The sequence below is a fragment of the Artemia sp. Qi Xiang Cuo genome, chromosome 19 (genome assembly GCF_049724085.1).
Source record: "Artemia sp. Qi Xiang Cuo chromosome 19, ASM4972408v1, whole genome shotgun sequence".
Classification (NCBI taxonomy): Eukaryota; Metazoa; Arthropoda; class Branchiopoda; order Anostraca; family Artemiidae; genus Artemia; species Artemia sp. Qi Xiang Cuo.
Genome location: NC_142812.1, coordinates 46,436,739 through 46,580,917, shown reverse-complemented (window position 1 = coordinate 46,580,917; position 144,179 = coordinate 46,436,739). Strand labels below are relative to the sequence as shown.

General features: G+C 33.5%; 1 protein-coding gene and 1 long non-coding RNA gene across 2 annotated transcripts; both read left to right on the top strand.

Moving 5' to 3' along the window:
• The first annotated feature begins 30,272 nt into the window (after positions 1–30,272).
• Positions 30,273–45,115, top strand: LOC148940919 (uncharacterized). The gene is made up of 3 exons (XR_016143372.1): positions 30,273–30,330; positions 35,122–35,213; positions 44,866–45,115. It is a non-coding gene; the product is annotated as an uncharacterized LOC148940919 (long non-coding RNA).
• A 23,296-nt stretch (positions 45,116–68,411) lies between these two features.
• LOC148940918 (uncharacterized) lies at positions 68,412–136,504 on the top strand. Its single transcript, XM_089105108.1, has 6 exons — positions 68,412–68,617; positions 73,741–73,916; positions 74,764–74,934; positions 99,588–99,758; positions 112,581–113,494; positions 135,680–136,504. Exons 2-6 carry the CDS (start codon positions 73,847–73,849, stop codon positions 136,502–136,504), a joined length of 2,151 nt encoding a protein of 716 aa, XP_088961234.1. The 5' UTR covers positions 68,412–68,617; positions 73,741–73,846.
• Positions 136,505–144,179: the final 7,675 nt, after the last annotated feature.

Sequence of the window (144,179 nt, the reverse complement as noted above, 5' to 3'; positions counted from 1 at the left end):
TGAAGATAAAAAGTTTCACTTTAATTCTAAATTTTCTTAAATTCAATTCCGACCTTTCTCAAAGAGATGGAAAAATTTAAAGTTCCGTTCAAAATATTTTTCCAAAAGAAGAAAAGTTCAACTTCGATTCTGAATTTTCTCAATGAAAATGAAGTTAGTTATTGATCAACTCTATTTTCCCAAAATAATATAAAAATTTTCCACTTCAGTTCAGATTTTCCTCAGAGATGAAAAAATTTAAAATACTGTTCCCAATTTTTCATAGAAGATAGAAAAGTTCAAGTTCTCTTCTGAATTTTACCAAAGAACACAATTCAATTCTAATTTCTCTAGAGAAAATAAAAAGCTTCCACTTCCATGAAGATAATAAGTTTCACTTTAATTCTAAATTTTCTTAAATTCAGTTCCGACTTTTTTCAAAGAGATGAAAAAATTTAAAGTTCTGTTCCAAATATTTTCCTGGAAGAAGAAAAGTTCAACTTCGATTCTGAATTTTCTCAATGAAAATGAAATAAGTTATTGATCAACTCTATTTTCCCAAAATAATATAAAAATTTTCCACTCAAATTCAGATTTTTCTTAAAGATATGAAAAAATTTAAAATACTGTTCCAAATTTTTCATAGAAGATAGAAAAGTTCAAGTTCTCTTCTGAATTTTACCAAAGAACACAATTCAATTCTAATTTCTCCAGAGAAAATAACTGTTCCAAAGTTTTCATAGAAGATAGAAAAGTTTAAGTTCTCTTCTTAATTTTACCAAAGAACACACTTCAATTCTAATTTCTCCAGAGAAAATAAAATTTTCCACTTCAGTTTTAAGTTCCTCAAAGACATAAAGAAATTTAAAGTTCTATTCAAAATTTTTCCGTAGTAGATAGAAAAAGCTATAGCATAGTTGTGAATATTTTCCCAGAAGATAAAAAGTTCTAGTTCAATTTTTAATTTTCTCAACGAAGTTAAAAAAAGTTCAAGTTCTATTCTGAATTATCTCAATGAAAAAGAAATTAGTTATTGATCATTTCTATTTTTCCCAATAATATAAAAATTTTCCACTTCAGTTCAGATCTGTCTCGAAGAGATGAAAAATTTAAAATACTGTCCCAAATTTTTCACAGAAGATAAAAAAGTTCAAGTTCTCTTCTGAATTTTACCAAAGAACAAAATTCAAATCCAATTTCTCCAGAGAAAATAAAATCTTCCACTTTAGTTCTTTTATTTCACAAAGACATAAAGAAATTTAAAGTTCAATTCTAAATTTTTCGGTGGAAGATAGAAAAAGTAATACCATAATTGTGAATATTTTCCCAGAAGATAAAGAGTTCTAGTTCAATTTTAAATTTTCCCAACGAAGTGGAGAAAAGTTCAAGTTTTCTTCTGAATTTTCTCTATGAAAAAGAAATAAGTTGTTGATCATTTCTATTTTTCCAAATAATATAAAAATTTTCCTCTTCAGTTCAGATATGTCTCAAAGGGATGAAAAAATTTAAAGTTCTGTTCCAAATATTTTCATAGAAGATAAAAAAGTTCAACTTCGATTCTGAATTTTATCAATGAAAAGAAATAAGTTAATTGATCAATTCTATTTTTCCAAAATATTATAAAAATTCTCCACTTCAGTTCAGATTTTTCTCAAAGAGATGAAAAAATTTTAAATACTGTTCCAAATTTTTCATAGAAGATAGAAAAGTTCAAGTTCTCTTCTGAATTTTACCAAAGAACACAATTCAATTTTAATTTCTCCATAGAAAATAAAAAGCTTCCACTTCAGTTTTAAGTTAACCAAGACATAAAAAATTTAAAGTTCAGTTCTAAATTTTTCCATAGAAGATAGGAAAAGTTATACTATGATTGTGATTATTTTCCATGAAGATAAAAATTTTCACTTTAATTCTAAATTTTCTTAAATTCAGTTCTGACTTTTCTCAAAGAGATGAAAAAATTTAAAGTTCTGTTCCAAATATTTTCCCGGAAGAAGAAAAGTTCAACTTCGATTCTGAATTTTCTCAACGAAAATGAAATAAGTTATTGATCAATTCTATTTTCCCAAAATAATATAAAAATTTTCCACTTCAGTTAAGATTTTTCTCAAAGAGATGAAAAAATTTAAAATTCTGTTTCAAATTTTTTATACAAGATAGAAAAGTTCAAGTTCTCTTCTGAATTTTACCAAAGAACACAATTCAATTCTAATTTTTCCAGAGAAAATAAAAATCTTCCACTTCAGTTTTAAGTTCGCCAAGACATAAAAAATTTAAAGTTCAGTTATAAATTTTTCCGTAGAAGATAGGAAAAGTTATACTATGATTGTGATTATTTTTCATGAAGATAAAAAGTTTCACTTTAATTCTAAATTTTCTTAAATTCAGTTCCGACTTTTCTCAAAGAGATGAGAAAATTTAAAGTTCTGTTCAAAATATTTTCCCGGAAGAAGAAAAGTTCAACTTCGATTCTGAATTTTCTCAATGAAAATGAAATAAGTTATTGATCAATTCTATTTTCCCAAAATAATATAAAAATTTTCCACTTAAGTTCAGATTTTTCTCAAAGAGATGAAAAAATTTAAAATAATGTTCCAAATTTGTCATAGAAGATAGAAAAGTTCAAGTTTTCTTCTGAATTTTACCAAAGAACACAATTCAATTCTAATTTCTCCAGAGAAAATAACTGTTCCAAATTTTTCATAGAAGATAGAAAAGTTCAAGTTCTCTTCTGAGTTTTACCAAAGAACACACTTCAATTCTAATTTCTCCAGAGAAAATTAAAATCTTCCACTTCAGTTTTAAGTTGCCAAAAGACATAAATAAATTTAAAGTTATATTCAAATCTTTTCCGTAGTAAATAGAAAAGCTATACCATAGTTGTGAATATTTTCCCGGAAGATAAAAAGTTCTAGTTCCATTTTTGATTTTCTCAACGAAGTGAAGAAAAGTTCAAGTTCTACTCTGAATTATCTCAATGAAAAAGAAATTAGTTATTGATCATTTCTATTTTTCCAAATAATATAAAAATTTTCCACTTCAGTTCAGATCTGTCTCGAAGAGATGAAAAATTTAAAATACTGTTCCAAATTTTTCACAGAAGATAAAAAAGTTCAAGTTCTCTTCTGAATTTTATCAAAGAACACAATTCAATTCTAATTTCTCCAGAGAAAATAAAAATCTTGCACTTCAGTTCTTTTATTTCACAAAGACATAAAGAAATTTAAAGTTCAATTCTAAATTTTTCGATGGAAGATAGAAAAAGTAATACCATACTTGTGAATATTTTAGCAGAAGATAAAAAGTTCTAGTTCAATTTTAAATTTTCCCAACGAAGTGGAGAAAAGTTCAAGTTCTCTTCTGAATTTTCTCTATGAAAAAGAAATAAGTTGTTGATCATTTCTATTTTTCCAAATAATATAAAAATTTTCCACTTCAGTTCAGATCTGTCTCAAAGGGATGAAAAATTTTAAAGTTCTGTTCCAAATATTTTCATAGAAGATAAAAAAGTTCAACTTCGATTCTGAAAATTCTCAATGAAAAGAAATAAGTTATTGTTGATCAATTCTATTTTTCCAAAATATTATTAAAAATTTCCACTTCAGTTCAGATTTTTCTCAAAGACATGAAAAAATTTAAAATACTGTTCCAAATTGTTCATACAAGATAGAAAAGTTCAAGTTCTCTTCTGAATTTTACCAAAGAACACAATTCAATTCTAATTTCTCCAGAGAAAATAACTGTTCCAAATTTTTCATAGAAGATAGAAAAGTTTAAGTTTTCTTCTGAATTTTACCAAAGAACACACTTCAATTCTAATTTCTCCAGAGAAAATAAAAATGTTCCACTTCAGTTTTAAGTTCCCAAAAGACATAAATAAATTTAAAGTTATATTCTAAACTTTTCCGTAGTAGATAGAAAAAGCTATACCATAGATGTGAATATTTTCCCGGAAGATAAAAAGTTTCTTAGTTCAATTTTTGATTTTCTCAACGAAGTGAAGAAAAGTTCAAGTTCTACTCTGAATTTTCTCAATGAAAAAGAAATTAGTTATTGATCATTTCTATTTTTCCCAATAATATAAAAATTTTCCACTTCAGTTCAAATCTGTCTCAAAGAGATGAAAAATTTAAAATACTGTTCCAAATTATTCACAGAAGATAAAAAAGTTCAAGTTCTCTTCTGAATTTTACTAAAGAACACAATTCAATTCTAATTTCTCCAGAGAAAATAAAAATCTTACACTTCAGTTCTTTTATTTCACAAAGACATAAAGAAATTTAAAGTTCAATTCTAAATTTTTCGGTGGAAGATAGAAAAAGTAATACCATACTTGTGAATGATTTTCCCAGAAGATAAAAAGTTCTAGTTCAATTTTAAATATTCCCAACGAAGTGGAGAAAATTTCAAGTTCTCTTCTGAATTTTCTCTATGAAAAAGAAATAAGTTGTTGATCATTTCTATTTTTCCAAAATAATATAAAAATTTTCCACTTCAGTTCAGATCTCTCTCAAAGGGATGAAAAAATTTAAAGTTCTGTTCCAAATATTTTCAAAGAAGATAAAAAAGTTCAACTTCGATTCTGAATTTTATCAATGAAAAGAAATAAGCTATTGATCAATTCTATTTTTCCAAAATATTACAAAAAGTTTCCACTTCAGTTCAGATTTTCTCAAAGAGATGAAAAAATTTAAAATGCTCTTCCAAATTTTTCATAGAAGATAGAAAAGTTCAAGTTCTCTTCTGAATTTTACCAAAGAACACAATTCAATTCTAATTTCTCCAGAGAAAATAAAAAGCTTCCACTTCAGTTTTAAGTTCACCAAAGACATAAAAAATTTAAAGTTCAGTTCTAAATTTTTCCATAGAAGATAGGAAAAGTTATAGCTATGATTGTGATTATTTTCCATGAAGATAAAAAGTTTCACTTAATTCTAAATTTTCTTAAATTCAGTTCGACTTTTCTCAACAGAGATGAAAATTTAGTTCTGTTCAAAATATTTCCCGGAAGAAGAAAGCTCAACTTCGATTCTGAATTTTCTCAATGAAAATGAAATAAGTTATTGATCAACTCTATTTTCCCAAAATAATATAAACATATTTCCACTTAAGTTCAGATTTTTCTCAAAGAGATGAAAAAATTTTTAATACTGTTCCAAATTTTTTATAGAAGATAGAAAAGTTCAAGTTCTCTTCTGAATTTTACCAACGAATACAATTCAATTCTAATTTCTCCAGAGAAAATAAAAAGCTTCCACTTCAGTTCTTAAGTGCACCAAGACATAAAAAATTTAAAGTTCAGTTCTAAATTTTTCCGTAGAAGATAGGAAAAGTTATACTATGACTTGTGATTATATTTCCATGAAGATAAAAAGTTTCACTTTAATTCTAAATTTTCTTAAGTTCAGTTCCGACTTTTCTCAAAGAGATGAAAAAATTTAAAGTTCTGTTCAAAATATTTTCCTGGAAGATAGAAAAGTTCAACTTCGATTCTGAATTTTCTCAATGAAAAGTAAATAAGTTATTGATATCAACTTTATTTTCCCAAAATAATATTAAAATTTTCCACTTAAGTTCAGATTTTTCTCAGAGACATGAAAAAATTTAAAATACTGTTCCAAATTGTTCATAGAAGATAGAAAAGTTCAAGTTTTCTTCTGAATTTTACCAAAGAACACAATTCAATTCTAATTTCTCCAGAGAAAATAACTGTTCCAAATTTTTCATGGAAGATAGAAAAGTTCAAGTTCTCTTCTGAATTTTACCAAAGAACACACTTCAATTCTAATTTCTCCAGAGAAAATTAAAATGTTCCACTTCAGTTTTAAGTTCACCAAAGACATAAAGAAATTTAAAGTTCTATTCAAAATTTTTCCGTAGTAGATAGAAAAGCTATACCATAGTTGTGAATATTTTCCCGGAAGATAAAAAGTTCTAGTTCAATTTTTTATTTTCTTAACGAAGTGAAAAAAAGTTCAAGTTCTACTCTGAATTTTCTCAATGAAAAAGAAATTAGTTATTGATCATTTCTATTTTTCCCAATAATATAAAAATTTTCCACTTCAGTTCAGAACTGTCTCGAAGAGATGAAAAATTTAAAATACTGTTCCAAATTTTTCACAGAAGATAAAAAAGTTCAAGTTCTCTTCTGAATTTTACCAAAGAACACAATTCAATTCTAATTTCTCCAGAGAAAATAAAAATCTTACACTTTAGTTCTTTTATTTCACAAAGACATAAAGAAATTTAAAGTTCAATTCTAAATTTTTCGGTGGAAGATAGAAAAAGTAATACCATACTTGTGAATATTTTCCCAGAAGATAAAAAGTTCTAGTTCAATTTTAAATATTCCCAACGAAGTGAAGAAAATTTGAAGTTCTCTTCTGAATTTTCTCTATGAAAAAGAAATAAGTTGTTGATCATTTCTATTTTTCCAAATAATATAAAAATTTTCCACTTCAGTTCCGATCTCTCTCAAAGGGATGAAAAAATTTAAAGTTCTGTTCCAAATATTTTCATAGAAGATAAAAAAGTTCAACTTCGATTCTGAATTTTCTCAATGAAAAGATATAAGTTATTGATCAATTCTATTTTTCCAAAATATTACAAAAATTTTCCACTTCTGTTCAGATTTTCTCAAAGAAATGAAAAAATTTAAAATACTGTTCCAAATTTTTCATAGAAGATAGAAAAGTTCAAGTTCTCTTCTGAATTTTACCAAAGAATACATTTCAATTCTAATTTCACTAGAGGAAATAAAAAGCTTCCTCTTCAGTTTTAAGTTCACCATGACATAAAAAATTTAAAGTTCAGTTCTAAATTTTTCCATAGAAGATAGGAAAAGTTATACTATGATTGTGATTATTTTCCATGAAGATACAAAGTTTCACTTTAATTCTAAATTTTCTTAAATTCAGTTCCGACTTTTCTCAAAGAGATGAAAAAATTTAAAGTTCTGTTCAAAATATTTTCCCAGAAGAAGAAAAGTTCAACTTCGATTCTGAATTTTCTCAATGAAAATGAAATAAGTTATTGATCAACTCTATTTTCCCAAAATAATATAAACATTTTCCACTTAAGTTCAGATTTTTCTCAAAGAGATGAAAAAGTTTTAATACTGTTCCAAATTTTTTATAGAAGATAGAAAAGTTCAAGATCTCTTCTGAATTTTACCAAAGAATACAATTCAATTCTAATTTCTCAAGATAAAATAAAAAGCTTCCACTTCAGTTTTAAGTTCACCAAGACATAAAAAATTTAAAGTTCTTTTGTAAATTTTTCCGTAGAAGATAGGAAAAGTTATACTATGATAGTGATTATTTTCTATGAAGATAAAAAGTTTCACTTTAATTCTAAATTTTCTTAAGTTCAATTCCGATCTTTCTCAAAGAAATGAAAAAATTTAAAGTTCTGTTCAAAATATTTTCCCGGAAGAAGAAAAGTTCAACTTCGATTCTGAATTTTCTCAATGAAAATGAAATAAGTTATTGATTAACTTTATTTTCCCAAAATAATATAAAATTTTCCACTTAAGTTCAGATTTTTCTCAGAGATGAAAAAATTTAAAATACTGTTCCAAATTTTTCATAGAAGATAGAAAAGTTCAAGTTCTCTTCTGAATTTTACCAAAGAACACAATTCAATTCTAATTTCTCCAGAGAAAATAACTGTTCCAAATTTTTCATAGAAGATAGAAAAGTTTAAGTTCTCTTCTGAATTTTACCAAAGAACACACTTCAATTCTAATTTCTCCAGAGAAAATTAAAATGTTCCACTTTAGTTTTAAGTTCCCCAAAGACATAAAGAAATTTAAAGTTATATTCTAAACTTTTCCGTAGTAGATAGAAAAAGCTATACCATAGTTGTGAATATTTTCCCGGAAGATAAAAAGTTCTAGTTCAATTTTTGATTTTCTCAACGAAGTGAAGAAAAGTTCAAGTTCTACTCTGAATTTTCTCAATGAAAAAGAAATTAGTTATTGATCATTTCTATTTTTCCCAATAATATAAAAATTTTCCACTTAAGTTCAGAACTGCCTCAAAGAGATGAAAAATTTAAAATACTGTTCCAAATTCTTCACAGAAGATAAAAAAGTTCAAGTTCTCTTCTGAATTTTACCATAGAACACAATTCAATTCTAATTTCTCCAGAGAAAATAAAAATCTTCCACTTTAGTTGTTTTATTTCACAAAGACATAAAGAAATTTAAAGTTCAATTCTAAATTTTTCGGTGGAAGATAGAAAAAGTAATACCATACTTGTGAATATTTTCCCAGAAGATAAAAAGTTCTAGTTCAATTTTGAATTTTCCCAACGAAGTGGAGAAAATTTCAAGTTCTCTTCTGAATTTTCTCTATGAAAAAGAAATAAGTTGTTGATCATTTCTATTTTTCCAAATAATATAAAAATTTTCCTCTTCAGTTCAGATATGTCTCAAAGGGATGAAAAAATTTAAAGTTCTGTTCCAAATATTTTCATAGAAGATAAAAAAGTTCAACTTCGATTCTGAATTTTCTCAATGAAAAGATATAAGTTATTGATCAATTCTATTTTTCCAAAATATTACAAAAATTTTCCACTTCTGTTCAGATTTTCTCAAAGAGATGAAAAAATTTAAAATACTGTTCCAAATTTTTCATAGAAGATAGAAAAGTTCAAGTTCTCTTCTGAATTTTACCAAAGAACACAATTCAATTCTAATTTCTCTAGAAAAAATAAAAAGTTTCCACTTCAGTTTTAAGTTTACCAAGACATAAAAAATTTAAAGTTCAGTTCTAAATTTTTCCATAGAAGATAGGAAAAGTTATACTATGATTGTGATTATTTTCCATGAAGATAAAAAGTTTCACTTTAATTCTAAATTTTCTTAAATTCAGTTCCGACTTTTCTCAAAGAGATGAAAAAATTTAAAGTTCTGTTCAAAATATTTTCCCAGAAGAAGAAAAGTTCAACTTCGATTCTGAATTTTCTCAATGAAAATGAAATAAGTTATTGATCAACTCTATTTTCCCAAAATAATATAAACATTTTCCACTTAAGTTCAGATTTTTCTCAAAGAGATGAAAAAATTTAAAATACTATTCCAAATTTTTATAGAAGATAGAAAAGTTCAAGTTCTCTTCTGAATTTTACCAAAGAACACAATTCAATTCTAATTTCTCCAGAGAAAATAAAAAGCTTCCACTTCAGTTTTAAGTTCAACAAGACATAAAAAATTTAAAGTTCAGTTCTAAATTTTTCCGTAGAAGATAGGAAAAGTTATACTATGATTGTGATGATTTTTCATGAAGATAAAAAGTTGCACTTTAATTCTAAATTTTCTTAAATTCAGTTCCGACTTTTCTCAAAGAGATGAAAAAATTTAAAGTTCTGTTCAAAATATTTTCCCGGAAGAAGAAAAGCTCAACTTCGATTCTGAATTTTCTCAATGAAAATGAAATAAGTTATTGATCAACTCTATTTTCCCAAAATAATATAAACATTTTCCACTTAAGTTCAGATTTTTCTCAAAGAGATGAAACAATTTAAAATACTGTTCCAAATTTTTCATAGAAGATAGAAAAGTTCAAGTTCTCTTCTGAATTTTACCAAAGAACACAATTCAATTCTAATTTCTCCAGATAAAATAACTGTTCCAAATTTTTCATAGAAGAAGCAAAAGTTTAAGTTCTCTTCTGAATTTTACCAAAGAACACAATTCAATTCTAATTTCTCTAGAGAAAATAAAAAGCTTCCACTTCAGTTTTAAGTTCACCAAGACATAAAAAATTTAAAGTTCAGTTCTAAATTTTTCAGTAGAAGATAGGAAAAGTTATATTATGATTGTGAATATTTTCCATGAAGATAAAAAGCTTCACTTTAATTATAAGTTTTCTTAAGTTCAGTTCCGACTTTTCTCAAAGAGATGAAAAATTTAAAGTTCTGTTCCAAATATTTTCCCGGAAGAAGAAAAGCTCAACTTCGATTCTGAATTTTCTCAATGAAAATGAAATAAGTTATTGATCAACTCTATTTTCCCAAAATAATATAAACATTTTCCACTTAAGTTCAGATTTTTCTCAAAGAGATGAAAAAAGTTTTAATACTGTTCCAAATTTTTTATAGAAGATAGAAAAGTTCAAGTTCTCTTCTGAATTTTACCAAAGAACATAATTCAATTCTAATTTCTCCAGAGAAAATAAAAAGTTTCCACTTCAGTTTTAAGTTCACCAAGACATAAAAAATTTAAAGTTCAGTTCTAAATTTTTCCGTAGAAGATAGGAAAAGTTATACTATGATTGTGATTATTTTCCATGAAGATAAAAAGTTTCACTTTAATTCTAAATTTTCTCTAAGTTCAGTTCCGACTTTTCTCAAAGAGATGAAAAAATTTAAAGTTCTGTTCAAAATATTTTCCCGGAAGAAGAAAAGTTCAACTTCGATTCTGAATTTTCTCAATGAAAATTAAATAAGTTATTGATTAACTTTATTTTCCCAAAATAATATAAAATTTTCCACTTAAGTTCATATTTTTCTCAGAGATGAAAAAATTTAAAACACTGTTCCAAATTTTTCATAGAAGATAGAAAAGTTCAAGTTCTCTTCTGAATTTTACCAAAGAGCACAATTCAATTCTAATTTCTCCAGAGAAAATAACTGTTCCAAATTTTTCATAGAAGATAGAAAAGTTCAAGTTCTCTTCTGAATTTTACCAAAGAACACACTTCAATTCTAATTTCTCCAGAGAAAATAAAAATGTTCCACTTTAGTTTTAAGTTCCCCAAAGACATAAAGAAATTTAAAGTTCTATTCTAAACTTTTCCGTAGTAGATAGAAAAAGCTATACCATAGATGTGAATATTTTCCCGGAAGATAAAAAGTTCTAGTTCCATTTTTTATTTTCTCAACGACGTGAAGAAAATTTCAAGTTCTACTCTGAATTTTCTCAATGAAAAAGAAATTAGTTATTGATCATTTCTATTTTTCCCAATAATATAAAAATTTTCCACTTCAGTTCAGATCTGCCTCGAAGAGATGAAAAATTTAAAATACTGTTCCAAATTCTTCACAGAAGATAAAAAGTTCAAGTTCTCTTCTGAATTTTACCATAGAACACAATTCAATTCTAATTTCTCCAGAGAAAATAAAAATCTTCCACTTTAGTTGTTTTATTTCACAAAGACATAAAGAAATTTAAAGTTCAATTCTAAATTTTTCGGTGGAAGATAGAAAAAGTAATACCATACTTGTGAATATTTTCCCAGAAGATAAAAAGTTCTAGTTCAATTTTAAATATTCCCAACGAAGTGGAGAAAATTTCAAGTTTTCTTCTGAATTTTCTCTATGAAAAAGAAATAAGTTGTTGATCATTTCTATTTTTCCAAATAATATAAAAATTTTCCTCTTCAGTTCAGATCTGTCTCAAAGAGATGAAAAAATTTAAAGTTCTGTTCCAAATATTTTTCATAGAAGATACAAAAGTTGAACTTCGATTCTGAATTTTCTCAATGAAAAGAAATAAGTTATTGATCAATTCTATTTTTCCAAAAATAATATAAAAATTTTCCACTTCAGTTCAGATTTTCTCAAAGAGATGAAAAAATTTAAAATACTGTTCCAATTTTTCATAGAAGATAGAAAAGTTCAAGTTCTCTTCTGAATTTTACCAAAGAACACAATTCAATTCTAATTTCTCTAGAGAAAATAAAAAGCTTCCACTTCAGTTTTAAGTTCACCAAGACATAAAAAGTTTAAAGTTCAGTTCCAAATTTTTCCATTGAAGATAGGAAAAGTTATACTATTATTGTGATTATTTTCCATGAAGATAAAATGTTTCACTTTAATTCTAAATTCTCTTAAATTCAGTTCCGACTTTTCTCAAAGAGATAAAAAAATTTAAAGTTCTGTTCAAAATATTTTCCCAGAAGAAGAAAAGTTCAACTTCGATTCTGAATTTTCTCAATGAAAATGAAATAAGTTATTGATCAACTCTATTTTCCCAAAATAATATAAACATTTTCCACTTAAGTTCAGATTTTTCTCAAAGAGATGAAAAAATTTAAAATACTGTTCCAAATTTTTTATAGAAGATAGAAAAGTTCAAGTTCTCTTCTGAATTTTACCAAAGAACACAATTTAATTCTAATTTCTCCAGAGAAAATAAAAAGCTTCCACTTCAGCTTGAAGTTCAACAAGACATAATAAATTTAAAGTTCACTTCTAATTTTTTCCATAGAAGATATGAAAATTTATGTTATGATTGTGATGATTTTCCATGAAGATAAAAAGTTTCAGTTTAATTATAAATTTTCTTAAAGTAATTTCAGATTTTTCTCAAAGAGATAAAAAAATTTAAAGTTCTGTTCAAAATTTTTTCCCGGAAGAAGAAAAGCTCAACTTCGATTCTGAATTTTCTCAATGAAAATGAAATAAGTTATTGATCAACTCTATTTTCCCAAAATAATATAAACATTTTCCACTTAAGTTCAGATTTTTCTCAAAGAGATGAAACAATTTAAAATACTGTTCCAAATTTTTCATAGAAGATAGAAAAGTTCAAGTTCTCTTCTGAATTTTACCAAAGAACACAATTCAATTCTAATTTCTCCAGATAAAATAACTGTTCCAAATTTTTCATAGAAGAAGCAAAAGTTTAAGTTCTCTTCTGAATTTTACCAAAGAACACACTTCAATTCTAATTTCTCCAGAGAAAATAAAAATGTTCCACTTTAGTTTTAAGTTCCCCAAAGACATAAAGAAATTTAAAGTTCTGATTCTAAATTTTTCCGTAGTAGATAGAAAAAGCTATAGCATAGTTGTGAATATTTTCCCGGAAGATAAAAAGTTCTAGTTCAATTTTTGATTTTCTCAACAAAGTGAAGAAAAGTTCAAGTTCTATTCTGAATTTTCTCAATGAAAAAGAAATTATTTATTGATCATTTCTATTTTTCCAAATAATATAAAAATATTCCCCTTCAGTTCAGATCTGTCTCGAAGAGATGAAAAATTCAAAATACTGTCCCAAATTTTTAACAGAAGATAAAAAAGTTCAAGTTCTCTTCTGAATTTTACCAACGAACACAATTCAATTCTAATTTCTCCAGAGAAAATAAAAATCTTCCACTTCAATTCTTTTATTTCACAAAGACATAAAGAAATTTAAAGTCCAATTCTAAATTTTTCGGTGGAAGATAGAAAAAGTAATACCATACTTGTGAATATATTCCCAGAAGATAAAAAGTTCTAGTTCAATTTTAAATTTTCCCAACGAAGTGGAGAAAAGTTCAAGTTCTCTTCTGAATTTTCTCTATGAAAAAGAAATCAGTTGTTGATCATTTCTATTTTTCCAAATAATATAAAAATTTTCCACTTCAGTTCAGATCTGTCTCAAAGGGATGAAACAATTTTAAGTTCTGTTCCAAATATTTTCATAGAAGATAAAAAAGTTCAACTTCGATTCTGAAATTGATCAATGAAAAGAAATAAGTTATTGATCAATTCTATTTTTCCAAAATAATATAAAAATTTTCCACTTCAGTTCAGATTTTCCTCAAAGAGATGAAAAAATTTAAAATACTGTTCCAAATTTTTCATAGAAGATATAAAAGTTCAAGTTCTCTTCTGAATTTTACCAAAGAACACATTTCAATTCTAATTTCTCAAGAGAAAATAAAAAGCTTCCACTTCACTTTTAAGTTCACCAAGACATAAAAAATTTTAAGTTCAGTTCTAAATTGTTCCATAGAAGATAGAAAAAGTTATACTATGATTGTGATTATTTTCCATGAAGATAAAAAGTATCACTTTAATTATAAATTTTCTTAAATTCAGTTCCGACTTTTCTCAAAGAGATGAAAAAATTTAAAGTTCTGTTCAAAATATTTTCCCGGATGAAGAAAAGTTCAACTTCGATTCTGAATTTTCTCAATGAAAATGAAATAAGTTATTGATCAACTCTATTTTCCCAAAATAATATAAAAATTTTCCACTTAAGTTCAGATTTTTGTCAAAGAGATGAAAAAATTTTAATTACTGTTCCAAATTTTTTATAGAAGATAGAAAAGTTCAAGTTCTCTTCGGAAATTTAAAAAAGAACACAATTCAATTCTAGTATCCCCAGAGAAAATCCAGAGAAAATGAAAAACTTCCACTTCAGTTTTAAGTTCAACAAGACATAACAAATTTAAAGTTGTGTTCTAAATTTTTCCGTAGAAGATAGGAAAATTTATACTATGATTGTGATTATTTTCCATGAAGATAAAAAGTTTCACTTTAATTCTAAATTTTCTTAAATTCAATTCCGACTTTTCTCAAAGAGATGAAAAAATTTAAAGTTCTGTTCAAAAAATTTTCCCGGAAGAAGAAAAGTTCAACTTCGATTCTGAATTTTCTCAATGAAAATGAAATAAGTTATTGATCAACTCTATTTTCTCAAAATAATATAAACATTTTCCACTTAAGTTCAGATTTTTCTCAAAGAGATGAAAAAATTTAAAATACTGTTCCAAATTTTTCATAGAAGATAGAAAAGTTTAAGTTCTCTTCTGAATTTTACCAAAGAACACACTTCAATTCTAATTTCTCCAGAGAAAATAAAAATCTTCCACTTCAGTTTTAAGTTCACCAAAGACATAAAGAAATTTAAAGTTCTATTCTAAATTTTTCCGTAGTAGATAGAAAAAGCTATACCATAGTTGTGAATATTTTCCCGGAAGAAAAAAGTTATAGTTGAATTTTTGATTTTCTCAACGAAGTGAAGAAAAGTTCAAGTTCTACTCTGAATTTTCTCAATGAAAAAGAAATTAGTTATTGATCATTTATATTTTTCCAAATAATATAAAAATTTTCCACTTCAGTTCAGATCTGTCTCGAAGAGATGAAAAATTTAAAATACTGTCCCAAATTTTTCACAGAAGATAAAAAAGTTCAAGTTCTCTTCTGAATTTTACCAAAGAAAATTGAATTCTAATTTCTCCAGAGAAAATAAAAATCTTCCACTTCATTTCTTTTATTTCACAAAGACATAAAGAAATTTGAAGTTCAATTCTAAATTTTTCGGTGGAAGATAGAAAATGTAATACCATACTTGTGAATATTTTCCCAGAAGATAAAAAGTTCTAGTTCAATTTTAAATATTCCCAACGAAGTGGAGAAAAGTTCAAGTTCTCTTCTGAATTTTCTCTATGAAAAAGAAATAAGTTGTTGATCATTTCTATTTTTCCAAATAATATAAAAATTTTCCACTTCAGTTCCGATCTCTCTCAAAGGGATGAAAAAATTTAAAGTTCTGTTCCAAATATTTTCAAAGAAGATAAAAAAGTTCAACTTCGATTCTGAATTTTCTCAATGAAAAGAAATAAGTTAATTGATCAATTCTATTTTTCCAAAATATTATTAAAAATTTCCACTTCAGTTCAGATTTTCTCAAAGAGATGAAAAAATTTAAAATACTGTTCCAAATTTTTCTTAGAAGATAGAAAAGTTCAAGTTCTCTTCTGAATTTTACCAAAAAACATAATTCAATTCTAATTTCTCCAGAGAAAATAAAAAGATTCCACGTCAGTTTTAAGTTCACCAAGACATAAAAAATTTAAAGTTCAATTCTAAATTTTTCCATAGAAGATAGGAAAAGTTATACTATGATTGTGATTATTTTACATGAAGATAAAAAGTTTCAATTTAATTCTAAATTTTCTTAAATTCAGTTCCGACTTTTCTCAAGGAGATGAAAAAATTTAGTTCTGTTCAAAATATTTTCCCGGAAGAAGAAAAGCTCAACTTCGATTCTGAATTTTCTCAATGAAAATGAAATAAGTTATTGATCAACTCTATTTTCCCAAAATAATATAAACATTTTCCACTTAAGTTCAGATTTTTCTCAAAGAGATGAAAAAAGTTTTAATACTGTTCCAAATTTTTTATAGAAGATAGAAAAGTTCAAGTTCTCTTCTGAATTTTACCAAAGAACATAATTCAATTCTAATTTCTCCAGAGAAAATAAAAAGTTTCCACTTCAGTTTTAAGTTCACCAAGACATAAAAAATTTAAAGTTCAGTTGTAAATTTTTCCATAGAAGATAGGAAAAGTTATACTATGATTGTGATTATTTTCTATGAAGATAAAAAGTTTCACTTTAATTCTAAATTTTCTTAAGTTCAATTCCGATCTTTCTCAAAGAGATGAAAAAATTTAAAGTTCTGTTCAAAATATTTTCCCGGAAGAAGAAAAGTTCAACTTCGATTCTGAATTTTCTCAATGAAAATTAAATAAGTTATTGATTAACTTTATTTTCCCAAAATAATATAAAATTTTCCACTTAAGTTCATATTTTTCTCAGAGATGAAAAAATTTAAAACACTGTTCCAAATTTTTCATAGAAGATAGAAAAGTTCAAGTTCTCTTCTGAATTTTACCAAAGAGCACAATTCAATTCTAATTTCTCCAGAGAAAATAACTGTTCCAAATTTTTCATAGAAGATAGAAAAGTTCAAGTTCTCTTCTGAATTTTACCAAAGAACACACTTCAATTCTAATTTCTCCAGAGAAAATAAAAATGTTCCACTTTAGTTTTAAGTTCCCCAAAGACATAAAGAAATTTGAAGTTATATTCTAAACTTTTCCGTAGTAAATAGAAAAAGCTATAGCATAGTTGTGAATATTTTCCCGGAAGATAAAAAGTTCTAGTTCAATTTTTGATTTTCTCAACAAAGTGAAGAAAAGTTCAAGTTCTACTCTGAATTTTCTCAATGAAAAAGAAATTAGTTATTGATCATTTCTATTTTTCCCAATAATATAAAAATTTTCAACTTCAGTTCCGAACTGTCTCGAAGAGATGAAAAATTTAAAATACTGTTCCAAATTTTTCACAGAAGATAAAAAAGTTCAAGTTCTCTTCTGAATTTTACCAAAGAACACAATTCAATTCTAATTTCTCCAGAGAAAATAAAAATCTTACACTTTAGTTGTTTTATTTCACAAAGACATAAAGAAATTTAAAGTTTAATTCTAAATTTTTCGGTGGAAGATAGAAAAAGTAATACCATACTTGTGAATATTTTCCCAGAAGATAAAAAGTTCTAGTTCAATTTTAAATATTCCCAACGAAGTGGAGAAAATTTCAAGTTTTCTTCTGAATTTTCTCTATGAAAAAGAAATAAGTTGTTGATCATTTCTATTTTTCCAAATAATATAAAAATTTTCCTCTTCAGTTCAGATATGTCTCAAAATGATGAAAAAATTTAAGGTTCTGTTCCAAATATTTTCATAGAAGATACAAAAGTTCAACTTCGATTCTGAATTTTCTCAATGAAAAGATATAAGTTATTGATCAATTCTATTTTTCCAAAATATTACAAAAATTTTCCACTTCAGTTCACATTTTTCTCAAAGAGATGAAAAAATTTAAAATACTGTTCCAAATTTTTCATAGAAGATAGAAAAGTTCAATTTCTCTTCTGAATTTTACCAAAGAACAAAATTCAATTCTATTTTCTCTAGAGAAAATAAAAAGATTCCACTTCAGTTTTAAGTTCACCAAGACATAAAAAATTTAAAGTTCAGTTCTAAATTTTTTAATAGAAGATAGGAAAAGTTATACTATGATTGTGATTATTTTCCATGAAGATAAAAAGTTTCACTTTAATTCTAAATTTTCTTAAATTCAGTTCCGACTTTTCTCAAAGAGATGAAAAAATTTAAAGTTCTGTTAAAAATATTTTCCCAGAAGAAGAAAAGTTCAACTTCGATTCTGAATTTTCTCAATGAAAATGAAATAAGTTATTGGATCAACTCTATTTTCCCAAAATAATATAAACATTTTCCACTTAAGTTCAGATTTTTCTCAAAGATATGAAAAAATTTAAAATACTATTCCAAATTTTTTATAGAAGATAGAAAAGTTCAAGTTCTCTTCTGAATTTTACCAAAGAACACAATTTAATTCTAATTTCTCCAGAGAAAATAAAAAGCTTCCACTTCAGCTTGAAGTTCAACAAGACATAATAAATTTAAAGTTCAGTTCTAAATTTTTCCATAGAAGATAGGAAAAGTTATACTATGATTGTGATTATTTTCCATGAAGATAAAAAGTTTCACTTTAATTCTAAATTTTCTTAAATTCAGTTCCGACTTTTCTCAAGGAGATGAAAAAATTTAAAGTTCTGTTCAAAATATTTTCCCGGAAGAAGAAAAGCTCAACTTCGATTCTGAATTTTCTCAATGAAAATGAAATAAGTTATTGATCAACTCTATTTTCCCAAAATAATATAAAATTTTCCACTTAAGTTCAGATTTTTCTCAAAGAGATGAAACAATTTAAAATACTGTTCCAAATTTTTCATAGAAGATAGAAAAGTTCAAGTTCTCTTCTGAATTTTACCAAAGAACACAATTCAATTCTAATTTCTCCAGATAAAATAACTGTTCCAAATTTTTCATAGAAGAAGCAAAAGTTTAAGTTCTCTTCTGAATTTTACCAAAGAACACACTTCAATTCTAATTTCTCCAGAGAAAATAAAAATGTTCCACTTTAGTTTTAAGTTCCCCAAAGACATAAAAAAATTTAAAGTTCTATTCTAAATTTTTCCGTAGTAGATAGAAAAAGCTATAGCATAGTTGTGAATATTTTCCCGGAAGATAAAAAGTTCTAGTTCAATTTTTTATTTTCTCAACGAAGTGAAGAAAAGTTCAAGTTCTATTCTGAATTTTCTCAATGAAAAAGAAATTATTTATTGATCATTTCTATTTTTCCAAATAATATAAAAATATTCCCCTTCAGTTCAGATCTGTCTCGAAGAGATGAAAAATTCAAAATACTGTCCCAAATTTTTAACAGAAGATAAAAAAGTTCAAGTTCTCTTCTGAATTTTACCAACGAACACAATTCAATTCTAATTTCTCCAGAGAAAATAAAAATCTTCCACTTCAATTCTTTTATTTCACAAAGACATAAAGAAATTTAAAGTCCAATTCTAAATTTTTCGGTGGAAGATAGAAAAAGTAATACCATACTTGTGAATATATTCCCAGAAGATAAAAAGTTCTAGTTCAATTTTAAATTTTCCCAACGAAGTGGAGAAAAGTTCAAGTTCTCTTCTGAATTTTCTCTATGAAAAAGAAATCAGTTGTTGATCATTTCTATTTTTCCAAATAATATAAAAATTTTCCACTTCAGTTCAGATCTGTCTCAAAGGGATGAAACAATTTTAAGTTCTGTTCCAAATATTTTCATAGAAGATAAAAAAGTTCAACTTCGATTCTGAATTTGCTCAATGAAAAGAAATAAGTTATTGTTGATCAATTCTATTTTTCCAAAATATTATTAAAATTTTCCACTTCAGTTCAGATTTTTCTCAAAGAGATGAAAAAATTTTAAATACTGTTCCAAATTTTTCATAGAAGATAGAAAAGTTCAAGTTCTCTTCTGAATTTTACCAAAGAAAACAATTCAATTCTAATTTCTCTAGAGAAAATAAAAAGCTTCCACTTCACTTTTAAGTTCACCAAGACATAAAAAATTTTAAGTTCAGTTCTAAATTGTTCCATAGAAGATAGAAAAAGTTATACTATGATTGTGATTATTTTCCATGAAGATAAAAAGTATCACTTTAATTATAAATTTTCTTAAATTCAGTTCCGACTTTTCTCAAAGAGATGAAAAAATTTAAAGTTCTGTTCAAAATATTTTCCCGGATGAAGAAAAGTTCAACTTCGATTCTGAATTTTCTCAATGAAAATGAAATAAGTTATTGATCAACTCTATTTTCCCAAAATAATATAAAAATTTTCCACTTAAGTTCAGATTTTTCTCAAAGAGATGAAAAAATTTAAAATTCTGTTCCAAATTTTTTATAGAAGATAGAAAAGTTCAAGTTCTCTTCTGAATTTTACCAAAGAACACAATTCAATTCTAATATACCCAGAGAAAATAAAAAGCTTCCACTTCAGCTTTAAGTTCAACAATACATAACAAATTTAAAGTTGTGCTCTAAATTTTTCCGTAGAAGATAGGAAAATTTATACTATGATTGTGATTATTTTCCATGAAGATAAAAAGTTTCACTTTAATTCTAAATTTTCTTAAATTCAATTCCGACCTTTCTCAATGAGATGAAAAAAATTAAAGTTCTGTTCCAAAAATTTTGCCGGAAGAAGAAAAGTTCAACTTCGATTCTGAATTTTCTCAATGAAAATGAAATAAGTTATTGATCAACTCTATTTTCTCAAAATAATATAAACATTTTCCACTTAAGTTCAGATTTTTCTCAAAGGGATGAAAAAATTTAAAATACTGTTCCAATTTTTCATAGAAGATAGAAAAGTTCAAGTTCTCTTCTGAGTTTTACCAAAGAACACATTTCAATTCTAATTTCTCCAGAGAAAATAAAAATGTTCCACTTCAGTTTTAAGTTCCCCAAAGACATAAAGAAATTTAAAGTTCTATTCTAATTTTTTCCGTAGTAGATAGAAAAAGCTATACCATAGTTGTGAATATTTTCCCGGAAGAAAAAAGTTATAGTTGAATTTTTGATTTTCTCAACGAAGTGAAGAAAAGTTCAAGTTCTACTCTGAATTTTCTCAATGAAAAAGAAATTAGTTATTGATCATTTATATTTTTCCAAATAATATAAAAATTTTCCACTTCAGTTCAGATCTGTCTCGAAGAGATGAAAAATTTAAAATACTGTCCCAAATTTTTCACAGAAGATAAAAAAGTTCAAGTTCTCTTCTGAATTTTACCAAAGAAAATTGAATTCTAATTTCTCCAGAGAAAATAAAAATCTTCCACTTCATTTCTTTTATTTCACAAAGACATAAAGAAATTTGAAGTTCAATTCTAAATTTTTCGGTGGAAGATAGAAAATGTAATACCATACTTGTGAATATTTTCCCAGAAGATAAAAAGTTCTAGTTCAATTTAAAATTTTCCCAACGAAGTGAAGAAAATTTCAAGTTCTCTTCTGAATTTTCTCTATGAAAAAGAAATAAGTTGTTGATCATTTCTATTTTTCCAAATAATATAAAAATTTTCCACTTCAGTTCAGATCTCTCTCAAAGGGATGAAAAAATTTAAAGTTCTGTTCCAAATATTTTCATAGAAGATAAAAAAGTTCAACTTCGATTCTGAATTTTCTCAATGAAAAGAAATAAGTTAATTGATCAATTCTATTTTTCCAAAATATTATTAAAAATTTCCACTTCAGTTCAGATTTTTCTCAAAGAGATGAAAAAATTTTAAATACTGTTCCAAATTTTTCATAGAAGATAGAAAAGTTCAAGTTCTCTTCTGAATTTTACCAAAGAACACAATTCAATTCTAATTTCTCTAGAGAAAATAAAAAAGCTTCCACTTCAGTTTTAAGTTCACCAAGACATAAAAAATTTAAAGTTCAGTTCTAAAATTTTCCATAGAAGATAGGAAAAGTTATACTATGATTGGGATTATTTTCCATGAAGATAAAAAGTTTCCCTTTAATTCTAAATTTTCTTAAATTCAGTTCCGACTTCTCTCAAAGAGATTAAAAAATTTAAAGTTCTGTTCAAAATATTTTCCCGGAAGAAGAAAAGTTCAACTTCGATTCTGAATTTTCTAAATGAAAATGAAATAAGTTATTGATCAACTCTATTTTCCCAAAATAATATAAAAAATTTCCACTTAAGTTCAGATTTTTCTCAAAGAGATGAAAAAATTTAAAATACCGTTCCAAATTTTTCATAGAAGATAGAAAAGTTCAAGTTCTCTTCTGAATTTTACCAAAGGACACAATTCAATTCTAATTTCTCCAGAGAAAATAAAAAGCTTCCACTTCAGTTTTAAGTTCAGCAAGACAAAAAAAATTTAAAGTTCAGTTCTAAATTTTTCCGTAGAAGATAGGAAAAGTTATACTATGATTGAGATTATTTTCAATGAAGGTAAAAAGTTTCACTTTAATTATAAATGTTCTTAAATTTAGTTCGGACTTTTCACAAAGAGATGAAAAATTTAAAGTTCTGTTCCAAATATTTTCCCGGAAGAAGAAAAGTTCAACTTCGATTCAGATTTTTCTCAAAGAGATGAAAAACTTTTAAATACTGTTCTAAATTTTTCAAATAAGATGGAAAAGTTCAAGTTTTCTTCTGACTTTTACCAAAGAACATAATTCAATTCTAATTCCACTTGAGAAAATAAAAAGCTTTCACTTCTGTTTTAAGTTCACCAAGATATAAGAAATTTATATTTCAATTCCACATTTTTCCGTAGAAGATAGGAAAAGTTATACAATGATTGTGATTATTTTCCATGAAGATAAAAAGTTTCACTTTAATTATAAATTTTCTTAAATTCAGTTCTGACTTTTCTCAAAGAGATGAAAAAATTTTAAGTTCTGTTCCAAATTTTTCATAGAAGATGGGAAAAGTTATACTTTGATTGTGAATATTCTTCATGAAGATATGGAGCTCCACTTTAATTCTGAGATTTCTCGAATAAGTGCAAAATGCTCAAGTTCTCTTCTGAATTTTCTTAAAGAACAGAAAAAAGTTAGCTCAATTCTGAAATTTACCAATGAAAATTAAAATACTGTCCCAAATTTTTCACAGAAGATAAAAAAGTTCAAGTTCTCTTTTGAATTTTACCAAAGAACACAATTCAATTCTAATTTCTCCAAAGAAAATAAATAGCTTCCATTTCAGTTCATAACTTCTCAAAGACAGAAAATTTAAAGTTCAGTTCTAAATTTTTCCGTAGAAAATAGGAATGGTTATACTATGATTGTGATTATTTTCCATGAAGATCAAAAGTTTCACTTTATTTCTAAATTTTCTTAAATTCAGTTCCGATTTTTCTCAAAGAGATGAAAAATTTAAAGTTCTGTTCCAAATTTTTCATAGAAGATAGAAAAAGTTGTAGAAATGTTTCTATTTATTTATTAATATTTATTTATACCTAACCTAGCCTATTGTTTTGGAGGTTAGATGAACGAGTTTGAACGATTGTCTTTAATACTAGAACGAGTCACTCATTTTCTAATTTAAAAATTTGAAGGGTAAATCCATAAGACAAAGGAGCTAAAATTTAATTTAAAATTAGAACAGAACTTTAAATTTTTCATCTTTTTGAGAAAAAAACAAGAACTGAAGTGGGACCTTTTTTATTTTCTTGGAAAAATTAGAAGAGAACTTGAACATTTTGCACTTCATTGAGACAATTTAGAATTAAAGTGGAACTTTTTATCTTCATGGTGAATATTCACGATCAATGTATAACTTTTTCTATCTCCTATGAAAAATTTGGAACAGAACTTTAAATTTTTTCATCTCTTTGAGACAAATGGGAACTGAATTTAAGAAAATTTAGAATTAAAGTGAAACTTTTTATTTTCTCTGGAAAATAATTACAATCATAGTATAACTTTTCCTATCTTCTACGGAAAAATTTAGAACTGAACTTTAAATTTTTATGTCTTTGAGAAATTAAGAACTGAAGTGGAAGCTTTTTTTATTTTCATCGGTAAAATTCAGAATTGAGCTAACTTTTTTCTCTTCTTTAAGAAAATTCAGAACAGAACTTGAACATTTTGCACTTCTTCGAGAAAACTCTGAACTAAAGTGTAGTTCCTTATCTTGATGGCAAATATTCCCAATAAAAGTATAACGTTTTCTATCTTCTATGAAAAATTTGGAACAGAACTTTAAATTTTTCATCTCTTTGAGAAAAATCGGAACTGAATTTAAGAAAATTAGAATTAAAGTGAAGCTTTTTATCTTCACTGGAAAATAATCACTATAATAGTATAACTTTTCCTATCTTCTACGAAAAAATTTAGAACTAAACTTTAAAGTTTTTATGTCTTTGAGAAATTAACAACTGAAGTGGAAGCTTTTTTCATTTTCATTGGTAAAATTCAGAATTGAGCTAACTTTTTTCTCTTCTTTAAGAAAATTCAGAAGAGAACTTGAACATTTTGCACTTCTTTGAGAAAACTCAGAATTAAAGTGGAGCTCCTTATCTTCATGTCGAATATTCACAATCAATGTATAACTTTTTCTATCTTCTATGAAAAATTTGGAACAGAACTTTAAATTTTTCATCTCTCTGCGAAAAATTGGAACTGAATTTAAGAAAATTAGAATTAAAGTGAAACTTTTTATCTTCACTGGAAAATAATCACAATCTTAGTATAACTTTTCCTATCTTCTACGAAAAAATTTAGTCAAATTTTTTATGTCTTTGAGAAATTAAGAACTGAAGTGGAAGGTTTTTTCATTTTCATTGGTAAAATTCGGAATTGAGCTAACTTTTTTCTCTTCTTTAAGAAAATTCAGAAGAGAACTTGAACATTTTGCACTTCTTCGAGAAAACTCAGAATTAAAGTGGAGCTCCTTATCTTCATGTCGAATATTCACAATCAATGTATAACTTTTTCTAACGTCTATGAAAAATTTCGAACAGGTCTTTAATTTTTTAATCTCTTGGAGAAAAGTTGGAACTGAATTTAATATAATTTTGAATTGATGTGAAACTTTTGATCTTCATTTAAAATAATTACAATCATAGTATAACAATTCCTATCTTTAGCGGAAAAATTTTGAACTGAACTTTAAATTTTTTATGTCTTTGAGAAGTTATGAACTGAAATGGAAGCTTTTTCATTTTCATTGGTAAATTTCAGAATTGAGCTTAACTTTTTTCTCTTCTTTAAGAAAATTCTGAAGAGAACTTAAACATTTTGCACTTCTTCAAGAAAACTCAGAATTAAAGTGGAGCTCCTTATCTTCATGTCGAATATTCACAATCAATGTATAACTTTTTCTATCTTCTATGAAAAAATTTGGAACAGAACTTTAAATTTTTCATCTCTTTGAGAAAAATCGGAACTGAATTTAAGAAAATTAGAATTAAAGTGAAACTTTTTATCTTCGCTGGAAAATAATCACAATCATAGTATAACTTTTCCTATCTTCTACGAAAAAAATTAGAACTGAACTTTAAATTTTTTATGTCTTTGAGAAATTAAGAACTGAAGTGGAAGCTTTTTTCATTTTCATTGGTAAAATTCAGAATCGAGCTAACTTTTTTCTCTTCTTTAAGAAAATTCAGAAGAGAACTTGAACATTTTGCACTTCTTCGAGAAAACTCACAATTAAAGTGGAGCTCCTTATCTTCTTGTCGAATATTCACAATCAATGTATAACTTTTTCTATCTTCTATGAAAAATTTGGAACAGAACTTTTAAATTTTTCTTCTCTTTGAGAAAAATCGGAACTGAATTTAAGAAAAATTAGAAATAAAGTGAAACTTTTGATCTTCATGGAAAATAATCACAATCATAGTATAGCCATTCCTATCTTTTACGGAAAAATTTAGAACTGAACTTTAAATTTTCTATGTCTTTGAGAAGTTATGAACTGAAATGGAAGCTTTTTCATTTTCATTGGTAAATTTCAGAATTGAGCTAACTTTTTTCTCTTCTTTAAGAAAATTCAGAAGAGAACTTGAGCATTTTGCACCCTTCGAGATATCTCAAAATTAAAGTGGAGCTCCATATCTTCATAATGAATATTCACAATCAAAGTATAACTTTTCCTATCTTCTATGAAAAATTTGGAACAGAACGTTAAATTTTTCATCTCTTTAAGAAAAGTTGGAACTGAATTTAAGAAAATTTATAATTAAAGTGAAACTTTTTTTCTTCATGGAAAATAATCACAATCATTGTATAACTTTTCCTATCTTCTAAGGAAAAATTTAGAATTGAACTTTATATTTTTTATGTCTTGGTGAACTTAAAACTGAAGTGAAAGTTTTTTATTTTCTCTGGAGAAATTAGAATTGAATTGCGTTCTTTGGTAAAATTCAGAAGAGAACTTGAACTTTTCTATCTTCTATGAAAAATTTGGAACAGTATTTTAAATTTTTTCGTCTCTTTGAGAAAAATCTGAACTTAAGTGTAAATTTTTATATTATTTTGGGAAAATAGAGTTGATCAATAAATTGAACTTCGTTGAGAAAATCAAAAATTGAACTAGAACTTTTTATCTTCCGGGAAAATATTCACAACTATGGTATAGCTTTTTCTATCTACTACGGAAAAATTTAGAATAGAACTTTAAATTTCTTTATGTCTTTGGGGAACTTAAAACTGAAGTGGAACATTTTTATTATCTCTGGAGGAATTAGAATTGAAGTGTGTTCTTTGGTAAAATTCAGAAGAGAACTTAAACTTTTCTATCTTCTATGAAAATTTTGGAACAGTTATTTTTCTGGAGAAATTATAATTGAATTGTGTTCTTTGGTAAAATTCAGAAGAGAACTTGAACTTTTCTATCTTTTATGAAAAATTGGGAACAGTATTTTAAATTTTTTTATCTCTGAGAAAAATCTAAACTTAAGTGGAAAATTTTTATATTATTTTGGGAAAATAGAATTGATCAATAACTTACTTCATTTTCGTTGAGAAAATTCAGAATCGAAGTTGAACTTTTCTTCTTTTGGGAAAATATTTGGAACAGAACTTTAAATTTTTTCATCTCTTTGAGAAAAGTCGGAATTGAATTTAAGAAAATTTAGAATTAAAGTGAAACATTTTATCTTCATGGAAAATAATCACAATCATAGTATAACTTTTCCTATCTTCTATGGAAAATTTTAGAACTGAACTTTAAATTTGTATGTCTTGGTGAACTTAAAACTGAAGTGGAAGCTTTTTATTTTCTCTAGAGAAATTAGAATTGAATTGTGTTCTTTGGTAAAATTCAGAAGAGAACTTGAACTTTTCTATCTTCTATGATAACTTTAGAACAATATTTTAAATTTTTTCATCTCTGAGAAAAATCTGAACTGAAGTGGAAATTTTTTATAATATTTTGGAAAAATAGAATTGATCAATAACTTATTTTTTTTCATTGAGAAAATTCAGAATCGAAGTTGAACTTTTTTATCTTCTATGAAAATATTTGGAACAGAACTTTAAATTTTTTCATCCCTTTGAGACAGATCTGAACTGAAGTGGAAACTTTTTATATTATTTGGAAAAATAGAAATGATTAACAACTTATTTCTTTTTCATAGAGAAAATTCAGAAGAGAACTTGAACTTTTCTCCACTTCGTTGGGAAAATTTAAAATTGAACTAGAACTTTTTATCTTCCGGGAAAATACTCACAATTATGGTATCATTTTTTCTATCTTCGACCGAAAAATTTAGAATTGAATTTTAAATTTCTTTATATATTTGTGAAATATAAGAACCGAAGTGTAAGATTTTTATTTTCTCTGGAGAAATTAGAATTTAATTGTATTCTTTGGTGAAATTCAAAAGAAAACTTGAACTTTCTTATCTTCTGTGAAAAATTTGGAACAGTATTTTAAATTTTTCTTCTCTTTGAGACAGATCGGAACTGAAGTGGAAAATTTTTATATTATTGGGAAAAATAGAAATGATCAATAACTAATTTCTTTTTCATTGAGATAATTCAGAATAGAACTTGAACTTTTTTTCACGTCGTTGAGAAAATTAAAAATTGAACTAGAACTTTTTATCTTCCGGGAAAATATTCACAACTATGCTATAGCTTTTTCTATTTACTACGGAAAAATTTAGAATAGAACTTTAAATTTCTTTATGTCTTTGGGCAACTTAAAACTGAAGTGGAACATTTTTATTTTCTCTGGAGAAATTAGAATTGAAGTGTGTTCTTTGGTAAAATTCAGAAGAGAACTTAAACTTTTCTATCTTCTATGAAAAATTTGGAACAGTATTTAAAATTTTTTCCTCTCTTTGAGAAAAATCTGAATCGAAGTGGAAAATTTTTATATTATTCGGAAAAAAAGAATTGATCAATAACTATTTTTTTTTCGTTGAGAAAATTCAGAAGAGAGCTTGAACTTTTCTATATTCCATGAAAAATTAGGAACAGTATTTATTAATTTTTTCTCTCTTTGAGAGAAATCTGACCTGAAGTGAGACATTTTTATAGTATTTGGAAAAATTGAATTGATCAATAGCTAATTTCTTTTTCATTGAGAAAATTCAGAAAAGAACTTGAACTTTTCTTCATTGCATTGAGAAAATTTAAAATTGAAATAGAACTGCTTATCTTCCGAGAAAACATTCGCAACTATGATATAGCTTTTTCTATCTACTAAGGTAAAATTTAGAATTTGTAAAATTGGTTTAAGAAGGATATTAAGAAAAGAACTTGTTCTGAAAAGATATAATAAAGCCATTTGAAAAGTATGGCTTGATCTTGGGGTGTGCAAAAAAGTCAAGTTGTGGTGAAAAAGATGAATACTTCAACTTGTAAAATTGGTTTAGGAAGGACATTAAGAAAAAAACTTGTTCTAAAAAGATATAATAAAGCCTTTTGGAAAGTAATGCTTGATGTTTGGGTGTGCAAAAAGTCGTAAAGTAAAGTTGTGGGGAAAAAGATAAGTACTTCAACTTGTAAAACGGGGTTAGGAAGAAAACTACGTAAAGAACTTGTTCTGAAAATATATAATAAAGCCCTTTGAAAAGTATTGCTTGATGTTGAGGTATCTAAGAAGCTTTAAAGTAAAGTTGTGGGTGAAAAGGATGGATGCTTCAAGTTGTAAAATGGGTTTAGGAGGGACATTACATAAAGAACTTGCTCTGAAATGTCTTTTGAAAAGTATTGCTTGGTGTTTAGGTATTCAAAAAGCTGCAAAGTAAAGTTTTGGGTGAAAAGGATGGGTACATCAAGTTGTAAAATGGGTTTAGGCGGGACATTAAGAAAAGGAACTTGCTCTGAAATATCTTTTGAAAAGTATTGCTTGGTTTTGACGTATCCAAAAAGCTGTAAAGTAAAACTGTGGGTGAAAAGGATGGGTACTTCAAGTTGTCAAATGGGTTTAGGAGGGACATTACATAAAGAACTTGTTCTGAAAAAATATATTCGAGGGGAACCAAAAGATTGGGGGATGGGGCACTTCTGTGTCTCAAATGCGCAAATAAAAAAGTATTTAAAAAATTTGGGGGGCAAAAACGTTGGGGGGGGGGGGTTGGGGTAGGAGGGTCCTTTGGGGTTGGGGTAGGAGGGCCCTTTGGGGCTGTGGTAGGGGACCTCACATCTTCTAAAATGTCTCTAACTGTTTCGCTCAAATAATTCCCTAAAATGTCTAAAACGGTTTCGCCCAAATAATCTCTAAACTTAATTTCTGTGGGTTCCTTTTGTTTTGATATTCCCTGCGCTGTCACATTTGACATTCCTAGGAAAACCCTTTCCCGCGTTAATCTATTCATCTCTAAGATCAAAATATTCGCCCGGAAACAATTCTCCTGGACGATCACCAAAGACATTAATAAACTTCGCCCCGGAAACAATTCTTCTGAACGAACACCAAAGACATTAATAAACTTCACCCGGAGACAATTCTCCTTGAAAATACATCAAAGTGAGAAAAATCCTGTTGATTCTCAGTGACAAAAACCATCTCCCTAGGGACTCTATGCCCATATATGGTGTCCCGTCACGAGCTCATGAGGTTAGGCTAGGTTACGCAATCAATTTCTCGGAAACGTGTTCTCCCTAGGGACTCTATGCCCATATATGGTGCCCTGTCAGACTTACAGCACAGGTGTTCTCCCTAGGGACTCTATGCCCATATATGGTGCCCCGGTAGGAGTCATTAAGGCTTCTCTACTCATGATGCTAATAGATACATCAAGAGAATTGGTTTTTTATGCTTATTCTAAATATCTCCCTTTCACCAATTTCTCTCATGAGTAGTCATGTTAACCTAAGTAAAATGAACCTAACTTAAACGTAGAGAAAATGGTTAGTTCTAAGAGAACCTTCTCGCTTTTGACGGAAAACTTGCGGCTATTAGAAACAAATTGTTACTATTAAGAAAAAACCAGTTACTTCCAAGAAAAAATTGATAGAATTAAGCAAATGTTTGCTAGTATTAAGGAAAAAGTTGTTACTTCGAAGAGAAAATATGTTAGTGTAAAAAAAGCTTAGTACTTCTGACAAAATATTGTTATCATAAACAAATATTGATATTACTAAGAAAATTTTTTTATCTTTGACGGAAAACTCGTTATCCCTGACAAAACAATTGTTACTTCTTTGAGAAATTAGTTATCTTTGACGGAAAACTCGGTGCTATTAGAAAAAATTGCTACTATTAAGAAATAACCTGTTACTTCTAAGAGAAATTTGACAGTGTTAAGTAAAAGTTTGTTAGTATTAAGGAAAAAGTTATTATTTTGAAGAGGAAATTGTTAGTTATATGAAGTTTGCTACTTTCGAAAGGAAAATTGATATTATAAACAAAAGGAAACTCACACGAGTGAAACAAAAAGGGGCCAAACTCTGGCTAGAGTATACATCGGATTCTGATTCGCAGTGGGCCAAAGCATAAGAAATATTAAAGGTGACTAGTGTATAGGTATTAGATCAATCCCGCTCTAGATTGATAATTGTTTCGTTTTTGTGTTTGAGAAATTTTGTTTTTTTATTTTTATGTGTTATTTAGGTTAGCTCGGTTCAGTTTTTTTTATTATTTCTACTCCAGTTATTTCTGCTCTACTTATACCTTCTCAACTTAGGTCTTATCGAAGGATGATAAGAATAATAGGCTTTCATGACTCGGCAGTGGTACGGGCTCCTTGTCACGCGGGCTTACTGGCGCGGGGTGGGATCTTTCGAATATTATTTAGTTGACTTTAAAGTTTGCGGGTGCGGGGGGAACCGATAGACTGGTGGCTTTGGAGGGTAAACCCCTTAACATATCTTAACTTTCTGAAACTTTTCATTTTTCGGTCAAAGAGAAGACAACACTTTTTCTAAAATAAGACCGTCATCGTACGTTTCTCCTGATGAAATAAACAGACTTGAAGATAATTCATTGCGAATGGGGCTTATGAATGTGCAAGGACTCATGAGTTCTATTGATGAACAAACAAATTTATTGCCAGCAAATCAAATTGACATTTTGGGGATTTGTGAATTATTTATTAATGATGAGACAAAATATAATGTGAAAATCCCGGGATATAAATCCATTGATAAGAATAGACTAGTCCATGGAAAAGGTGGCCATGGGTTATTTTTGAAAGATGGAGTGCAGTTTGATTGACTTCCAGAACTGGAAAAATATAATGTTGAAAAAGTGTGTGAAATACTGGTTGTTGAATGTCGGCTTGGGACTAACAAAAATTCACGTTTGTGTTGTGTATAAGCCCCCTTCGGCCCCAATACCGCTTTTTTTTACAGTTTCTGGAGTCTTTACTAGCATCTTTGAACGATAAGGATGTAGTGGTTATGGGGGATTTTAATATAAACCTACTGGAATTTAATGAAAATACCCATACAACAGAATTTATTACATTAATGACATCGAATTCCCTAATTCCTTCGTGTACAATTCCAACGCGTGTTGAATCGACTAGTGCAACTCTCATTCACACCATATTTTTAACAACACCAGCTACGTCTTCACAGGTTGTTCTGAAGGATTTCTCTGATCATTTTTGTTAATTTCTGATGTGAGATACCAGATTCATAAAATAAAATCACCCGAAACAGCAACCCGGATTATTAATAAAAAAATCTAGTATGTTTAAAGGATGAACTGAATTTGACTGATTGGTCTCCTGTATTTGATGCTGATGAAATAAACTCTGCGACGGATTATTTTTTAGAAGGACTTAATGCTGCACTTGATGAGTCGTGCCCAAGAGTAAAAAAAGAAAACAGAAATATAATCAACCCATCCAATCATGGATATCACCCGTTTTTTGACGTCAATTAAACATAAAAAGAATCTATATAAAACTTTAATATCTTTCCCAAGTGAAGAAAATAGAAGAACCTTCAAAAATTATAAAAACCTGCTTTCATAAATAATACGTAATACTAAAATGCAATTTTATTTCGATTCTTCTAACGAAGTAAGTAAGTCCCCAAAGAAAACTTGGGAACTAATCAACTCATGTTTAAATCGATCGCGGACGTCTTCTTCGCCATCAAACATACGGGATGCCCATGGTAATACAATTGAAAGGAAACTAGAAATGGCAAATTACATAAATTTTCATTTCGTGTCAATCGGGCAGTCAGTAGCTAATAAGCTCCAACGTAATATGTCCCATGGGCAATGTAATTATCGTACGTACCTAGGAAGTCCTTCTGGAAATTCTATGTTTTTAACTGCGGTACCAGAGGAAGAGCTTGCTAAGGTTGATAAGCTTTTAAAGAATGGAAATTCCCCGGGGATTGGTGCATCATCGACCAATATTGTTAAAGCCATTTTACCTAGTATTAATAAAGTTATGTGTCATTTAATAAATCTGTCATTTAGATCGGGAACTTTTCTGGATTCTTTCAAAAAAGCGAAAGTGTTACCGTTATATAAGAGTGGTGGTCGAACTAATTTCTCGAATTATAGACCCATTTCTCTTCTTTTGGGTTTTTCTAAACTAATGGAGCGATGTTTTTATAAACGAATGTATAATTTTCTCTGTTGAAAAGATATTTTTCAAAAATACAATTTAGATTTAGAAAAGAGCATAGAGCGCAGAATGCTATATTAACTATGGTACAATTTATCCACGAGTGTCTGGACAAACAATGGATCCCGACAAGTATATTTTTGGACCTTGAGAAGGAATTAGATTCGTTATGCCATGAAATATTGTTGGACAAATTAAACCATGGTGGGATACGAAGACCAGCGCACGATTTTATCGCATCTTACCTAAGTGGTCGCTCCCAAGTGACTATGATCAACGAAACAGTTTCGGATCCATGTCTGTTGTTAAATATTAATGACCCGCAAGGTTCAACCCTGGGACAACTGCTTTTTATAATATACATAAATGACCTTCCATCAGCGACAGAAAACCATGGACTGAATGTTCTTTTTGCTGATGATACCGGATCATCACTTACTGGACAGTCGGAAGAGGATCTCAAAGAGAAGCTGCAAATTGTATTTTCTCAACTTCTTGTATGGCTAAAAGCTAATCGTTTGTCATTAAATGCATAAACAAAACCAAATTTATCATTTATACTAGAATTGGGCAGAATGCACAAAGAATTTCAACAATATTTGATCATGCTACAAATATTCAAATTCAAACGGTAACTTCGCTCCGGTATCTTGGTATTATTATTGATGAAATTCTGTCATATAAAGAACATTGTAATAGATTACGGGTTAAAGTTGCTCAAGGGGTTGGTATAATGCGAAGGTTTCAGCATTTTTTTTTTCATATGAAATCCTACGTCTAATTTATTTTGCGCTGGTTCATTTGCATCTTGCGTATTGTCCTCTGATATATTTGGCAACATTCAGATGTCATGTGAAAACAATACAAATTCTACAAAACCGGGCTCTTCTAATTTAAAAGAAATATTTACCATCACCGTCTTCGTATCCTAATAAGAGTAAAACTGAAACTCTATATCTTCTAACTAATATTTTGCCTGTTTCACAGATATCCACCCTTAATTTTTTTTTATTTAAGGTAAAATATGACCGGTCAGAACTATCTACGTACTTTCGTTCGAATAATTTTTTCCCTGTGCAACATACCCATTCTTATGAAACCCGACATAAATGGAACATTCAGCACCTAAAATTAAGCACAGAGAGATCACGGTTCTCGCCATTATTTTCAATCGCGGGTTCATGGTGTCCTTATCTACCATTTATTGATTGCAGCAAATCATTGTTTTTGTCTGGTTTATTTTAATTTCATATGACCTATGGCTTTTTGTTTTAACTGACCTTGCTGGTTACACATGGTAACTCTCTCTCTCTCTCTCTCTCTCTCTCTCTCTCTCTCTCTCTCTCTTACTTCTTTTTCGCCTGTTAATAACGCCTAACTTCCTCTTTTGCAAGGCATGATTATACAAAGAAAAATCTTCTTTCATTCTCTCTCTCTCTCTTTCTTTCTCCCTCTCTATTCACCTTTAATTCTAAGAGAAATTTGTTTACCTGTTAATAACGCCTAAAAAAAAATTTGTTACTTTAAAGAGAAATTTGATATTATTAAGAAAAAGTTTGTTAGTATTAATGAAAAAAGTTGTTACTTCGAAGAGAAAACTTGTTAGTGTTTAGAAAAACTTGCTATTTCTGACACAAGACTTGTTATTACTGACCAAAAATTTGTACATCTAAGAAAAATTTGTTATCTTTTAGGGTAAACTTGCTGCTTTTGGAAAAAATTTCTTACTATTAAGAAAAAACTGTTACTTCCAAGAGACATTTAATGATTTTAAGAAAAACTTTGTTAGTTTTAAGGAAAAATTTGTTACTTCGAAGAGAAAATTTATTAATGTCACGAAAAACTTGCTATTTCTGACAGAAGACTTGATATCATAAACCAAAAATTTTTAATTCTAAGAGAAATTTGTTATCTTTGACGGAAAACTTGCTGATATGAGAAAAAATGTGTTACTATTAAGAAAAACATGTTACTTCAAAGATACATTTGATGGTTTTAAGTAAATGTTCATTATTATTATGGAAAAAAAATTTTACTTCGAAGAGAAAATTTGTTAGTCTTAAGAAAAACTTGCTAAGTCTAGCAGTAAACATTTTATCATAGACAAAAAAATTGTAATTTTTAAGAGAAATTTGTTATCTTTGACAGAATACTTGGTGCTACTAAAAAAATTTGTTACTATTAAGAAAAAACCTATTACTTCCAAAAGAAATTGGATACTGTTAAGTAAAAGTTTGTTAGCATTAAGGAAAAGGTTATTATTTCGAAGAGGAAATTTGTTAGTTTTAAAAAAAACTTGTTACTTCTGACATAAAACTTTTTATCATAAACATAAAAAATTTTCACTTCTAAGAGAAATTTTTTATCTTTGACGGAAAACTTGGTTCTAATAAAAAAAATCTGTTACTGTTAAGAAAAAACCCTTTGCTTCCAAGAAACATTTGATAGTTTTAATTCAATGTTTGATAGCATTATGGAAAAAAGTTGTTACTTCGAAGAGAAAATTTGCTAGTGCTAAGAAAAACTTGCTGCTATTTCTAAAGAATCGTTACTATTAAGAAAAACCTGTTAACTCCAAGAGATATTTAATAGTTTTAACCCTGTCGTGAAAGACGGAACCTCGCAGTTCCAATATGTAATAATCCTTTTGGCGCTTATAAATCGGTTGCTACAGTAATAAAACCTGTTCTTTCGTGTTTGGCCTTTTTTAGCCATTCAATTGATGGATAACAAGTCAGAGTAGCATTCAGTTGGAGTTATTTAGATGACGGTGAAGTTAGGCTGTTTGTTTTTTTCAAAAAAGGTAAGAAGTCTATTTTTTCATTTGTGATAGAAAGTTACAGCGTAATAAGAGCAACAACTTCAAAAGTCATTGCTGATGTGTGATGAAAAATTCTGGTATAAAAAAAACTGATAAGGCCATTTGGACGCCCCCAGTGATGGATTCTATTTTCGAGACCCTGTAGTCTCGATGGGCAAGACCCTTGTGTGGCGGTGACTGTAAAGTCCCTCTGGTCAAAATTAATAAAATAACAATTTTAAAAATACTTGACAAAAAGCAATTTCTAAAGCAGCAGTAATCTTGAAATTGTTTTTGTCTGGTTTATTTTAATTTCATATGACCTATGGCTTTTTGTTTTAACTGACCTTGGTGGTTACACATGGTAAATCTCCATCTCTCTCTCTCTCTCTCTCTGTCTTTCTCTTTCTATCTCTTTCTCACTCTCTCTCTCTCTCTCTCTCTCTCTCTCTCTCTCTCTCTCTCTCTCTCTGACTTCTTTTTCGCCTGTTAATAACGCCTAACTTCCTCTTTTGCAAGGCATGATTATACAAAGAAAAATCTTCTTTCATTCTCTCTCTCTCTCTTTCTTTCTCCCTCTTTATTTCTCGTACGATTTTATTTTATAGTTCGTTCTTTTCCCAGACCATGCAAAAGTGAATGTCTATCACCCAAAGTACCATACTGAACACATTAGAAGAGTTGGGAAGCGATCTTAGTGATTTAGATGAAGATAATGACTGGTTTCAGCAGTTTGAAGAGATGAAACAGGATCTACAGGAGAACACTGACACAGAGGATACTGCTTTGGAGCTGGACCTGACTAGCATGGCATCAGCTAATGTTCTTACAAGTTCAGACATATCAGCCAGTGAGGAAGACTCGCCAGCCATTTTTCTACTCCGAACCGACACAGATCCTTGTCTTGTTTCGCCTTCAACTTTATCGGCACCAACTACATCTCTTGCATTTTATCAGCCAAAGCAAGTTCTAAGAAACTTGCATATTAGAGACAACCTGACAATCACAGCTGGTGAGAAGGATAGGCTCTTCAAGCTGTGACCGATAATTAACCTGCTAAAATTCTGCTTGAAGCAGATAGTTTATCGTGGAGCCTACCTGAGTGTTGACGAGTCCATCTTTCTCTTCAAAGGATGTTCCACGCTGAAGCAATATAGCCCAATGAAATCGATTAAAAGAGGTTACAAGCTTTGATGCTTGACCTGCATGAGCAGGTTTATCTTCGAGGATTTTGACGTTTATCAAGAAAAATTTCAAGCTTTCAAAGATGATTTGGGATTTGGACTTGGCGGTAGCGTCGTTTGACAAGTGACTAAAGGTCTAAGTAGAAAAGAGTATATTGTCATCCTTAATAACTTTTTTTGTCTGTATCCCTTCTTGAACAACAAATCGTTTGTGGTAAGAAAAAATTTCCAGTTCTAGCAGAAAACATCTCGTTTAAAGAATGCAACTTTTAGTCTTCCTTTACCTCCTTCAAACGCCATTATGGCTTGTTGTCAAGAAGCATTAAACCCTGGAAAGGCTGGTGTTCCAAGAAAAAAAAATCATAATCCCTGACGTTCTTACAAAGCGTTTAAAAGATTCTCGAGTGCTAGCATATCCTTAGTCAAATTGCCCTCCGATGTGTGAAAACAGTCGCGCAGTGCCATTCCGCTCTGGCTCATAAGTATACTGTTTAACGGTTTGGGTTCCTACTCCTCTCAAAAGAAGACACACTTATCTTCCAACCTCTTCCACGAGGTGTCGTTTCGTAAGATGAACACCGTTATTATGCTGCTCTCACGTGTGTGCCATGCTCGGAGATTCCCCATGGGCTCCTGGAGTCTCGCTTTTGACATACGATGGCGTCATCCATATTAGACCTGGTCACGAAAATCCTGGGAATCTTCCAGAAAAAGAATGTGCCAAAAATGGGTAGGAATCTTGGCGATACTGAAGAAATATTAGATCACCTGGTATCCCGGTTGGCATGCCAGGGGTGGGTGGGAACAATAATTTATCGATATGGAATTTTTCCTTTGCGCTTTTTGATATTTTTTCTGGAAAAAATGCCCTCCCGGGTTGTCTGACGGCTGAGACAATTGAAGGTTATGCAAAAATCGGGGGTTCTGTTGAATGAGGGTTCAGTTAAACGGGCTCAGTTGCACGGTTATTAACACGGGCTTGGCTTGCGAAAACTTGAATCGCGGGATTTAAAGGCATATTTTTTTACAAGAAATGCATGAAATATGTCTTGGGGGGATTGGGCGTTGTCAGAGGGGGTGCCACAGTGCAGTAATAGTGTGCCATTGTAGGGTGAAATGCTTGGAGTATCACTCTCTAGCAAAGAAATTAGTGACTTCTTGGTTTTCAAGTAAAAGAAAACACAGTCTAATAAGATTCACTAGCTTTTTTGATGATAAAGGTTTGAAAATGCTCTAAAGATGATGAGGGCTGGTGTCAGTGTGGATGATGGAGGGGGGCTGTAATTCCATGCTGGTGTGAAGTATTTTGTGGAGTATCATGATAGACTTGGGTTGAATAACTTGAATCACGGGATTTAAATATATAATTTTTATTATGGAATGATTGAAAAATGTCTTAGGAATGATGACGTGATGTCAAGGGGGCAGTCAAGTAATTTCACTGTGGTGTGAATTGCTTGGAGTATTACTCTCTAGCAAAGAAATTGTTGACTTCTCGGTATTCAAGTAAAAAGACACTGTTTAATTTAGATTCACTAGCTTTTTTCGGAGCGAAAAGATCAAAAATGTCCTAGGCGGCGGTGGGATGGTGCCATGTGGATGAAAGAGGGGGGTCATGTGTGTAACGCCATGGTGGTGTGGAGGGGTTCGGAGGCTATTATGATAGGTTAGGGATTGCAAAAACTTGAATCAGAGGATTGAAGTATACTTTTTAACAAGAAATGACTGAAAAAGTGTCTTGGGGGAGATGGAGGGATGTCAGAGGGGTGCAACTGAGCAGTAATAGTGTGCCAATGTTACATAAATTGCTTTGAGTATCACTCTCTAGCAGCGAAATGACATATTCTTGATGTTCAAAAATATACCGTTTAGTGAGATTCACTAGCTTACTTTCGGAGGGAAATGGTTAAAAATGTCCTGGGAGGCGAACAGGTGGTGCCACGCGGATGGCGGGGGGGAGAAGGGGCTGGTGTGTAAAGGTGTGATGGTGTGGAGTGTTGTGGAGGCTATTATGATAGGCTTTGGGATACAAAAACTTGAATGAGAGGGTTGGAGCATAATTTTAAACCAGACATGACTGAACGATGTCTTTGGGGGATTCTGTGATGTTAGAGAGGATGCCACAGAGCAGTAATAATGTGGCATTGTTGGGTGAATTGCTTGGATTATCACTCTCTAGCAAAGAAATTGGCGATTTCTCGGTGTTCAAGTAAAAAAACACTGTTTAATTTAGGTTTGCTAGCTTATTTTCGGAGCGAAAAGGTTGGAGATATCTTAGGGGGTGGGGGGATGGTGCAATACGGATGAAAGAGGGGGGCTGGTGTGTAGTTTCACTGTGGTGTTGATTGTTTTGGAAGCTACTATGATTGGCTTGGCTTGTGAAAACCAGGAATCAATGGTTGAAGTATAATTTTTAACAAGAAATGCCTGAAATATGTCTTTGGGGAGATGAGGCGATGTTGGAGGGATGCTAAAGAGCAGTAATAGTGTGACATTGTTGCATGCATTGCTGTGTACAAGTACACTCTAGAGCTTAAAGATAAGGCGGGGGACATTAATTGAATTTTTCGGTACAGGGGGACTGAAATATAACATTCTTGTCTAAGAAACGATGCATTTCGTTATAAGTTTTTCAAAAATACCTCTTAATATGGTTTAATTGTACAACTAATATTAGTTCACCTTCTCAAAACGATTGTTAGGGGGTGGGGGGCAGCCGTACATTCTCAGAATATTGTGAAATATTCATAAGTTTAATTCAAAGAAAGCGGGGTATTTTCCTTAAAAGTTCTTAATAGGGCATAAATTTCCATCTAATATCAGCAATATCCCCCTGGTATTGCATGCTAGGATGTTTTCTTTTTTACAATAGATGGTTCTTTTGCATTTATTACAATAAGTCTTATTTCACGTTTTATTTTTTTGTCGTGTTTTTTAACTGCTTTTTTCTATGTTTTTAATATTGCTATAAGTTGGTTTTTATTAATAAACATTTAATTTACTAGCTTTGTGTTTTCAAGATGTATTCGACTTTACAATTTATGAAAAGATAAATAGTATAATTTTAAATTTGAAATGATCAAGCTTTAGTTATTTTCCCCTCACATTTTTTTTTTTTTTTTTTTATCCAATTTAACCATAAATTATTAGTAATGTCAGTGGATGTCATACCGTTTAGAATCACTAGAATTTTGTGCTTGATGGAACATTGCTTTTTTTCTCTCTGAAATCAATGATAATAACAATGGCATTAATAATAAGGGAATTTTCTTTAATATTGTTTACACTAGAGGCTACAACCATGGCTCATTGGTTCGTGGCTCATTTCCATGCAAACATAAAATAACACCTAGTTGAGATCAACTACATTATTCTAGTTATAGGATATTAATTATTTGAAAAAAACTACGTTTTCGAAAGAGTTAAAGAGGCTGAGTCACAAGTTCGAACCTCAAAACGTACAGGGATTAGGAGGTACAGTTTGGGGGCTGCCGCCCCCCAAACCCCCTGCTTTTGCAGCCTCTTTTGTTAAGGTTGTTTAAGTCCTGTAGCCTGCAATCAGTTGGTCGTACCAAGTTCATCACATTATAGCTTGTTATCGGTTAGGGAAAAATCTCCTCCAAAAAATCCAGTAAACAGGCTCAGTACTGTTTCTAATCAAAAAGATGCAAAAGGATGTTCTTACGGTAAAAAATTCAAGCAGACTTCGTTCGTGTTGCAAAGTATTTCTTTGCAAGGGAAAAAGCGGGGGTTGAGGGGGGCGGTACACCCCCAAAATAAAAACCTTAAAAAAAGAGGCTGCAAAAGGGGGGGGGTTGGGGGTGGCAGCCCCCCCCCCCAACTGTACCTCCTAACCCCTGTACGTTTTAAGGTTCGAACTTGTGACTCAGCCTCTTTAACTCTTTAGAAAACGTAGTTTTTTTTTCAAATAATTTCTGCACATTTTTGTACAGTTTATTACTTATTATTGCTTGACTAACTGTTAGCTGATCGTGTCAGGAGTTAAAGTTGGGCGGCTGCCGCCCCCCAAACACCCCGCCTTTGAAGATTCTTGTGTTAAGGCTTTTAATTCTTAAATACTCAAATCAAATGCACAGTAATATTTTCTTTTTTCTACTTTTCTTCGAGCATGCGGGTATACGACATATTATCAAAGCAGTGGAGACTTACCTGTAAGCTGAAGGCCGACTGTGATATTCTTCTGGAGACGCCTGTTGAGCCGAAAGATTTAATAGATTGGATTTAAAAAAGAAACTGAGTTTATTTTTTAAACTTTAAATTTAAGAGATACTACTTTAAATTCAATATATAAAAAATTTACTCTGACGGGGAATCGAACCCGGGTCTTCCGCACGATAGACAGGAATAGTGACCACTGTACTATCAGAGACTCTCGTTAAATTATTTTTAGTCTCTGCAATCTATTTTCAACGCAAGCAAATACAAAGTAAGATTTTTGTTTTTCGACAAAAAAACTTCTGGGAAACAGCTGGAACTTTTGGAAGCTTGCAGTCGGTCTTGTCAGGTTAAGAGGACTATTTTGATCTAATTTAATAATGAAATACTATGCTTTTAGGAATTTCAAAAATTAACATGGGCTCTTATAGGTAAACGAGGTTTTTCAAAAATGTAAATTCGAGGGATAATTTTTTCGGTCTGAAAATATCAAAGGGCCCTAAGAGGTTGAATTCTGGTTCGAATGAGTCCTCATTCACCTGGATCCACTGCCAACTGTGGCCTGTAGGCGTGGCTGATAAAAAAAATAACTTGATGAACATTAAGTGGCTATATTTGGTTTTTGGAAAACAGGGAAGGAGTGATCGGATTGAGCTGAAATTTTGAAGATAAGCTTCCAGGCCCTAGGAAAGCTTATCCTCTAAATTTCAGCCCGATCGGACAACGTTAAAGGGGGGACTGTGGTGGGAGGGCCGAAACTTCCGGCCCACTTTCCCCCATGAAGATAAAGTCGGAGGGGGGTGAAATTTTGCATGTTTCTTAGTTTGAGCTTAGGCTACAAAATGCGATCACCGCCGTCTCTATGCGACCGCTAGGACCGGAAATCGCTTAACATTGTGGTGGGTCGCCTCTTTAAAGAGGCACAAGTGTGCCTCCTTGATAAAGTTCTCATGTCTTAAGTCAAATTTAAAAAAAAATTATACAAAAAAAATTCTTATTCAGTTTTCTTTCAGTCGAAGATCGTCAAAAGATGTGGAGATCCCTTCGAGGTGGTTTTACAAGGGGGAAGAAAGCCCAAATATGTAAGAGTGGGTCTGTGGGAGGAAGGAACAGAAAGCCATAGAAGTGGTTAGAGAACCTTCTATCTCTAGAAAATGACATGTCTGATAGACAGACAGAATCAAATTTTTCAGAAGTACTAACTGTAAGTGTCCCGTATTGCTGATTGGCTGGACACTATGTTAGCATACATAATGAAATATTGAATTTCCAAAGGTCGTAAGTGTAATGTTCCTTCAGCTAATCATGCCACACACGCTAAAAGCTTGTAGACAAAGAAAGTAGGGGAATCTTCCTTCCAACCAGTCAAGGAGTTCCAAAATTTTTGTTTATGAAGCAAACTTTTGCAATTTTACCTGTAAAAATTTAACAATTTCTTCCTTCTATTGTCATTACACGCGGGAGAAAAACGCCTTTAAGATGAAAGGCAAAAACTAAAGGTTTCTGAAAAACCTTATAAACAAACCTCCTTTCTGAGGCATGCAAAACGCCAGCACTCTCTCACCTCAGATCCAAATTTTTCGAGCTTGTATCCCCATGGGCCTTTGTCAAATATATATATATATATATATATATATATATATATATATATATATATATATATATATATATATATATATATATATATATATATATATATATATATATATATATATATATATCTCGTAGATAATTTCGGAGACCACACTGCCTTTCCATGACGATAAATAAAAGTTCAAATAGGGATAAAATCCTTTTAATAGACAGTGATTGATAGAAATTCACAAAAATACCAGATATTTCGGTCACATATACAGTGACCGTCATCATTTTTTTTTTTTTTTTTAAACCGGCCCCAGAAAATAAGTTTTAAAAAATATGAATCTAACGTAATTGTTTCAATATTCTCCACAAAAATATTAGCTAATAAAGGGGATAAAGAGGCCCCCATAGGTAAGCCATTTATTTGTTCGAAATACTCCCCTCTGAATTGAAAAAATAAGAGAACTTATTGCACAAACTTACTAAGTACATAATTACAGAAACTTCCAAATCTGTTTTGCCACTAATCAAATCCAAATTTCGTAACAGCTTTCCATCTAGAAGAGTTTCGGCTGCTTCTACATCAATATTTTTGTACATTGATACAATGTCGAAGCTTGAAAGCGAAGAACTCGAAGAAATTTCTACTTTTTTCAGTTTTTCAACCAAATTCGAAGAATTCTTAATGTACAAAATGTTTCTAGACAAGTGGTTGTCAGATTTACGATAACCACTAGCTCAAAATGCTTGTAGGCGACTGTTTATTTTACCTAACTGGATGTACTTGTAGATAAGGCTCATGAATCTATAGAAGTACATTTAATGAAGGGCAAAAAGAACTGCGTAGCAGGCATTTGTAATAGAGTTGAGGCGTAATTTTTCCTTCATCCTTTAAGCACTTCAATTCTTTCCTAAACTTATTTGAAAAAGAGTCTGTTGGATTATACGATAGCTTCTTGTATGTTTTTTCATCCTTTAGTAAACTTCTTAATTTTGATTCGTAGTCCTCAGAATTCATCACAACTAAAGTGTTACTCTTATCTGCTTTTGTAATGGTAATTGAATCATCCTTTTTCAAGTTTTTAAGAATTCTTATGTCTTTGATGGTCCTACTATGAAATTTCGGTTTCAATACAAAATTAGACAGGGTTTTTACGGTAGAAGCTCTTACTAAGCTAATATCTTTTATTACATTTGCGTTTTTATGCAAAGATGTTTCAATTGAAGAGATAATGTCTACCACTGGGAGTTTATCTGGTTTAAATCAAAATTTCAGACTCTTTTCAAGCACTGATTGTTCTTGTATCGTTAAAGTTCTTGATGAAAAATTAACCACACCTGGTCCAAGAATTGACGAAGGTATTACCACATTATTTTTTGATAATTTCGAAAACGTTTTCAGCAATCTTTCTCTGGAAAGGCGAAAGTCATGACTGAAGTGATTTTTTCCTGTTTGTTGAGTAAAAAAAAAGTCATTTACACTAACTTATTTTGATATAAGATTTTCAAGGGAAAGTTTATCTCTCACTATTAAACCTCTTTTTCTACTTTTATCCTTAATAATGTGATTCAAAGCCTTGAAATGTAAGCTTCGTTCAAAATTTTCGTCCTTGAAAGTGCCCAAATGTAAATTGAATTTAAGTGAAGGTGTCACAATTCTCATCTTCTTACATCGTAGAAGACAATCCTGTTGGTCGATAACATTTGCATGTTTTTTCTGAGTGTTTATATATTTACACACAATTTTGATCAAAACATCCCCAAAAATGTTATGTAGATAATTTCGGAGGCCACACTGCCTATCAGTGACGATAAATAAAAGTTCAAATAAGGATAAAATCCTTTTAATAGACAGTGATTGATAGAAATTCACAAAAATACTAGATATTTCGGTCACATATACAGTGACCGTCATCATTGTGTAGACAAAAGTGGTTTACAGATTGACACTAACCACTTGCTCAAAACACTTGTTGGCGACCTTGTATTTTACACAACTGGTCACAATGGTAGGTTAGGCTCATGAATCTTTAGAAGTCCATATAATTAAGGGCACAAAGAACTTCGTGGCAGGCAGTTGTAATACAGTTGAGGTGTAATTTTTCCTTCATCATTTATGCACTTCAATTCTTTCTTAAATTTATTTGTAAAAGAGTCTGTTGGATTATACAGACTATCTGGTATAAATATCTGGTATTTTTGTGAATTTCTATCAATCACTGTCTATTAAAAGGATTTTATCCCTATTTGAACTTTTATTTATATATATATATATATATATATATATATATATATATATATATATATATATATATATATATATATATATATATATATATATATATATATATATATATATATATATATATATATATAAAGTTCAAATAGGGATAAAATCCTTTTAATAGACAGTGATTGATAGAAATTCACAATATATATATATATATATATATATATATATATATATATATATATATATATATATATATATATATATATATATCTATATGTGAATTATGAAATGATTGAACTTGAATCAGCGTGTTTGTCTGTGTTTTTGTCTCTCTCTCTCTCTCTCTCTCTCTCTCTCTCTCTCTCTCTCTCTATCTCTCTATCTCTCTCTTTCTCTCTCTTCCTCTCTATCTCTCCCGCTATCTTTTTCTATCCCCCCCCTCTCTCCCTATATCCTCTCTAAATTCTAGATTATATTTTAGCTTGAAATACAGGCACAATAGGATGTTATTGAACAAATTGTGCTGACGGGTTTTGAGGACTCTTTGACGACTCCAGTATACAGCCTGCCGCCTTCAGCAACAACCTCAAGTGCATATTCCCGCTAAAGCATGCCAATAGGTTGGGAAAGTACAAAGCCTCCTGCAAAAGAAGGGAAAACGAACAACAAAAGTCAACTGCTTGAGCAGGAGTTGATTAATACATTAAAGGAAGATATTGAAAGTCATTTTGTGAAAGTCTTGTAGGGAAACTTACGAGACTTGATCCTGAGACGAAATTTTTCCTTAAATATAAGATACAGGAAATGGTTTATCTTGTTTCTAATAGCCGGATAAGAGATAATGGCTAGCAATGTATTAAATTGTAAAACGCAATTTCTTCCATACTGATTTTCGATCAAACTTTTTTATATTAAATAATTAACATACGAGATAAGAAAAGCTGTTACACTATTGGAATAGATACTCGTTTTGCCAAGATAAAGCACCTTCACTTTAATAAAAAAAAACTCAGAAAAATTACTGCGAATAGCAGCAATTGCTGCATTGCTGGTATTGTTTGAACCCTGGCGATCAAGTGTTTGCTTCCAGGTAGATTCCACTTCATGCCTCCATGTCCCAACAGTTATTCTCCCATTACTGCCTATAGTGCCACCAAAATTTCTTGGCCAATAATCTGAGTCTCTTTCCATCAAAAAATTGTGAAAACAGTAGTATGCCTTTATAATTGAATTGATTGTTTCAAGTTTGCTGTCAATTGCTGTATACAAAATCCACCATCTAACAGCCTGAAGAATAAACGCATAATCTACTACAAGTCCTGCCCTGGATAGCCTATAGTTATAAACTCTCTTCTGTCTGTCTGCTATGCTTAATCCAGTAGGGTAGGGCCTCATAATATTTTTTCTAAGCGGAAAGCCTTGTCAGCTACAAAAACATAAGGCACCACCATCCCGGTGGCAATTGGTTGTGGATGTGGTGTGTCCATTGTCTCATTTATAATTGACCTTCCAAAAGTTGACCTTGAAAATACACCGAAATCATCTGAGCTCCCTGCTGATCCAACATAGCATAAATCTGTAGTCTGCGTCCACAACAGCCATCAGAACAATACCGTAAAATTTCTTGTAGTTGTAGTACTGAGAGCAACTATCCTTGGGGCACCGAATTATAACATGCTTGCCGTATATCGCCCCAATACAATTTGGGAAATTCCAGCGACTCTCAATTTTTCGGCAGCATTTCGATAATCTTGTTGCGTAGGTGCCTTCATTTTTTTTTTTTTTTTTTCTTCAAAACGTTCCAAATTGCTTTTGTTGTTTCAGCTATTATGTTTGTCACTGTGGGACGGCCTACTAGGTACTGGTAAGACAAAGATCTTTTTGACTCTCCTGTTGCCAAGTGTCTTAGTGTAATTACTAGTCTAACAGCAGGTAAGATGGGTTTTCTCTAATTTGTATACTGCTTTTGAATTTTATCATGAAGTAAGGTCAAAAAATTTTTTTAAATTGGCAAGGTGACATCCTCATATACTGAAAGTACCATTCTTGGTCTTTTTTTTCGGCAGTGTCAGTAGATTTGCAAAACTTCCTGAAGTGTTTTATTTCGTAAAATGTCACGGACCCACCATCTTCGATCAATATAAGATGCAAGAGAAAAATGATTATTCATGATAATATAAATCCCAAAATCCCACAAGTTACTATTATTTTACATATAATAACTATTTTTTAATAGGTTATAACAATTCATAAGTTCATTTTTTATTATATATCTATTATATTAATTTTTTTAAATGTATTAGGGTTAAAGAATAGTTAAAAAATAAAATATGGTAATATTGTTAATAAAGTCACTGCTAAAAGATGACTGAAAAAAAGGTTTAGTCATTATAAATTAATCCCCCAGATACCACAATGTACTTTGAGTGTAAAGATAATAAATTTTTTGATATTGTTAATATAATTTAATAAGTTCATTTTATATTATATAACTATTATAATAATTTTTTTAAAGGTATTAGGGTTAAAATATAATTAAATATTAAATTATTGTTATATGTTTATAAATTACTAATAATCCATAATCAAGAGATATTGTTATATTACATATAATATAAAAAAAAAAATAAATCAAGAGAATATAAATTTTAAGTTAATAAAATTTTTTTAATTGGTTAAAAAAAATAAAAATAACATTGGTGAACAAGAATAAATGTTCAATCGAGTTTGCAATTGAGAAGGAGTTAAAAAATAGGGATTTAAGAACATAGGGTATGCTGGGGAATCACGTCACTGCTACTAATCTGTCATTTATGTAGTTTACAATATTTTTTGAATTTTTGCTGGCTGAATAAAATAATATTTATGAAAGTTCAAGTTCAATTCAATTTATTTAGTTTGAAGACAAATTTCAAATCAAATTGATATTGTTAAACTAGCCCTGTAGCCTGAGAAAAAGTTTGGATACTATCAGAATGCAATTTAGCGTTTTCAGCGATGATGATCTTCTTTCCTAAGTTATAGACAAAATAAGATTCAATTTAAAGTTGAATTATGGACAGGTAGAAAGTAAGATTACCTTCACGTAACCTTCCTCTCTATAAGAGACCTGGAAAATAATATATGAATGTGTAGTTTTTGAACATTTAGTAGCAACAAAAAGAATCATGTCCTCACGAAAAAAATAGACCCACTTTGGAAGGGGATTTCGAGATTGGCAAAGGTGCACATTACCTAACCCTGCAGTATTGAGTACAGAGGTAGGCCCAACTGAACCAGAATAGGTAAAAAGCGAGTTATGTAACTTTTCAACTGAGCCAGAGTAGGTAAAAACTAAGTTTCGTAAATAAAGCTTAGTTAGTGAGGCTTAAAATGAGCAGAAATTACCACAAATAGCAGGGCCGACACCTTAAGCCTTTTAAAGACCAGAGTGTCATTTTTACTTTACTGAAAACAATGTTAATAACCACCATTAGCCTACTGTATGCAATTAATCGATTTAGGTTGAATATTTAATAGGATGTATAATAATATTTAGTCCTGGAAATCTTAGTACTTTTGAATATCCTAATGGTATAAAAAAACAAGTATTTGAAATATATCTCGTTTTTTGTAAAGTGTATATGATACTCTGATTTTAGGAGATTTAGGGGAATTAGGCCACCTCAGTTTATGACAGTTTTGGTTACTTTAAGTCTGACTGGATTATTCATTTTGTAATATATTTAATATATTTATAATGTAATATATTTCATTTTGGTTTATATATATGTAATATATTAATATATATGTAATATATATATCATATGTAATATATTTCATTTTGGTTTCCATTTATCTATTGTTGGTGATTTCTGTTTGTTTAAAGCTTGAGTTATTATTTGCATTTATTTCTAGAGATGAGAGATGCGGTAGACAAAGTTTTAAGAGAAGAGCAGTGCGGTTTTAGAAAAGGTAGAGGATGTGTCGACCAAATTTTCACTCTTAGGCTAATAATTGAGAAGTGCCTGAATTTTCAAACATCTTTGATCCTCAGTTTTATAGATTATGAGCAAGTGTTCGATTCTGTTGATAGAAGACCTTTAGTAAAGGTTTTATCCTTGTATGGTATACCAGACAAATACATTAAAGTAATTAGTGCTATGTACGAGAATAACACTGCTGCGGTTAAGGTAGGAAATGAGGTTAGCAGCTGGTTCTGTATTAAATCAGGACTTAAGCAGGATTGTGTTCTATCATCTTTTATAAGGATTATTTTGATTGACTTTGTTTTAAGGAGCACAGGAACGGCAATGGGAGACCTCAGAATCAAATGGGGAGGAAAAAGTCTCCTGGACTTGGATTATGCTGATGATTTAAGCATCCTAAATGAAATTGTAAGCAAAATGAATGAACTTTTAGAGGTTTTGCGAGTTCAGGGTACTAGAATAGGTTTGAAAATTAATGTTAGGAAGACTAAGTCACTAAGGCTAGGAATAAGTGAAGATGAAAAGGTGACTTTGGGCAATGAAAAGATTGATCAGGTGGGCAGCTTCACTTACCTTGGTAGTATTATTAGTAAAGATGGAGGGAGCAGTGAAGATGTTAAAAGTAGAATAGCCAAGGCTCAGGGTGTCTTTTCACAGTTAAAAAAAGTCTGAAAGAATAAGAAGATAAGTCTGCAAACCAAGATTAGAATATTAGAAGCTACAGTGATGACAGTGGTCAAAAATAGCTCTGAAGCATGGACGCTCCGAAGAGCGGATGAGGATTTGCTAGATGTTTTCCAGAGAAATTGCTTAAGGATTGTTCTGGGTACCCGGCTAACTGACCGTATTTGAAACAATAGGCTATACGAAAAATGTGGTTCAATACCGCTCTCTAGGGCTATAATGAAAGAAAGGTTGAGGTGGTTAGGGCACGTTGTACGGATGAAGGATGGCAGATTGCCGAAGATTGTTCTTTTCGGCCAACCATATAGGGCTAAACGGAAAGCAGTTCGTCCCCGTCTGGGGTGAGAGGACGTCATAAAGAAAGATTTAAAGGAAATGGGAACTTCGTGAGCGGGTGTAAAAAGGGAGGCTTTGAATAGATTTGGGTGGAGGAGGATCGTGCGTAGCTGTGTTGGCCTCAGGCGGCTTGGTGCTGCGGTGAGTTGTTAGTAGTAGTAGTAGTATTTCTACTCATCTTTGATTTAATGTAGTACTTTACTTTTCTTTGAAACACTTTTTTTGCAGAAAAATTAATTTAAATTTGTTTCTCTACATTTTTATTTGACATGGTTTTAGTATTCTAATAAAAGGAATACTTATAAAGTTGTTTTTGAAGTTTGGATGCAATCGCATTGTATCTCAGCGGTTTCAATAGTAATGATCTTTTCTCTTAAGTCATAGTAAAAACAAAATTCAATTCAAAGCTGAAGAATGGACAGGTAGAAAGTATGATTAGCTCCTTGTAACTTTCCTCCCTCCGAAAGAACTGGGAAATAATCTTTGAATATGTAATTTTGAACATTTAGTAGCATACAAATGATCCCATCCCCACAAAAAAAAGGAATACACCCACTTTGAAAGACAATTTTTTTGACTGGCAAAAGTGCATATTACCTACTCCTGCAGTATAGGGTGTAAAAGCATTGCTCAACTAAGCCGGGATAGTTAAAAAATGAGTCGTTTTTTTCTTGCTTCTACTGAGAACTGTCTCTGCACCCTATACTGAAAGTTTAATATACTGAAGGCTTGAGACTTATACACAATATCGAAATTCAAAGTAATTCCAAAAAGTAATACTTGACTTCTCCTATGGAGTAGATGTAGAGCTAGTAGTTTTTCTGCTTTCTGCTTAATCCCATTTGCATTTCAGCGGGCACAGTGGATCGATTTCATTTGAACAGTTCTGCGTTTTTACTTAAAAATCATCATAGAACTAAGAAGACGGTGCCGAAAACAAACGCAGCTATTATTTTCAGTTCTTCTTCCGAAGTAGAGGTTTGTCTGCAGGGTTGCCTCTGGTGACACTTTAGTGTCACTTTTGACACTTTTTTTTAAATGGCACTTTTCAGGACACCTGACACTATTAGGATACTTTTTAGCAAAAGTGGCACTTTTATTGCTAAGTAGCACTATTTTATAAAAAAAAAGAATTTTTCAGACAAAAAACTGGAAGGAAAACTGTCAATGTAGATATGCATTTATATCCTTTTTCTGTCAGTTAAGATTCTTACCTTAACTCTTCGCGCGGCAGTTATTGGATGCAAGAATCTTTCTGTGCGGTGAAAAACGTAAATGTGTTTGTCTCTATCTGTGTGTGAGAAATTTTATATTCTTATCACTGATAACCGAAGATCACCAAGTGATCTTAGATGCGAAATACTTGGCAATGAAGAGGACAAAGACAGACATTTAACTGCAATGTAGTGGAGAAGCCTTCAGTTGTTTTCAGTTGTTTAGTTCAACTATTTTGGGTTGTTGCAATAATTTGTAGGCTCATAGATGATAAGTCAGTCAAGCGGTTTGCAATTCTTGAGTGGGTCCGAATTAAATTTTTATGTTTTATTAGTTGAGGGTTGACTACAATTCAAAGAAGAAAAGAGCAAGAAAAGCTAAGAGTGTATTTTTGCGCCACTATGTTAATAGCTATTACTATGTTAACCAATCACTGGGCCAGTGACTGCTTAACTTTACACGTCTTTTCATCGATTTCCGTGACTGGAGCTCTTGAAGCCCAGTGACTGAAAAGCTCACTGGTGACATCACACAACGACTCATTAACGAAAACATCCACTAAGCTCACTGGTGTCCCACAAGAATATCCAGTGACTGCGTCAGTGACGCAAAAATATAATCTAACATTTCTGTTCACATTTTTCGTATGTTTTCGTTTACCTCTTGGCAATGGACAAATAAAAATTCATGCATAACCATCCTACTAAAAAAAAAATTGGTACCAAAAATTCCATTATCTTAAATCCTATGCAATCATTAGCAAAATCACAATCTAATTTCACTTTTTTTTTTAACTTGAATTTATGTTACATCATTACATAAATTGAATTTGGACGCACTTCCTCATTTTAGTTATTTCATTCCCACTAATTTTTCATTGTAAATATGCTTTCACGCTGATACTCTAAATGCTTGTCTTTTATTATAAAGGTGCTTTCATATTGATTCTTAAAATGCTAGTTGACTGTTCCTATGCCCTAGTCCCTGGAGACATCTTAAAGAAAAATTTACTGGGAGTGGTGAGAGTTCTCATGAAACTTATTCTACATTATAGAATACATAGAATAACTATAGTATGAATACTATGTTATATTCTATGAATAACTATATATATAGAACACTATGTTATATTATATGTCATATAGAAGGTTATGATAAACATATTAGATGATATAGCTGTCTTATTGTTTTTCCACTAGTTTTTGCCAAATAAACTACTTGAAAGAGTTAGTGTCTGAACCACTATTAGTTGTGTTTATTATAGGGTCATCAATAGCTACGATCTATGTTCTTGGCATTCTCTTCAGCATCTTCGGAGAAAAGAAAAGTTTCAAGCGCCTGAATGCACTGTAAGAATCCAGATAGTCCATTTAATGGAAAAACTGGATAAAAAACTCTCAATGTAGACATGTATTGCTGTCCCTTTTTTCCGTTTTCTCAAAAGAAAAAAAAACTGAACGTTTTTCCTCTTTTCTTTTTCCGTTCCTTTTTCACGCTATGAACAAAGACTGCTCAGAAAAAAAGAGAAGAAACTTTTGAGAAAAAAGTACTCTGTGGGGAAAGTTTTCATTTTATACAGTAAGCACCATTTGCGTTTAAGCGGGTTTTTAGGAGGGGGGCTGGAAAGTTAACAAGAGGAAAGTGCTGCGCAAAGCCGGAAATCAGCACCGACAAAATAAAATCAAATTTTCCTTTTTATAGATGATAGATGGCAGTAGATCTTGCATTTTATGTTGGAGAATTTAAAGATGCGGGAAACCACGCTTGGTGATCCCAAGTGGATTGGCCAATATTTTCGATTTAACAAGCTTGTCGACATGAGTGCGAGCGACGCCAAGCGTCGTGAGCGGCAAATTTTAGGAAAATGACACTTTTTATACAAAATTAACACTATTTTGCCACCCAAAGCGGCACCGAAAAAACCGGCTGAGTGGCAACCCTGCTTGTCCGCAGCTTTTTCTTTATAGGCATCAAAGATCCAGGGTTGCCGCCACTGACACTTTAGTGTCACTTTTGACATTTTTTTTAATTGGCACTTTTTGGGACACCTGACACTATTAGGACACTTTTTACCATAAGTGGCACTTTTTTTGCTAAGTAGCACTATTTTACAAAAAAAGAATTTTTTCAGACAAAAAACCCGAAGGAAAACTGTCAATGTAGATATGCATCGATATTGCTTTTTCTGTCAGTTAAGATTCTTATCTTAACTCCGCGCTCGGCAATTATTGGATGCAAGAATCTTTCTGTGCGGTGATAAAACATAAACGTGTTTGTCTCTATCGGTATGTGGGAAATTTTTATATTCTTATTCTTATCATTGATAAGCGAAGATCATCTAGTGATCTTCGGTACGAAATACATGGCAATGAAGAGGACAGAGATAGACATTTAACTGCAATGTGGTGGAGAAGCCTTCAGTTGTTTAATTCAACTATTTTGTATTGTTGTAATAAATTGTAGGCTCATAAACGATAAGTCAGTCAAGCAGTTTGCAATTCTTGAGTGGGTCCGAATTCAATTTTTATGTTTTATTAGTTGAGGGTGGACTACAATTCAAAGAAGAAAAGAGCAAGAAAAGCTAAGAGTGTATTTTTGCGCCACTATATCAATAGCTGTTACTATGTTAACCAGTCCTTGGGCCAGTGACTGCTTAACTTTGCGCATCTTGACATCTATTTCCGTTACTGGAGCTCTTGAAGCCCAGTGACTGAAAAGCTCACTGGTGACATTACACAACGACTCAGCAACGCAAAAACATCCACTGAGCTCACTGGTGTCCTACAACAATATCTAGTGGCCTCTTAAGTAACTGGGCCAGTGACGCAAAAATGCGCTCTAACATTTCCATTCATATTTTTCATATTTTTCTTTGAACTCTTGGCAATGGACAAATGAATATTCATACGTAACCATCATTCTAAAAAAAAATTGATCCTAAAACTTCCATTATCTTTAATCCTATGCAATCATTAGCAAAATCACAATCTAATTTCACTTTTTTTCTTACCTAAATTTATGTCACATCATTACATAAATTGAATTTGGACGCACTTCCTCATTTTAGTCATTTTATTCCCACTAATTTTTGATTGTAAATGTACTTTCACGCTGATACAATAAATGCTCGTTTTTTATTATAAAGGTGCTTTCATATTGATACTTAAAATGCTAGTTGACTGTTCCTATGCCCTAGTCCCTGGAGACATCGTAAAGAAAATTTTACTGGGAGTAGCGAGAGTTCTCGTGAAACTTATTCAATTCAGGTTGTGATAAATAGATTAGATGATATAGCTGTCTTATTGTTTTTCACTAGTTTTTGCCAAATAAATTATTTGAAAGACTTGGAGTCCGAACCACTATTAGTTATGTTTATCATAGGGTCATTAATAGCTACTATCTATGTTCGTGGCATTCTCTTCAGCATTTTCGGAGAAAAGAAAAGTTTCAAGCAGCTGATTGCACTGTAATAATCCAGATAGTCCATTTTATGGAAAAACTGGATGATAAACTCTAAATGTAGACGAGTATTGCAGTTCCTTTTTTCCGTTTTCTCAAAAGAAAAAAAACTGAAGGTGTTTCCTCTTTTCTTGTTCCGTTCATTTCTCACGCTAGGAACAAAGACTGCTCAGAAAAAAAAAGAGAAGAAAGTACTCTGTGGGACGAGTTCCCATTTCATACAGTAAGCGCCATTTGTGTTTTAGCGGGTTTTTAGGAGGGGGGCTGGAGAGTTGACAAGAGTGGAAGTGCTGCGCAAAGCCGAAAATCAGCACCGACTAAGTAAAATCAAAATTTCTTTTTTATAATTGATAGATGGCATTAGATCCGACATTTCATGTTGGAGAATTTAAAGATGCGGGAACCCACGCGGGGAAGATCCCAAGCGGATTGGCAAATATTTTCAATTTAAAAAGCTTGTTGATATGAGGGCGAGCGACGCGAAGCGTCGTGAGCGGCAAAATTTTTGGAAAATGACACTTTTTATACAAAATTGACACTATTTTGCCACCCAGAGTGGCACCAGAAAACCCGGCCGAGTGGCAACCCTGCAAAGATCAGGTTATTTCTTCCTGTGTTGCCAGATGGGCTTGTTTTCCGCCCCGTGGGCTTGTTTTAGCCGTCAGGGGCGGGCTAGGGTGGCCTAGGCTTAGTCTAGAATTGGGACTGTTGCTAAAAAATAATGTCAAGAAAACAATTTATACTTTGTAATGTGCACATTTCCCTACTTGTAATGGTATACACCTAGATAAGGAAACCTGGTAAGAAAACTATTCATGCTTGATAATCAATATACAGAAATAATTGTTTCTGATGTCTTGCTTGTAGCCCTGCTATAGATTACCCCAAGGACACCCCCCTTAATTTGCAAATACGTGGCTGAAATTCATCCATTGTACCAGTAAACTTAATCAACTATGACAAAACAAAAACAGAAAAACAAGTTACTGATGGGAGGCAGAATGCATTGGAAATATCTAATTTGGGTTATATCTTTGCTCATTAGGGGAAGGAGTTAGGGATAAAGTATAGCTGAGATACATACAATATGTGATATCTACAGTTATCTTGCATATTATGAATTGTTTTCTTAACATGTTTTCTTCTGCACATGTCCTTCTCTAGACTGTTGTAATTAACACTTTTTAACTGCAAGTTTATTATACTTTATCTCCCCCCCCCCTAATGTGTAAATATACATGGGTGCCTATAGGCTGAATTATAGGAGGGGCTTACATGGTCTAATTGGCACTTCCAGTGCTGTATAATTAAAATCTCAAGACAAAATTTCATAGGCAGCACAATCGTGCTGCCTAAGTAAAGAGCAATGTGGGCACAATATACTGTTTTGTTTTTGACCAGGGTACTTCTTATAGAAAGAAATGTCAAAGGAACTTCAAAAAGAGCTCATGGAGGGCAAACAGCTCCCTTTCCCCCACGTCAATCACTTCCCCAAACACATCCAATTAAAATTTTGATATAGCCATTTTGTTCAGCATAGTTTAAAGGTCCAGAAATTATGACTTTGAGAATACCCCCCCCCCCCTCACATACACACAACCCTCAGAGCAATAGTCCAAAGAGAATGTAACAACATCCTCAGTAATCAAATACAAGAAATATTTAGGCAGACATTGAACTCAATCAAAACAAAATATGAGCATTTGGACTTTCAAAAAGGTGATCTAGTCGATCTAGACAATATCCTGGCTTCCTTTGAGTCTTAAATCTCTTAGTGCCTTGTGGAACTAAGTGCCTTTCTTTTTTCTTTTTTTTTTATCCCTCCATATTATTTCATGTTGGGATTACGAAGGCTTTGGTATTATCCCCGTTCTCACGATTTTTCAGGCCTCACTTTAATCATAAATTTATCTTTAAATATTGTGTTGCAACTGCTTTACAATAGTGATATTTTAAGTGGAAGAAACTGACCAAACAACCGATCTAGTCGATCTAAATAATATCCTAGCCTCCTCTGAGTCTTAAATCTCTTAGTGCCTTATGGATCTAAGTGCCTTTCTTTTTTGTTTTTGTTTTTATCTGTACGTATTATTTCATCTCGGGATTACGAAGGCTTTTGTATTGACCCCGTTCTCACGATTTTTTTTTTAGGCCTTACTTTAATCATAAAGTAATCTTTAAATATTGTGTTGCAATTGTACCAAATAACGTGTACCAAAATTTCTTATGCGATAATAAACCAAAAATATTGTATGTCTTTGGCTTGTGGTTGTTACTAGCGTATTCATTGGAATAAGTCATATTAAAATCTAGAAGTTAATAAAAAGAGTTCACAGTTGTTTAAACATTATTACGCATGAAACTGCAGCTAAAACAGATGAATTTTTGCGGATCACATATGTTGTTGTTCTTCCGTGGAAGTGGAACAGGATGAACAAAGGGTAAGCAAGCAAGGTACAAGTAAAATTAGATTAGGGGCAAAAATTTTTCTGACTTTAGCACGAAAGAACTATTTTAGCACTATTTCATCACGTGTCATCACGTGTAGCACTGAAGCACGTGTAGCACGTGCTTCAATTTGTAGCCCTTTTGTAATACAATTTTTTAATTTTGTCACTGACGAAATGATGAGGATTTTGAAAAAGGTTAAGGAATTAACGAAAAGTTTGGACCGCATTTTTCCGTATTTGTTTTGAGAGATTTGTGTGAAGTTTGATTTAACCAGGACCACCTTTTTTTGCCGTGTTTGTTTCGAAAGATTGGTGCTAAGTTTGAAATAACCGGACAAAAAAAATGATCTAGAACTAATCCAACTAAACTTATCGGGCCATGTGCGTGTCGCGGCGCAAGCCACGACACGTGCAAAATTTTTTTTTTACTTTAGCACCAAAAATTGTTGTGAAACACACAAATTTGGGTAATTTTAGAACTTTTTGGCAGTCTTGGTTTTGTAAGGGTCGGGCGTATTTTGGCTTGTTTTTCAAAGGCTCGGGCTTGTTTTTCAAAGGCTCGGGCTTGTTTTTTGTTTAATATTCTGGCAACCCTGATTTCTTCTTTTTCTTCTTCTATTTAACAGCAGGCAGGCTTTTCAGTAAAACTATTCCCCACACCAGGACACTGGGAGTCCGGCCACCAGTCCCAGCCCCAGGGGCCCCATCACCCTGTAATGGGTGAGCAGAAGGCTCACCCATGTCAGTAGAGAAATTGTCAATAGCCTATACAGGAAATAGCCTAGAAGCAAGTAAATAAGCACAACAAAGCAAGCACTAAAACAATAAAGAGCAATAAAACAAGTACTAAAGCACTACACAATAAAAAGCAAGCCAAGCAAAAACACGTATTCAAAAGCCAGCAAAACTCTAGTTCACTATACCTATTATACACCAATATGGAGCTCCTTATGAGTACAATCACGAGAAACCTTTTTTTTTCTTGGTTTTCTTTGATATTGATCCACAAATTTGTGAAATATTTAATATTTAATCCAGAAAAGCCTTTCAAGAGATCGTCTTTTTCTTCCGACTTCTGACTGCTGACAATAAAGACAATGGACGTTTACCTAGGACATGCATAGGATACATAGGAAAGCTACTGTCACAAAATGTATGCAGAGATTTTGGGGTGGTTCTTCCTAATGTAACACTAAGTGGTGCTGTGGAAGTACTAGCCAAGAACAAGGAAATTGCTTCTAAGATTATGTTGCTTAGAGGACTAAAAGTCAACAATACTGAAGTAATCTTCAAAGAGAGGATTCCTGGAAAAATATGGAAGGGAAAATGTTTCCTTCCCCGGGCTGTTGGGCCAAAAGAGGAGGTCTTAGAAGAAGTAAAAGCTCAACCAAATATAAAAGATGCCAAAATTGCAAATGAAGAGGATATATCAAAGAGTGGTAAGAGACAAGAGTCATATATGATCTTAATCAACTTCAATACTGATGTACCATTTCCAGCAAGAATTGCTGTATGGGGTGCCCAGATATATGTTCATGAATATGTACCAAACCCAAGACAATGCTACAAATGTTTGAAATTTGGCCATATAGCAGTAAACTGCTGGGGAAAAGAGAGATGCCTGATTTGTGCAGAAGCCCATAATTTCAGAACATGCCCCTCAAAAGATGAATCCAACCCTCCCAAAAAATGCAGCAACTGTAATGAGGCTCATACAGCCAATAGCAGAGACTGCAAGCTCTACAAAGAGAAGGCCAATAAATTAAGAACATCTGTAATTAATGGAAGAAGCTTTAGCCAGGTAACAACTGGCCAAACAACCCAAGCCACAAGACCTACTGGGTTGGCAAACCCGCAAATACCCTACAATGCATTCCCACCTCTAATATGTAACCATGAAGAAGAGATCCTTAAGTTGAGAAAATCTGTTGAGAAGTTAACAAAGCTGGTAACCTCCTCTGCTCAATCCTCCTACAACAAAAAGTTACAGATGAAACAAACAAAGAACTCATTAGGGATATGGCTGATGATCTCAGTTCTGATGAAGACCCATCAGAAATTGTCATGAGTACATCAGAATCAGAAGATAAAGGAGGAGTAGGAAATGCCTGTAAGAGGGCAAAACTAGGAAACAGAGGTAAAGGAAAAGAGAAGGTGTCAAAAAACAATGATCAAAGGAAAAGAAGAAAAAGCACCCATGCAATATGAAGGTCCTACAGCTAAATACACAGGGTTTGGGAAGGACAAAGGTAATTGAGCTCCGTAATCTCACCCTCAGGCTACAACCAGATTTAGTATTGCTACAAGAAACATTCCTTACTGCAGAAAAACCTACACCAAAGTTCCAAGGATATACTGCAGAAAGGTGGGACAGGGACCAGGGAACTGGGGGTGGCCTCATAACCTTGGTTAAAGATTGTCTCGCCCATATTGAGCAGCCTAGTATACCATGAAGAAATGAAATAGGATCAATTAAAGGAAAATTCAAGGAAAATTGGATAAGCATTGTCAACTATTATAACAGTTCTACAGGAAACTTTGATGTGAAACAACTTAAGGAGGTTCTGAATAGTTGTGAAGACTCAAAAATATTGGCTGGAGATTTCAACCTCCACAATCCCATGTGGTATACAGTATCACCTCAAGATCAAAAGTCAAATGAACTGACCAAAATTATCATTGACCCAGAATTCTTGACCTGCTTACTCACCCCCCTGTATCTTGGTACAAGAATTAATAAAACGACTGGAAAAACATCTATAATTGACTTGACATTGGCTTCTCCAAACCTATCAACTGACTTCAGCATTAGAATCCCAGACACTTTCTCATCAGATCACTATCAAGTGTTATCTACCTTTCACATGCTTGAGGAACATAGGAACACATACCAAGTACAAGAATTGAAACTATGGACCTTTAAAGAAGAGATGTGGCCAGCTTGGAGATATGAAGTTGACCAGCAGCTTAACAAAATCCAAGATACAGCTGCCATGACTACAGATGAACTGACAGACACAATCACCAACACCCTAATCAGTGCGGGTCAAAAAGTATTTGGTTTTAAGAAATTTAAGGGAAAAAAAGCTCAACTCAATCCCTGGATGGAATTCAACATGCCAAAAAGCCCACACTGAGAAGAGACAAGCTGAGAATAAGTTCAAGCGGAACCCTAGCACTGAAAACCGTATTGAACTGAACAAAAAGTTAGCAAAACTCCGCCAGACCATAATCCAAGAAACAACTGCAAGCTAGACCTCTCTAATTGAGACAAAGTTCCAAAAATCAACTTCTATTAGAGATCTGTGGCGAAATTTCCAAAAATTTGTGGGGAAAAAGAAAACAAGGAAGGAACCCCCAGTCCTCCTGAGAAATGGCATCCCAGTTACCTCAACCCAGGAAAAATTCAATGTTCTATTAGACCAGTCCACTGAACAAGCACCAGAAAATGCATGACATCACCAAAAGACACACTCTACCAAATATAACATACCTTTTGAGCCTTTTACTGCATCAGAAGCTATTCAGCAAGCTAAGAGACTGAAATCAGGTGCAATGGGACCTGACTTGATACACAATCAAATGTTAAGGATCCTTAGCCCCAAAACACTAGAGATCATTACAGCTTTGTTTAACAAGTCTGCAGCAATATCAACAGTCCCAAAGAAGTGGAAGAAGTCCACAGTAATTCCTATATTGAAGACAGGAAAGGATCCAAAACTTCCAGCCTCCTACAGACCTCTAGCCCTTACATCATGCCTCCGCAAACTTATGGATCACCTTGTTAAGCTAAGAATCCTCCCAGAACTACCAAATTCACTTCAACATAAACAATTTGGTTTTCTCCCTCATAGAGGAACCACAGATGCACTTCTAACGCTGGAACACCAGATAAAATTTGGGTTCAAGCAGGGTAAGGAGACACTAGCAGCCTTTTTAGATATGAGGGCTGCTTTCGATATGGTTAGTGTGGATAACATGATGGGAAAGTTAAAGTCTTTCCATATCTGCCTAGAACTGAGGATGTGGATAGAAGATTACTTGAGAGGCCGAAAACTGGAGATCCATATGGGGGAGAGTAAATCTCCATCAAGAACAAAGCCAGATGTGGGAGTACCTCAAGGGGGGTACTAAGCCCACTCCTCTTCCTTATTTACTGCAGTGATATTAGTTTTGAAAATATTCTGGGATGCAAACTGTATTTGTATGCTGATGATATTGCACTTGTTGCAACATCAAGGGATAAGCATGCCCTGCAAGCTGCTGTCAAGAAGGGTCTTGATTATCTTGGTTTATGGGCAACTGTCAACAACATAGACTTCTCTCCTGCTAAATCAGCAGTGCTCCTCTTCACAAGAACAAAGATTCATTCAACGCCAAGGCTCTCAATTAATGGCACTGCTGTCCCATCAGTTGAAAAGTTCTGCTACCTTGGGGTGACTTTTGACACTTCACTCTCATTGACTCACCATGTGAATTATTTAATCGGAAACATCAAGAGCAGAGCCAACTCTGTCAATGCTATTTGCTTATCTAAGAGAGGAGCCCCCTTCTCTGTTGCCACCCAGCTTGTGAGAGCAGTTGTAATAGGTAAGCTGGATTATGGCTGCCTCCTATACCGAAAAGCACCTGCCCAACTCCTGAAAAAACTGGATACAGCCCTGCACTGTATACTGAGGAAAAGTCTCGGATGCCTAAAATCAACCCCCCTACCTGCAATATACTGTGAACTAGGACTGACAATATTAGAAACTAGAATGAAGAAATTAGAAGCACAATATTTTACATGGAAGATGTTGATCCCAAATGACATTATCTACAAAGAACTTATTGAAACATATGATCAGAACCAAAGATTCCAACCAAAATTAATTCCACCATACTGTCGAATGGTGAAACACATCTCTGAAACAGCTGCTCCTATCCCAACTCCTGATGTTATTGATGAGGTAGGTTCAGCTTCTAGTACAGGTATAAAGTCAAATATAGCGCTACCCCCATTCTCAAGGGGTAGCCCAGAGGAACCACCAGAGATGGGAAGAGCTAGGTGGCATGAATGGGTAGACCAGTGGACACAGATTGGGCATAGAATTGTATTCACTGATGGATCATGCTTTGCCACTGGTGGTGGGGCTGCGGTTGTGGTCCTCGGGCTCAGTCATGCATTGTCTTTTAAAGTAACATAGAAGTTGTCAATATTTTCACTTGAGTTGTATGCACGATTGAAAGCGTTTGAATTTATTGCAAGTGTTTTGCCAGTAGGCAGATTTTTCATATGCAGTGACTCACTTTCAGTGCTGAATTATCTGATGTATGGCCATAGGCCAGCAAGAAAATCAGTGCTGCTTTTGGAAAATATACTGCTAAAACTAATGACAGCCAAGTATGAGATTGTAGCGACATGGGTACCAGCACATGTTGGAATTAGGGGAAATGAGCAGGCAGATAAGCTGGCAAAATAGGGTGCTAGGTATGGGGAGAATTTAGTATGCCAGTATTCAGTGAATGATTTTTTATGTTATTATGATAAGTTGCTAAAAGAGAAGGAGAAAGAGGTTTTTGGTCAAAGGTCTCAGAACCGGATCCTTGATTTGTATGATTATGGTACCGCACCTCCTGATCTATGTCACCCAGTCAGACACCTGGCTATTAGTATATTCAGGCTCAGAACAGGCCATGCTCGTATTAGGAGTGTATTATTTAAATGGAAGTCAGTAGACTCCCCATTATGTGAGGTCTGCAATGTAGAAGAGGATGTTAGACATATTTTAATGTATTGTAAAAAGTATGAGAGACAGAGATTGCCACTTAAAAAAGCATGCCTAAAGTATTTTGGTGCATTCACGCTCAGAAGTATCCTGGGCCATGCACAGGCACCACCATGGGCTAGGAAAAAATCTGTGGAAGTACTAGGCCATTTTATTGTAGATACTAAGCTACACTTAGAGCTGTAATTTGTATTAATAATTGTATATATAAATATTATTGCACATTATTTTATTATTGTACATGTAAATTAGTGATATGTAAGTTATATGTATCAGTATGTGTATCTATTGCAAGCCAAGCTCATCAGTTTAAATTGCCATATCAGGCAGTTGTGTTTGAATTGTAAATATGGAGGCTCATTTGTGACACCATTGGACAGAGTTGAATACAGCCTGATATTGGCTTATTGTTTTTTTGCCTTGAGATTCTTCAAACCCCTCCCTAACCACAGTGACAAAGGCCAGATGGCTTTTTTTTAAATTATTTGACCCTCGGTCATGACAGAACACCCGCTGGACAGCCGAAATTTTGACGTGGAATACCTTCATCCCTAATGGGTCTGATGAAATCATGGAGACGTGCACAATGGGCAGCTTGCCCAGGAGTGCTACAAACAAACAACAAACAACAAGTAAAACTATTTAGCCCTTTTCCTTTTGCTTCACTCTGTGGGCTACAGAGCTACTGGCTTGATTGCCTCATATTTATTAGATATATTCAGATATCTTTCAGCAGATCTTTCGACTCTAGGAGTTCAAATATAAGATGATAGATGTCGATTTCTATGCTCTATGTGCAGGTATAGTTGGCTAGGCTCTTGGCTGATAGTGGGAATTTGTGCTGTTTGAAGTATTTTAACAGTTTAGAAAGCAAGGTATGTTGTGCAGACGTCAGCATATTACATTCAAATAGGCAATGGTCAATTGTTTCATTATTCATATTACAATGCCTGCAAACAGGGGACAGGGGACTTGAACCACTTGAATTAGAAAGCTTATATGAGAATGCAAGGAAATATAGTCCATTTGTTCCAGAACGAATTCTATGATAAATTTTAGAAAGATACTTATTGGGAAAGGGGGAAAGGATAGGATCAATCTTATTAAAATTGATATCTGATAGCCTCCATCTGTAAGTATAATTGGGATTGGTCTCCCACTTGGCTGGTCAATATTTATAGCATTTTTTGCTATTTCATCAACCTGATGATTACCATTTATGCCAGAGTGGCTAGGAATGTACTGAAAGTAAGTTTTTATGCCACTTGAAGCAAGATTATCAATAATACTGAGACAATGATAAGTGTCAATGTCCAACTTATATTGAGGAGCTGGGGCCAGCAATTCAAGGCTTGATAAAGAGTCAGAATAGATGATAATATTATTCAAATTTTCAATCGAAGATTGGTTTTGCTTAAGGTGTTCTAATGCCATGATTATGGCATTTAACTCAGCTGACATTATAGATAAATTATCAAATAACCTCTCGCTCATTGCAATATTCAGTTGAGGACGGAAAACACCACTTGCTACCTTCTCATTCATTTTTGACCCATCAACAAATATTTGGAAGTGATTTTTATAGGTAATTGTATTGAGTTCTGCAAATTTTTTCTGAACAAAAGCAATGGGGGTTAAATCTTTATTCCATTTTGAAAATTCAGTATTTATTATGGGAAATGACCAATTCCATGGAGGGGATTGGGGGAAAGTAGGTGCAATAGACTTTGCTGGCACAGGGAACTTCTTTTGAATATTGGCATACTCATCTGCAATACCTCTATACATGGCGGGGTTTCTTAACCAATTATGTAATGTGTGGGGGCTATTTGATTCAATTTTTGTAAGATGTTTTATCAAGAGAAAGCTACGTTTCTCCCTTATTGTTGTTAATCCACTCTCCTTAAGCAGAAACTTGGTGCTTGTGGGTTTTCCAAGACCATATATGAGATACACTATATAATTTTGTGTTGTTTCAATTTTTTGCATATGGGTCTTTGCACATGCACCATAGACAATGAGCCCATCGTCAATATGGGGTCTTATATGTGATTTATAAAAGTGGAGTAAGGTTTTTTCCTTACAACCCCAGGGTGTGGAAAGAAGTCTTTTTAGTAAATTTGCTTTTCTATAGCATTTTCTTATTGTGTTTGAAATGTGGAGGTGGAAATTAAGTTTTTGGTCAAGCATTAGACCTAGGTAATTAATATTATTATCTTCTGGAATAGTTTTTTTTATTTAGAGTTAGTTTTGCATTAACATGGTTTTGCTTCCGGTGAAATTAGATTATTTTTGACTTGGTGGGTGCAATGGATAAATCTGAATATTGAGAGAATTTTTCAAACTGGAAAAGTGACTTTTGCAGATTTGACTGTGCAATCTGAAAGGTGCTTCCAGATGACCATAGCACAAGATCATTAGCATATTGTAGATTCGTGTCGGGTAGGTTCATGTCCCAGAGATATAAGGCAAATAGGAGGCAACTGAGGACTGCTCCCTGAGGTAGGTCTTTGGATATTGTATTTTGGGGTGAAGCGGCTGAACCAACACAAACAATGAAACTTTGCACTTCTATGAAGGATTTAACAAGTGATACTAGCTTAGGAGGTACTCCAGGGTTTGCAAGTTTATTTAAAAGGATTTGGTGGTTCACAGTGTCATATGCTCCTTCAAAATCTAGGAAAGCTGCCACTAGGATATTATTTTTTGAGAAAGATTCATTTATTGCGTTTGTTAGCAAAATGAAAGCATCTGTTGAGGAGTGGTATTTCCTGAATCCAGTTTGAGTGTGTGGGATCATGTTATTTTTCTCAACAAACCAGAGGAGTCTGTGATAAATCATTTTCTTCATTATTTTCCCCATCACAGGTGTAATCATTATGGGCCTATAAGACTCAGGGTTATTTTTTGGTTTATTTTTCTTTAGGATTGGTAGGAGGGACTAACATTTCCATATATTGGGGAACCTAGAAGATGCCCAAGCATGATTATAACAATTTAGCAGTTCTTGTTTGTATGAAGATGTGGGATTCTTTATCCATGTAGGGTGTATATTGTCATAGCTGCTGCTAGTTTTGGACCTAATATGATGTATTGCATTATTCAATTCCTGGATTGAAAATGGATTAGTTATGTACTCGGATCCTAGGCGTGGTTGGTAACTAGGGTTCATAGGAATTGTGGACAGTTTTCTGTGATTATTTGATGTTAGCTTATTAACAAAAAGAGTTGCAAATAGGTTAGCCTTTTCAATATCATTGTCATAATGGGTATTATTATGTATAAGCTCATACAGGAGTGGGTTGGGAGAAGTCTTTTTCCCACATATGTGGCTTAAGACTTTATGTATAATTGGCTCATGCGTTTCTCAGGAGAGATTATTTGCAAAATTATTCCAGTATTTATATTTATCATCTATTATAGTCCTTTTTAGATTAGATTCTGCTTGTAATTTTTTTAAATATGTAGCAGGTGTTGGTTTTATTATGAATTCTGTCCTAGCTGTCTTTTTTATCCTCCATTTATTTAGGCACTCATTTGTCCACCATGCTTTAGGGAATGTTTTCTTAGGTGTTGTCCTGGGGATAGCATGATTAGCTGTATTTATTAGTAAAGATGTCAAGGCTTCAGCATGTGTGTCAACTGTTGTGTTAGAAATGCATGAACTTTGGGTGAAACTTGTAATTTCATCATCTAGCTTATTTTAGAAAATAGACCAATTTGCTTTAGTGTTGATATATTTGGAGGTATGAGATGAAGTTCCAGCAGGCTCATTTAGGGAGCAAATTATAGCAAAGTGGTCTGTACATAGACTATCAATTTTATTTATGTCAATTTTGTTCAAAAAATTTAAAGACACAATTTGTAGGTCAATTGTGGAGAGTTTGCCACTTTTGGGGTTAAAATATGTATTCAGGTTTGGAGGGGTAGCAACAGCTAATTCATTATTATTTGAAGTTATATGCTCAATAAATTTACCAGCTTTATTTGCTGGTTTATTCCCCCACAAAAGGCTGTGGGCATTGAAATCACCACAAATAATAATATTTTTTAACATATTAGAATTATTTATATAATTAAAGAAATCCTTGGCGTCTGTAGTTTGGCCATTAGGGTTATAAAAGCTTATTATGTAGGTTTTTAAATTATTCAGCCAAACACTTCTACCAATTACATCAGCATCATTTTCAAAATCTGGAAAATTGATGCCACAAAATTTTATATTATTATTAACTAATAAAGCTATACCACCTCCTTTTCTCTCTGAAGATCTATCCTTTCTCAGGATAGTATATCCCAGAGACTTAAGTTGTTGATTTTGGGTTAAATGAGTTTCCTGGAAGCAAGCAATATTAATGGAATTATTATTCATACATGATATTAGTTCATTTAGCTTATTTTCTGTGAGTGATCTTACATTCCATTGGAGTATTGATAAATGTTGTGTTGTTGATTTATTCTTCATATGACTGTGTATCAATGTTCAGCTTTGTTAAAAGTAAAGCAAGATCTTTTTTTGCTTGAATGAGCATATCATCTGGGATGTAGATTTTTGCCAATTCTGCAATAATTTTTGTTTTCTGTAGTTGATGTATGTTCATGGCCTGAACTGCATTACAGTTTAGAATGAATAAGCATATATTTGGGGATTGCATTTTTGGTAGTGCATCCTGTTTGTTGGTTAAGGGATTGATTCCTGGTAGTGTTTCTGGTTTGTTTCTTCGGGGGAGGGAGGGACAGGCGTGTCTGATCTCCCCGGAAAACGAGGCGTGTTGACTTGGTGATTCATTCGGCGAGGGATTTAAGCAGGGTAGCCTAGAAGTTTTTGTTTCGGAAGGGACGCTAGATGTAGTTGCGATAGTTAACTTAGGGGTTTTAGTTGGTTTCATTACAGGCTTTATTTTGTATTGTTGGGCAGCATTTGCTTCCATTGCTGCAAAGGGGTATGGGATGGCCTTCTCTGTTGATATTTGGAGTGTTAGAGCTCTTTTCTTGTATGCAGGGCATAATGATTTATTTTTAGATTCATGTGGGCCTTTGCAGTTGATGCATGTAGGCTGGGTGTTTTTGCAAGTTGTCAGCTCTTTAGGATGGAAAGATTTACAATTACTACACTCTTGGAGAATTTCATTGCATTTGTTTGTCGTGTGTCCCAGTTTGAAACACTTCTGACACTGAATAGGCTTAGGTTTGTATTCCTTGTGTGGTTTGATTTGCCCAGATAGGAATAATTTTTCTGGGATATCAATTTTATCCTTTAGTGTGAATAAGAAGAATCTAGTAGTTTTTATGCCATTAGAGTTAGGTTTTCCAAGTTGGGTAACATCCTCAACTGGGATTGTGTTTCCAGCCCTATCTGAGAGGCCTTCTTTTAACTCCTGAGTAGATGTCTCTGAGGGAACATTATAAACTACAATTTTTGTTGGTGATTATTTTGGGTTCCAATTAGATGCAATAATTGGGATATTCAGAAGGGATTTAAGGTTAATTATTGTATCTGCTGATTTCTGATCTTCTACAGCTATTAGCAGAGATCCATCACGGTTAATGTTAAGAGAGAACATTGATTTTAGCAATTTAAAAATTGCAACTCTTATTGCAGTGATCAGTTTTATTTCAAAGGGGGTAGTGGGATTAATTTTAAGGTAAATTCCTAAGTTTTTGAAGGGAGGATCTTGGGCAGGGAGAGGGAAAATGCCTTTAATTGGGGAGATTTTTATCATTTTTTTAGAGCTTCTAGAGAGGACCTCTTGAAACCCATTATCATCGTTTATGGTTGCATTAGGACCTACAGTTATCATTGTGCTATTCTCCAAATTAGAGCTATCATTAGAACTTTCAGATAATGTGCTTGACCAGCCAGGATGGGTATCTTTCACTATGGACTTTGATTTGGTATCTGGGGGGACGTTTTGTTTTGGAGGACGTCTAAACATTTCCAATTGGAAAAATCTTTAAAAATAAACATAACACTAAAAAAACAAGGGCAAATAGATGATATAAAACCGTCTGGACTATACTATGGGGAGGATAAACACCACAGTATAGCCCTGAGGATGACTTGAGCAGGATAGGTTTGGTACAACTGCTGATTAGAAGCGATAATAATCACAAGAAAATATATTTCGATTTTCTTATAAGGTTGCTGTTGTGCTGTTGTCAACAGCAACCTTATAAGAAAATATTCTTTTGTTTGCAAATATTCTTTTCTTTTGTTTCTAATATTTCTTTTGTTTGGCTAGGGGAATGTCCATCTCATCACCAATAGCTTTTGCAAATTCTATTGCCTTTTTCTCAAGACCATGTCTATTATTATTATTCAAAAAGACCTTTAGAATCCTCATTTTGACAAGGTACTTTTTAAAACCTATTTCAATAATTTACAGGTATTTTTGGGTGTGATTGGCTTCTTCAGGGACACTTCCATAAACATAAAAAGCACAAAAATGAGAAATCCCACATCAAAGTCAACAAAGTTTGAGCTACTCCTCTAGTGTAGAGAGTTTCTGAAGAATCACAACATTTTTCAATGATAGGCCTATTAACAATCTTAAAAGCATTTTAACACTGGCTTTACTGCTTCATAGGGAGCACTCCATCTGGTTTCTGCAAGTTGTTTGACTGTAATTTCAACATTTACCAAGAGAACATTCCATTTGTGTGTTGAGTATTGGAAAAAAAACATACAACCTTTCCAAAGGGACATCCACCATATGGCTAATATGGGAGTAAAGTTCATTTGTGATGCAAATTGGTGTTATATTTAGATTGAGGATGCAATTCTAGGTATTTATTTGCACATTAGGGGGTGGGGGTATATATTCTGGGAATATATAGGTCCTAAGAAATTTATGAATTTCTTAGGAAAATTGGAAAAAGAAGTGAAGATAAAGGCTCTCCTCCTGCAAAATGTGTTAACTAGGACTATTCTACATATTATGGAGTAAGAATTGTTTTCTTAATTTGTTTCCTTTTGTCCAGCTGGACTCCTAGGCTTAAAATACTGGTTGGCTAATTTAAAAATTTATATATATCTATATATATATATATATATATATATATATATATATATATATATATATATATATATATATATATATATATATATATATATATATATATATATATATATATATATATATATATATATATATATATATATATATATATATATATATATATATATATATACATATATATATATAGTAAAGCATGTAACTTTTCGAAAATAAATTTACTTTTTTTTTAAATGATCATTTGTTGTGTACTTATGATCAAACGGACCTTAATTAAAAAAAAACACGCCTCGTAGTTTGACATATGATCATTGAAATGGGTACTTAAAGCTATACAAAATTCCTATAGAAAACATTTGGGGAGGCCTTTGCCCCCCCCCTTGGTACAGCCTTGACCAGGAGTTTCTAAAAAAAAAAGCCTCTCCATAGAAAGCCTACAGAAATTAAAATAATAGCTGCCAGGAATTTGTAGATAATTCCTCTTTAGATAAAGCCACCCAGAAAATAACAGACATCCACCATATGGCTAATATGGGAGTAAAGTTCATTTGTGATGCAAATGGTTGTTATATTTAGATTGAGGATGCAATTCTAGGTGTATATTTGCACATTAGGAAGGTGGGGGTATGTATTCTATGAATATATAGGTTCTAAGAAATTCATGAGTTTCTTAGAAAAACAAGGAAAGAAGTGAAATTAAAGGCTTTCCCCCTGCAAAATGTGTTAACTAGGATTATTCTGCATATTATGGAGTAAAAATTGTTTTCTTAATATGTTTCCTTATGTCCAGCTGGACTCCTAGGCTTAAAATATTGGTTGGCTGGTTTGCTAATTTAAAGATTTGTATATATATATATACACTGGCAAATTAGCCATCTGGTGATATCCCAAAAAATATCACATAGGAAGGAATTGTAGCAAAAGTGTGTGCTCTGCAAAGATTTAGTGAATGGTTGGCACAAGGTTCAACCAATGCTTTAGGATTAAGCTCACATTACTCCTGAATGTAATCCAGCCATTATTGGAGTGTTGTTATAGCCCTGCCCTTGGCACATTGCTATATCCAGACCGTCTTCTTCAATTGCATTTAAAATATCCTGTGTATTGTCCACAGCTCTTTTTCCTGTCAGCTGATAATAGCCTAAAAATGACTCCTTTACTTCAACTTTCTTGTTCTCAATGTGCACATAACAAATTAACTTCACTCATTTGATCAATGTGCAAGGCATTGGGTGTGCTGTCAAACATTATACTAAAATACTTATATATATATATAAAATGGCATTTTCAGACAAAATCTGCCAACAAATTAGAAAACTGCCAAGTAGCATTGCTGCTTTGCTTCCCCACATTTTGCATGCTGGGCCCTAATCAGTCATAAGTCCTTTTAGACTAATTTTTGTCACCCCTCCAGGGGTGGTTTGCCCCCCCCCCCTGCACCCCCTACCTGCACTACTGACAGAAAGGTTAAACTTGCTTTCACAAGACATCAAAACTATTTTTTTTCCAACAGGTAATTCAAATATTATGATTTTAATCATTATGAGGCTATTTGTAATAAATAGCTATGAATAAGCTAATCTTGCCTAAGGATTGACCTACTTAAAAGGAAACATTAATGAGAAAGGAGTGATTGATCTTCCTTAATCATCCTATTGAAAATTAAAATTTTTCTGTTACTTTTACTTTTTTGCTCCATCCCTGCCTAATTTGGCAAAATAGGTAAAGGCCTAGAATAGCTTCTCCTTTGAAGGTGATTTGTTAGAACAAAGAGACAATTTTATTTTCATGTTTTTTTTGTGTTTTGGACAACTAATCCTCTGCCTCTCCCCTCCCAATGCTATTTTACTAAAGTGATATAATAATTAATATAAACATAAAAAAGGAAACATGGTACACTGATATTTGCTGTAGGCTATATTATAAAAAAAAAGAATTTCATTCATTTTTTATTGTTTTTTTTGGTACTTGTATGATAAATGCCCTATTGTTCAAGTTGTTTATTCATTGATACATTATAGAACCAGTTTTGTTTTGTTAGTTTCTTTCACTTTAATATGAGACAAGACAAAAAGAAGTGACAGAATAAATGGAGAACATAAAATTTGGGTAATATATTTGCACATTAGGGGGAGGGGTGGGGGTAAAGTATTTGGACAGTGTGGAGCTGGAAAACAATTCTTACTAGCCTACATAATATGCAGAATAATTGTACCTAACACAGTAGGCATGCAGACCTGCTATACTTTACACACCCCCCCCCCCTCTCTCACCCTATTGTGCAAATATATAACCAAAATTTGCTTCTGAAGTGTTGTTTTGTCTTACTTTGGTATATTTCATTAGGATTGAGCATCAGAGAAACATTACAAGAACATTAGTTTGGGCATATATCATACAAGTACTGCTTTTCAATATATAGCATAAGGCTAAATGAGAAAACCAGAGGGAGTTGTGAATAAATTGTAAATAGCAATTTCAATGCATAATTAAGGCTTTTTGGAAAGAATCACTATAAAAATTGGATAAAAAACATTAAACCTAAAAATACTTAACTTAGTTTTAAAATTTTAACAGAATCTTAAAATAATAACATATAGCCAAAATTAGCCTATATATTTCCCATGAATTTTCTATTTGTTTCATTTATCAAATGTTAATTCAATTTATGGATATAATGTTGAAAAAAGAGTGGAATGCAAAATGCATTAGAAATGTTATGATTTGGGCTTTGCAATGCATTTGCATGTTAGTGAGGTTTAGGGGGTAAAGTAATATGAAGCACTCCATAGTGATATCTGTATGTATTATAGGGCTTTAGAGTTCAAGCAACATAAAAAAATGAAGATAAGGAGGGTTGGGGGGTAAAGTAAAGTGAAGTTCTTTTAGGAATGATTTAAGTAATTTTTTTTTTCATTTCCGAGTTGTTTTCAGAATTTCATTGGGTTTTTGTCTGATGGTACAGACAGTACATTAATACCATATTTCATTCTGAGAAGGATTAGTAAAATCCTAGACTAGCAACTTTTTGTTAGTTTAGAAGTGCTTCGGAATGTTTTAAGGTTAGGAAAATGAGACTTTCAGGGATGTGTCTACAGACCAAAGTATGTCACAAGAAGATATTTTTACCTCCATCCAAGGCTATATCCAGGATTTTTTTTGGAGGGGGTTTTACTCAAAGTTTTTTTTCAGGGGGGAGGGGGTTTAAACAAAAACCTAAAAACACACAAAATTTGTTTATATCCATTTTTGTTATGTTTTTACGAGTCAAACAAACATTTCGGGGGGGGGGGAGGGGGTTCAGACCCCGTAACACCTCCTTTGGGTATGGTCTTGCCTCAGTCCCTTCTCCTTCTAGAGGGTACTGACCTTTGTTAACTTTAAAAATTTCTGTTTTCCAAAAGTGAAACCTTGCAAAATAGATCTTTTGCCTAAATGAAGCACAAGAAAAGTATTTTCAGCTTCAGAACTTTGCTCGATCTCAAATTAAGAAGTTTCAAGAACTGTAAATATATTTCCTTAATTTAGGGAAAAGCCCATTGATACTAATTGAAATTAAAACCAGAGAAAAGGAAACTGAAAATTAAGGAGTAATATTATTTTGTCAAAATTCCAATTGGCACATAGACCTAAGTAGGCAAATTTATAAAGGCATAAAAATATGAAGAGGGTTAGAATAGTAGCTTGGCAATACCTTTCCACAGTATGTTATAGGACCTGGATTCATTACTGAAAGTTTTATTTTCCTAACTTAATCCCTTTTCAAGATAGCAAAAAGTAGCTTGTCTAGAATTTTACCTCAGGATTAGTTCTGTATTAGCCCCAAATATTTTTGTGTTTTATTAGTTGGCTGTAGTCATGCCTTCTAGCTCCTATATTAGTTTGGTTATGTTTTCTGTTTGAACTTCGTCTTTGCAAGCTATTAAGTTAATAATTTACTTAAATATATTATGGAAAATATATAATAATAGAAGGAAACATTTGTCACATTCTTGAGGCCTTCTAAGTAAGAACAGGATGATATAGACTCTTGGAAATACATAATGGTATATGCATAATAGGCCTACATGTTGTAGTGTTTTAAGCATTACAACCCTGTATAAGCTTTCAGTTCAGGAGTTCAACCAAAGTTTCCAGCCCAACAGTTTTTGGCTTGGAAAATTTACTATCAGGATACATCTAGCAGACATAACAACTAACAGAATAAGTTAACAGTTGTAGTTTGCTTGTTTACTATGAAAGCTTATTATAACTTAAATTCCAACTCTAGACTTTATATACAGTTACATCAAAAAGACTGGATTAATTTTAGCACTCTCTTTTTAAAAATAACTATTCAGATTTCTCATGCCTTTGACTGTTGAAGGAGTTGAGCCTCTGCTTTCAGCTGTATTAAGGTAAAATATAGTTCGCAGTGATTAAAAGTAGTTATAAGTCATTAATAGATTTTGTATTTTTAGGGACTTTTGACCACACTCTCCTTGCTAAATCTGATTTACATATCCAAGTGATGATGATACGATTACACTTCTCATAATTTGCATTAACTCTGTTCCAAAATCTTCCATGGACCTGCCTCCAATTCCAAATATGGCTGAAGTCATAATGGTTTCTGAGGATTTTTTCATTAAGAATGGTAAGTTATGCAGTTAAATTTTCTGTTACAGAATAAAAGGAAAGCTACTTTGCTCTAGAAAAAAAAATAGCTTTTTTTTTCCTTGATCATTAAATGGTCCTAAAAAAATATTTAACTGTATGTGTACTTGAATCTAACCATTAAAAGCTGAGGGTGATAAAAAGTGTTCCTTTGTGATGCAAATACATTTAAACTTAGTTTATTAGCCGTCTTTTATTAAGTTTTTTGAGACAAGTAATCATTTGGTAGAAGAATTTTGTGTCACTCTGTTTTTTGTGTAGACATGATAAACAAGGTAGTTTTTTGTGTAGACATGCAAAGTAGAGGCAGTTATGGGGCTTCATATGAGAATATCAAGTTATAAAGAGAGGGATAAAGTTGAATTCAGCTGCTTAACTTTGGGAGACTACATTTTGTATTTAATGTTTTGGAAACTAATGCAGAAAACCCAATCATTTGCTATTTTTACTTCTATTTTATTTTTGTAATTGTAAAGCTGTAAAATGTTTATCTTTAAGCTATATTTTTTTATGCAATATTCAATTTCTTTTTTATTCAATACATTTTACTAAATTAAATCTTTATCTTGGATGTTCTGTGTTAATTCATCTGGTCAAATATTTCAGGTTTTCTTTTTCTTTATAAAAAGCTGATTTTATAAAAGACTTCTGAAAAAAACCTGCATATACTTCTGATTTTATGTATATATGTAATGTCTGTATATTTACGATTTTTACACACTCGTACGTTTTTACACATAACTAAAAAAAAGCATTTGGATTTGTTTATTATGCTTTATTGGTGAATATTTTATACCATATGTCTGTTCAATTTAATTTCTTTTTAGAAGTTGAAGACGCATTACCAGGTGGCAGTGAGAGGCCCTTTCAAAGTCCAAACCATCTTTTGTCACCAAAACGTGAAAATGTTCCTTTGCTTAATTTACCTAGCATTTCAGGATCTTGTAAATTTGAATACAACACCCAGAAATTGGAACCCAAATGCTCTGACCATGAAGGTACATTTCAAACTTTTGGTTTTTGTACAATAAAATGTATTGGATAATATTTTGTTGGACAAAAATAGGACAAAGGGCTTTAATCTTAAGATGGAACTTTTGTTTTATCTTCTTCCAATGTTGAGATGTTTGCCAGACCGTTTTTGTGGCCTTACATGAACATATTCAAACTTTCAGTTGGAAAGTAGTTTAGCAAATATTATTTTTCAAAAAGTTTGATAATAAGCCTTAAGAATATATCTATATTGTTTTTACAATCCAAGTTTAAATTATATATATATATATTTCATTTTAAATTAAAATATAAATCTGTTAATTTTTTTGATTTCAAGTTGAATTTTGAATAAGCAAAATATTTACTGTTATGATCTGAACTGACTACCACAAAAACTTTCAAATACCTACAAAGATACAGAATTCATTTTGTGCAGATGAAGTCAAAAGTTTTTTAGTTTGCCTGTAGAATGAGAAGTTTTGAATATACAACTAGGAAACATAATGAGTCCTTTAGTATTTAGAAATTAAGAAGAAAGTTAAGTTTTATTCAGGTATGGGATTTTTGGGGTATTCTGGGGGCATTTACTTGCCCCTTCAGATTTATAAAAATAACTCTTTTGGATAATCAGGCTGTGAAGGGTACCAATTAGTTTGATGAAATGAGTCATCTATAGAAGACTCGGAGAAGAATTAATATTTGTGTTTCAGTTGTTTTCCCTGTCAGATGGAAAACCTAAAAAAGTATGAAATCTTATATAATTCCTAAATGAGTTTCACTTTATTTCACTTTTCTATATATTTGACTATTAGAGAGGGTTGGCAGTAAAATAAAGTGGACTGCTTACAGGAATTATTTAAGTAAGAGTTCTTCAAAGTATTTTTTTTTAATTGTACAGTGTTTTCTTGAGGGTGCCCAGTTAAATTGAAAAAAAATCATCAAATATATGTATAATTTAGGGCATCTGTTTGGCAATGCTGGGGCATGGTAAGGTTTTTTTGAAATATTTAAAAGGTGGTATGTGTTTTACAACTTTTAGGCTACAGCTCTTCTAAAGGAAGAAAAATCAATAAAATAAAAGTAGCACTAAAAGAGTCCTCATTTAATGTCATTAATTCAAAACACGTTCCACAAACAAGTTTTCCAAAGAAAAGTAAAGAACTTCATTAAACCAAAAATGAGCAAAAAATGAAATCAAATAATGCATCATATGGAAAACTGCCACAAATTAGAATGAATAAATAGATGAAACTCACAACGAACAGAAATTACAATAAATAAATCAGCATCAATAAATAAATTGTTTATGGAACCCAAAAGGAACAGAAAATTACCTTCAATAATCGAGTCAAACTCAAACAAGCAGACGTTTTCATGAGTAGGGCCAACTACCCCTATTCTTTCTCAAGGCCAGAACATAATTTGTACTTTACTACAAAAAGTTCATTTAAATGTTTTCACTTTTATAACTATAATGAATAAAAAATTATTAAGACTTAAGGAATAAAAATCAGCAGATGTATATTAAACTGACAATGAACATTATTTTTTTTTTTTCAGTAAAGTACAAATTATGCTCTGCCCTTGAGAAGGCATTAGGTCATGAGTTCTACTCATGCTAATTTCTGCTCGTTTTGAGTTTTACTTGGCTATTTATTGTAATTTCTTTTTGGTTTGGGTTTCATTATTATTGATATTGATTTATGGTAGTTCTACACATGGTTTTATTATTTGATTTTATTTTTGCTAATTTTTGGTTTAATGGAGTTCTTCACTTTTCTTTGAAAAACTTATTTTGTGGAAAGAATTTTTTAAAATTAATTTCTCTTTGTTTTATATTGACATAGTCTTCTTCAGGGAAAATGAAAGCAATAGTTTAAATTTTTTCGTTTTTTTAACAATTTATAGTTTGGTCTTCTATTTGTATGCTGGAGAAACTTTCCGTTAGTTGAAAGCATTATGGACAAATTCCATAACTTGGGGGGTTGACCTACCCAATAACCCAAGAGATATAGTTAATGGACTGTTCTGCTATGCTCAACAAAATAGCTGTCTCAAAGTTTTAATTAGAAGCGTTTGGAAAATTATAGGTTAAAGAGGAGGTCTGATTCCCCTCCAATTACTTGAATCTTAAAAATGACACTAGAACTTTCATTTTCGAATCGAACTAGCTCCTTTAAAAAATTCAATGATATCAGCAGCTATTATAGAGCAGCGCTGCCTATGGTATTACTTATATGCCCTTTTAACACCTGCATGCATATATTGTTTTGTTTAAATACCCTCTAAACGTTCCCTAAAAGTTTCTACTTAACGCCATAAGTGTTATTAGTTACAGTAACCGTAGAAGTAGTATTAAAAGTATACACATAGTGTCATATGGATAGTCCAAATTCCGCTGCAACTTACCCTGAAAGGTCTAACTTAATAATGTTAGCTGTTATTGATTTAGCTTTTTCACACTTTTGACAATCTACATGATCATAGTTCGTTTTGATTTAGTTCAACATCCGCCTTAATCTTCCTTGAAAGCTTCGAGATAATACTTTTAGCTTGTGTTGTAGCATTAGTAGCAGTATGCACATAGCACCTTTGATTTTCTTCAAGATCCCCTTCCACGCACGATTAAATTTTCAACTTAATACTATCAACCGTTCCTGAAGTATTACTGATGTGTCCTATTGAAAACCTATGTAGGTTCGATTGAATTCAATACAGTCAGATTAACTTTTGCCTTGGTTTGTCTTTTGTCATTATGAAAGACATGTCACCGAACCTTTGTTTCTTTTAATTGTTCAGGTGGTGGGACAAAAACTTCTTTCGCCTCGACTTGTCTTTTGTCATTATGAAAGACGTATAGCCGAACCTTTGGTTGTTTTAGTTGTCCAGGTGGTGGGACAAAAACCTCTTCTTTTGTCTCAGCTTGTCTTTTGTCATTATGATAGACACATCGCAGAACCTTCGTTTTTTTTAATTGTTCAAGTAATGGGATAAAAACTTCTTTGTCTTCCAACGATGTATCTTGTCCAGATTTTTGATTTTCAAAGGTATTGTAGGTGTTAATGACCTTATTCATGTCAAATCCAAAACCCCATCATCATTGCTATTATTTTCAATTCGTTTGGTTCTTTTTACCACTGCTTGTCGTTCTTCATTATGAAATACATATCGCCGAACCTTCGTTTTTTTTAACTAAGGTATAGTAGGTATTGATGGCCTTATCCCTGTCAAAATCCCTAACCCAATCATCATCGCTATCATTTTCAATTTTGACATGCTTTGATTCTCGCTGTCCAGGTTGATTTTCATTGAATGGCTCACATGTTTCGTGTCGTATGTCTTCTAACCACGGGTGTTTGCTCGCATTCTCGGTGTTGCATGTCTTCTAACCGCATTTGTCTTTGCTCTTCATTTTCATTTTTGACAAGCCGCCGCTGTTCTTCTAACCGCGTGTGTATTTGCTATTCTTTTTCATTTTTGACACATTTTTAGATTTTGATTACTTCAGACAATTTAACAATGGCGTTTTCTTTAGCTGCCCGTATTGGTCCTATAGCAGGCACCAGCCCCCAAGTAAATCATCTATATTGGCTATATTTTCTGTTAGATAATGGACTTCCTTTAAAATTAAACCTTTTTTCTTCTGCACTTTCATTTTTGACTCGTTCTGATTCTCGCTGTTCTTTAGCAGCACAGTTCTTTGTTATTCCCTGTCATTTTTGACACTCTTGATGCTTGCTTTAGCGTGTCTGATAACCCTACAATTCTTTGTTCTTCATATTCATCTTTGACATTTTCTGATTCCTGCTGTTGCTTGTAATTCTCGCTAATAATTATCTTCAAACTGTATACTTTTTTGTTATCGCTGTCGTGTATCTGCTAACCACACATTTCTCTGTTCTTTATTTTCATTTGATTTGTTCTGATCCTCATTCTCGCATGTCTTGTAACCACATATTGTGTTTGTTCTTCACTTTTGTTTTTGACCTGTTCTAATTTTCGGTTTCGCTAAAATTTTAACTAAATATCTTTTTGATCTTCATTTTCGTTTATCATAGCTTCAGACATTGTTTTAGTGCCTTTTGCCTTAGTTGCTTGGATTGGTCTTGTCTCATTTAAGGGTCTAGTTTATTAATTTGTAGCTTACGGTTTTGTCCTCTTTTGTTCTTTTTTGTACTCATTTTGTCCTAACGTTAATTTGAGTGTGTCCCCTAGACCCTGGTGTCGCTGGGGGGGGGGAGGAATGGGGAAGTTGTCCCCCCCCAAAAAAAAAAAAATTTGGAAAAAAATATAATTAATTATGTAGCTTTAAGACTGTTGCTTTTTTAAGTGTAAAATTTGCTCTTTACTTTGAACAGATAATTTTTTTTTAATAATACATGCTCATTTTTAGCATAAGCAAAACAAGAAAATGACAAAACTGAAAAAGGTTCTGTGCATCCTATTTCGCCACATTTGCCCAGGTCAATTTTTTCCTGATATTTAAGGTACTTTTACTTCCTAAAATCTGTCAGTTCAAAATTAGATTCTCTTGTTTTAAAACTTTTAAAACCGGAAATGAATAAATCCTCTAAATCTACAAAAAGGACAGAAATGGAATCATTAATGAATAAGAAGGTAGATATACAGTGAATATAATTTACTGAATGAAAAAGAAATCTTTGGAAAAGAAAATATAACTTAGTGCTTTTTGTAATGATATTTGTACTATAACTAGATTGGTCAAACTGGCTGTAGTTTGGTCATGGAACTTGATAGAGGGGGATCTGCTCCAGGAATTATTTAATTGTTTTAATTTTTATTTCCAGTATTTAATTGAAAATCCAATATAGCCCCCAATTCTCTTATTTCTATTTGCTAATAAGCGCCGATAACATCCGATTCCTTATGTTTTGGATTCACATACTAACCCATAAATGTAGAACTGCCGCCTCTATGTATGATACTGTGCTGACTTCTTGCTATTTTTGCTTTTTTAAATAATTCTTTTAACCAGTTCCAAAAAGTCACAAATGTGCTAAGAATTATGATTGAAATTAGCAGCATTTCGCACAACGCCAGCGCTACTTGTGGGAGATTTACCTCTGCATCAGTATGCTGTACGAAATGTCTGAAGAAAATAGAATAAAGTGAATTAAAAAAAAAATTTAATTTTTTTTCACAATTTAGAAATTTGTGTGCAGGTATAAGTGGTACAAACAATTTTTTTTTCTATTGTTATCAGTTTTATCATGCAGTACTAGAAGACTGATCTTTGCTTGTAAAGGGAATTATAAACATAAAAACAATGTTCAGTGTAACCCCCCTCCAGAAGTGTATACCCCCCTACATATCCAGAAAATTATAGACGTAAAAACAATGTTCAGGGTAATCCCCCTCCAGAAATGTATACCCCCCCCCCAACATATACAGAAAATTATAGACATAAAAACGATATTCAGTGTAACCCCCGTCAGAAATGTATACACCCCCCCCCCCATACCCTGATTTACACAAAAAAAACTTTGTGTGTAATTTTCATAGAACTTGTTTTGCTTAAACAAAGATACAAAGGGAGAAGGTAATTTTCAAGCTCTTGGAATCAATTTCCCTTTCCAGTTGACATCCCTGGCACTTTTTGATTAATTTCAAGTTTCTGCAGCAATGACGCCAGGAATTGCCCAGATTTTCTGGATATTCTTTGTCAAACAATACCCAATCGATAAGTTAATAATTCTTGCTTAATTTTTCGAATACTTTCAAATTTGAAATAAGGTCGCTGTTTAAACGTGGGGAATATGTCACAATATAATGTTACCCTATCTATGGTAATACTTTCACTTATCTTATTTCTTTATTTAGAGAGCACTATTGCACTGCCTATGATTTTTGTTTTGGCTTTTTGTGGTCCGTTGATATCAATGCTATTTATTAATATAAATCGGAACCCACACACAAATCAATTTAGTATAAAAAAAATAAGTAGTATTTCAATAAATCACGTATATTAAAAGTTTAGTACAACAAATTAAATCTTACAGAGTCAAAATCAATTCAAAATAACGAGCAAATGAATAGCCCAATACCCTGGGCTATTAGAATGAAGCTTGGTTCAATAAAGAGATTGAGCATCCTGTGCTTGTTGTGGAGGTTGGGGGAAGTGGAGGGGGTATGTACTGCAGCATTAGTGGTGAACCTGGCTGAAAAAGCCGAGAGTATGCAACAGCCACCTTCGGCCACCCGGAAACTTATTTACGCGATACTACTGTCGTCTGCAATAGTTCATTGCTGACAATTTTAGTAGAAGCCAAGCACAAGCACGAATATTTATGATTGTTTAGTGTATTTATTATTTATAATGTATTGTGTAATGTTTTTAAATTCACCAAGTAGTGTGTTTGTTAAATTGTTACTTTTATTCACTACCGCTTGAATAGCACCTACTTCAATAGCACCCCCTCTTACCCCCCCCCCACCCCCCAATAAAATAGTGTAACTACGCCCCTGCCCCTAGATATCATGAAACTGCTGAAAATACCTATTGAAATTTACTTCACTGAATATGGGCACATGAATTTAAATAGTTTTAAATTTTTGTTCTGTAAATGCTTCTAAAACGGTTTTAAAATCTATTTTCCCTGTGTCTTCACTTTCAGTCAACATGATTTCTAAACTATTTAGTCTATCCTGATTTATTGATGATATCACAATTTGTTTTTGTTTTTTTTATATTATTATTATTGGTTTTAGCCTTGAAAATGATCTCTCTCCAGAAGCAACTCTTTTGGAATTGTTAAGAAAATTTAACAACTTCGAAAATCAATTTATATTTGGATGGTGTCGCAGGTTCCTTCTAAATGCGGCGCCCGATTGGGCCCAATCGTTCCAATCGCCCTTTTTCTGGCTCTAAATATAGTTTTAATATTGCCCATAATTTTCGCTTTGATACCCTTAGCTTTAGTAGCAGTAGTAGTAGCACCAGGAGTTATAGTAGTAGCAGTAGTCATAGTAGCAGTAGTGGTAGTAGCAGTAGAATTAATTGTAGTAGTCTTAACTTTAGTAGCAGTAGCAGTAGTAGCAGTAATAATAATAGTAGCAGTTGTAGTAGTTGTAGGAGTAGAAGCAGTAGTATTATGATGCAAACATTGTATTTTTGTTAGTTCAACATCACCCACAACAAGCCTTGTAAGTTTTAACTTTACGCAAAACTTTTCTTAAGATTTTGCTGATATGCGCTTTTGACAACCTCCACACGAATGGCGTGTTGTGATTCAGTTTATATTCTCCTCTTAAATTTCCCTGACAACTTCACCTTCATAGCTTTATGCATAGTTGTAATAGCAGTCACAGTAGTAGTGTTAGTACTCAACTTGATCTCTCTCGCCTTGAAATCGCCCACGGGGCCCTTCCGAACGCAGGGCCCGATTAGGCCCCATCGTTCCGAACGCCCTTTTTCCGGCCCTGAATACAGTTTCAATATAGCAAACGCGGGGCCCGTTTGGGCCCAATCGTTCCAATCGCCCTTTTTCCGGCCCTGAATCCCCATACCTTCTCAAGACCAGAACATAATTTACACTTTAATGAATAAAAAATGGCTGTGGATCGTCAGTTTAGTACACATATACCAATATATATTCCTTAAAATTTTAATATTTTTTACTTATTAAAGTTAAAACAATTTAAACTTATTGTGTCGTTTAATGTCGTAGGATGAAAGAATTAGAATGGCTTTTGAGTCTTCAACGAGAAAGTGAACGCAAAACAGATACTTTTGTTTAAAACAAGACACGACAATATAAGTTTGTTCTAAAATAAGATTAATAACAGATAATTGTATATTGTAGCTATTATAACTATTAAGCTATTATACTAAGAAATTAATATTTCTTGGTGTGTTATATTACTGATATTTATAGATAACCATTTGTTTAAAAGCAGTCCAAAGATGACTTAGCAAGGCCTTTGGGGTTGACACAACCCCTCATAGTCTGGGGCAGGGTTTAAGTTATGCCCCTGGGGCATCTAAGCTTTTTATGGAAGGTGTGGTTGTTTGAACTTTAGAGGAAGCTCATTTGATTAGAAATGTATAGTTTTAGTTCCTTTTTAAGAGTAAAAATGATGGAGGACAACTACCCACCCCGTCCCTGACACCCCCTTTTCCCCAAACGCATCCAATCAAAATTGTGAGTTGCCATTTTGTTCACAATAGTCCAAAGAGCATATAGCATGTCTTCAAGGTGGACACAATCCTCCAGAGTCTAGATACAAGGGTTGTAAGGTATGCCCCGGGCATTTAAGGTTCTTATGGAACGTTTGGTTGTATAAACTTCTGATCGGATGGGGCTCATTCGATTCCCACAATCCTTTTATTCCCCAAAACACATCCAATCAAAATTTTAAGAGAATTATTTTGTTCAGTATTATTGAAAGGTCCAGTAATAATGTCTTTGGGGATGTCAACCATCCCACAGTCCTCAGATTAAGGCCTGTAAATTTGGCTGTTTGTTCATTGCTTACATATAGCATATGTCACTGAGAAAGGTATTCATGTTTGAACTTCATTTTCCAAAAAGACGAAGAGAAAACAGGTGAGCCTTTCGGAGAATGTTGAGGAGAGTGCTGAACTAAATCAAAACATGTTATGTGTTATCGGATTGTCAAAAGGGCGTAAATCATGAATGAATAGGTATATCAATTTGGAACTTTCAAGAAATGATAAGGGACATGATCAAAAAGGGAATATTTGTATGCTACCATTGCTGTTACAATTACCACTAGTCCCCGGCGTTGCACCTATAAGAGAAGACCGACGCGATCAATGTTGACCAGAAAAATTTGTTTTTTGATCAGTCTTCCTTAAATCCCATTTTTAATGTAAACAGATTTGGGCCTATTCATGAGGTAAAAACTTCGCGAATCGCTGACTGGACACTGGTCTTGTTCGTTATTCATCAAGAAACGTAGAAATCTGGTAGAAACAAAATGGCTGTGGCATTTCAGGACCCTTGCAGAATAGTTGAAATATCTAACAGCTATGTATTCCTAACAGATTTAATTTTCAAAATTATTTGTATTTTTATTCGTCGAAAACGACTGTATACAAAACTTCGAACACCGTATCAGAAAATTCATCATTTATCTTCGAATATTAGTGCAAGTCGAAAAAAAAAATCCTTCGGGCAAACTTCAGAAGTATATTAGAACTGCGGGATGTGGCTGTAGCTATCGTGAATGAAAATCAACTTATCCACTCTGTGTGAACCGAGGACCTTTCTCTTCTACGTCACTATCATAGTCACTATCAGGCCTATCACCAAAAATAGTCTTTCGGCGGTCACGCTAGGCGCAGGAATAGACAATAAATTTCTGGCAAGTGCGACGACGTACGGAATTTTATCGCGATTGTATCTCCAGAACTGAATAACGTTGCCGTCACTGTCGTCTCCGGTTTCTTACAATGTCTTTAAAAGGGTAAAATATAGTGCAATTTGATTCCTGGTTGTTTCCAGCTCTTCCCGACTGTGTGTACAATGTATTAGTTATGTATTTATTTTTTTATTTGGACCAGGGCACTTCGCATCGAAGGAGTTGTCGTAGAAACTTCGAAAAGGGCTCATTCGATTGGAAATTGGAGTGGCTTGTGCCCTTTTTAGTAGTCAAAAGTAATTGGAAGGCAACTAACTCGCCTACCATTTTTCGAAACACATCCAATCAAAATTTTGAGATAGCCATTTTGTTCAGCGTAGTTGATTTCCAGATAGAAATTATGTTTTTGAGGAGGACATTCCCCCACAGCCCTCAGGGCAAGAGCTGATTGAGATAGCTATTTTTTCAACACAGTTGATAGATCTGGAAATTAAGTCTTTGAGAATGACAACCTCCTCCCCCCCCCCCCCACATCCCACGGGGCGCGGGCTGTAAGCTATGCCCTTGGGGGCATTTAAGGTTTATATAGAAAGAGTGGTCGTATAAACTTTGGAGAGGGCTCATTGGATTGTTAATCAGAAGTCTTAGTGCCCTTTTTGAGATTTAGAGTGATCGGAGGGTTGAAACCCCCCACACGCACAAATACCTCGTATTTTCCCGAAATTTCTTGTATGACCATGCTTTCTATAAAAACCTTATATGTCCCCAGGGCATTACTTACAACCCTTTCCCTGAAGACTGGGGGGATTTTTTATCCTCAAAGACATAATTTCCAGACCTTTCACATACGTAGAACAAAATGGCTATCTCAAAATTTTGATTGGAAGTGTTTGGGGAAATGATGGGCGTGGGGGGCATTTGCCCTTTGATCACTTTCGACTAATAAAAAAGGCACTAGTCCTCAATTTCCAATCGAATGAGCCTCTTTTTGAAGCTTCTATTGTTTAACTTTCTATAAAAACCTTATATGCCCCAAGGGCATAACTTACAACCGTTATCCCGAGGCCTATGGGGGGAGGGTTGTCATCCTCAAAGACTTAATTTCATGACTTTTCAACTACGTGGGACAAAATGGCCACATAAAAATGTTGATCGGAAATCTTTGGGGAAATGATGGGCCGGGGGGGGGGATTCTCCCTCCGATTACTTTCGACTAACAATAAGGCTCTCTAACAGCGATTGCTCAAAATCGATTAGGTGTAGACTGGGCCTTGCAACCAGCAGCTTAAAGAGCCTATCATCAATTTGGAAAAGTAAATTACTATCAAAATCATTGGAGGTCCGGCTCTTTAACTCTATCATAATCTCTATTGCTATGTATGCAAGTGAAACATAATGAATTAAAGCTGACGACAAAAGGCGAATCTGCGCATTTGAAACAAAATGTCCCCGTCACATAGCAGGGATCCCCTACATCGACCGAGTATCCAATGAAGACCTCCGTAAACTCCTCCACTGCTCGTACACTATCATGGACCGAATTAGAAGTCAGCAACTCCGCTGGCTTGGTCATATCCAACGAATGTCATCAAATCATCTCCTCAAAATCATGTTTGAAGGACGGGTACATGGCACACGACCTCGTGGCCAACCTCGCAAGAGATGGTACGACAACTTCAATGGCCAGAACCTCACTCAACTCCTGCGTCTTGCACCAGATAGAAAGGAATACCGTCGCCATATTCAAAGACTAGTTAGAAGAGAAGAAGCCCCAATACAGCCACAGAGGCCGGATGGGATATAAGTCAAGTAAGTCAGTAAGTCAATAAAAAAGACAAGAACCCTCTCAATTTTTATATGCCCCCAGGACATAACTTACAACCTTAGCCCATACGGCTGTGTGGGGGAGGAGGGGGGAGTCGTCATACTCAAAGACATAGTTTCCAGACCCTTCAACAACGTTCAACAAAATGGCTACAGCAAAATGTTGATCGGAAGTGCTTGGGGAAATGGTGGGCTTTGGGGGAGGGGCATTCGCCCTCCGATCGCTTTTGACTATTAATAAGGTCAGTAGCCCTCTCAATTCCCAATTGAATGAACGTTTTTTGAAGTTTCTACGGCAGCGCTTTCTATAAAAAACCTTATATGCCCCCAGGGTATAACTTACAACCTTTGCCCTGGGGGTTTTAAGGGGTTTGTCAATCTCAAAGACACAATTTCTGAACCTTTCAACTACGTTGAACAAATTAGCTATCTCAAAACTTTGATTAAATGTGTTCGGGGAAATGGTGGGCGTGAGAGGAGGGTCAGCTGCCCTCCAATCACTTTCGACTATTAAAAATGGCATTAGCCCTTTCACTTTCCAATCCAATCAGCCCATTTTGAAGTTTTACTACAACACTTAAAAACCTTATATGCCCCCAGGGCATAACTTTCAACCCTTGCCCTGGGGGTTGTAGGGGGGTTGTCGTCCTCAAAGACATAATTTCCAGAACTTTAAACTACGTTGAACAAAATAGCTATCTCAAATTTTGGTTGGATTTGTTTGGGGAAATGGTGGCCGTGAGAAGGAGAGTAGTTGCCCTTCTATCACTTTCGACTATTAAAAAGGGCACTAGCCCTTTCAATTTCCAATCGAATGAGCCCCTTTTGAAGTGTATAAAACAACACTTTCTATAAAACCTTCTATGCCTCAAGGGAATAACTTAGAACCTTGACCCTGAGGGCTGTGGGTGGGGTTGTCATCCGCACAGACCTGATTTCGAAATCTTTCAACTACGCTGAACAAAATGCCTATCTCAAAATTTTTATTGGATGTGTTTGGGGAATGGTGGGCGTGAGAGGGAGGTTAGTTGGCCTCCAATCACTTTTTACTATTAAAAAAGGCACTAGCCCTTTCAATTTCCAATTGAATGAGCTCCTTTGGAAGTTTCTACGACAACGCTTTCTATAAAAACCTTATATGCCCCCAGGGATAACTTACAACCCTACTTTGAGGGCTGAGGGGGGGGGGGTGTCACCCCCAAAGACCTAATTTCCAGAACTTTCAACTACGTTAAAAATTGGCTATCTCAAAATTTTGATTGGATGTGCTTGGGGAAGGGGTGGGTGTGAGAGGGGGGTTGCCCTCCAATCACTTCCGACTTCTAATTAGGGCACTAGCCCTTTAAGTTTCCAATTGAATGAGCCCTTTTAGAATTTTTTTTTAAACGACAGCGATATCTGTAAAAACCTTGCATGCTTCCAGGGCATAACGTACAACCCTTGCCCTGAGGACTGTGGGGGGTTTGTCATCCTCAAAAACATAATTTTCAGAACTTTCAATTACATTGAACAAAATGGCCATCTCAAAATTTTGATTGGATGTGTTCGGGGAAGTGGTGGGCGTGAGAGGGGGTTCGTTGCCCTCCAATCATTTTTGACTAATAAAAAGGACACTAGCCGTTTCAATTTCCAGTCGAATAAGTCCTTTTTGAAGTTTCTACGACAACAATTTCTATAAAAACCTTATATGCCCCCAGGGATAAACTTACAGCCCTTGCCCTGAGGGTTGTGAGGTGCTTGTCATCCTCAAAGACCTAATTTCAGAACTTTCAACTTCGTTGAACAAAATGGCTATCTCAAAATTTTGATTGGATGTGTTTGGGGAAATGGTAGGCGTGAGAGGGGGGTTAGTTGCTCTCCAATCACTTTCGACTATTAAAAAGGCCACTAGCCCTTTCAATTTCCAATCAAATGAGCTTTTTTGAAGTTTCTACGACGACTCTTTCTATTAAAACCTTATATAACCCCCAGAGCATAACTTGCAACCCTTGGCCTGGGGGCTCTGATAGGGTTATCATCATCAAAGACCTAATTTCCAGAACTTTCAACTACGTTGAAAAAAAATGGTTATCTCAAAATTTTCATTAGATGTGTTTGTGGAAATAATGGGCGTGAGAGGAGGGTTAGTTGGCCTCCAATCACTTTCTACTATTAAAAATGACACTAGTCCTTTCAATTTCCAATCGAATGAGCCCTTTTAACTGCGTTGAAAAAAATGGTTATCTCAAAATTTTGATTGGATGTGTTTGGGGAAATGATGGGCGTGAGAGGGGGATTATTTGCCCTCCAATCACTTTCGACTTTTAAAAAGGGCACTAGCCCTTTCAATTTCCATTCGAATGAGCCCTTTTTGAAGTTTCTACGACAAAGCTTTCTATAAAAACCTTAAGTGCCCCAGGGCGTAACTGGCAACCCTTGCCCTGACGGCTCTGAGGGGGGTATCATCCTCAAAGACCTAATTTCTAGAACTTTCAACTACGTTGAAAAAAATAACTATCTCAAAATTTTGATTGGATGTGATAGGGGAAATGTTGGGCATTAGAGGGGGATTAGTTGCCCTTCAATCACCTTCGATTTTTAAAAAGGGCACTAGCCCTTTCAATTATCAATCGAATGGGTTCATTTTGAAGTTTATACAACAACACTTTCTATAAAAACATTATATGCCCCCAGGACATAACTTAGAACCCTTATTCTGAGGGTAAGGGTTCCAAAAATTTCAACTACGTTGAAAAAATGGCTATCTCAAAATTTTTATTGGATGTGTTTGGGGAAATGATGGGTTTGAGAGAGGGGCTAGTGCTCTCCAATCACTTTTGACTATTTAGAAGGGCACTAGCCCTTTCAATTTCCAATCAAATGAGCCCTTTTTGAAGTCTCTACGACTTCGCTTTCTATAAAAACCTTAAATGCCCCCAGGACATAACTTACAACCCTTGCCCTGAGGGGTCTGAGGGGTTATCATCCTCAAAGACCGAATTTCTAGAACTTTCAACTAAGTTGAACATAACGGATATCTCAAAATTTAGATTGCACGTGTTTGGGGAAATGGTGGGCGTTAAAGGGGGGATAGTTGCCTTCCAATCACTTTCAACTAATAGAAAGGGCACTAGCCTTTTCAATTTCCAATCGAATGAGCCCTTTTTGAAGTTTCTACGACAACGCTTTCTGTAAAAAACGTTATATGCCCCAAGGCATAACCTACAACCCTTGTCTGAGGGTTATGGGGGGGGGGAGAGGTTGTCATTCTTAAAGATCTAATTTACAAAACTTCCAACTACGTTAAACAAAATGGCTCTCTCAAAATTTTGATTGGATGTGTTTGGGGAAATGGTGGGCGTGGAAGGGGTGTTAGTTGCCTTCCAATCACCTTCGGCTATAAAAAGGGCACAAGCCCTTCCAATTATCAATCGAATGAGCCCTTTTCGAAGTTTCTACGACAACTCCTTTGTTATGAAGCGCCCTGGTCTAAAACGACTTAAAAATACATTGTGCCAACATCGTTCTTTACTTAGGTAACACTATTGCGCTACCTATGGTAACATAAAACAAATCAAACAGTTCGTGGTAACGAACTACAAGTAAGGAGCAACCCGGCTCAATAGTAACCGAGACTCTAAAAAACGGAATTTCGAAGCCAATATATACATCAAAAGAATCAGATTTTTATGCAAGTTTATTCCTAACCATAAAAAGTTGAGTGCCTGAGAAAATATGTGATTTTCGAAAAAAGGGGGAAACACCCCCTAAATGATATGAACCTTAATGAAAATCACACCATCAGATTCAGCGTATCAGAGAACCTTACTGTTGAGGTTTCAAGCTCCTATCTGCAAAAATGTGGAATTTTGTATTTTTTGCCAGAAGAAAGATCACGGATGCGCGTTTATTTTATTTATTTATTTTTTTTTTTCATGGGTGATCGTATCGACCAAGCGGTCCTAGAAAATCGCAAGAGGGTTCATTCGAACGGAAATTAAAAGTTCTAGTGCCCTTTTTAAGTGACCAAAAAAATGGAGGGCAACTAGGCCCCCTCCCACTCATTTTCTTCCCAAAGTCAACCGATCAAAATTTTGAGATAGCCATTTTGATCAGTATGGTCAAAAATACAATAACTATGTCTTAATCCTCCACAGTTCCCGGGGGAAGGGCTGAAAGTTATGAACTTTACCCAATGTTTACAAATAGTATCGGTTATTGGGAAGTATACATACGTTTTCAGGAGGGATTTTTTCTGGTAGTGGGGGGGTGGGGGGTGGGGTGGGTCGGTTGTTACGTGGGAGGATCTTTCCATGGATGAAGTTATGCTTGGGGGGAGGGACATTGGTATGAACGGGGCGCTGGATTTCTCAGCATTATTTAAAAAACGATCAGAAATTAAATTAAAAAAAAACAAGTTTTTCAATTGAAAGTAAAGAGCAACATGAAATTTTAAAACGAACAGAAATTATTACAAGGGATTACAACAATTTAAAAACCTTAAAAAAGAAAACCAAAAGTTTGAACCTTAGTAGAAATTGTTGCTAGAAAAACATCAACCAAATGCTATATTTATATTAGAATTTGCCACAGTCCAGTGGAGGTCCTTTGGCTAAGAAGGATCTGAGTTCAACACACTCTGTGGTCACGATGTGGTCACGATGATAATCCAAGAAAATGCATATCTCGCATAAATATAGCAAATTCCTCTGGATTAAATTTGTGTTTCAAAACATCTCTGCAGTAACGTGTTTCAATATTAATTTTCTAGTTTTAATCAAAAGATTAAAACCATTGTTGAGACACCATAAATATTTGCACCTTGTTAAAATAACATTGGACGTGATCGTCTCTTACTAGGTTGTTAGCTACCATTGCAACCCGGATATAGATTACAAACAGGTAAAAGCCTACGGCTTTTTCTTCTTTGAAATAGTAAGAGACGAACCTCAAACAATCAAGTAGTTAACTAAGTCCAAGTTTTGCAATGCTTTGTTACTCCAATGATCGTCTGATCGTCCAACGAACGGTAAGTTTGCTATATAGAAGTTTTGACAAGGCGTTTCTAATAGTATACTTCTTATTTTGATTTGAATCTTTTTTTTTTCAGGAGTTATGGGTTACTTGAGTTTTTACTATGGGGCGTGATTGTCTCTTACTAGGTTGCTAGCCACCGCTGCAACCCGGATTATATACACTTTACTAACCTATACTATAGTTAAGTGGCCTATAAAATTTAGTGTAGGCAAGAGGTCGTTCTTTATTATATTCAAATCTTACTGCTGATATTTAATATAACTTTACCACGAACTGTTTGATTGCTTCAAAAATCAAATATCTTTTAAAAGACTGCAGGATAAAAAGACAACAAAATGCAGTTTTTAGTGAAAAAATTAATCTGTTTTAGAAAATAATTCGTTTTAGTTACAAAAGGTTCTAAACCCAATTAATTTCCTTTAAAATGACCCATTGAACAACTCTACGATGTTCCAGTGCCAAGCTCTCTATGGAATATAAAGTTTTAATATAACTTTACCACGAACTGTTTGATTGATTCAAAAATCAAATATCTTTGAAAAGACTGCAGTATGAAAACGCATCAAAAATGCTTTTTTAGCGAAAAAATTTATTCTGTTTTAAAAATAATTTGATTTAAATACAAGAGGTTTTTAACCCCATTAGTTTCCTTTAAAATGAGCCATTGAACAACTTTCTACGATGTTCCAGTGCCAAGCTATCTGTGGAAAAGAAAGAAAAAAACATGCCGTTTAGGCAGAATGTTGTAGTAGCCGCCACTTTTCTTGATTTTCAAGCCAAGTGACAGAAAGTTTCCTATATAAGGGTTTCGGACAAGGCGGTTCTAATGGTGTACTTTTTGTTTTGATCTGACTTTTTTTCTAGGAGTTACGGGTTTTTATATTTCTTAACAATGGAAGTGATCGTCTCTTACTAGGTTGCTAGCTACCGCTGCAACCCGGATATCTACAAATATTTTTGAATTACTTATTTTTTGCTCTTTACGCAATTTAATGTCTTTTCTTACTGGTGTCTATTCAAAGATTTTTGATTATTACCGCAAGTCCGATTTCTAACAACGATTTCTACTAAGCTCCAAACTTTTTGTTTTCTTTTTTAAGGTTTTTGAATTGTTGGAATCGCTTGTCAAATTATATGCATATATTTTTGCAAATACCAGTTTTTTCCTCTTTAAGCAATTTTAAAATATTAAGATTGAACGAAACAGCTCAGTTGGGACAGCTTTAGACTGTAGACTTATAGGTTTCTGGTTCACTCCCGGGCTTCAGAAGCTGCTTATTTTTTATAGCATCTTCCTTATTTGCCATGAACTTTACTATAAATGTCTTTCGAGGAAAGTTTAAACAGTCTTTCGAGACATTTATAGTTTAAATGTCTTTCAAGGAAGCTGCTAAGTTTTGTTTAGGTTGGGGAGGTATTTATAACAGAATGCTAGTCGCATATTTTATGACTAAAAAGTGCATTCTATCAGTCATAGTAGTCTGTGCCGCTGTACAACCTTCTGAGTAACTACCTTCTTGAAAGCTACGACGTTGGTAGATTCCAGATTGAGATTTTTAGAGAAATTTAGAAAACTAAAGAGTAAAAAATAGGACAATCTAGAAAATAGATAGAATTATTTTTAGGGAATATGACAGGCTCTATGTATGACACTATGGTGACTTCTTGCTATTTTCGTTTTTTTTTTAAATAATTCTTTTAACCAGTTCCAAAAAGACACAAATGTGCTAAGAATTATGATTGAAATTAGCAGCATTTCGCACAACGCCAGCGCTACTTGTGGGAGATTTACCTCTGCATCATTATGTTGTACGGAATGTCTGAAGAAAATAGAATAAAGTGAATTAAAAAAAAAAAATATTTACATTTTTCTCACAATTTAGGAATTTGTGTGCACGTACAAGCGGTACAAACCCATTCTCTTTTTCTACAGTATTATTATCAGTTTTATCATGCAGCACTAGATGACTGAGCTTGGCTTGTAAAGGGATGTAAAGGGAATTATAGACATAAAAACGATATTCAGCGTAACCCCCCTCCAGAAATGTATACCCCCTACATATACAGAAAATTATAGACCTAAAAACGATATTCAGTGCAACTCCCCTCCAGAAAAGCATACCCCCCATACCCTGATTTACACAGGAAAAACTTTTGTGTAATTTCTATATAATTTGTTTTGCTTAAACAAAGATACAAAGGGAGAAGGTAATTTTCAAACGCTAGGAGTCGATTTTCTCTTCCAGTTGACATCCATGGCACTTTTTGATTAATTTAAAGTTTCTGCCGTAATGATGCCAAAAATTGCCCAGATTTTCTGGATATTCTTTGTCAAACAATACCCAATCGATAAGTTAATAATTCTAACTTAATTTTTCGAATACTTTCAAATTTGAAATACAGTCGCTGTTTAAATATGGGGAATATGTCACAATATAATATTACACAATCTGTGGTAATACTTTGACTTATCCTGTTTCTTTACTTATACAGCGCTATTGCGCTGCCTATGATTTTTGTTTCAGCTTTATGTGGCCCGTTGATATCAATAATAATAAGTAGTATTTCAGTAGATCACATATATTAAAAGTTTAGTACAACAAATTAAATCTTACAGAGTCAAAATCCATTCAAAATAACGAGCAAATGAATAGTCCGATACCCAGGGCCATTAGAATGGAGCTTGGTTCAGTTATGAGATTGAGCATCCTGTGCTTGTTGTGGAGGTTGGGGGAAGTGGAGGGGGGTATGTACTGCAGCATTAGTGGTGAACCTGGCTGAAAAAGCAGTGTGTATACAACATCCACCTTCGCCCACCCGGAAGCTTATTTACGCGATACTACTGTCGTCTGCAGTAGTTCCTTGCTGACAATTTTTGTAAAAACCAAGCACCAGCACTTATATTTATGGTTGTTTAATGTTTGTTTATTGTTTATAATGTATTGCGTAATGTTCTTAAATTTATCAAGATGTGTGTTTGTGTTAAATTGTTACTTTTCTTCCCTACTGCTTGAATAGCATCTACTTCAATAGCACCCCCCCCCCCCAATAAAATACTTTAGCTACGCCCCTGCCCCTAGATATCATGAAACTGCTGAAAATGCCTATCGAAATTTACATCACCGAATTTGGACACATGAATTTACAAATTTCTAAATTTTTGTTCTGCAAATGCTTCTAAAACGGTTTTAAAATCTATGTTCCCTGTGTCTTCACTTTCAGTCAACATAATTGCTAAACTATTTAGTCTATCCTGATTTATTGTTGATATCACATAGTTTTTTTTTTTATTGGTTTTAGCCTTAAAAATAATCTCTCTCCAGAACCAACGCTTACTGGAATTGTTAAGAACACTTCACAATCTCGAAAAGTAATTTATTATTTTGATGGCGCCGCGGGACCCGATTGGGCCCAATCGTTCCAATCGCCCTTTTTCCGTCCCTGAATACAGTTTCAATATTGCCCATAATTTTCGTCTTGTCACCCATAGCTTTGGTAGGAGTAGTAGTAGCACCAGGAGTTACAGTAGTAGTAGTAGTGATAATAGCAGTAGAAATAATATTAGTAGTCGTAACTTTAGTAGCAGTAGTAGCATTAGTAGTAATAATGATAGTTGCAGTTGTAGTAGTCATATTGCTGATGTGAGCTTTTGATAACCTGAACACGAATGGCGTGTTGTGATTCAGTTGATCTTCCCCTCTAAAAATTCCCTGACAACTTCACCTTCATACCTTTATGCATAGTTGTAATATTAGTCATAGTAGTAGTGTTAGTACTCAACTTAATACAATCAGCCATTGCTGTAATATTGTTGATGTGTCCTTTTGCTAACCTATATATTCATATAGTTTGCGAAATTTTCATCTGAATCCTCTTAGACTTACAAGTATTTGCAATAGAAGTAGTAGTTGGAGCAATAGTAACACTAGTAGTAAAACTAATCAATGTAGCAGTTTTGGTAGTATTAGTAGTAGCGTCCACGTATTGCGTTTTGGTTGGTTGATCTTCCCCTTTAAGCATTCTCTGAGAGTTCCAGCTAAATTCACAAATTAATTCTTAAGATACGCTCTTTTAACAATCTAAATGTACATGGTGTATTTTGCTAATTTGAATTTACCATCAATAATTCTTCAAATTTTACCTTCATAGACTTAGCCTTAATAATGCTAGTATCACAGTAGCTGTGGTGGTAGCAGGAGAAGTAGTTGCTGTATTAGTGTTGTATAAGTAGTAGTAGGCTAGTAGCAGCAGCATTAATACCGATAGTAGCATGTGCATTTTGCCTTTTAGTCAGTTGGACATCCTTTTCATGATGCCCCGGAAGTTACAGCTTGAGGCGGTAAGCTGTTCTAAAAATATTGCTTATGTGCCCTTTTAACCCCCTTTTAAAGGCCTATTCATCTTAATGTTCTAAGCCTTACAAGTTATCGCAATTTAAGTAGTAGTTGGATTGGTTTAGTAGCAGTGGTAGTACTAATAAAAGCAGCTGTGGTAATAACTGTAGGAGTGACATGCATATATAACCTGTTTATTAATTGATATTCCCCTTTAAGTATTCTATGAATGTTCCAACTTAATGCCAAAATCTGTTCATGAGATACTTCCTTTTGATGATCTGCATTCACATAGTGTGTTTTGATTTAGTTCATATTCTCCTTCAATTTTTTGTCAATTTTTCACTTTCATAAGCGTAACCTCAACTGTTCTAGTATCATAGTAGTAGTGGTAGTAGTAGGAAGAGCAGTAGCAGTAATAGTGCTATTAATATTGGTAGTAGCAGTAGTAGTAGGTACATTTTGCTTTTTGGTCAGCTGAACCTCCCACTTATGATGCCCCGGAAGTTTCCACTTGATACGGTAAGCCGTTGCAAAAATGTTGCTGAGACGCCCGTATCATCTGTATGCACATAGTTTATTTTGACTTAGTTCAACTTTCCCCTCAGTGTTTCCTCAGATGTTTATTTAAATATTTTCAGCCATAGTAGTACTCGCAACAGAAGTAGTATTTTTAGTGATAGTAGTAGTAGTAGCCTGTAAATATTGCCTTTTTGGTTAGTTGATCATCTCTATTATCATCTCCTGAAAGTACCAAATAAGTATACGCAGTCATTTCTCAGTTATGCCCTTTTGACAACCCATATACACATAACGTGATTTGATTTAGTTCAACGCTACCCTCAGCATTTCTGGGAAGACTCACCTGAATGCCCTTTGCATTTTGGGAAAGTACAAGTCAAACATGCATACCCTTCTCAATAACATATACAACATATGAATAATGAACGAATTGCCTAACTTACAAGCCTTGCCCTAAGGGCTGTATGAAGGGGGGTTGAAATCCCCAAAAGCGTAGTTACTGAACATTTCAAAAATGCTGAAAAAACAGATGTCTCAAAATTTTGTTTAGATGTTTGTTTTGGGAAGTGATGGGTGTGTGTGTGTGGGGGGGGGACTGGTTACCCTCAAATCATTTCTCACTTAAAAAGAGCACTATAACTTCAAGTTTCAAATGAAATAACCCCGATATGAAGTTTATATGGCCACCCATTTCACAAAAATCTGATATGTCCAAGGGCATAACTTACAACCCTACACCATCCATTTAATATTGGATCTTTCACCCCCACAAGTGAACATCAAATAGAAATGTATGGTTTATTGTATTCTTTTTAGTTGTTTTGGAAAAATGTGCATGTACTTGAATTCACTATACATTTCGAACATTGGTTTTTCAGGTGTGTATTGACAAGTATTAACAACAATTCTACCTTGACTTCACTTGACTCACCTCTGCTGCTCTGTCCACCATGGTCAGACTTAGATGATGACATAAGTTTTGGTTGTTCAGTCCCAGGGACTGGACAACCAAAAATTATCTAAGAAAATCTGACGCCATTTTCTGGACGAGTCTTGCGTTAAAAAAGACATATATATTTTTCCAATATCCGATAATGACACTGACTCCCATATCGGCCGGGTAGTATTGGCCGGCCGATATATCGGTTGGGCCCTAGTCATGACCAAGAAAATTTAATATGTACACAACTCTTTATTTCAAATAAGCAAATAAATTATCTTCTTAAGCATTTATTTCACTCTGTTGTGATAACTCCATCCCAGCCCGCCAGAACACGAAAAAAAAGAATAAAAATAACTTCATACCCAATAAAATACAGAATGAGTTTACAGAATTAGAAAAATTGGCACTATTGGACATACACATTATTTTCTGCCTGTAGTACTTTTCTACCAAGAAATATGCCTTCCGCAAATGAGATGACCTGTGAAGCCCCAGACCCATGATTTTGCCAAATGCCCATTGTTCAAAAACTGGTTACTTAGTAAAAAGGACGAACAATTTTGATCTTGGCTCTTTACTCGCCTTGAAACTTCCATAGACCATTTTTTGAACCAACGGATGATCACAATTTTATTGGGAGGGTTTTTTTCATGGGTGCCCTAAAGAAGGGTGAGTATTGTGCACTTGATCAGTCTGAAACTTTTATCCCTAAGTCCCCAGGTCAAGCAGACTGTTCTTCTTTTTAACTCAAATCCAACTATGGCAATCACTGGTAAAACAAGGCCAATTGGTAATTGTATCAAACCAAGGATCCTAGAAGATCGAGAGAGGGCTCATTTGAAGAAAGTTTTAAAGTTTAAGTAGCCACTACTATAATTGATTAAAAAAAACAGTTTTTCCACAAAAATTTTTTTTAAGAAAAGTAAAGAGCTCCATTAAGACAAGAATGAGCAAAAATAAAATCAAATAATCTTCCAACGTAAAACTACCGCAAATCACTATCAATAAATAAATGAAACTCAAAACGAAGAGAAATTTCAATAAATAGCCGAGTCAAATTCATAACAAGAAAAAATAAACATGATTAGGGCTGATAACCCCTATGCCTTCTCCGAGACCAGATCACAATTTCTTCTTTACTGAAAAAAAAGAAAAAAGAAATGACCGTGGATTGTCAGTTAAATTGACAAATACTGACATTTCTTCGTTAAGGTTTTGATAATTTTTCATTTATGAAAGTAAGAAAGGTGAAAACATTTCAAACGTATTTTGTTTTCAGTAAAGCGCAAATTGTGTTCTGGTCTTAAGAAGGCATAGGGGTTATCAACCCTACTCATGTTAATTTTTGCTCTTTTGAAGTTTGACCCTTATATCTATTGTAATTTCTGTTCGTTATTAGTCTCATTTATTTATTGTGGGATTTGTGGTAGTTTTACGCTTGGAAGATTGCCCTCCAATCACTTTCGACTATTAAAAAGAGCACTAGCCCTTTCAATTTCCAATTGAAATAGCTCTTCGACGTTTCCACGACAGCAAACTGCCATCTCAAAATTTCTATCAGATTCATTTCGGGAAAATACGAGGTGTGGGGAGATATCCACCCTCTGATCACTCTGAATATTAAAACGGGCACTAGAATATCCTATTTCCAATCAAATGAGCCCATTCCAGAGTTTTTACGATCACCCTTTCCAGACATACCTTATTAGCCCCCAGGACATAACTTACAACCCTTGCCCTGAGGAGTGTGGGGGGGGGTTCATCCTCAAAGACATAATTTCCGGACCTTTCAAAGTTTCAACTACGTTGAACAAAATGGCTATCTCAAAATTTTGATTGAATGTGTTTGGAAAAATTGTGGGCTTGGGAGGGGGGTTAGTTACCCTCCAATCACTTTCGACTATTAGAAAAGGCTCTAGCCGTTTCAATTTCCAATCGAACCGTTTTCGAAGTTTCTACGATATTTCCTTTGATACGAAGTGGCCTGGTCTAAGAACAAAAAAAGTACATTGTGCCCACAGCGCTTTTACGCTGCCTATGCTAAAGGCGTAACCTCAAAATGGAAACCACGTATACGTGAGAACTATGAAGAATTAGACGAAAAGTCCGAAAAACTCGTTTAGCTTTCATCTGAGGCTTTGAAAATTAGGCCATTGAAACATAATCCTTTTGGTATCTTACCCCTCTCCCTACACAACAATCTGCCACCCCTTCATAATAATACACCACTTTAGGTGAATAAAAGATTATTATCCTTTAATAAGTTAAGCAAATCACTTCAGGTGAATAAAGGATTAAAATAAACGCAAGAAACATTTTTGTGCAATAAGAACGGTGGTGCAGCACCGTCTTGGACCTTACCCGCAATTTTTCACGGAAAAGTCTTGCCTTGCTCCTTGATCCCCGCTGATAGGAAATTCTTCCCAACAATTTTCGTCCCATTGAAAATTCCTCCAGACAATCTCCCCCCTCCCCATACAGAAAACTCCCCTGCTAAATTTTTTTTTGTTGATTGAAATGTATCGAATAACATTCTGTTGGACAAAAATGAAATAATGTCTGTATATTTATATTTATATTTTTACGCATAAATAAAAAAAAGCTGGTGGGTTTCTTTATTATGCTTTATTGTTGAATATTTTTATGAGTCTGTTCAATTTAAATTCTGTTTTAGAAGTTGAAGACGCTTCACCAGGTGTCAGTGAGAAGCTCTTTCAAAGTCTAAACCATCTTTCGTCACCAAAACGTGAAAATGTTCCTATCGTTAATTTACCTAGCATTTTAGGACCTTGTAAGTTTGAATACAACACGCAGAAATTGGAGACCAAATGCTCTGACCTTGAAGGTACTTTTCAACCTTTTTTTTTTTTTTTTTTTTTTTTTACAATGAAATGTATTGGATGATAATTTGTTTGACAAAAATAGGACAAAGGGGTTTGATCTTAAGATGGAACTTCTGTTTTATCTTCTTCCAATTCGCAGGTGTTTGCCCAATCGTTTTTGTTGTCTTAAATGAACATATTCAAATTTTCACTTGAAAAGTAGTTTGGCAAATACTGTTTTTCAAAAAGCTTGATAATAAGCCTTTAAAATACATTTCTTTATTGTTTTTACAATCCACATTTTTAGTATATATATTTCGTTTTAAATGCCGTCAATTATTTCGATTTCAAGTTGAATTTTAAATAAGTAGAATATTGACTGTTATAATCTGAGCTAACTACCACAAAAACCTTCAAATACCTAAAAAGATACAGAATTCAATTTGCGCAGATAAAGTCAAATGTTTTTTAGGTGGCCTGTAGAACAAGTTGTTTTGAATATACAGGTAGGAAAACATAATTTCACTTCGGTATGGAAGTTTTGGAGTATTCTGGGGGCATTTAATCCCCCCTCCAGATTTATAAAAATAACACTTTTGGATAATCAGGCTAAGAAGGGTACCAATTAATTTGATGAAATGAGTTATGTATAGAAGACTCAGAGAAGAGTTGATTGGTCTGTTTTAGTTGTTTTCCCCGCTCAGAAGGGAAACATAAAAAAGAATGAAAACTTGTATCATTTCTAATTAAGTTTCGCTTTATATATATATATATATATATATATATATATATATATATATATATATATATATATATATATATATATATATATATATATATATATATATATATATAAAATCCATTAAATCAAAAATGAGCAAAAATCAAACCAAATAATGTACGATCTAGGTGTTTACACCCGCCCCCCCCCCCCGCAAAAAAAAACCTGGAAAATATCCCCCGGTGAAAATACCCCCGTGGAAAATACTCCCCCTGGAAAATACCCCCGCCCCCGGAAAATACCCCTGGAAAATACCCCCCGTGGAAAATAAGGCTTTGCAAATTTGAGAGTTTTATTTGAGTTTTGTTTTTTTTAATTTCCGTGGGGGGGGGGGGAAGGAATTTTGGTACTTGTGTATTATGCGCCACTCACTCAAGTTCACGATTGGTAAAATTCGAGAACACACCGGTTTTTTCGTTAATTTCTTCATTAGTTTAAAAATAAATTTGGGCTATAGATTTGCACATTGGGGGGGGGGGGGAAGTATAGCGGGTATGCATGCAAAATGTGATTGGTACAATTATTCTGCATATTAGATAGACAGATAGATAAGTGTATAAAATAACATAAATGAAAGGCACAAATAACATAATAGTACTTAATACTTGGAAAAACGGTCATTGAAAAAAAAAACACTTAAAACTCGGAAAAAAACACTTAAATGAAACACTACATTTACCATTTACTTTACACTGGATTTTTTTTTTTTTTTTTTTTTTTTTTTTTTTTTTTTTTTTTTTTTTAGTTTACAAAATTTCCAGATACCTCGCTATTCTTCTGTAATGTTTTAGTGGCCATATACCTAGAAAGAATTAAAGAATTGTTTTCTGACTTCAAACTCTCTAAATACTTTACCCCCCCCCCCCCCTCTTCTATGTGACAATATATAGCTCAAATTATATATTTCTCATATATTCTGTCACTTGTCTTTGTCTTGTCTCGCGCTAAGCTGAATATGACTAACGAGGAAACCGGTTTATTCTCGAGTTTTACACAGTGTAAACTTGAATGAGTGGCCCATAATATAGAAGTATCAAAACTCCTTCCCCCTAAGGAAATTGAAAAAATAAAACTCAAATGTAATTCTCAAATTTGGAAACCCTTATTTTCAACGGGGGGGGGGTATTTACCGGGGGGAAATTTTCCTCGGGGAGGAGATATTTTTCGGGGGGGGGGGGGTAAACGCCGGCCACTAATAAATATATGTATTATGGAACCCAAAACGAACAGAAATTGCATTCAATAATCGAGTCAAACTCAAATGGAGCAGAAATTAACATGAGTTGGGCTAACTACCCCTATTCCTTCTCAAGGCGAGAACATAATTTGTACTTTAGTGAAAAATAAAAAACATATTTTAAATGTTTCCACCTTTCTAGCTTAATAAACCGAAAATTGTTAAGACTTAAGGAATACATGCCAACATATGTATAATAATCTATCTAACAATGAACAGTAATTTTTTTTTTTTTTTTACTAAAATACAAATTATTTTCTGACCTTGAGAAGCCTCGCTCATGTTACTCATGTTGTTTGTGTTCGGTTTCGTTTACTTGTTGATACTGATTTATGGTAGTTCTACGGATGGTTCATAATTTTATTTTATTTTTGCTCATTTTTGGTTTAATGGAGTTCTTCACTTTTCTTTGAAAAACTTATCTTGTGGAAAAGTGTATTAAATTGATTTCTGTTTGTTTATTTTGGTCTAGTCTTTTTCAGAGAAAAAGAAAACAATAGTTTAAATCTTTTCGGGTTCTTCTTTAATAATTTATAGTTTGGCCTGCTATTTGTATACTAGAGAAACATTTTAAACAGAATACACCGTTTTGAAAAACTTGACAGAAATAGAATTGGTTGATTTAGTTTTATACCTCCTCTAGCTGACTTAAGAAATAAAACTTAATATATTCCACAAAAACTATCCATGCTCTTAGACAGCCTGGATGTTCTTACACTCTTTTGATTTGGTCAAATTTTAAGAGAAGAAGTAGTAATGAAAGTAGCCACGAAAGTTTGAACTTAATACCCACAGTCGTTTTTTGGAATATTACTGAAAAGTCTAATTGGGAACAAGCATACACACAGTGCGATTTAATTGAATTTGAAAGCAACATTTAGTTTATAATCATAATGGACAAGTTCCATAACTGTGGGGGTTGACCTACCCAATAACCTTAGAGATATAGTTACTTAATTGTTCAGCTATGCTCAGCAAAATGGCTGTCTCAAAGTTTTAATTGGAAGCGTTTGGAAAATTACAGACTAAAGAGGAAGTCTGATTGCCCTCCAATCACTTGAATTATAAAAACGGCACTAGAACTTTCATTTTTGAATCGAACTAGTTTTTCAAAATTTCAATGATATTACTAGCTATGATAGAGTAGCGTTGCCTATGATAGTGCTTATTTGCCATTTTAATAACTGCGTGCATATAGTTTTTGTTTTACTAAAACTCCCCCTAAACCTTCCCTAACAGTTTCAACTCAATGCCCCAAGTGTTATTTGTTACAATAACCATAGAATTAGTAATAAAACTATACACATAGTGTCTTCTGGCTAGTTCAAAATCCGCCGTAACTTACCCTGAAAGGTCTAACTTAATAATGTAAGCTGTTATTGATGTACCTGTGTCACTCTTATGACAATCCACATGATTATAGTTCGTTCTGATTTAGTTCAACGTCCGCCTAAACATTCCTTGATAGCTTTGACATAATACTCTTAGCTTTTGCAGTAGCATTGGTAGCAGTATGCACATAGCACCTTTAATTTTCTTCAACATCCCCTTTTTCAACTTTATGCTATCAACCGTTCCTAAAGCATTACTGATGTGTCCTCTTGAAAACCTATGTAGGCATAGTGTGTTTCGATAAAGTTAAATACAGTTTCAATATTGGCAAAAATTTTCGCCTTCTTACCCTTAGCTTTGGTAGCAGTAGTAGTAGCACCAGCAGTAGTGGTAACAGCAGTAGAATTAATAATAGTAGTCTTAACTTTAGTAGCAATAGTATTAGTAATAATAATAGTAGCAGTTTCGGTAGCTGTAGGAGTAGAAGCTGTAGTATTATGATGTAAATACTTTATTTTTGTTAGTTTAACATCACCAACAATAAGCCTTGTAAGTTTTAACTTTACACAAAACTGTTCTTAAGATATTGGTGATATGCGCTTTGACAACCTGCATACGGATGGTATTTTTGTTAGTTCAGCAACACCGACAACAAGCTATGTGAGTTTTAACTATACACAAAACTAATCTTAAGATATTGCTGATATGCGCTTTGACAACGTGCACACGGATGACGTGTTGTGATCCAGTTCATCTTCATTTGAATGCTCTTGGACTTACAAGTAGTTGCAATAAAAGTAGTAATTGGAGCAATAATAATAGTAGTAGTAAAACTAATAAATGTAGCAGTGATGGTAGTAGTAGTAGCGTGCACATATTGCCTTTTGTTCAGTTGATCTTCCCCTTTAAGAATTCTCTGAGAGTTCCAACTAAATACACAAATCAATTCTTAAGATACGCTCTTTTAACAATTTAAATGCACATGGTGTAGTTTGTTAATTCGAATTTGCCATGAATGATATCTCAAAGTTTACCTTCATAGACTTAGCCTTAATAATACTAGTATCACAGTAGCTGTGGTGGTAGCAGGAGAGGTAGTTGCTGTGTTAGTCATGTGTAAATAGTTGTAGTAACAGTTGTAGCAGCAGTATTAATAGCGATAGTAGCATGTTTATTTTGCCTTCTGGTCAGTTGAAAATCTATTTCATGGTGGCTCGGAAGTTACACCTTGACGCGGTAAGCTGTTCCAAAAATATTTTTCATGTGCTGTTTTGACACCCTTTTGAAGCCCTTAAGCCTTACAAGTTCTTGCAATTGAAGTAGTAGTTGGAGTAGTTTAGTATTAGTAGTAGTATTTGTAAAAGTAGCTGTGGTAGTAGTGTTTGCAGTGACATACATATATTACCTTTTTATTAGTTAATTTTTTTTATAAGTATTCTATGAATGTTCCAACTTAATACCAAAATCTATTAATGAGATACTCCCTTTTAATGATTTGCATGTACATAGTGTGTTTTGATTTAGTTCAAACTCTCCTGAAATTTTCTGTCAAATTTTCACTTTTATACGCGTAGCCTTAACTGTACTAGTATCATAATAGTAGTGGTAGTAGTAGGAACAGCAGTAGCAGCAATAGTGTTATTAATACTGGTAGTAGCAGTATTATCAGGTACGTTTTGCCTTTTTGACCCGTTGATCATCTCTCTTATCATCTCCTGAAAGTACCAAATTAGTACACGCAGTCATTCCTAAGTTTGGGTGAAATCCCAAAACGCATAATTACTTAAACTTTCAAAACTGCTGAAGAAATAGGTGTCTCAAAATTTAGTCTAGATGTTTGTTTTGGGAAATAATGGGTGTGTGTGTGGGGGGAGGTGGTTACCGTCAAATCACTTTTCACTTTAAAAGAGTACTATAACTTCCAATTTCAAATCAAATGAGCCCCATCTGAAGTTTATACGACCACCTATCCATAAAAATCTTACAAGTCCCCAGGGCGTAACTTGCAACCCTACCCCATCTATTTAATATTGGATGTTTTACCCCTACAAGTGAACATTCATTAAATAGAAATAAATGGTTTATTGTATTCTTTTTAGTTGTTTTGGAAAAATTTGTATATTCTTCAATTCACTATACATTTCGAACATTGGTGCTTCAGATGTGTATTGACAAGCATTAAAAACAATTATACTTTGACTTCATTGGACTCGCCTCAGCTGCTCTGTTCACCATGGTCAGAATTAGATGATGGCTCCACTCCCAAGGACTCGACAACCAAAAGGGAATATGGCGCCGTCTTCTGGATGATTTGTGTGTAAAAAAATACCCATAGCTGATATATTTTTCGAATATCTGATAATAACATTGACTCCCATATCGGCCAGGTAATATTTGCCGGCCGATATATCTGTTGGGCCCTAGTCATAACCACGAAAATTGAATATTTACATAACTCTTTCTTTGAAATAAGCAAATAAATCTTCTTCTTTAGCATTTATTTCACTCTGCTATGATATCTCCACCCCAGCCCCTCAGAACACGAAAAAAAAAGACATACCCAATCAAATATAGAATGAGTTTACAGAATTAAAAAAATTGACGCTGTTGGACATTTCATATTACTTTTTACCTGTAGTACCTGTCTATCAAGAAATACGCCCACCCACCCGCCTGATGACATTAACCGTGAAGCCCCAGACCCATAATTTTGCCAAATGCTTATTGTTCACAAACTGGTTACTTAGTAAAAAGGACGAAATGTTTTGATCTTGGCTCTGTACTCGTCTTGAAACCTTCATAGATCATTTCTGGAGACAACAGATGATCATAATTTTTTTGGGAGGGGTTGTTTCATGGGTGACCTATGGAAGAGTGTTTTTTTTGCGCCTGGTCAGTTTGAAACTTTTATCCCCGAGTCCCCAGTCAAGCAGCAGACTGTTCTTCTTTTTAACTTAACTTCAACTATGGCAATCACTGGTCAAACAAGGGCAATTGGTAATTGTATCAAACCAAGGATCCTAGAAGATCGGGAGAGGGCTCATTGGAAGAAAATTTAAAGTTTAAGTTTTTTTTAAGTGACTACTATACGAACTATGAGGGAACTATGACTATGACTACATGGGAACTATGAAGAATTAGTCAAGAAGTCCCATAAACTCGTTTAGCTTTTTTCTGAGGTTTAGAAAATTAGGCCACTGAAACGTAATCCTTTTGGCATCTCACTCCCCTCCCTACACAACAATCTACCACCTCTCCATAATAATAGACCCCTTTATTGTTAAGCAAATCACTTCAGGTCAATAAAGGATTAAAATAAATGTAAGAAACTTTTTGGGCAATAAGAACGGTGGTGTCACCTTGCAGCACTGTTGTGGACATTACCCGCAATTTTTCACGTAAAACTCCTGCCATACTACTTGATCCCTGCTGATATGAAATTCTTTTCCACAATATTCGTGCCACTGGAAATTTCCCCAGACAATCTCCCTCCCGCCTCCCCTTATAAAGAAAGCTCCCCTGCTAAAAATGTCCGTAAGTTTCCCAATAACAAATGCTATTTGTAAGCAGTATATTGATTACAAAACTTAAAAAGACATTTAAAGTTCTAGTATGAGGTTCTCCGATTGTTTTGTAGCTAGGGAGTTAGGGAGATACCTCAAAGGGTGCGTTTTAATGCCAAAACATCCCAGCTCTCATTGAGTCTTTCAGATAAATTAAATAAAAAATAAGTTTTTTCGACTTAAGGTTAAGGTGTTTTTGTTGATTGAAATGTATCGGGTAATATTTTATTTGACGAAAATGAGACAAAGAGGCTTAATCGTAAAATGAAAATTTTGCTTTATTTTATTCCATTGTGCAGGTATCTGCCAATGCATTTTTGTGGTCTTATATGAATATATTCAAATTTGCACTTGAAAATAGTTTGACAAATATTATTTTTCAAAAAACTTGATAAATAGCCTTAGAAGCAGAATTACACTTCTTTGTAGATTTTATAATCCATATTTATAGTGTATATGTTCCTTTATAAATTAAGAGATAAAATTGGTTGTTATGACCCGAACTGCCTATCAAAAATTTGTAACGTAGAATATTAATTTACTAAAACACTATATTCAAACAGCATTACTGAATTCGTTTTGTGCAGATAAAGTCAAAAGGTTTTGTTCGCCTTTAGAATGAGTTGTTTTTAATATATAGCTAGAAGATACATTCTTAGACCACACTGGCTATACATGAAGTATGAAAACAAAGAAAAGAAAGGATATAATAATTGAAAAATAAAATCAAATAGGTGAGAAGGACGAGGATTTTGTCAGCCAGTAGTAAATTATGAAAACGAAAAACAAGCCGATATTTCTACAAGGACCTCCGCCCAGTCGTCCTCAGTGCTCAGAAAAAAAACCACAAAATCTACCTTTCGAAGTGAACTCTACAAGAAGAGAAAAGATACTGAATCAAAGAAACCAGCCCAATCGGATTGAAAAACTATTCTTTGCTTTGCAATAGACTTTGCATGTCTGCAACCTCGATTTTCATTTGATGTGCCGACAGGTTGTCTTAAATTTGACTGGGGGAAAATATTGATTGAGTCTTTTAATACTATTATAAATTGGGCATAACGAAATTTCTCTTGTATCTCTATTTATTGCAAGACTTCTATTTACAAGGCCGTATCCAGGCCGGTTACCCGGTTTACCCCCCCCCCCCCCCCGAAATTTTTGATCGAGTCGAAAATTAAGTCGAAAATTAGTAAAACCTAGGTAAAAATCAGTAAAATTAATCGAAAACTGAGTCAAAAATTAGTAAACCCCCCCGAAAAAAAATCCTGGATCCGCCCTTGTCTATTTATATGTTTTTTTCATCTCAATTGCCTCTCTAAGGATCATGGTAGGCCGCTTGCAGTAGATAGTAAAGTTTCCTTTTCAAAAACAACTATATGATACGGTTTACAAAAGTACGGAGGGCCAAAATCGAATCAAAATCGTTATTTTTATTTTCAAATCTCAGGGACTTGTCTATTGATGTTTTGTGTTCATGCAATCGTTCCCCCAGTTGTTGGTGGGTCCTACCAATGCAAAACTTCCCACATGAACATGGGATTCTGTGACACCGCTACCAAGTATTTTGTCAGTTTTATCCTTTCTTGAGTTGAAAAAATATTCAACTTTTTGTTCAGTTTTGAAAGAAACGGATTTTTTTAATGTTTGCCACTGAGTTTCGAGACGTATGGTATTGTGGTGAAAGTTTTGTTTTCAATTGCCGGAGCAACTGAATCAAGGGAGAAGGGCTTCTTATTTTCCTGTTTTATGTTTTTGAATCGTCTATCTATGATATTTTCAATAAGTTTAATTGGTTAACCCAATGTTATGCATCAATGCCTAACTTTCAAGAACCATGTTACCATTACTACTCTTTACGCAAACAACTGTGAAACTGTGTCATTTGTTGCACTCTAAAGATATGCGTCGCTTTTCATAATCAAATTTAACAAAATGAAATATAGAAAAACGGGTCTAAAATATACTTAGAATTGACGCTGCTAAAAGTAAAAGGACGCCCACATAACTGTATAACCAAACTCAGTAGAACTGCATAAACTTCATCACTGAGGCTAATCATAGTCTTTGAATTAATTCTTATTTAAAACTTTATGTTTTTTTTAACCTTAACGAAAAATTTTACTGTTCTCTTGAACCTCACCATTGCTTGCACGTCCCTCTCCGTAGCTGATTTTTGTACCCTCAAATGCATTGGAAACAAATAATAGGCTTACAGTGCATTGTTACTTACTGGTCCTCCTTTGTCTTATAATTATATTTATTTTCCTTTTTTGTCTTCTACAACACTAAAGTTGCCAACCCCTTACAATTCTTTTTAATGGTGTGGGTACGAACGAGAAAATCATATATAAAAGATGTATATGTCAATGCTTTAATATGCAATCTAATGATTTAAAAATTTAGGTGATTTTGATCTTAAAATGATTTTGTATTTTAAACAGTTCTTTTATTTTTATTTTTTTTAAAGTACACGTTTACAATATTTGCAGATAAACTACTCTTAATCCTTCTGTAGTTTGAAAGGGTTTGAACAAGTTCAGTTTTTGAAGGGGCAACATAGGTCTGATTTACTTGTATTAGAAAGGTTTGTTTGCGACTCTTGATCACACATTTTCCCTTCAGCATCTTGTTGGCAAAAGCACTAGTATCTTTTTTGTGGATTAAAATTAATAAAATAGCTGGGTTTGAACAATTTCAGTTGTTGCTGGGCAATGTAGCTCTGCTCTACATATATTAAAAGGGTTTCTTTGCAACTCTTGATCACACGTTTTCCTCTCAGCATCTTGATGGCAAAAGTACAGGTATCTTTTTTGTGGTTTAAAATTAATAGAATTATATTGATTGTTTTTATTTTTTTGTTTTTTGCCATTGAATTTTTTTTTGCCATTGAATTGTTTTTATTTTTATGAAAGAAATGAGCGAAGTTGAAAGTTAAAACGAAGGTAATACAACAAAGATTTATCAGGCAAAATATACAAAAATATATCTGTGCAAAACAGATCCAAATCAACCGAGTCTTGATATTTCCTTAGATTTACGGAATATGTTTACGGACAATATTTAGTGTTTTACAGATAACACATAATTGATGCAACAAAACACGATTAGAAATAGATCAATCAATCAATTTATATAGGAGGAACAGAAAAAATTGCAAAACTTTAGACCCCCCACAAAGGCTCTTTGGCCCGTGAGAGTGGGAAACTAAGCATAACACTAAATAATACCAGTAAAATCAACCAGAAGGACAAGAAGAAGAAGAAAAAAAGAAAAAATAATTAAACAACAACAACAAAAACTACCATGCCAATTAAAATAAATGAATTCAACAAATTGGAAAGGAAAGATAAAGGGGAAAAAGAGAAGGGAGGAGAGAACTAACTGTCTATGCATAATAGGTGGTCGGTTAGCTCTTTTTTAAATTGTCCATAGGAATGACATAGCCGAATTTTAACGGGTAGGGAACTCCATATGATATGGAGGCACAACATAATACTGGGTTAAAATCTGGTCTTATGGTTTTGGCTTTATGAATAAAAATATCCATATCATTTCTGAGAGTAAAAGAAACACAAGATTCCATTCCTACTTCAGAATTTAAAAGATGTAATTGTTTGAAGAAGTTAGGGAGGAGTCCATGAAAATACTCAAAATAAAACAATAGGACAGAAAAGTCCTGCTGACCCAAAAGAACTCGAACAACTCCAGTTTTCAGTAAAAAGACTGGTTTTAAAGAATTCAGTCAACGTAGGGAAATGATACGAGTCACCATATCTTATCCAGTGTTCCAGATACACATTGCCAAAGCTAAAAAGTTATAATTCTCGCTCGCCTTATATTTTAACTTCGCTTCTTACTTTCATTAAAAAAAACCACTTGGTCCATTTACATTAGTTTTGTTCAAATAGATAGATCTGAATGTAATGAATTGGCCAGTTCAAGAATGATAATAATAATTTTTTTAAACTTATTTTACGTCTAATACTTATATCTACGTCTCTTTTTATTTTTATATTATGAAATATTCTTTGACAGTGCCGTAATAAAGTAAAATATAGCACAAAAATATAGCTTTTAAATGCAGTTACAGAACGCTTCCATTCTTAGTATTCTGATTCCTATTGGAAATGAACACTATATTAACAAGCTTCTTTTTTAATATGGTAGAACAAAATAAAAGGCCAAAGAAGAGGTCACTTGAGACATTCAGTTGAGGAGAGTAGTGAAGCAAACCCTCTTCCCTTGACGGTAGGGGTGGGGTGTCTCTATGCAAATCAGGCTCATTGTTTTACTAGCTTGTTTAAAAAAAGAAATGAATATAAAACGACAAACGGGTCTATGGCCCGTAAATGAAAGCGAAGAGAAACAACAAAAATCCAACGAATATTTCGCCCCTATATAACTAGGCGTCTCCAGCGTAAAAAAAAAAAAAAAAAAAACTAAAAAATTTTAACTAAAAAATGTATTTATATGTAACTAAAACAGAGTAACATAAAATGTATAATATGCAATTACTTATATTTACAATTTGCAGCTACCTTCATCAAACCACGAAAGAAATATACATACATATATATATATATATATATATATATATATATATATATATATATATATATATATATATATATATATATATATATATATATATATATATATATATATATATATATATATATATATATATATATATATATATATATATATATATATATATATATATATATATATATATATATATATATATATATATATATATATATATATATATATATATATATATATACCGATTGCCGTCGTCCTCGCAGAAAATCTCTCACTAATAGCAGCATGTTTTTTCCAGCTCCCATCTCTTTTAGATTTTTCGGTGCAATGAGGTGTTCTATAAGGTCGAATGCTTTCCTGTAGTCAGCCAAAAGTAAATCGATAACACTGTTTGGGCTGTCCAGCCACTCAACTATCAAATGGTACATCCGAACTAGGTATATGGCCGTGCTACTGCCTCGTATACAGCCATATTGTTAAGTGATACCAAAGTCGCTCACCTTGCTCTTCACTAATGGTACCTAAATTTTTGGAAAATGGTTCTTATGGCTATTCAAATGGTTGCCCTCTGATCATTTTAGACTCTTAAAAAGGGCGCTAGAACTTTCAACTTCCAATCAAATGAGTAGCCTCTAAAGTTTATAATACCACTCATTTTATAAAAAGTCTTAGTTGTTACAATGGGAAACTTGCATAACTTATAGCCCTTGCCTGGAGGGGTGGTGGGGGTTTAGCTATCTCAAAGTTTCAACAGGATGCATTTGGGGGGACAAGGGTGGGGTTGGTTTCCCTTTCATAAGTAGTTACTCCTAAGAAAGAAACTAAAACTTCCCAGGAGGCAAATATATACTATATGAAATGATTCATATAATAATTTCATGTAAATGGTCATGTAAATATTAAACTTGAATGTATATGTTACAAACAAGATTTCTGAAACGTGTTAGAATCTAGTTTACAAGGGTAACATAGTATTCAGCTTTGCGGTTACCCAAAACTATTTACCTTAAAAAATTATATACATTATTTTAGCTCTTCCTCTTTAAGTTAAGAAATTTCCTAATATTTGTTGTAGTATTTCCTTTCCTTCACTTATGGTTTATTTCCCACGGTGTGCTTTTCTTGTCGTCTAAGGTTTCATTTTGGCTCTTTTTTAAATCAGAATAATTAGTTTAAAAGCTAATATAAGCATCAGCGTGAGAGAGAGAAGAGGGATCGAAAATTAAATTAATTGTTAAAACCTATCGAAAGATATGCGGTTTTTTTTAACTCTATAGACTTTTAAAACTTCTTGAAAGATGTATTTTTTGTTTTGATTTTTTGTTTTTGAGTCTTGATGTTTTATTTTTGTATTTTTTTTTACTGTAGACTTTTCAATTTTCAGGTCACTTTTCACCACAGGTATTTGGATTACAGCTACAGGGAAATAAGTCACTAGTCGTTTCAAGGGATCCATCTACGAATCGTTTCTCAAATGAACGTGCACCAGAATCTGAAGGAAAAGGCTTGAAAGATGAGAAAACGGGCTTGAAAAGTTGCCTGCAAAGTAAACAGTATAGAAAATTGGAAGAACATCAAAGGACGCTTAAAGGAAAAAATACACATAAATGTGAGGTATGTGACAAGACCTTTTCTCAAGCACACCATCTGAACAGGCATCAAAGAGTGCATACAGGTGAGAAACCTTTTAAATGTGAAGTATGTGACAAGACCTTTTCTCAAGCAGCAAATTTGAACGCACATCAAAGAATGCATACGGGTGAAAAACCGTTTAAATGTGATGTATGTGACAAGACCTTTTCTCACGCAACAAATTTAAACGCCCACCAAAGAATGCATACGGGTGAAAAACCGTTTAAATGTGTTGTGTGTGACAAAACCTTTGCTCGAGCAGTGTATTTAACAAGACATCATTTCAAACATCACCCATATCAAAGAATGCATACGAGTGAGAAACCGTTTAAATGCGATGTATGTGACAAAACCTTTTCTCAAGCGACCACTTTGAACACACATCAAAGAGTGCATAAAACTTTTAAATGTGATGTATGTGACAAAACTTTTTCTCAAGCAAATCATTTAAACCGGCACCAAAGAGCACATACAGGTGAGAAGCCTTTTAAATGTGAGGTATGTGACAAGACCTTTTATCGAGCAGAATATTTGAAGACACATCAAAGAGTACATACAGGTGAGAAGCCGCTTAAATGTGATGTATGTAAAATATGCTTTTCTCAATCAGGCAGTTTGAACATGCACCAAAGAATGCATACGGGTGAAAAACCGTTTAAATGTGTTGTGTGTGACCAAACCTTTTCTCAAGCAGTGAATTTGGCAAGACATTACATCAGACATCACCCTCATCAAAGAATGCATACGGGTGAGTAGCCAATCAAATGTTATGTATGAGAGAAGTGTTTTTCGCAAATGTGCAGTTTGAATACACATCAAAGACATCATACAGGTGGAGAAACCTTTCAAACGGGATGTTTGTAGAAAAAAAGAGGGCCTGCCGGAGTTTAAGAGGATTGTTATAACACAAGCTGTATCCTCATTGGTTTGTGGTTATTATTTTCACAACCAATTAGTAAGATATCGAATTAGTTTTGTTCAGTGTTTTTTATATATGTTTAGTTTCTCTAAGAAAGTCATCATCATCCTGTGGAAAGTAGTTATGCAAATTTTATTTATTGTTATGTATGTAAGAAATGCTTGTATAAGACAAGGTCATTGGATGAGCGCTAGAGTTCATACAAGTGATAAACAGCAAAAAAGACGATTTATGTAAAGAGTGCTTGCCTTGACTGGACTATTTGTATAAAAATCAACGAGTGTATACAGGTGAGACACCAATTAAATGTCATTTTTGCAAAAGAGTGTTTTCGTTTAAGTCAGCTCTGAATTAAGATCTAACAGTCCATTCTAGGAAAAGGCTCTTGTTTATAGATTGCAACAAGAACTTATGGTACAATAGGGATTTTTATTGAAAGAAGAAAACTTGAAAGATTAAGAATTAAAGCGGTTCCACGTTGGTTAATTCTCGTATTTAAATTAGCACTTTGGATGTGTATATAGTTTTCTGATAATACCGTTTTATTGCATGTGAAGCTTGTCTTTTCAGCCAATGACCGATATGGAACTACATGAGCAGAAAAAGGCAAATGCCAAATTTTCAATAAAATCTCCTTAAATGGATAATCTCAAAAGAAACAGAAGTCTACGTTGTCTACAGCTGGAATGCATAAAAGTCAGGATTTTGAAGCCACTAAATATTTACCCAAGAAAGCAAGATATAATTAGTTGACATTAGTTTCATTTAGTTTGTTGTTTATCTGATTGCAATAAATATTTTAGTGGCTGCCTAAAATCGGCTCTTTTGGTAGTTTTCTTGGGCCAAACAAAAAGCCAGACGTTCACAAATTGAGTTGCAGAGATTAGTGGGACTGTAGAAAGGAATTTAAACGGATTTCAATTAAAAATCAGGCTTGGAACTTCAAAACTATATACCCAAGTTCCAATGGAATATGTTACATTGTCGTTACATTTACGTCTTAAAATGTATTTATATAATTTACTGGTTTAATAAAATTCTTTGGGCCCAAGTGATCCGTAAATAATTGCTTATACAAGTTAATTAGACCTATGTTCTAAGTTCTAACAAGTTCAGTTCAGAGGAGAATTTTCGATAAGAATAAAAATGTAGGCGATATGAAATTCCTAGAAAAACATACTTAGACAAGGTATTTCAGAATGGTTTCACCACTATAATCTGGATCCCATTGCTTTATTTTATAAGAAACTGATTAAACTAGGCAGTTAAGTAGTGGACCTTACTCAAGTATATAGGCGCGTGTACTAACAAGGAGGGTGGGCTTTATAAGGCTGTTTTCTCAAAGAGGATCTCTATATAAGAATAACCTAATCTTCAACATTAAAGGAAAACACAAGACCTGGTTATCCTTAAATACCAAGACTCCGCACGAAAAGTGGCCGATTTTGCGTGTTTACTTCTCTCTTCTTCTTCACTATGATAATTGGAGAGGACAAATAATTGTGGACTCTTAGAAGCTTACAGAAGATTCAGCATTAGAATCTTGCTAAATAAGTTTGTGTAGTCAATTTTTTGGTGGAATTCATGATGTTTTAACTTTTTTTTCATGACATTTCAAAGAAAAGCTCAAAAGATTTTCTTTGGATTCTGATTTGATCGTTGATTTATTTAAATTAAATTTTGTCGGATTTATGCTAGACTGAGTATTAACTTAGTTGCATCTTTCTTATGCATTTTATTCTTTGGGGTCATTGTCTTTTTTTTTCGTAGTACAGACAAGTTGTTCGAGTTTGTACACTTCATTTTACCTGTATTTTTACGATCAGTGCAAGCTATTTTTTACGTTCGTAGAAGATCCGTAAAAACTTTTGATATGATGGAACAACATTTTAAATGACTTATTTCAGTTCAGGAGGGTTGAACAATTAGCCTTTTATCATCATTTGTGTTAGGTGAACAACAGCTCAACAATGGTATGATTTATGAAAAACTATTGTAATTTGTATTAGTAAATCTAATCTGTATGTGTAATGTATCGTGTGTCATAATTAGGTAAAATCGTTTTATGGCAAAAATTTATTGTATTCACAGTTTTTTTTCCTATTAATCTTATTTTTCATATTGTTACTTTTTTGAAATTGTTTAAATTTAAATTATAATAAATATGAAGATTATATCAGATTTCTAATGGATAGGCAATCTATTAATGGTGAAATTTTTTGTAGGGTGGATGCAAAATTCTGTCCTCACTTTAGATAATCCAACTTTCTTGAGCATTTTCTTTCTGTTTTTTGCAGGCGCATTTTTTAGTAATGCAGACCCATTTTCCAAGATTCTGCTCTTTATATTATTTATATTTTTTTAAATATAAGCTTTTTTATAGCTCATTTCAGATTTGTTCTCATTCTTTTTTAAATAATATATTTTAAGTGGCTTGTTTCAGTTATCAGGGTTGAACTATAAGCCTGGTTTTTTGAATGAGTTGTGCTTCATAATGGGAGGCTTCACAAAAAACTGTTGTAATTTTTATTAATCAACCTGATATGCTGGTATAATTTGTATAGTGTTATAATTAGATGCGTTCCTTCCCGGGGAGGAAAAAGTCATAGGCTGGTCCTTATTATTGTCCTTTATGTGGAGGTTTAGATGAGGGTGTATATCACTTGATGTGTGAATGTGAGGAGCTGAGTGATTGGAAACTTGAAGTATTTGGTAGGGGAGATTGTGATTTTGAGTGGTTGGTGAGAGTGTGTGCGGATGAGTGTTTTATGGGTTTCTGGCGATGGATCGTAGAAGTAGATTTCTGTAGGATTACGTTAGGGTTTGTGCAACTTCTTTTAACTTGTTCTTTGTTTATATTTTTGGCCATGGCCTATGGGCTTTTTGCGCAAATAAATTCTATTCTAGTTCTATACTTCGTGAAATTTTCACCTGAATGCTATTAGACTTATAAGTAGTTGCAATAAAAGTAGTATTTGGAGCAATAGTAATAATAATAATAATATAGTGCAAAACAGATAGGCCACAGGGCCTCTACAAAAATCTTTTAAATTAACAAAAGTTATGGGACAATAGTAATAGTAAAATTAATAAATTTAGCAGTGTTGGTAGTATTAGTAGTAGCGTGCAAATATTGCCTTTTGGTCAGTTTTGGTCAGTTGATCTCCCCTTTAAGCATTCTCTGTGAGTTCCAACTAAATACACGAATCAGTTCTTAGATACGCTCTTTTAACAATCTAAATGCAAATACTGTCTTTTGTTAAATCAAATTTGCCATCGATAATGTCTCAAATTTTACCTTCATAGACTTAGCCTAAATAATACTAGTATCTCAGTAGCTGCGGTGGTAGCAGGGGAAGTAGTTGCTGTATTAGTGATGTATAAATAGTTGTAGTAACAGTAGTAGCAGCAGTACCAAAGCAATAGTAGCATGTGCATTTTGCCTTTTGGTCAGTTGAGCATCCCTTTTATGATGCCCCGGTAGTTACACCTTGACGCGGTAAGCTGTTCCAAAAATATTGCTTATATGTCCTTTTGACCCCCCTTTGAAGAGTTTTTCATCTTAATTCTCTTAGCCCTACAAGTTATCGCAATTTAAATAGTAGTTGGAGTAGTTTAGTAGCAGTAGTAGTATTAATAAAAGTAATGGAGGTAGTATTGTTAGCGTTGACATGCATATATTTCCTGTTTATTAATTGATATTCCCCTTTAAGTATTCTATGAACGTTCCAACTTAATGCCAAAATATATCAAAGAGATACTCTCTTTTGATGATCTGCATGCACATAGTGTATTTTGATTTAATTCAAATTTTCCTTGAATTTTCTGTCACCTTCATACGCGTAGCCTTAACTGTGCTAATATTATAATAGTAGTGGCAGTAGTAGGAACAGTAGTAGCAGTAATAGTGTTATTAATATTGGTACTAGCAGTATTATTAATAGCAGTAGCAGCAGGTGTATTTTGCCCTTTGGTCAGCTGAACACCCCATGTATGATGCCCCAGAAAATTGTGCTTTTGATACGGTAAGCCGTTGCAAAAATTTTGCTGATACGCCCGCATCAGCAATCTGTATGCACATAGTTTGTTTTGCTTTAGTTCAACTTTCCTCTCACTGTTTCCTCAGATGTTTATTTCAATATTTTCAGCATTAGTAGTACTCGCTACGGAAGCAGTAGTTTTAGTGATAGTAGTAGTAGTAGCCTGCAAATATTGTGTTTTTGGTCAGTTGATCATTTCTTATCATCTACTGAAAGTGCCAAATTAGTATACTCAGTCATTCCTGAGTTACGCCTTTTTGACAACCCATATACACATAACGTGTTTCGATTTAGTTCAACGCTCCCCTAAATATTTCCGGAAAGACTCGCCTGAATGCCCTTCGCATTTTGGGAGAGCAGAAGTCAAACATGCATACCCTTTTCAATAATATATACGACATATAAATAATGAACGAATTGTCTAACTTACAGGCCTTGTCCTAAGGGCCGTAGGCGGGGGGGGGGGTGACATCTTCAAACGCACAAATACTGAACCTTTCATAAAGGCTGACAAAAATAGATGTCTCAAAATGTATTTTAGATGTTTTTTTTTTAATAATGGGTGTTGGGGGGGGGGGGACTGATTACCCTCAAATCACTTTTCATTTAAAAAGGGCACTATAACTTCCAATTTCAAATCAAATGAGCCTCATTTGAAATTTATACGACCACCCATTCCATACAAATCTTATATGTCCCCTAAGCATAACTTACAACCCTACCTCATCATGTAATATTGGATCCCCCCCCCATAAGTGAACATTTACTAAATAGAAATAAACGGTTTATTGTATTCTTTTTAGTTGTTATGGAAAAATTTGTATTTTCTTGAATTCACTATACATTTCGAACATTGGTACTTCAGGTTTGTATTGACAGGTATTAATAACAATTATGCTTTGACTTCATTTGACTCGCCTCTGCTGCTCTGTCCACCATGCTCAGATTTAGATGATGGCTCCACTCCCAAGGAATGGCCAACCAAAAATTATCTAAGAAAATCTGGTGCCATCTTCTGGTTGATTTGTGCGTAAAAAGACAGATATTTCATAATTTTTCCAATATCCGATAATGACACTGACTCTTATATCGGCCAGATAATATTGGCCGGCCGATATATCGATTGGGCCCTAGTTATAACCAAGAAAATTTAAAGTAATACTCTTTATTAAAAAAAAATTTAAACAAAATCTCTTTAAATTTAACATAACTATTTGAAATAAGCAAATAAATCTTCTTCTTTAGCCTTTATTTCACTCTGCTATGATAACTCCCCCCAGCCTTCCAGAATACGAAAAAAAGAATTAAAAAATAAAGACATACCCAATCAAATACAGAATGAGTTTATAGAAATAAAAAACTGACACTGTTGTACATTATACATTATTTTTTACCTGTAGTACCTATCTACCATGAAATATGCCCCCCGTCCCCAGATGACTTGACCCGTGGTGCCCCTGACCCATAAGTTTGCTAAATGTCCATTGTTCACAAAGTGGCTACTTAGTAAAAAGGACGAACAGTTTTTTATCTTGGCTCTTAACTCACCTTGAAGCTTTCATAGATTATTTCTTGAGCCAACAGAGGATCACAATTTTATTAGGACATATTTTTTCATGGGTGCCCTAAGGAAGGGTGGATTTTGTACCTGATCAGTTTGAAACTTTTATCCCTGAGTCTCCGGGTCAAGCACACTGTTCTTCTTTTTAACTCAACTTCAACTATGGCAATCACTGGTAAAACAAGGGAAATTTGTTTAAGTCCCTTTTTAAGTTATCACTATTATAATAAAGCCATAAACTGAAAACATTCGTAGGTACTATGAAACATTAAACAAAAACTCGTTTAGCTTTCATCTGAGGCTTAGAAAATCAGGCCACTGAAACGTAATTCTTTTGGTATCTTACTGCCTCTCTATACAACAATCTACCGCCCCTCCATAATAATATAACCCCTCCATAATAATAGATCACTGCATTATTAAGCAAATCACTTCCGATCAATAAAGGATTAAAATAAACGCAAGAAACATCTTTGTGCAATAAGAATGGTGGTGTCACCTTGCAGCACCGTTGTGGACATTACTCGCAATTTTTCACGGAAAAATCTTGCCATACTACTTGATCCTTGCTGATAGGAAATTCTTCCCAAAAATTTTCGTCCCAATGAAAATTCCCCCAGACGATCTCCCTCCCTCCGCTAAAAATTTCCGTAAGTTTCCCAATAACAAACACTATCTTTAAGCAGTGAATAGATTACAAAACTGAAAAAGGCATTTAAACTTCTGTTATGAGGTTCTATGATTGTTCTGTAGTTAGGGAGGGAGGGAGATACCTTTAAAGGTGCATTTTAATGCCAAAACACCCCAGCCTTCATTGAGCCTTTAGATACATTAAATTAAAAAAAAAACAGTTGAGGTGTTGTTTTGATTTAAATGTATCGGATAAAATTTCCTTGGACAAAAATGAGACAAAGGGGCATAATCGTAAAATGGAACTTTTTCTTCATCTCATTCCAATGTGCAGGTGTTTGCCAAACTATTTTTGTGGTCTTACATGAACATATTCAAATTTTCACTTGAAAATAGTTTGGCGAATTAAGAAAAGCTTGATAATAAGCATTAGAAGTAGAATTTTACCTCTTTGTATATTTTGCAATCCATATTTATAATGCATGTTTCTTTATAAATTTTGAGTTAAACCAGTCTGTTATTTTGATTTCAAGTTGAATTTGAAATAAAAAGAAAATTGACTGTTATGATCTAAACTGCCTATAAGAAATTTTTAGTGTAGAATATTAAATTACTAAAACACTAGATTCGAACAGAAATACTAAATTCGTTTTGGGCAGATAAAGTAAAATAATATTTGTTTGTTTTTAGAACGAGTTTTTCGAATACATAGCTAGAAGATAAATTCTAAGACGACACTGGCTATACAAGACGTATGAAAACAAAGAAAAGAAAGGATATGATAAATGAAAAGTAAATCAAATAGGTGAGGAGAACGAAGATTTTGTCAGCCAGTAGCAAAATATGAAAACGAGAAACAAGCAGATATTTCGACCAGGACCTCCGCCCAGTCGTCCTCAGTGCTCAGAAAAAACAAAACAAAAAACTAAATATAACCTTTTTGAAGTGAGCTCTACAAGAAAAGAAAAGATACTAAATCAAAGAAACCAGCCAGAAATAAATGAAAGACGATTCATTAATCGGATTGTATGAGTATTCTTTGATTTGCAATAGATTTCACCTGTCTGCTGCCTCGATTTTTTGTTATGTAAGTTTTAATAGTAGTAATTAAGGATTATTGAACTATAAGTTTTGACGTCTCAAAGCTTTGTTTCCATGGCACAATCAGACCTGGTTTAAGAGATACGAATACTTATAGGCTAGCAGGGGTTAGAAACATTCTTCTAAGCTGTGGCGATGACAACTTTTGGTGTTTGCAGGGATGAAAAAACGTGGCCTCTTCTTCTCGGGCTATCTGGAGATCAGATTCCTTTGGCAGCATCTACCTTGGAGACTTACGAACTAATTACCTATTATTAAACTAGACGCAGACATATAAATGAAATAGACACAGATAAGAAAGAAAATAGATTTATTGAACTTACATGCTTAGTTGTACAGCAACGGGTCACTTCAATGACAATAATGGTGACCCAGATGAAAGAGTTAAAACTTCTATCTGAATGCATCTTCTCAAGTCAGACTTACTATTCAAATTAAAAAACATATCTATCCCACTTCCAAATGCAGCTCTTTCGTCCTGCGCTGTAAGGACTGCTTGCCATGGGCACAAGTGGCACACGGACGTGAATCCTCGTCCTATAGTCTCTTTTAAATGTTTTTGATGATTCAAGCATTCACACGTTTTTTTTGCCATTTAAACTTTCTTAGAAATGTTGTGCATAGCATTTTTTGCTACTAATTATCTTAGCGACATTCGAACGACTAGCGTCGTTGTTTGACTGAAGCTAGAATGCAATTTATCTTTTTGCTGATTAAAATTTTAGACTCTTGGAAGCGGTATTTGAACTCAATTAGGGGACGTTTAATTTCTGCCCGAATCATCTTTAGAAGGAAAGACTCCTGTATTTTAAATATATCATGGTACACATCACCCTTCCCATCAATTAATGACGTCCCGTCATTAGTAACTGCTCATTAGGAGTGCTTAAAATTTTTCAATTATTTTTCTTATTTTATTTTACATCCCTGTCTAAAATTCATCTACCGGACTAAGATTATTTATGGTTCTAGGTTAGCTACTATACTAAGGATTTTTTTTCTATATCTAGCACTGATTACTTTTACATTTCCAACAAAGTTGGGGCTATTCTACTTTTACATTAGTTTTTTTTTATTTTGCTGTCTATATGACGTACTACATACTATCTACACTACGTTAAATGAAGAACATGATAATATTACACCTAATTCTACTTGTGGTAAATACATGAATGATTTATAATATACAATATTGGGTTCATCATATTCACTGATAACATTAAAATACTTTCACTATTGGGATTTTTGAATTGTCAAAGTTATTAAGAAGTAACACACGTAGCTTCACATCTATTCATCACCTTTCGTGTCCTTTGTGTACTACACCCTTCTGTTGTAAATAATAGTCCTTCACTCTTTTTGTCTTGGTAAAAATTTTGAAGCATTTACTTTATGGTTTCTTCATGGAACAGTTCGAGTCTAGTTGTCTTTACACGGTAAGTTTTCCCTAATAGTCAACTGGCAAATGACCGTTAAATATCGTTCTAATAGTCAACTGGGAAATGATTTTTCCCACTACAGGTGTTGTTGTTTTTCTTCTCAGCATTTCATTTTTAGGATTTTTGAGGCACATAGAGGATGTATTCTCGCGTAAAATTGTTCATTTGTGCCTTTTGAAACGGGTTGTCGTCATACTATAGTGACTCTCTTAATATATTGTATTTAAGTTCAACTTCAAACATCTTCAAATATCGTTCAACTTCAAATGTCGTTAAATATCGTTTATCTTGTATTGATCGATGGGGTTCTCAGAATTAAACTTCAAATTGTCTCTAACTTCAACTTCAAATATCTTCAAATGTCTTTAAGTATAATTTAACTTCAAATATCGTTAACTATCGTTTTTCTTGTTCTGATCGATGGGGTTCTCAGAATTAAACTTTAAATTATCTTTAACTTCAGCTTCAAATATCTTCAAATGTCTTTAAGTATCATTTACCTTCAAATATCGTTAAATATCGTTTATTTTGTTCTGATCGATGGGGTTCTCAGAATTAAACTTAAAATTGTCTTTAACTTCAGCTTCAAATATCTTCAAATGTCTTTAAGTATCATTTACCTTCAAATATCGTTAAATATCGTTTATCTTGTTCTGATCGATGGGGTTCTCAGAATTAAACTTTAAATTGTCTTTAACTTCGGCTTCAAATATCTTCAAATGTCTTTAAGTATCATTTAACTTCAAATATCGTTAAATATCGTTTATCTTGTATTGATCGATGGGGTTCTCAGAATTAAACTTCAAATTGTCTTTATTTCAGCTTCAAATATCTTCAAATTTAAATATTATTTAACTTCAAATGTCGTTAAATATCGTTTAGCTTCGAATATCATCACTATACTGTCAAATTGTTCTGGGGTCCATAGTGAGTATCAAAGGCGATATCTAAGTATTTGTATCTTGTACTGACCGATGGGTTTCTCAGCATTTATGCGATTATATAGTTCGTTAAAGCACTTGATACTGAGGTTCAAATATAGTGTTACCTGATACGTAATATGGTTCATGGTCAAAGAAACGACGATCGAAGGTAACTGTTGTTTTTGTAGACGAAGCTGGGATGAAAATTGCCTGGAGTCTATTGTGAGTACTCTTCGTTGGTTGAGATATGATGAAAATAGATGCTACTGGGTCGTATCTGTACTGGGCAACTCATTGTAATACTCAATGACCAATGTGTCCATTTACTTTCCTGTAATAAAAACAACGCGGCAGAATCACAAGTTCTTTGAAGTAAATACTCATAAAGTAATTCACGCATTAATTGAGTTATAATTGTTCCTATTGGGAAGTTCAATACATAGAATTTTCTTATAAAATATTAATTCTTCAACTTTAAGTATGGTCTCTTATTATACTTTCTAATATATACTACTACATACACTTTATTTTAACTTCTTTTAACACTTAGTTAATTTTACAATAGATTTAAAATAATCATTTAAACAGAGTTTATGCTACATGGTTAATTTTTGAGGTCTAACTTTACGACTCATTTCATGCCTGCATTGTTCACGCACGTCCGTGCTGTTTAAGAAACGCATGTGCAGTGTCATAACCACACGGTTTTACGCAAACGATACTACAATGAGGGAACAAGACATAACAAGGATGAATGGAGACCTTTCTATCCACTTGTCTTCTAATGTCTTCCCTATTTCTTGGCTTAGACGTTCTCATGGGGCTCCGGGTTTAACGGCTGAAAAGCTGCTGTTGAACAGCTGAAATGCTGAGGTTAGGACTTTCCACGATCATGTTCGGGTATAGAACCAATAATTTCTCTTGGAAAAGAAATCATGATAGCCCTGATCTAGTTTTTTTTTTTGATTTTATTAAGCTGCCCAATATGGGGGTACGGCCTACTGAATGGCATAGTTTAAAAATCAAACTTCTTTTCAAAATACCCGACACTCCAAACTAGTCGTCTTTACTTTAGTTAATTAAAAAAAAATTCGCTTTATCAAAATATACTGAAAAATGGTGGAAATTTGTACGGGTATAATGGGGGTGAAGAAATATAGGTTTCAAGAGGAAATCTCTTTAGTATTCACTATATCAGAATTGGATAATTTAATGTACATGTTGCTCAAGTAAATTTCGCATGAACTAAAAAAAAGGGAGAAACAGAAAAATTGACAAGGATAAACGTTTTTCACTAAATGACGCACAGTCTTTTCAAGTTAAATATAAACCTTAGTCTACCTTAAATACATTATCCGGTTCCAAATAGTTTATTGAGATAATTAAATTTTAATTAATAACTTATTTATAAACTATATGTTAATAAATAATTAAAGTAAAAAATTGAGTACGAACTGACTATTAGAATAATTAAATAAGAATTTGACTGATATTTTAAGCAAGAAAAACGAACAAAACGGCAAGTAAAAAGGAAGATTAAACACTAAAAATCTTAATAGTAGAGCAAAACACGATTCAGATCAAGCTCTAGCTAAGAATAGTGTCGGATTATCGAATTTTTAAGTCAAGTTAGGCATGTTAGATTTTCTTTTGATTAATTTTCTTCATAGTTTAAATTTTTTTTCCAATCTTCACGTGGAAGGCAATTTCAGTAGGGATTCTACATCTTAGAAAACTCTTATGCCCGTGGTAGAGAGGAGATTTCGCCTCGACTTAATCTATGTATAAGACTATTAGTAAAGATATCACCGTCATCACCTTGCAGTCTTCTTATTGGTAGAAATTAAACGATAAGTAAAAATTTTTTTTTTTTTTTGTTTTTGATGACATCAATTTTTGTTTGGACTTGGGTCGATTTTTCATAGAAAATTCGAGGGGACCTGAGTCAGGATAAGTAAAATATAACGTGACTGACTTGCGAAAATATGTCACAAAAATTAGAGCACAAGATATGTCATAGATAAACCAATGGAATTCAAGAACATTTTGTCACAGAACTATAGAACAGTGATCTCTCTGTTATTGTATACGTCATAGATATAAACTAATAAAATTAAATTTTTCGCCAAGGAGATAAAGGTATCAATGTCTTTGTTTCTCTTTGAAAGTAATATTTATCACAGAGCTGTAGGACAGCATACGTCATAGGTATAATATAATTAAAAAAAAGAGCTTTTTTTTTTTTTTTCGCCTCGGAGCTATCAGAAAGTAAACTCTCTGTTTCTCTTTCAAAGCATTCTGATCCAAAAAACTAAAACTTAACTAGCTCACAGAAGTTTCTATTCAACCTTTAAGTATTGTTTTAACTGGCCCTGATTGGCATAAAAATACTAATTACTTACACTTGAAGGACTGAGAAATATCTCTTCCTACGGTTGTTTACAAAAAAATTACAAAAAACAATCATGGGCCTTGAGTTCCTCCCCGGGCTTCCCACAAGACGTGGTCCAACACCAGTTGTCGTCCTCAGTAGACCACGAGCTACCTACCTTTGGTTATTTTCTGTGATCGTCAATGTTTTGGCATTATTCGTATTATTTTATTTTTTTTTCATTAATATTGACTTGGCTAACTTTACTTGCACACTGTTAAATTTATTATGGGGTTAAATTTATTATATTTGATATTTGTCTTTATGCTAGTTAGGGATATTTCCATCTGTCAGGTTTTTTAACCATTCTACCTGACTGTGTCGTTATTTTCTCGTCTGCTTCTTGCGGTTTTTTCTTTTTCGATTTGTCTAGCGGAATAAGGTCAAACTTTTTGTATTGTTTTTTCAAAAACTCTTGCCTTTTTAATTTCGTTTGTTTCCCGTGTGCGGCTGCTGAGGTCGGCCTAGATTTCCCTATTTCTTTAGCTACTATATGGGCTGATTCGCCTTCAGACTCTTCGGAACTAGTTTCCGACGAATCCGGATTAGAAATTTTAGAGGTGGCACTTTTTGTGGTCTCACCTGCCATTCCTTCGTAAATTTCTACTCCCCTGGAAGTAGAAGGTTTATTCCCTAAGTTTTCGTTTTGAGTCCTCAACTCGGGAGATTTGAAAGATTCTTGAGAGCTTTGGGAGGAATCAATAGTTTTTGCGGGGTTCCTCCATTGTTTGAACGCCATGTCCTCGGGAGGATGGGGAATTTTTTAATCTAGGGTTTCTCTCCATGAAGTCCAATGTTTAGGTTTGGCCTTGGATACAGTTATATCATGATATTGACCTTGCTGGTCATCCGTTGGAGTTTTATTCCCGGGCAATGTACTTTGACTCGTTTTTATGGGAAAATTTATTAAATCCATAGCCTCTCGCAGATTTGTTTTAGTTAAAGCTTTGGGAGGAGTTTTCTTCACAGTAATACCGGGGGTTTCTAGAGCTCTGTTTAATTCTTCCTGTAAAGACAGGGGCCTTTCTATCGGTGTTGCAGGGGAAACCATATCGTCTGGAAATCTTTTGGGGGGACATGGGGTCGAGATTGTCTCTGGGAAAAATTGGGTTTTTGGAGATATTGTATAATCTAAATCTCCTGCGCTCGCCGATGAATAACTTTTTGGACTTTTTGGCGTTCTTATTCTTACTGGTTTTAGGGATTTTTTCTCTGGAATGACTAGATTTTCCATAGCTAAAAATTATTCAAAGTTTTCCTGGTCAATGTCATTCTCAAAATAGTCTTGCTTGAAATTAAAGGGTTTTAGCTCTGCCAGTCTTGACCTAGGGGGCTAATTTTCCGAATCTGACAAATCAGTAGAAGAGGGATGTGATACCCATCTCTCTGGAAATTTGGCTCTTTTTATTCGGCTAACATGCGCCTTGTAAGTTCTTCCACTATCGGGGTTTTCCATTTTAAAAGTATATTCGTTATCGTACTCTTTGACTATTCTTTACGGCCCAGAATATTTATTTGAAAGTTTTTTTCCTTCCGTTTTCGCCTCGTTCTTTAGGTAAACGAAGTCTCCTACTTTGAAATCTATATTCCCCTTAACTTTGGGTTGGTTTCTTAGCTCTTGGTTGATTTTACATTTTTCCAGCTCTTGCCTAACTATTTTATAAGTTTTCCTCATTCTATTTATGAATTCTTGTTTATAAACTTCTGAGTCGTTATAATACTGCCGAGATTCAATAATCTCATCGTATGGGATTCTAAAATCTCGACCAAAAAGTAAAATAAAATGGATTGTCTCTGGTTGTTTCGGAATATGCAGTGTTGATTACGTTGGTTAAATAAGGTAAGAATTTATCCCAGTCGCTCCTATTGTTTCGTATAAATAATTAGAACGTTCGAAAATATTTTATGCCTGTTTTCTATTTTGCCATTAGCTTGTGGATGGTACGGCGCTGTCAACATTTTCTCTATATTAAGGAAACTCATTAACTCTTTTGTTACTTTTGCAACAAAATTGCTCCCGTTGTCGCTCAAAATTTTATTAGGAATGCCAAATTATAAAAATAATTTTGCTAATGCCTTACTTGTGGCATAAGCACCTTGATTTTTTAATGCTTTTGCAAAAGTAAATCCGGAAAAATGATCTATAACCGAAAGAATACAAGTATTACCTCTGCTGGAAACAGGTAAGCCTCCACTTGTACCGTATAGGTCAAATGAGATAATATCGAAGGGGTACTTTGCTACTGGGACCCTTCCCATTGGAGGATTTGGATAAGCTGGGGGTTTTTTTCTCAAGTTACATGCTTTGCATGTACTTGCAAATTCTTTAAGTTTTGTCAGTGCAGATTGTGCGTAAAAGTATTGTTTTAACTTATGGAACGTTTTCATAACTCCTAAATGTCCACCCGTGTCCGAATGAAAATATTCAATTGCAGGCCCTATCAAGTTTTGTGGTAACACAGGTATTATCGAGGTTTGGTTTCTATTTGTCTCAGCAGTCACGATTCTACACAGTATTTCATCATCAAAATCATAGTAAAAATTATCTATCTCTTTTCTAAGAGTTTTGAATTTATCCGGTAATGCCTCATCATTCACAAAATAATCAATTAGTGCTACAAATATTTCGTCCTTTTTTTGCTTTATTTTTATATTTTCCAAAGACAAGGGACAATAGTTAATCTTATTTTCTTTTACTGCGTCTTTGATTTTGTTTTTCTTACATCCATGATTGCTCTTAGCAATTATGGCGTCAACTTCATTTTTCTTCAGCTTCCGATGGAATATTTTCTCGATATCTGCTTAAAAAGTCACAAGCTGCGTTTTGTTTTTCCTTTAAATATTCAAATTCATAATCTAGGTCTTGTACTTTCATAATCCATCTAGCTAGAATGCCCGTGGGGTTTTTAAATGTGCGCAGGTACTGCAAGCTTTTATGGTCTGATCGTAGTATAAATTTTCTACCAATTACATAATGCCTAAATTTGTCCAAATGGTAGATAATAGATAACAATTCTAAGTTTGTGGCTGAATAACTGCTTTCACCCTTTAATAAAGTTTTACTTGAATAGCGTATAAATGTTTCTCTTTGTTTGGGTGTTCCCTGTAGAGGGTTAGGGTTTTCTACTGGGATTATTTGCGAAAGGATAGCGCCTATGCCCTTTGAGCTAGCATTAGTGGTAACGATGAATTTTCCGTTTTCGAAATCAGGGAGTGATAAAATTGGTTCAGACGTGAGCGCCTTTTTGAGTTGGTCTAGGGAAGTTTGAGCTTCCTGGGACCAGGTAACATTATGAGAGGTCCTTTGGTTAATTCCGTGAGGGGTTTCGCAATTTGGGCATAATTGCGTACGAATTTTCTAAAGTAGCCAGTAAGTCCTAAAATTCCCCTTAATTCTTTCATAGTTCTGGGGGGCTTGAGGTTTTCAACACATTTTATTGTAGCAGGGTCTGGGGATATCTCTCCCTGGGTTACTACTACTCCTAAGAATTTAATCTTAGATTGAAATAAATTTACTTTCTCAGGCCGGCATTTTAAATTACCTTGCCTGAACTTCTCGAACACCTTAGCTAATGCTGCTAAGTGTTGTTCAGTGTTTTCCCCCACACATATAATATCATCAACAAAATGAATTATATTCTTTAATCCTCTTAAAAGGTGCAATAGGGGTCTACATAGCGCGCTTGAACTTGTTTTAAGCCCAAATGGTACTCTCAAGTATTCATATGAACTATGTTCAGAAGCTGAAAATGAAGTCTTATGGACATCCTTTTCGGCTATTTTCACCTGGTGGTAGCCTTGGGTAAGGTCCAAAGAAGTAAAAATTTCGTTTTTGCTTGAAATTGAGTCAAGAATTTCGTCTATTCTTAGTAGAGGAAATTTATTGCTAACTACTTGTTTATTGAGAGCCCTATAATCTACTACGAGTCTAAAATCTCCGTTCTTTTTTGGTACTAAGATCACTGGTGCGCTATACGGACTTATACTTGGGCGTATAATTTCATTTTTTTCTAATTCAGGGATTTTATTTTTTAACCACTCTTTGTGCTTATATGGCACACGATATGGCTGTTTTGCTACGGGATTACCTGTCGTTAAAATTGAATGTTCGTAAAATGGAATTAGCCCGATATCATCTTCAGATGCAGAAAATACATCCTAAAAATTCCATAATAATTCGCATGATTTTTTCTTAAGTTCCATATCCGTAATATGATCCATATTAAATTTGTTTAAAAATCGTGATTTAGTTAAAGGATATTCGTTATTTGAAGTTTTAATACCGTTAACTAGGTTTCTTTTAGAATTTTCCCATGTATTTAAATCATTTTCCATTGAAACCTGGATTTGAACTAAACAAGTCCCCTTTTTAATTGTAATTGTATCATTTTCATGGTTATTGGTTACCCAAATAAAACCTTCCCCTTTGTCATAAAATATAATCTGTTCCTCGCATAACAGATTTTCGGGTATTTCAGACGGTGTCGCAAACCATATTTCTGATTTGCTAATTACTGGCTCAGTCATCTGTGATATATGGATTTTTTGCAGCGTTTTGGGAGGGATTTTTGTTTTCCTTATCGCAAATCCGTAATCCTCTTCATTTTCATTGTTTATTAGATTCATACTGGCGCTATGCTGCGCCATTGCGGCATCTTGTGGTGTCACGTTGGGTTTTACTATGTTTTACCACAATTCTACTATTTTCTTGAATTCGTTTGACCTGTGCTGTCGCATGTCTCCTATTTTTATTTTCGCAGATTCACTACTTTTATTATTTAAATTTACTTCATTTCTGCAATATCTCTCCGGAGACTTCAACAAATTTCCAATTATGCCCTGTCTTTGCGAGACATGAGGTTCAAAATACTTCGACATTTTACCACTAGAAATTTTGTTTACTGTTATGTTGTCTTCGTAGCCTCTGTTACGATTTCTTAAGGTGGAAATTTCTTCCCCTGCCTTAGCTGGGTATACAAGCTTTTCGTTGGCTACGTCTAATAGTATGCTATTAGATCTTAGAAAATTTTTACCTATAATAACTTCATATGAGAAATTATCACCTATAATAAAATTTGTCATGAACTTCTATTGTCTCTTTTTAAGTTTAGGCAAATTTACCCTTTTGCATTTGACTTATTACCTGTCACGCTTGTTAAATTGGGATTATTAGGGTTCCTCTGTCATTTACTTGGAAGGAGCAACATATTGAATACACAAGAGTTTATGATACCAATTATAGCACCCGAGTCGATCAAACCTTTAGAATAAAAATTTTATTCACAAAAATCATTAAATATAGGTAACTTCTTAATAATATAACTACAAGAAGGCACTAATATTGTCTTGGACCTATTAAATATTCCTGGCAGCCTCTGGGTCCAATTTATGTTTCTGAGGGGCCTGAAGCGTTGCCCGTAGGATTTATTTCATTTGTCGGTGCCTGTAATAGATATTCAGACGTATTAGGTTCCGCAGGCATATTTAAATGATTTACTTCTGCCTGTCTTTTCTTTGTATTATTATGGTAGCTTGGATGTCTCGTGTAAGTGCTATTTGCTGGCACTGATTGCCAGTGCCATTGGCTTGTAAAATTTTCCTTTTTTATTGGCAAATTTTCACGATTTTTGTATTGCATTCTTGCATTATATTTACCTTGTCGAGTATTTGGGTTTTCAAACCGATAATTAATTTGCCTGTTGGGGAGAGGGTTATACAAATTTGGTTGGTACGCATTATAAGGTACTGATTGGCGCAATCCCCCTGGCTATAGCCTATTGCACGACCGGTGCTTTAATTTGTTTTTCTGAACAAATGGTTACCGTAATTTTGCGTATTACCGACAACATTACCTGGTATGGGATTTGGGACATAGGGGCACTCTCTCGCTATGTGGCCAATGCTAGTGCAACTATGGTAGCTTCTTGTTGTCGGGCTAACGTACTGAAAACGTACTTTTCTCTTCCTATTGGTCTCGTGTGTATTGCTTATATGTTCCACTAGTGGGGTATCCCTTGAAAGGAAATTGGGTGGTGCTTGATAGCCCTTGAAAACTAGGTTTGCGTTTGAGTCGCCTAGGCTGTTTATTTTTGCTTTACTATGATTAGCAAACCATTTTATCAACTTCGATTAGTCGCTCTACCTCTTGGACTGCAAGATCCAACGTCTGAATATTTTTGGATATTAATACTCTATATAGTTTTGGGGGTAGCCCTTGCTAAAAAGTATTTAGTATGACTTTTTCATACAGTTGCCCAGAACCACTTCCGTATTTTGCTTCTACAGAAATGCGTATATTATCCAGGTATTCTCGTATATTCTGTGAAAAATCAAAGTTCACTACTCCGTGTTTTAATTTATTTATTGAACTGGTTTCTATAAATCTCTCTTTGAATGCTTTTAACAAGTCATCAACCGTATATATTGGTAAGTTGGCGTTATTGCCTATGGTATGTTCGACCTGTTTTAGAAAGGTTAAGGCCTGGCCTCTTAATCGTAGTAGGAGCATGTCTTTTAACGCTCCAACGTCCGTCTTTGTTAGCTGTACAAACTGGGTCAATTGAGTATCAAATTCGTCAATATCTGACTGACCAATGTACTCTGGTATAGATTTTGCAATTTTTAGTTTTTGTGACTAACTATTGCCCTATTAATAACTCCCTGAGTTCTTCCATTTTTTTTTTTTGCGTTTATATCAAATTAAAATTTTAATTTAAATATTTTGGGGGACTCTATTATCTCCTATGAGATATAAGGGGTTTTCCTGTCGTAGCCTAGTGGCACTAGGCCTAATAATTTTTCTAATATGTCTGTATCTTTCCAAACAATTAAATTAAAATTACAAAGTTTCATAGCCTAACTAGTTCGCAAGTTTTTCTCCAATTTCCGACTCGCGCCATTTGTTATGTATTGTTTTATGAGTAATTACGAATTATTGAACTATAAGTTTTGACGTCTCAAAGCTTTGTTTCCCTGGCACAATCAGATCTGATTTAAGAGATACGAATTCTTATAGGCTAGCAGGGGTTAGAAACATTCTTCTAAGCCGAGGCGATAACAACTTTTGGTGTTTGCAGGGATGAAAAAATGTCGCCTCTTCTTCTCGGGCCACCTGCAGATCAGATTCCTTTGGGAGCATTTACCTTGGAGACTTACGAACTAATTACCTATTTTTAAACTAGACGCAGACATATAAATGAAATAGACACAGATAAGAAAGAAAATAGATTTATTGAACTTACATACTTAGTTGTACAGCAACGGGTCACTTCAATGACAATAATTGTGACACAGATGAAAGAGTTAAAACTTCTATCTCAATGGATCTTCTCAAGTCAGACTTACTATTCTAATTAAAAAACATATCTACCCCACTTCCAAACGCAGCTCTTTCGTCCTGCGCTGTAAGGACTGCTCGCCATGGGCTCAAATGGCACACGGACGCGAATCGTCGTCCTAAGGTCTCTTCTAATTGTTTTTGATGATTCTAGCATTTACACGGTTTTTTTTTGCCATTTAAACTCTCTTAGAAATGTTGTGCATAGCATTTTTTTGCTACTAATTGTCTTAGGGAAATTCGAACAACTAGCGTCGTTGTTTGACTGAAGCTAGAATGCAATTTATCTTTTTGCTGATTAAAATTTTAGACTCTTGGAAGCGGTATTTGAACTCAATTAGGGGACGTTTAATTTCTACCCGAATCATCTTTAGAAGGAAAGAATCCTGTATTTTAAATATCATGGTACATTTTATTAGATATGCGGTCAGGTTGTCTTAAATATTAATTGAGTCGTAATATTAAATTATTTTAAATTGGGATAAAGGAAATATCTCCTGCATATCTATTCATAGCAAAATTTCTGTTTGTATATTTTGTATCTCAGTTGCCTCTTTAAATGTTTGCGGTAGGCCATTTACAGTAGATATTAAAGTTGCCTTTTCAGAAAAAAATTAGATGTTCGGGGTTTCCAAAAATACAGAGGGCCAAAACAGAATCAAAGTGGTCATTTTTATTTTTACATCTCAGGGATTTACCTATTGAAGTTTTGTGTTCATGCAATCGTTCCCCCAGTTGTTGGTGGGTCCTGCCAATGTAAAACTTCCCACGTGAACACGGACTGTATAAACACCACTACTTAGTATAGGGTCAGTTTTATCCTTTCCAGAATTGAAAAAAGGTTCATGAGTTTCCAGTTTCGAGATATATGGTATTGCGGTGAAAGTTTTGTTTTCAACTGCCGGAGTTACTGAATCAAAGGGGACGGGCTTCCTATTTTCCTGTTTTACCGGTTTTAATCATCTATCTATGAAATTTTCAACAAGGCCAATTGGTTAACCCGGTTAACCTTCAAAATAGGTCTAAAAGGAAACTTTACCTTTCCGACTCTTTAGCTCAAATGGTATATTTTGTATTATATTTCTTTTACAAGATTCACCACTTGCAAAAATATATAAATAACGTCTTCAAAAAAGCAAGACGCGCAGGTGTTCTAAAAAAGGAACTAAAACTTCTGATTTCCAATCGAATTTGCCCCAATTTGGTCGCACCTATCTTGGTGCCAATCCTCTATTGTGTTTATGTCTTCCCTGGAGGCAACTAAAGGTTCTATGAAATGGTTCATATGGTCATGTAAATATTAAATGGTCTTGTAAAAATATGTAAATATTGAATGATGCTGTTACAAGCAAGATTTCTGAAACGTTTTAGAATCTAGTTTACTAGGGTAACATAGTATTCAGCTTTGCGGTTACCCAAAACTTTTTAACTTAAAAAAATGATTTAAATTCTTTTAGCTCTTCATCTTTTAGCTACAAAAATTCCTAATATTTGTTGTAATATTTCCTGTTCTTCACTTATGGTTTCATTTACCCCATGGTATACTTTTTTATCGTCTAAGGTTTCAATTTCGCTCTTTTTTAAATTACAATAACTAATTTTAGAAGCTAATGTAAGTATCAGCATGAGAGAGAGAGAAGAGGCACAAATTTGCCCCAATTTGGCCTCATCTTTCTTGGTGCCAATCCTTTATTGTGTCATGTCTTCCCTGGAGGCAAATATATGTTCTATGAAAGGATACATATAGTCATGTAAATATTAAACTTGAATGTTCCTGTTACAACCAAGATTTCTGAAACGCATCTGAATCTAGTTTACCAGGGTAGCATAGTATTCAGCTTTGCGGTTACTCAAAACTTTTTAGCTTCAAAAAACGATGTGCATTCTTTTAGCTCTTCCTCTTTGGTTACGAAAATTTCTAATATTTGTTGTAATAGTTCTTATTCTTCACTTATGGTTTGATTTACCCCACGGTGTACTTTTTTATAGTCTAAGGTTTCATTCTCGTTCTTTTTTTTAAATCAGAATAACTAGTCTTAAAAGCTAATATGAGTATCAGTATGAGAGAGAGAAGAGGGATCGAAAGTAAAATTAGTTGTTAAAACCTATCGAAAGATATACCGTTTTTTTTTAACTCTATAGACTTGTAAAAATTATTGAAAGATGTATTTTTTTTTTGATTTTTTGATTTTTGAGTCTTGATTTTTTTATTTTTTTGCTGTAGACTTCTTAAATTTTTAGGTCACTTTTCACCACAGGGGTTTGGCCTACACCTACATGGAAATACGTCACTAGCTTTTTCTAAGAATCAATCTACGAGCCGTTTCTCAAATACACATGCATCAGAATCTGAAGGAAAAGGTTTAGAATTTCAGAAAACAGGTTTGAAAAGTCGCCTGCATAGTAAAGAGTATAGAAAATTGGAAGAACATCAAAGGACGCATAAAGGGAAAAAGACATATAAACATGAGGTATGTGATAAGACCTTTTCTCAAGCAGCAAATTTGAACACACATCAAATAATGAATACGGGTGAGAAACCATTTAAATGTGATGTATGTGACAAGCCATTTTCTCATGCAGCAAATTTGAACAGGCATCAAAGAATGCATACGGGTGTGAAACCGTTTAAATGTGATGTATGTTACCAAACCCTTTCTCAAGCACACCATTTGTACATGCATCAAAGAGTGCACACGGGTGAAAAACCGTTTAAATGTGATGTATGTGACAAAACCTTTTCTCAAGCAGCAAATTTGAACGCACATCAAAGAATTCATACTGGCGAAAAACCGTTTAGATGTGATGTATGTGACAACATCTTTTCTCACGCAACAAATTTAAACCACCGCCAAAGAATGCACACGGGTGAGAAACCGTTTAAATGTAATATTTGCGACAAGACCTTTTCTCATGCAGCAAATTTGAACAGGCATCGAAGAATACATACGGGTGAGAAACCGTTTAAATGTGTTGTATGCGACCAAGCCTTTTCTCAAGCAGCGCATTTGAACAGTCATCAAAAAATGTATATGGGTGAGAAACCGTTTAAATTTGCTGCATATAACAAATACTTTTCTGAGCCTAGTGGTTTGATTAAGCACCAGAGAGTGCATACTGCTGAAAAACTGTTTAAATGTGATGCATGTAGCAAATGCTTTTATGAGCCTAGCAGTTTGATTAAACACCAGAGACTGCATACCGATGAAAAACCGTTTAAATGTGATGCATGTAACAAATACTTTTCTGAAACTAGCGGTTTGATTAAACACAAGAGAGTGCATCTTACTAGCTGATATTGAGATCGAAACGAATCATATGCGAATAAATGGGACAGATAAATATTGTGAATAGTAAGATGAATATCAAGACAGCAAATATGTGTGTTTTCTTTTCTCTTGTTTTAATTTTACTCTTGTATACAGTTTGCGTTTTTCTTTTCCCTTTTCTTTATATATTCTGTTTCTTTGGGGTTAGTTTATTTTGATCTTTTTCTTTTCTGTTTTTTTTCCTTAGCTAAAAGATTCCGGACGTGAGGCCGAAATATATGGACTTTTATTATTATTAGTGAAAAAAGTTGTTTTCTTTAATCGTTTGTTTTAATTTGTATTACTTACTCCTCTAGTGTGCATTTTTCAGTTTCCTTGCTGTACAAGTAATAGTTATATTTCTTGGCGCCGCGGTGTTTTGAAATTTGTGAAAAGATGGATGAGCTATCGAAACAATTATTATTGTTATCATTATAATTATTATATTATGGTAATATTGTCACTAAGAATATAATAGTCAACCCTGTAAAGACAACAATTTTACCATCACAAGCCCCGAAGGGCCAAATTCGTATTTTGAAGTCCATGAAAATGATTCTCTCAGATAAGATATAGGGCTCCAGAGGTAAGTGAACATTAAGTCCTTTACTTTTGGTTATGATTTAGCAGGAACAGCTAACAATGCAAGACCAATAAACCAAAAAAAATGCATTTGGATTTGGTTTAGTTCAGGAACATCTCGGCTAAGAGAGAAAACGGCTAAAATATTAATCGCATACCAACAATAGCTAAATCTGAGGGAATGTCGACTCCCTTAAGAGATACATTTTTTTTTTTTTTTTTTTGGTCGGATGAAATCTATGAATTTGATTTATTATTAGTGAAAAAAAGTTGTTTTCTTAGAAATTGACAACAGTGATGCATGCCTGGAATCGGGGAGAAAGTTATATTAGGTGGCTAGTTATAATATAAATTTCTGTTTAGGTTATGTAAGTTGGCTAGATAAGGGAATCATTACTTCTGGATAGCCTTGTTGCATATTGCGCTCAATATATTTATACATTGAATTTTATTCAAGCAATGACCGCTTTGTTTTGCCATTAAAACGAAATGAAAATATAGAATAACAGGCATAATTCATGTATGTAAGAAATGCTTGTCTACATCAAGGCTATTGGATGAGCTCTAAAGAGTTCATACAGGTAATAGACAGATTAAAAGACGACATATTTAAGAAGTGCTTGCCTTGACTGTAATTTTTGCACAAACACCAACGAATGTATACAGGTGAGATACCATTTAAATGTCATTTGTGCAAAAGAGTGTTTTTGTTGAAGTCAGCTCTGAATTAAGATCCAACAGCACATTCTAGGAAAAGCCCCTTGTTTATAGATTGCAGCTAGACCTTATAGTACAATAGTGATTTTTATTGACAGAAGTAAACTTGGAAGATTAAGAATTAAAGCTGTTCCACGTTGGCTAATTCTCATATTTAGGCACTTTGAATATGTATATAGTTTTCTGGTAATTAGATTTTTTTTTGGCAAGTGAAGCTCGTCTTTTCAGCCAATGACCGATGTGGAACTACTTGAGCAGAAAACGTAAATGCATAATGTCCCATAAAATCTCGCTTTAAATTAATAATCTCAAAAGAAGCACAAGTCTACATTGTCCAAAGCTGGAAAGTATAAAAATCAGGATTTTGAAGCAACCAAATATTTTCTCAGAAAGCAAGATTAATAAACATTCTACTGGTTGCCGAAAATCAGCTCTTTTGACCGTTTTTCTTGAGCCAAGCAAAAAGCCTGGTGTTTACAAATTGGGTTGCCGAGATTAGTGGAGCCGTAGAAAGGAATTTAAACGGATTCTGGTTAAAAATGAGGCTTGATAAATTAATTTATCTGTTGATTTTTTTGCAAGATAAATGATTTTTTTTTACAACTTTGCAACTCAAACTATATACCCAAGTTCCAATGGAATATGTTACTGTTGCTTACATTTCTCGCCCCAAGATTATGAATCAGACTTTGGGTCTTAAAAAGTATTTATATAATTTACTGGTTCCTACAAACCTATTTGGTTGCAAGGGATCCTTAAATAGTTTCTTATACAAGTTACTTGAACCTTCATTCCAAGTTCTAACAAGTTCAGTTCAGAGGAGGATTTTTGATAAGAATAAAAATGTAGGCGACATGAAACTCCTAGAAAAACATACTTATTAAGGTATTTTAGAATAGTTTTGCTACTAGAATCTGAATCCCATTGCTTTATTTTATAAGATAACTGATTAAATTAGGCATTTTAATGGGCCTTACTCAAGTACATGGGTGCTTGTACTAGAGAGGAGGATGGGCTTTAGATGCTCAGACAGTGTTCAGACTGCTTCCCCAAAAAGGATCTCTATATAAGAATAATTTAATCTTGAAAATCAGAGGAAAGCACAAGACCTGGTTATATTTAAATACCAAGACTTCGCATGAAAACTGGCCAAATTCACGTATTTACTTCTTTCTTCTTCACTATAATAATGGAATAAAACAAGTAATTGTGTACTTTACAATTTTCCCCATATATGAGTTGGAAACAGCCGGCATTTCATTTGCGCATAAGATAAGATTTATTGCATAAAATGGCTATCACAAGCCCAAGTAGCCTGAGTTCCCACTTTTGGTCAATAAACAAAAAAAACGAACCAAAAACAGGCAACAACAAAAAAAGTAAAAAAAAGTCAATGTCAAATACGTAAAAACGTCATTAACAATAAACGCTCAAAAAATTAAAAGGTCAATGTCGAATGAGTAAAATGTCAAAACAATAAAACTCGTAAAATTAAAAAAGGAATAAAATAATTAAAACAAAAACAATTTTGTTGTGCGACCAAAAAATATCAAGTTCGAAATTTTCAAAATGAACATTACAATTATAAGGTAAAACGGGAGTGGGGTGAAGAGATTCACATATTGAGTATGTCAACTATGTATGGGATGAATTTTTTTCTATTTATTTCAGTGGAAACTTTTAATGTGTTATGATAGGGGATTTTTGTTGAAGCAGAACATGGGAGGAGGGGTCAAAGGGGTGAATATTGACTAGGGAAAAGGGTAGTTGTCCAAAGGTTATGAAGGGCATTGTTAGCGAAACTCAAGGAAATTTTTCCTTTCCTTAAGTGTGACTAGATTGGCTCTCTGAAGAAGAGAAATATAAGGCGCTTTTACTCTCACTGAAGATAATTCTTAAGCACCTTTTTTGGACTGCCTCTATTCTGTCCGACAATTCAATGGAAATGCCAAAAAAGACAGGCATTCTCGAGGGTTGAGCGTTCAAATGAGAGGAAGTTCCTCAAACAATGCGATTTATTGTATTTAAACTTTATAAGGAGCGAAAATGTGATATCTGAACGTTTTAAAATATCAGAGGCAACGCTATAGCGTTGCCTATAGTAAACGCCATACGGCTCCAATGTTTTATTTTTTTAATTTTTTTTCCCAGAGGCTCATTCGATTGGAAATCGAGAGTTCTAGTGCTCTTTTTAAGGGTAAAAAGTATTTGGAAGGCAACTAACACCCCTTCCACGCCCACTGGTTCGCCAAACACATCCAATCAAAATTTTGGGATAACCATTTTGTTCAACGTAGTTGAAAGCTCTGGAAATTATATCTTTGAGCATGACACTCCCTCCCAAGGTCTTCAGGGCAAGGGTTATAAGTTATGCCCTGGGGGTATATATGGTTCTTATGGAAGGAATGTTCGTATAAACTTCAGAGAGGGCTCATTTGATTGGAAATTGAAGTTCTAGTTCACTTTATTACGTATATGAGGGGTTCTCCCCCTAGTCAATACCTTGCTCTTTACGCTAAAGTTTGGTTAGTACTTTCAAAAAAGCTATCTATCAGAGGCAACGCTATAGCGTTGCCTATAGTAAAGGCCATACGGCTCCAATGTTTTATTGTTTATTTATTTTCCCCAGAGGCACTTCATATGGAAGGGGTCGCCGTAAAAACTTCAAAGGGAGCTCATTCGATTGGAAATCGAGAGTTCTTGTGCCCTTTTTAAGGGTCAAAAGTGATTGGAAGGCAACTAACACTCCTTCCACGCCCACCAGTTCCTCAAACACATCCAATCAAAATTTTGATTTCCAGATAGAAATTATGTCTTTGAGAAGGACACTCCCCTACAGCCTTCAGGGCAAGGGTTTTAAGTTATGCCCTGGGGGCAAGCTTTTGATAGAAAGCTTTGTCGCAGAAACTTCAAGACGGCATTTCATGTGGAAGGGGTCGTCGTAAAAACTTCAATGGCGGCTCATTCGATTGGAAATCGAGAGTTCTAGTGCCCTTTTTAAGGGCCAAACGTGATTGGAAGGCAACGAACACCCCTTCTACACCTACTATTTCCCCAAACACATCCAATCAAGAATTTGAGATAGTTATTTTGTTCTACGTTGTTGATATCCAGATAGAAAATATATTTTTGAGGAGGACACTCCCCCACAGCCCTCAGGGCAAGGATTGTAAGTTATGCCATGGGGGAATATAAGCCTTTTATAGAAGGCTTTGTCGTAGACACTTCAAAAAGGGCTCATTCGATTGGAAATTCAAAGGGCTAGTGCCTTTTTTAATAATTGACAGTGATTGGAGGGCAACTAACCCCCCTCTCACGCCCATTTTTTCCCCAAACACATCCAATCAAAATTTTGAGATAGCCATTTTGTTCAACGGGGTTGAAAATTCTGGAAATTAGGTCTTTGAGGATGACAACCCCCCCCCCCCCCCCACAGCCCTCAGGGTAAGGGTTGTAAGCTATGCCCTGGGGGCGTATTGGTTTTTATTTAAAGCGTTGTCGTAGAAAATTGAAAAAAGGGCTCATTCGATTGGAAATTTAAATGGCTAGTGTCCTTTTTAACGGTCGAAAGTGATTGGAAGGCAACTAACACCCCTTCCACGCCCAACATTTCCCCAAACCCATCCAATCAAAACTTTGGGATAACCATTTTGTTCAACGTAGTTGAAAGCTCTGGAAATTATATCTTTGAGCATGACACTCCCCCCCCCAAGGTCTTTAGGGCAAGGGTTGTTAGTTATGCCCTGGGGGCATATATGGTTCTTATGGAAGGAATGCTCGTATAAACCTCTGAGAGGGCTCATTTGATTAGAAATTGAAAGTTCTAGTTAACTTTTTAAGCGTCAAAAGATATTAAAGGGTGACCAGCCCCCCTCCCATGCCCTTTTTCCAAATGTATCCCATAAAAATTTTGAGATAGCTATTTTTGTTAAAAATGGTTCAAATATCAGATAACAAAAACTCTGATGTCGACACAACCCACCAGGACCCGGGGGCAGGCGTTGTTAGTTATGCCTTGGGGGCATGTATGGTTCTTATGATAGAGATGCTACTATAAACTTCACAGAGGGCTCATTCGACTGGACATTTAAATTTCTAGTTCACTTTTTAAGATTCAAAAGAGATTGGAGGGCGACTATCCCCCCCTCCGCGCCCTGTTTTTCTCAAACCCATCTGATAAGAACTTTGAGATAGCCATTTTTAAAAAATAGTTCAAAGACCATATAACGAGAGCTCCAGGGTTGACACAGCTCCCCAGGGCCCGAAGGCAGGCGTTGTAAGTTATGCCCTGGGGGAATATATGGTTCTTGTGGAAGGGTTGCACGTAAACACTTCAGAGAGGGCTAATTTGATTGGAATTTGAAAGTTTTAGTTCAGTTTTTTAGAGTCAAAAGATTGGCGGGCAACTAGCTCCCCCCCTTGCCCCTTTTTCCCGAATGTATCTGATAAAAATTTTGAGATAGCTATTATGTTAAAAACTGTTCAAAAGTCAGATAACAAAACCCAGGTGTCGACACAACCCCCCAAGGGTCCGGGGGCAGGCGTTCTAAGTTATGCCCTGGGGCATATATGGTTCTTATGAAAGGGATACTCGAATAAACTTCAGAGAGGGCTCATTTGGCTGGAACTTGAAAGTTCGAGTTCACTTTTTTAATATTCAGAAGAGATCCAAGGTCAACTAGCCTCCCCCTCCTCCACGCCTTCTTTCTCCAAACCCATCGCATGAAAATTTTGAGATAGACATTTTGTTAAAAATAAAATAGTTCAATGGTCGAATAAGAAAAACTCCGGTGTCAATATAACCCCCCCCCCAGGGCCCGGGAGAAGGCGTTCTAAGTTATGCCCTAAGGGCGTATATGGTTCTTATGAAATGGATGCTCATATAAACTTCATAGAGATCTCATTTGATTGGAAATTGAAAGTTCTAGTTCAGTTTTTAAGAGTAAAGAGATTTAAGGGCAACTATCCCCTCCCCATGCCCTTTTTCCGCAAACCCATCCACTACAAATTTTGCAATAGCCAGTTTTTTAAAAATTGTTCAAAAATTAGATAACAAAAACTCCAGTGTCAACACAACCCCCCAGGGCCCAGGGGGTAGGCGTTGTAAGTTTTGTCCTGGGGGTGTATATGGTTCTTATGAATAGGGTGCTTCTATAAACTTCAGAGAGGGCTCGTTTGATTGGAAATTGAAAGTTCTAGTTCACTTTTTAAGAGTCAAAAGATATCCGAGGGCAACTAGCCTCCCCCCACACTCCATTTATTTTTTTCCCAGACGCATATCTCATAGTTGAGATAACAAAGTTCAGATAACAAAAACTCCGGTGTCGACACAGCCCCCCAGGGCCCAAGGGCAGGCGTTGTAAGTTATCCCCTGGGGGCGTATATTGTTTTTATGGATGGGATGCTTGTATAAACTTCATAGAGGGCTCATTTGATTGGAAATTGAAAGTCGTCATTCACTTTTTAAGAATAAAAAGTGATCGGAGGGCAGCTAGCCTCCCCCCGCCAGACTCCGTTTATTTTTTCCCAGACGCACTTCATATAGAAGGGGTCGTATAAACTTCAAAGGGGGGCTCATTTCAAAAGGGGCAAACTTTTTTCACTTTGATATTGATACTTTTGATACTTTGATGAAGATTTGATTTTTTTTTTAAGTTTGATTTTGAAATAAGAAATTTTTAAAAATCGGAAATTTTTTGCAATCAAAAACGAACAAAAATTAATTAAAAAAAACTTTCCGAAAAATAAGTTTTACAAATAAAAGTAAAGGCCATTTTAAACTTAAGCTCAGCTTAAGTTTAAAATGGCTGCTATACCTGTTAAAATTCAAACTCAAAACGACCAGAAATCAAACAGTTCGTGGTAACGAACTGTAAGTAAGAAGCGACCCGGCTCAATGATAACCGAAACTCTAAAAAACGGAATTTTGATACCAATAGACAAATCAAAAGAATTAGATTTTAATTCTGATTTCAAATATATAAGTGTCATCAAGTTTAATCTTACCTATCCAAAGTTACGCGCCTGAGAAAATTTGGCTTATTTTCAAAAAAAGGGCAAAGACTCCCTAAAAGTTATAGAACCTTAATGAAAATCACACCATCATGTTCAGCGTATCAGAGAACCCTACTGAAGAGGTTTCAAGCTCCTATCTACAAAAATGTGGAATATTCCATTTTTTGCCAGAAGAAAGATCACGGATGCGTGTTTATTTGTTTTTTTTTTGTTTTTTTTTCTTTTCCCCATGGGTGATCGTATCGACCCAGTCGCCCTAGAATATCGTGGGAGGGCTCATTGGAACGGAAATTAAAAGTTCTAGTGCCCTTTTTAAGTGACCAAAAAATGGAGGGCAACTAGGCCCCCT

Bases quoted from the DNA above. Each gene is read 5' to 3' on its own strand.
- LOC148940918 (XM_089105108.1), top strand. From the start codon at position 73,847: ATGGACCTGCCTCCAATTCCAAATATGGCTGAAGTCATAATGGTTTCT. The intron at 74,935-99,587 runs GTACATTTCAAA...ATTCTGTTTTAG, and splicing joins CAAATGCTCTGACCATGAAG to AAGTTGAAGACGCTTCACCA. The intron at 99,759-112,580 runs GTACTTTTCAAC...TTCAATTTTCAG, and splicing joins CAAATGCTCTGACCTTGAAG to GTCACTTTTCACCACAGGTA.